This window comes from Apium graveolens, chromosome 10 (assembly GCF_009905375.1).
Source record: "Apium graveolens cultivar Ventura chromosome 10, ASM990537v1, whole genome shotgun sequence".
NCBI lineage: Eukaryota > Viridiplantae > Streptophyta > Magnoliopsida > Apiales > Apiaceae > Apium > Apium graveolens.
The window spans coordinates 225,084,378-225,228,556 of NC_133656.1; the positions used below are offsets into that span (position 1 = coordinate 225,084,378).

Sequence of the window (144,179 nt, forward strand, 5' to 3'; positions counted from 1 at the left end):
TTGTTGTTATGATTTGGTTGTTTTCAAGGTCAATCTACTTATTATGCTTAGAATTCGATTATAGGTTCTTAGTGATAAAGACATGAAAAAGAAAAAATTTGGAGAAAAAAATATGGAAGTTGTTGCTAGTTGTGGCTAGGCGTCAAATGGCTAGTAGCCGGCTTGCATATGTTGCGAGTAGTCTAGGGTTGAGCAAGATGGAGCGAAACGCACTTGCTCAGAAGAAAATAAAAAAAAAAATATTTTTGCATAATTGATCAAGAGTGGGCTCTTTGGTATTCGAGTTATTAAGTTCTTAGGGGACTTTGTGCCTAGTGACCTAAGGCTTTTAGAGTCTGGGATCCGCTAACCTAACGCTCGTTACATGGATACCATTGTATAAGTCTTTTGTGGACCTCACTCATTGCACGGTCAAATAAGCATTTGAGTTGTAAATAAAAAGCACGATTCCGTAGTAAGCTCCAGAGTTCTTGTAGTGTTGTATATCACTTTGTGCCTAGAATTTTTATTCTTTGTATAATTGTAGGATTGCCTTGAGGATAGTCTAGTCATAGTAATTGGTCTAGTTCCGAAGCATATCTGTTAAGCATTTGCACACACCACGTTTCTGGCTGTATGTCCGTTTGCATGAGTTTATTGATCTTTAGTTGTCTAACTGCATTCGTTGAGATGTGACAATTTGGTTGGTTAATTGTAGTAAGGGGGATCGTTGCATTTTTATATAGATTGCATTCATGCATATTTTTATTTGTTTTTGAGTCTGTGACGCTTGAGGACAAGCATCGATTTAAGTTTGGGGGTGTGATAAGTGGCATTTTATACCACTTAGAACGTCTTAAAATGGCTTAAATTGGTGTCTTGAAATCAAGTATTTTGTGTATTTGATGCGTTTTTCTAGTGTTTATGCATTTCAGGGTATTAGTTGCATTTCGGGGGAGGAATCATCAAGAATAAGCCTTGGCATGTGTTCACCATTGCGAGAGGAAAGGAATGGGCAGATTACGGCGAAGAAACGGAGCAAACCTGGATTTTTTCCAGTAGAGGCCTGCGCGCCCGCGCAGCAATGCTGAGCGGCCGCGCAGCAACCTGCGCGCCCGCGCAGCTATGCTGAGCGGCCGCGCAGGGTCGGGGAAAAAGATAAATTATTTTAGACTTCTACTTCTGTTTGGCTTCCAACTTCTATGTAATCTGAGTTTTATGGGACTATTATATAGGTAGATTTGAGACGTTTTTCACAGAGATTATTAAGGAGATTATGTTTTAGATTGTGTTTTATGCAAGAAGCGAAGGAGATAAGGAAGAAGACCGATTTAGCACACCGCAACGAAGAGGAAGCATATATTCTTGTGATTCTTGTTTCGTTGTAACGTTGGATGCTAGTTTTCTTGCTTTGACTTATTTACTCTTGTGACGTACTCTGTTTTAATATAATTAGTTTAGTTATTATTTTCTTGTGTTTGTTTGTCATGATTTCATATGAACCCATGATGGCGATAAGTTCTATTATGGGCTAATTGTGATCATGGGGTTGCAACGGATTTATTATAGAATTCTTTAGTTAATTGTTTAATACTTTAGTGTGTGATGATTGCATGATATCTAGTATTGGTTGTGCGTATTCGTCTTATGTGCGTCGCGAACATATAAGATAGGGTGTTAATCTCTTGTGAAGCGACGGTGGATCTTGAGATTTAGAACTTGCCATGCTAGCATAGGTTCATGTACGTTGTGCATGATTAGTGGGTAACTCTAACAGTTTTATTTGCCCTATGTAATCAAAAGGAATAACTTGTGCTTAAATCGTTGTGTTGTCAATTTCTGTAGACATATAGGAACTCAACATAATTGATGACTATTCAACTTCTATCTTAATTATGGATGCTTGGTAGAATGGTATTAGTACAATGAAAGTTGGCTTTTATCAGTTTCGTGTTATTCGGTTAATATCATCACTGTCACATGCTAAAGGTAATAACAATGGCTATAGAATGAAGTAATAATGAAGTTGTGATCTCATGAGTGTTTTATTATTGATAAATTGAAGTGTTAGTTAAGTGGTTAATTAAGTAGTTAATTATAGTTAATATTTAATCAACAATTTTAAGTGTTATTATCTTAACATTGAGAAGTAATCATACATTGGTGAGTGAGTTTAATTAGACAATAATTTAGTCTGAGTCTCTGAGGGAACGAACTAGAAAGTATTCTATATTACTTGCGAACGCGTATACTTGCGTGAATATTAGCGCGTGTTTTCGCCCTAACAGTTCTCATCGTAGGCATCTTGATTCACTGTTGTGTTGTGTCATTTAAAAGAAAGCAAGAGTGAGTTGACCGTTGTCAACAAATAATTAAATAAGGGGGGAGTTTCTCTTTGAAACTACATTCAAAATATAAAAATAAGTCGAGATAATATTCTCCGACGATCTAAAATTATTCGAATGATTTTCCAGAAAATCAGAGAGTATTTTAAATCAGGTTTTATAATTTTAAATCATAAATAAACCCTTTAATAAATAATAATTAATTAATCGATAAATAATTAAACCTCGAATGAGTTTACTCTTTAAAAGAATATTTAAAATAATATTCCTCAACTAGTTTATGTCTACGCAATTACTAATCTTTAATATTTAATCGGGTTTGAAATAAATAATCGTTGGAGTATACTTCTCCCATAATAAAGGAATATGTATAAGATATTTATTATTCGAATAATAAAATATAGTTGAGGGAATATGATCGTTGGAAAATCGTTTTGATAAAAGTTCGAGGTATTTTTAATGTTTCGTAAGTGGACGTTGAGTCCCTTTAAAACGTACTATTATCCTTTAAAACGTTGAGTCCCTTTAATGTTCAAGGTATTTTCATCTTAAAATCCCGACCGACTCTCGGTCTTATAATTATACATCACGCTTAAAGCGGAATTAAATATTTTACGATATATATTTATTGTACAACATCGCTACATTATGCGAAAAATTCAATTATTGTGTATCATGGCAAGCATGGTATTTATGCAATGATAATAAAACAATCCTTTCACAACACAACAGTAAAATGGAGTTGGGTTCGTAAACTTGCCTGGGTATCTCGAGGTGGAGGATACTCTAGGTTCCGCTCGGAAATCTATAATCTTGAACACAATTCATTTCGTTAAGTCCCGTTCTAATTTACGGCTACCCGCACTCATGCGCTAATTATTATGCATCCTCTCAACTTACATTACCCTTATTGTTTCTTTAAGTCCTTATTCACATCATGATCACCTCTATTTTCAAAGTATCTTAAGTTCATTTTCATTTTCGTCGTTGGATTCGCTTATGGATTCTACGGTTTCTAATCGCGCGGTTTTGACTCCGATATTTTAATAAACTTGAAAAATAATTATTTTTACTTAAAATTTTTATGAAAGTTAGGAAACTCAATATTCTACTCTCTGTAAAAATTTCATGATTTATGAACCTTCTTAAGTCGGTCCTTTATATTTTCAAAATTCGTAATTCGTAGCAGTTTTTTGTCGCGTAAACCACTTTTAATAAACGGCCATAAGTTTTGATCCGTAAATTGAAATCAAGCGATTCAAGCACGTAAACGATCCTTATAACATTATCTATCATAAAAAAGGGTTAATTTTCAAGAAACTATAGTCTATATCTTCAGGAATTTCTGCAGAAATTTAAAGTTACGCTTTGTTCGTTTTAGCGAGATTACGTTTACGATCGGAGTTTCGTTTATGCCTTAAATCTTTATACTACCACCAACAATCATCATATCATCATCAACACACTAACTCCTCTCAAGAACATCATATTCTTGAGGCAACAACAATCAACCTTAAATCTACTTAACTAAACATCAAGATCTCAACAATATCACTACTAAAACTAGGTTTACAACTACATACTAAAAAGATCTTGAAATTGAATCTTAAATAAATTTGGGTCAAAGATTTTTACCTTTCTTGAAAGCTTGAGATGTGTTCTTGGTGATGGTGAAGTTTTGGGAGTGCTTGGTATGGTTTTTGGAACCTAAAACCACCATTGAAATCAAGAAACCAAAGAAGAGTTACTATTCATACTATCCATTAGCAACTTTCTTGATTTTATTTCACCCATAAAACCTTAATAAAAAGGGATCAAAGATTTATATTACCTTAGTTTGGTTGTTAGGAAGCTTGAGATCTAATGGGAGGATTTATCCATGGCTAGAACTTGAAGATTTGAATTTGATTTCCTTGGTTTTGAAGAAGAAGCCAAATGGAGCTTCTTTGGGAGAAAGGGATTGTTTTTATGCTTGCTCCTTGGTTGCTTCTAGGAAATGATGTTGGTTATATCTTTTATTGATTTGATATTCTCCTAGTTTAGGATCCTAGGTTTATTCTTGTTGCCAAATCCATGTACAAATCTACTAGCTTGTGGTAGATTACAAGCTAAGCCACTTGCTTAGCTTCCTTAGCTTACTGTTCCATTAGCCTTGGTTGATCATCCTATCTCTAGCTCACTATTTGATAAAGTAACCATGGTTACTTTCTTACCATGGTTAGTTAGTGCGTTACGTTTATTTAATCGTTTACGCGTTCGCTCGGTCGCTTACACGTTTTCGTAATACTTCCTCGTAAATGGTTCGCGACGTAATTCCTTTCGTATTTATTCCTTATATTTTGAATTATCATACTTGGATATAATTCTGTAGGGTTTTATATTCGTAATTATATTATGATTCCCGTAATCCTCGATGATTCGTAAATATGGTCGTTTTTCAAAGCTCATTTTTTTCGAAAACTAATAGCATTTACATACACCTATTTGGTACGTATAATCATAATATCAACTCCGAAACTCATTTTCTCATGCACTTCATAGCGTGGGCTCAAAAGTTTTTCCCGTCCGTTAGGGTTACTATTCATTAAACGTTTTACAAGGTCTCAAAAATTTGAGTTATGACAGTCTTCCCTTCTAACAAGGATTCCGTCCCGGAATCAATTAGAAAATAAGTGGGGGTATCTATTCCTCATTGCGTCTACAAGTTCCCAAGTTGACTCTTCGACATTTTGATTCCTCCATAAGATTCTAACCAACTTCATAGTCTTGTTCCTCAGCACTTGTTCTTTTTGGTCCATTATCCTTACTGGCTGCTCGATGTAGGTCAGGTCTGGTTGTAAATCTACCTGCTCGTATTCTATCACGTGTCGTACATCTGCATGGTACTTCCTTAACATGGACACATGGAACACGTTGTGCACTTGTTGCAGATTAGGAGGCAAGGCGAGCTCGTAAGCTAGAGGTCCTATTCTCCTCAAAATTTCAAAGGGTCCTATGAATCTGGGACTCAACTTCCTTTTCTTCCCAAATCTCATCACTTCTTTCCACGGAGATACCTTCAATAACACTGATTATCCTACTTCATATTCCCTATCCTTTCTGGTCTGGCCGGCGTACTTCTTTTGTCTGTCCTGAGCTGCTACCATTGTTTTCCTGATGAGTCCCATCATTTCCCCGGTCTGTTGGACCAACTCTGGTCATATTATCTTGTGTTCTCCAACTTTATCCCAACATAGGGGAGAGCGACATCTCCTTCCATAAAGAGCTTCATACGGAGGCATTCCTAAGCTAGTGTGATAGCTATTATTGTAGGCAAATTCGATAAGGGGTAAGTGATCATTCCAATTTCCTTTAAAATCAATGGCACATACTCGCAGCATATCTTATAGGGTCTGAATAGTCCTTTCGCTTTGTCCATCAGTCTGGGGGTGGTAAGTGGTACTCATGTTTAGTCTGGTGCCTACGCATTCTTGGTAGCTTCTCCAAAATCGGGAATTAAACCTTGGGTCTCTATCTGACACTATGGCTATAGGAACGCCGTGTCTTACTACAATTTCTTTCAAGTAAATATCCACCAACTTGTCTATGGTGTACATTTCTTTGATTGGTAGAAAGTGTGCGGACTTGGTCAATCTATCTATGATAACCCATATGGCGTCGTGATTGGTCTTTGTCCTTAGGAGGCCTGTCACAAAATCCATGGTTATATGCTCCCATTTCCATTCCGGAATTTCCAGGGGCCGTAATAGTCCACTAGGTCGCTGATGTTCAACCTTCACTCTCTGGCATGTCTTGCACTTGCTGACCCACTATTCTACTTCTCTCTTTATATTAGGCCACCAATAATATTCCTTAAGGTCACGGTACATCTTCGTACTTCCTGGGTGGATTGAATATCGGGAGCTGTGTCCCTCATTCAGCAGCTCGTCCTTTAACTCTTGCAAATTTGGTATCCAAATTCGGGACGCATACCTCAGAATCCCTTTATCGTCCTTCTCGCATCTCACTTCCTCACCGATCAATGTTCCTCTTTCTTCGCTCATCTTCTTTTCTTGACATACTCGTATCTTTTCAGTCAGTTCCGACACTAGCTTAATCTCAAATAATCCTTTTGTTCCTTTACCGGTCATTTTCACGTCGATTTCCATTTTCTCAAATTCTTTAATTAACTCCTCTGATGTCATTATCATCTTGATTCTTTCCTTCCTACTAAGGGCGTCAGCCACCACATTGGCTTTACCCGGGTGATACAAAATTTTACAGTCGTAGTCCTTAATCAACTCTAACCATCTCCTCTCTCTCATGTTCAGTTCCTTCTGAGTGAAAATATATTTGAGGCTTTTATAGTCTGTGTAGATCTCGCATTTCTCAGCGTATAGGCAGTGTCTCCAAATTTTCAGGGCAAACACTATGGCTGCTAATTCTAGATCATGCGTCGGGTATCTGCTCTCATACTCCTTCAATTGCTGAGAGGCATATGCTATAACTTCTCCGTGCTGCATCAGTACACATCCTAATCCTTTAAGCGATGCGTCGCTGTATATCACAAACTCTCCCTTTCCATCGGGAAGAGCGAGCATTGGAGCTGACACCAGCCTCCTTTTCAGTTCCTGAAATCTTTCCTCACATTTCTCTGTCCATACAAACTATTCTGTCTTCCGGGTAAGTCTAGTCAGTGGACCAGCTATCTTAGTAAAGTCTTGCACGAATCTTCGGTAATATCCTACTAAACCCACAAAACTCCTAACCTCTGTTGGGGTAGTTGGTCTTTCCCAGTTGGATACCGCCTCTATTTTGGCGGGGTCAACTAAAACTCCTTTGCTACTCACCACATGTCCTAAAAACTGAACTTCTCTTAACCAAAACTCGCACTTCGAGAACTTGGCATACAATTTCTCGTTCCTCAAGATTTCTAAGATTATCCTTAAATGTTCTGCATGTTCTTGCTCTGTCTTTGAGTAGATTAGAATATCATTTATAAAAACTGTCACACATATATCTAGGTACTTTTTGAACACTCTGTTCATCAAATTCATAAAGGTTGCGGGTGCATTGGTTAGCCCAAACGACATGACTAAGAACTCATAGTGTCCATACCTAGTGCGAAAAGCAGTCTTCGGTATATCCTCAGGTTTGATTTACAGCTGGTGATATCCTGTCCTCAAATCTATTTTGGAAAAATGTACAACTCTCTTAAGTTAATCGAATAGGTCATCAATCCTAGGGAGAGGATACCTATTCTTAATAGTCATCTTATTCAGCTCTCGATAGTCTATGCATAACCTCATACTGCCATCCTTTTTCTTTACGAACAGTACTGGCGCTCCCCATGGCGACACACTGGGTCTTATCATTCCATTATCTAATAACTCTTGCAGTTGAGAAGCTAGTTCCTTCATCTCAACTGGGGCTAGCCTATATGGGGCCTTGAATATCGGTATCATTCCTGGCGCTAATTTTATAGCGAATTCTATTTTCCTGTCAAGTGGCAACCCTGGTAAGTTCACTGGAAACACATCCTCGAATTCGTTCACTACGGGTATGTCATTTATATTAGGGACTCCCTTCTTAGTATCTACCACATACGCCAAATAGGCCTCGTTAACTTTTCTTAATAATCTTTTTGCCTGTAGCATGGTCAGAAATTTCTGGTTCTGTCGTTGACCTCTAAACACTACTCCTTTTCTATTTTGCACTCTTATCTTTACCCTCTTCTGTTCACAATCTATTTGCGCTCCATTAATGGATAACCAATCCATTCCTAAGATTACATCAAATTCTCCCAACGCAAAGGGGATTAGGTAAACCTCGAAGACCTTCCCTTCTAATTTCAACTTGCACTTAGGGTGTACTTGATTCACATGAATTATTTCTTTGTTTGCTCACGTAAGGGTATGGCGTTAAGTTTTAAATTTTTAGCAAAATCTTGAGATATAAATGACTTGGTTGCTCCAGAATCAAATATGACATTTGCATGTTCGGAATTTAACAGAAGGGTACCTGCTATCACGTCAGTGTTTCGGACAGCATCCTGAACGGTCATGTTGAAGGTCCTAGTAGCTGGGGGTCGGTTGGATGCAGCTCTGCTCATCCCTGAGACTGGGGGCTTCAACGTCGGGCAATCCTTCCTCATATACCCTACTTTCCCATATTGGAAACATGTCTTGCTATATTGGGGACAATTGTTGGCAAGGTATCCGGGTTGGTCGCACCTATAATATTTCAGAGGGGCTATTGCCTGAGTGCACACCCCAAGGTGTCTTTTTCCATATATCTGACATTCTGGTATTGGGGCACATGGTTGGCTATGAAATATTGCCCTAGATTATCCGCCGCCCTGACCAACACTCTCACTTGGGACCTTTATGAATCCGGGGCCTCGCGCAGGTTGCGACACCACTCCCTTGATGAACCTTCTTGGAAGGCTCCTATTCCCGGTTCCTACTCCTCCTCCTCCGCCTTGGTATCCTATCTTTCTCTTCCTATTTTCCTTTCTCTTCACACTCTACTCACTGCCAGCTTCAACAATCGAGGCTTTCTGCACTAAGGTGGCATAATCTGTCAGCTCTAGTACCGCCACTCGGTTTTGGATCCACTGTTTCAGACCAAGCTGAAACCTTCGCGCTTTCTTCTCTTCGGTATTCACAAATTCAGGCACAAATCGTGATAGCTCAGTAAACTTGGCCTCATACTCTGCCACAGTCATCCTATCATGTTTCAACTCCAGAAACTTAATCTCCATCTGGGTTTCCATAAACCTAGGGAGATACTTTTCTAAGAACAGTCGGGTAAACCTATCCCATTGAATCACAGTATCAGTCTCTAGGTTTCGTTTGGACTCCCACCAGTGATTAGCTTCTCCTTTCAGCATGTAAGAAGCGAAAATGCTCTTGTGCCGTTCCTCTACACCTAGTATCTCGAAGAACTTTTCTATCTCTTTGAGCCAGGCCCGTGCCTCAACGGGGTCGGCAGATCCTAGAAACTCTGGGGGTTTGAGAGATTTCAAGGCCCTAAAGGCAGTGTCGGCAGTCTGTTGGGCAACATATGGCTGTGGTGGAATAGGCTGTTGGTTCAGATTTGCTCTTAATAGTTCCATAAAATCATTCATGGGGTTTCCTCCCTAATGGGTATCCTCAGCCTCTTCTTCTACATATTCTTCCTCATCATATTCATTATAGTCTAGGTCCTCTTCACTTTCTTCATTCACTACAGGGTCAGGTTCATTCCATTGTTGGTTAACAGATTTTGCGGGTTGTGCCCTGGTTCCTCTTCTACGGGGTGGCATTATTCTGATAATGAAAATTTGTCAATATAATTACAATGCTTTATAATTGGATTAATTTATTCATATATAAGCATGTATTTACTATTTAGCATGTTTTTATTAGGTGCAATAATATGGAAATTCATTTCTAAATAACTGCTAGATATATATACCACAGGGTCTCCCACTTATATCTGGGGGATAAAACAACTAGTCGAGTTCATACATGCCTGATTATAATACATCATTACTTGTCCTAAATACTGAAATGAAAATACATAAGCTGTATACCCTGAAGGACTAGGAATGCTATCTACTACTAGCTATCCTATCAAAATTGGTGACAAGTCACCCAGGCTTCTTCAAGGTCTATAAATAGTCATTAGTCCCTCAGTCACTGTCACTGCGCGTGAGGTCACGCACCCTCCTCATCATTCCTGTCAACATCAGCTCTGCATCAACTATCGGGATGTATCCTCCAATCGCCGTCATCCTCATCTGAACCTGAGTACGGAGCTCGATCCCATCAATCTCCCTGCGGGCTATGGCTGGGAAAGCAGCTCTGAAATCCCATGGGTATCCTAGTCGGATGGCTCTCTCAGCTGTCAGTGTCTGGCATAACTCCGCAATACGGGCAGATGCCGCAGTGATCTCAGCGTTAAGCTGAGCCACCATCCAGTCGTGTAAAGCTACATGTATGGTCACCGGGGGTGGTAGAGGTGAGTCTGGGTCGCTAGAGGATATGTCATAAGCCTCGTATACCTGTGCAGATATCCCATCCTCCTCATCATCATTAGTATAGGGCGAAGGGCTCTACATCCCTGGGGTGGTGTAGGAGAGCGAATAGTCGGGTGAGGGTACATCTCTACATCCCTCCAGCCTACGCCATCTCCCTGGGTCATCTCAACGTCATCAGCTATGGAGATCCGGGACATCCTCAGTAAGGTCATCATCTGAGTCATCAATGGGTGGGTCCTCTGGCTCGGGAGTAGGGTCATGCTCAAGAACCCTAACATCATCAACAGGGTCAACCTCCCTCATAGGCTCCACTGGTACCTGACACAATAGGCAAGGCGTTACTAATTTAGAGTCGGAATTCCCTTGAGGGTAAAACTGTCAAGACTACCCGTGTAGCCCGACGACGAACTCGACTTGAGCTCTACTTGATTATTTATTATCCTTATGTCTACGTATTTTATATCCTATCGTTTCCAAGATTTGATAACCTAAGGCTCTGATACCATTTCTGTGGCGCCCCAAAATCCGGGGTCGGGAATCTCGGAAGCCACGCCATCTAACCACTATAAACCACATACCTCACACCATAATATATAAATAATTACACTTTACGACCCCACACTTATCACACACACACTTACAGGTTATTGTCTTGGAAACGAACCATTCATTATTTGAGTAGATTAAACCGCAAATTGATAATTATTACAACCCAAAAGTAATTAAGCCTTACCGGGGAATAACCTTTAAGTAAGGCTAGTCCGTCGGCCAAATATATGTTTCTTATTTGTTACCTTACATAAGTCATACTTATAAATAAGCCGAACTAAAAATAACTGAAAACCAATCCAGCTTATCCGGACTACCTGCGGTACAACACCAAACAATCTACGGAACAGCTGGCCATTTCCTACCCGTTTCCTGGCTGTGGTTCTCATGGTAGGAATCTTGATTCATTGTTGTGTTGTGTAATTTAAAAGAAAGCAAGAGTGAGCTATGGTGCCCAACATAACAATGTACAGTATGAAAATGATTGTATGATAAACTTACGTAAAACATCATATATGATAATTACGTTTTATTCAAAAATAGTTTCCCTTGGTAATACACACCTTTTATGAAAACAATCCTTTAGTGGATTTTATTAACTTGCGAATACCTTAATAGTAAACCCAGCACCTAGGCTTGGGTTACGGTATTGCATCACAATTCCAATTGGAAGCATAGGACATTCGTTGGAGCCACTGCATACGATGATCAATCGTACTACGATAAAAGTAACCTTTTCTACTAGTAGAAGGACGACACCTTCGTATCCCGGTTATCACCCTTGCCGCATACGGGTTATGTGTCCTCATTTCGGGTATATACACACTTCGCAGGTCCTTAAGTACATGTTGTACCGTCTCCTACGGTACCAGTAGTCTATCCAATACACGAAGTACTTGGATCCAACCCCTCCCTTATCCTTTAGGAGATCTTATCATATCCCAAGAACTCGAACCACATCGAATTTCTCCCAAGCGTTTTGCTTGATGATAGGTATAGCTTTACTTCATATATATATATATGTACTTCCGAAAGTTTTCGGAGGAAGGACTAAGGATGTGTGTTGACCGTTGTCAACAGATAACTAAATAAGGGGGGAGTTTCTCTTTGAAACTATATTCAAAATATAAAAATAAGTCAAGATAATATTCTCCGACGATCTGAAATTATTCGAATGATTTTCTGAAAATCAGAAAGTATTTTAAATCAGGTTCTATACTTTTAAATCATAAATAAACCCTTTAATAAATAATAATCAATTAATCGATAAATAATTAAACCTCGAATGAGTTTACTCTTTAAAAGTATATTTAAAATAATATTCCTCAACTAGTTTATGTCTACGCAATTAATAATCTTTAATGTTTAATCGGGTTTGAAATAAATAATCGTTGGAGTATACTTCTCCCATAATAAAGGAATAGGTATAAGATATTTATTATTCAAAAATAAAATATAGTTGAGGGAATATGATCGTCAGAAAATCGTTTTAATAAAAGTTCGAGGTATTTTTAATGTTTCGTAAGTGGACGTTGAGTCCCTTTAAAACGTACTATTATGGACTTGTAATCGTCCTATAATATCACCGGACTGATTCCCGGGTTTTCATCTTAAAATCCCGACCGACTCTCGGTCTTATAATTATACATCAAGCTTAAAGCGGAATTAAATATTTTACGATATATACTTATCGTACAGCATCGCTACATTATGCGAAAAATTCAATTATTGTGTATCATGGCAAGCATGATATTTATGCAATGATAATAAAACAATCCTTTCACAACACAACAATAAAATGGAGTCGGGTTCGTAAAATTTCCTGGGTATCTCGAGGTGGAGGATACTCTAGGTTCCGCTCAGAAATCTATAATCATGAACACAATTCATTTCGTTAGGTCCCGTTCTATTTACGGCTACCCGCACTCATGCGCTAATTATTATGCACTCTCTCAACTTACATTACCCTTGTTGTTCCTTTAAGTCTTTATTCACATCATGGTCGCTTTCTTTTTCAAAGTATCTTAAGTTCATTTTCATTTTCGTCGTCGGCTCCGCTTATGGATTCTACGGTTGCTAATCGTGCGGTCTCGGCTCCGATATTTTTATAAAATTGAAAAACCATTATTCTTACTTGAAATTTTTATGGAAGTTTGAAAACTCAATATGCTACTCTATATAAAAATTTCATGATTTATGAACCTTCTTAATTCGATCCTTTATATTTTTAAAATTCGTAATTTGTAGCAGTTTTTGTCGCGTAAACCACTTTTCGTAAAACGGCCATAACTTTTGATCCGTAAATCGGAATCAAGCGATTCAAGAACCTAAACGATCCTTATAACATTGTCTATCATAAACAGGTTTAATTTTCAATAAACTACAGTTTACATCTTCGGGACTTTCTGCAGAAACTTAAAGTTACGCTTTATTCGTTTTAGCGAGATTACGTTTACGATCGGAGTTTCGTTTATGCCTTAAATCTTTATACTACCACCAACAATAATCATATCATCATTAACACACTAACTCCTCTCAAGAACATCATGTTATTGAGACAACAACAATCAACCTTAAATCTACTTAACTAAACATTAAGATCTCAACAATATCACCACTAAAACTAGGTTTACAACTACATACTATAAGGATCTTGAAATTGAATCTTAAATAAAGTTGGGTCAAAGATTTTTACCTTTTTTTAATGCTTGAGATGTGTTCTTGATGATGGTGAAGTCTTGGGAGTGCTTGGTATGATTTTTGGAATCTAAAACCACCATTGAAATCAAGAAACCAAAGAAGAGTTACCATTCATACTATTCATTAGCAATTTTCTTAATTTTATTTCACCCATCAAATCTTAATAAAAAGGGATCAAAGATTTATCTTACCTTAGTTTGGTTGTTAGGAAGCTTGAGAATTAATGGGAGGATTTATCCATGGCTAGAACTTGAAGATTTGAATTTGATTTCCTTGGTTTTGAAGAAGAAGCCGAATGGAGCTTCTTTGGGAGAGAGGGAGTGTTTTTATGTTTGCTCTTTGGTTGCTTCTAGGAAATGATGTTGGTGATATCTTATATTGATTTGATATTCTTCTAGTTTAGGATCTTAGGTTTATTCTTGTTGCCAAATCCATGGACAAATCTACTAGCTTGTGGTAGATTATAAGCTAAGCCACTTGCTTAGCTTCCTTAGCTTACTATTCCACTAGCCTTGATTGATCATCCTATCTCTAGCTCACTATTTGATAAAGTAACCATGGTTACTTTTTTACCATGGTTAGTTAGTGCGTTACATTTATTTAATCGTTTACGCGTTCGCTCGGTCGCTTCCACGTTTTCGTAATACTTCCTCGTAAATGGTTCCCGACGTAATTCTTTTCGTTTTTATTCCTTATGTTTTGAATTATCATACTTGGGTATAATTCCGTAGGGTTTATATTCTTAATTATATTATGATTCCCGTAATCCTCGATGAATCGTAAATATGGTCATTTTTCAAAGTTTGTTTTCTTCGAAAACTAATAGCGTTTACATACACTTATTTGGTACGTATAATCATAATATCAACTCCGAAACTCATTTTCTCATGCACTACATAGTGTGGGCTCAAAAGTTTTTCCCGTCCGGCCGGATTACTATTCATTAAACATTTTACAAGGTCTCAAAAATTCGAGTTATTACATAAACCCTAAACCCTAAATCGGTGTAATATTTAATAATTTATTTTTTTAGTATTTCTAAAACTCAAAAGGGGATTTGTGAGCCCTAAAATGTTAAAATTTGCTAAATTATGCTATACTTTTAACTTTTAAAAACATTAAATAAAAAATAAATATAAAACACGTAACAGTAAGTGGTATTTCCGGACAATACACCAAAAGAAGCTCAAAATAAGGGGAAAAAATAAAAAATAGCATAACATTACATGAAGCAACATGATGGCCTTTAAAAAGAAAAAAAACAAAACGCTACATCGTATAATGTTTTGGGTTGTTTTCCAAACGCATATAACGTGGTGAATTGACATTTAGGGTCATAATTTTTGGAATTGACATTTTGGACCATTTTACACCTCAAAGTGACATTTTGGTCCATTTCTCGTTTGCTTCGTGATTGTTTAATAAATAGAATTTAAAAATTATTGAAGTTAAAAACAAATTCAATGACATCCCAGGCAATCTGAACTGCACCCACATCCAAAGGCGGATCCGGGGGTCCAGAGGGGTCCTTGCCCCCCCCGAAATTTGTATATATTTTAGCTAGTTAGTAGTTTGTATGCATTGTTCTTGCAGATCAGTTGGTTAGGAAATGTGTCTATTACAACCTATACGATGGTTCAATTCCTCTCTACTCCATATTTTTACTTCTTTTTAAATTTAGTTACTATTTTTTAAATCACAAAAAATGAAATGAAGATGAGATGGTGTTATGTTTTTTTAACGAGAGTACGAATGTGATTAAAATTATCTAGACTAAACTATAAACTTCAGTAAAAATTAATGAGTTTTTGAATTAAGAACGGTATTAATATCTAGCAAAAAAAATTTGGACCCCCCTAAATATTATTTCTGCGTCCGCCACTGCCCACATCCTTTAAACAACATCGCAATTGACCTTATCCCATAACAATCATTGTTAACTCAGTATTCAGAAATCTCAAACGCATGAGCCGAGATTGGATGAGCGTAACCTCAACTATCTACCTGCCGGATACCAGATATAAACATATCGAAAGTGTAAGCCCCCAAAAGGTGAACTATCTTTGGTTTGTAAGGTGAACTTTTGCAATAATCAGCACCACCCTAGATTCGATGATGACTTTTCGAATCCCAAAAACATCAATAAAATCATTATCAACGGATTCAATACCAAATAAACCCAAATATAATCAAACAAAGACATAACAAAACACCCCAAAAAAAGAGACATGACAAACACTTCAAAAGAAGATACACACAAACACCCACAAAATAAGTTCTATTGAAAGAAAATTAACGAAGACGAAAGAAAAATAAGGGGATTTGGATTTTTCACTGGAAAAAAATCAGTAAAAGCCCTGGATTAACTTGTGAAAGGACAACAAAAAATGGGTGCTGACTGCGAGGGAGGGAGAGATTAGGGTTTAATCTAATTAATTTGCATCCTATCCTTCTGTTTAATTTTGACTAACGATCATTAATCAATTAGGGTTCTTTAATTTTTTGAATTTGGGAATTTTAGGTTCGTTCGTGGATTGATGAAGTTAAATGTGTCGGAAGCTTCAGGATGTCAAAACGAAGAAATTCATGTAGATTTTGCTTACGGAGGATGGCCAATATGGTAGTTCTGTCATAGCGACCAGAAAATGGCCATAATTTTTAACCATCAATTCGGCCATCCTACGCAATCGAAACCTCAATAGGTATCTTCGTAACCTTTCCATATCCTCAAAAATCCTCAAATTCAAGTAGTTGAAAAATCCTAATTAATTAACCGGCGTTGGTCAAATTCTGATATAGGTACGCCACTCAAATTTCTGAAAAATTAAAATACACTTCAAGGATCTTAACCAAAAATGACCTGTAGTTCGAGGACACGCGGTTCTTTTCATATAAACTGAGCCAAGTCCTGTGATTAATAGGATATGCACAATATGTCTCACATCTGTCAATATAATTATCCACTAATGGGCCATATATTTTTTCCGCTGGGACGTGTTGGCAAGTTCTCCGAACTTTGCAGAAACAGATCAATCATGATACTCGAACACTTGTTCATTTTTGCACTTTTTTGAACATTTTTTTAATTAGACTTGAACCACATTCTTAAGAATTATACTATGTCACACATTTTCATTTACTTGAACCTCATTTCCACTTCAATCCTAGTCGATTTGAATTTGACTTGATTAATTTGAACATAAATCACAGACCTAGCTCAGTATTTGAAACCTTTTACCTACTTCTAGCAAATAACCAGAGGCAAAGCTTCAGAATCACACAAACCCAACATTTCCAAGAGGCAAGGCTTGTCTTCCAGACATTGCACAAAAGAATGAACTTTGTGTTTTATATACAAAGAGACACAGTCAAGTATTCAGGGAGAAAAAAGATGTTCTTGAACATTAATTGAGGATCACATTTAGTCAGTTTGAATTTGCTGCAAAATGATTGAAAATTGTTTCAAGTGTTGACTGACTGATACTGTAGTCTGCAATGCCCAACCGATTCCTGCAAACAGATTCACATCATACATTAGTACTACAAACAAATAAAAGGATATAATCAAATTAGAAGTCAAGAGTTTCCACCTGTTCCGTTCTATGTGTCCAAAAACATCAGCAATCAAAAGATCTTCTCCATGCGGTAACTGCAGTAATTTCCATGAACAGGTTTACATAGCTCATATAGGAAATGACAGGAAAACATAGGCATACACGCTGTTGTAATTCTTGACTGTTATTCTACTTGGCTTGCACATTTTCAAGTTAACGAATGATAACTGGGACTTGAGATTCCTTTCCACAAAGATAATTCATTGTGACAAATATTATTGGCTCCATAGCGTCTTTTTAATAATTGTCCATCAAAATGGTTCTTGCTACCCCTCAAAAGAGGAACCACCACATTCTAAATAAAAGCATATTTGAAAATTTTCCAAAAGTAAATTCTTATTTGGCTTTCTAGAAGCCCCGGAGAGACAATCAGGTAATCCCTTGGTGTATACAGAATCTAAATCAGACTTCTTCTGTGGTAAAACCTTACTAAAGGATCGTAATAGGATTTCTTTTTATATAAATGAAGATATAATACAGGTTACGAAGAACCTGAAGAAATTTTTAGCTAGATAGAGCAATACCCAAACAACCTTACAGCTATTTGCCATTGAGATCTTAATTCTCAACTCGAATTTCATCAGATAAATGTGAGACTGTGTCAACTACTTTAAATAAGTTTCCCACTATGTCTTCATATAATGCGCAATAAATTATCCTCCCACATTTCTATATAGAGCATTATGGGGGGGGCCTTAAAATATATAGGAAACAGTAATACAAAATTGAGATACCTAAGAAAGCCTGGTAAAAATTACCTGATATTTAATACTTAAACCATTGCAACCTTGAAAAGTTGAACCAGGAAATGAAGACAGAAGAAATGAGTTTATTACTGAGAACTTTTCTTTGGTCAACCACCACTCAGAAAAGATTGGCAACGGGATACCACCTATAAGAATATCAACAACAAATTAATAGTAGACTTCTGTAAGTATAAAAATAAAAAACTGCAATAATGGACAAAGTAATATAGGAAAGAAAGATACTAAAAGTTTAGGGTATGTATGTGTATGTTCAGAGTGAAATTTACTTTCCATGGAAGCTCAAGGATCCAAAATTGGAAATTAGGATATATTAAATTGTTCCTAGACTCAAACAAAATTAAGGTTAAAATCTATCATTGGTTCACACAACCAACTGAAGTGTTATACATTTCTAAATTAAATTGAACAATCTAAGCAACCAACACTGCCGCAAGAGAGAGAATAAAAAATTTAACAATACCATCACGAGCTAACTGCTCCGTTAATTGCTCATCAGAAATTTCATCAGAACCACAACTTGAAGATAGAAGTGTTTGTATCCTATCTTCATTACCAAGCCAGTGTCCAATTGTCACCATCATTGCTGCTGATAATCTAATTTCAGCAACTGATGCATTTTCTGATGGTAAAGAGTCACTACCCCCAATGCAGATCTCAAGTTCGCCTAGTATGCCCCTTCTCTGAGAAGGAAGGTCAAAGAGCTTTTCTTGGATAATTTGACACATATACTCCAACTCTGTAGGGATAACGTCAGTAGGCTTGACCTAAGGAGACGATTAAGAGGGTCACTGTACAATATAGATGTAAAAAATATGAATATTGTGGTACCAGCATTAAATTACCTCCAGCTCAAGATGATTTCCAAAACGCGTTTTTAGATGTTGGGAACTCCCAATGCATCTTAGCCGACCTCCAACCTTGAAATATAATGCCAACAAAGAACAAAAAACAGATCGATTAGATTACACTAAGCATTTCACCTGCATGATCAATTAGTACAAGTGAGCCCGTACCATTATTCCAATCCTGGTGCAGAGTGCTTGAGCTTCATTCATGCTGTGAGTAGTCAGGATAACAGCTGTTTTTCCTTGTCTGGTTGATAATCGAGATATAACCTCCCACATAAACCGTTTGGCAATGGGATCCATACCTAGTTATGGTTGATAAACCAAGCTTTTCATATGAGTTATAAATGAAGAACATTGACCAGTTTATTTTCAACTGGAGTGACATTGTACAAATAGTATATAAATTGTGAAGCAGTTGATCTATTCCCTGAGGAACCCAGATAGCAGATCAACACGAAAGTTGTTCTAAGCAAAACTTTGTGTTCATCCTATCAGGCCTAACATCACTGTTCTGTACGAATTCATAGGCCCAAGTTTTGCACTATCAAACATAAAGAACTCAACCCGGATATTGTACTGCGCATCTATTCCATTATGCATGCTCATTGCTGGCAGGATATGATGCATTATGATATAAGATGAGTTACATGCAATTACAAGGCTTCGCTTGCATGATGTATATTTATTTTCACTTACGTTTCCTCTCTACAATAATGACGTCAAGCGAAGAATTAAAATATTAGTTTGTTTATATTTTATGTTATTACTTAAGATTAGACTTAGGCTCTATTTGGGATTGCTGTTAAAAATTGCTGTGCTGTTAGAAAAAGTGCTGCTGGAAAAAGTGTTGTTGTAAAAATCAGATGACTGTTTGGTAATTTTTTTGATTCGTATATGTTTTGATGCAAAAAATTAAAAATAATGATGCTTTTGGTAAGGTTTGATGGTGAAATCAGCATCAGCTTCCCGCAACAGCTGAAAATCAGCTTTTTCTAAAAGCATGGGGGGACTTGCTTTCTATAACAGCAGCTTTTAAGCCAAAAGCACTTTTCAGAAAAGCAGCTTTTAAATTTTACCAAACAGTTTTTTAACTGTTTTTCAGCGAAAAGCTGCTGTTGCTGTCTGCAACAGCAATACCAAACACACCCTTAATGTTATTTGGTTTAATATTATATTATATATGTGTAGGAATATTCTAGATTATGATAGAAAATAAGAAAGGATTTGTTTCCTTTATTAGAAGATTGTTACTTGATCACTAAGTTTAAGGTTTTACTACCCATGTATAAGCTGATGTAATCTTTTATTATAGGAATAGAATTTATTGATTATTATTGAATTGAGAATCGTTTGGGTTGCGATCCTAACAAACATCTCTTCTGCGGTTGAGAAACCCTAGGGATAGTGATTCTTCTTCGGTTGGATCACTTTAGGCGTGGGTTTTCTGCGGTTAATCCACAAACATCTATCCTTTTTACCCGTTTTAATATCTGTCCTGCATCAAGTGGTATCAAGAGCCACTGTTCCTTCACAAACCTTTTATTAAACACCTTCCCTAAAAAAAAGAAAAAAAAATCTACCAACAGTCCCAAGCAGCTACCAGAAACTGCTCAGCAGCTGCCGGCAGCCGCCATCAGGCCGCCGGCAGCCGCCATCAGGCCGCCGGCAGCCGCCATCAAGCCGCCGACAGCCACCATCAAGCCGCCGACAGCCACCAGACAGTCCCTGATTATTCCAAAACTTGCAAAACAGCCCCTGAATTCTTATTTTGACATAATGGTTCCTGCTAGCGAGGTAAACAATCTTTTATGGACGTATCTTGAGCAAAACAACCTGAGATTAAGAAATCTGGAGAAAAAAATTGATGATTTGGATTTTCAAATGCAAGATGTGCGAGCAACACTCGAAGAAATTATGGATAAAGCATACAACATAATCCTCCACATGTACGACCCCCATCTCTGCCTCAACATCAGCCTGATGGTGAAAGGAACATGAAACACGAAGTTGTTGATGGGGGAAAAGATTCAATAGAGCCTATTCAACCACACTTTGATATCAAGGAAAATAGTGATCGTGTCTTATTTCTTGAAGAAAATTCAGATGTTGACATTCTGAAATTTCAGTGTGATAACATTGAAAAAGAAGCGGTATATAAGGTTGTTAAAAGTGAAGAAGTTGTAAACCACGAGAACAACTTCGTCAAGGTTAAATATGTTGATTTTCTAGGCCTTGACAAGATATTGGCAGCGACTAACACATCAATTTTTTTTATTTTGTGCGCGTTGTTTCCGAAGATCTTGCTCATGGAGTTGGAATTAGATGTCTTCAAGTGCTATGACAAGTCATCACTTTGTTGATTCTCAAATATTATAAAACTCGTGGATGAGTTTTTTTCAAAGGCGAGGAGAATGATGTCAAACGAAGAATTAAAATATTAGTTTGTTTATATTTTATGTTATTACTTAGGATTAGACTTAATGTTATTTGGTTCAATATTATATTATATATGTGTAGGAATATTCTAGATTATGATAGAAAATAAGAAAGGATTTGTTTTCTTTATTAGAAGATTGTTACTTGATCACTAAGTTTAGGGTTTTACTACCCCTGTATAAGCTGATGTAATATTTTATTATACGAATAGAATTTACTGATTATTATTGAATTGAGAATTGTTTCTCTATTGTGATGGGTTGCGATCTTAACAAACATCTCTTCTGCGGTTGATAAACCCTAGGGATAGTAATTCTTCTGTTGGATCACCTTAGGCGTGGGTTTTTTGCGGTTAATCCACAAACATCTATCCTTTTTACCCGTTTTAATATCTGTCCTGCATTAAATAAGGTTAAGCTAACATATACCTTTCAATCCGTCAAGTTTAAATTCTAGTTCTGTATTCACTCTAATGTTTCAATGTGAACCAACAAAAAGTTAATATTTTTGAAAAATGTTTCAACTAAACGTTTCAAACAAAATGGTTGAAAATTAGGATTCATTTTCTTTCAAAATTTATACTTCGTAAAGGGTGGCATGTACTGTGGTACAACCCGGGTCCAATCACCAGTCCAATCATAAAACTGGGTCTATCCCGAATGTGAAATAAGTGCAAGGGACTAAGTCTACTGGGCCAAAGCAACCGACTTAAAAAATACAAAAAGCTTGCCACAATGCAATATTATCTTTTATTTAGAAGACTAAAAGGAACTAAGGATTCCACCAAGATTTTTAATAGCTTATCTAGCAGAAACTAACATTATATATCATGTACGTATAATGAAATAATAAACTCTGTATTGGAATATATTAAGATAGACGTGTGGATTGTTGACCGATGGGCTTAACATGTACACGAGCCAAATAGCATTCAGAATATCATGTAATTTCGTCTCTTAGAAGACAAACAAGAAATAAAAAGAAAAATGAGATATATGATTACTTGAAATTTGGAAGTTGGAGAAGCATAATTACCTGTAGATGGCTCATCAAGAAATACTACAGGAGGATCTCCAATCATAGCAATCGCAACAGATAATTTCCTTTTGTTACCCCCACTAAGGGCAAAAGATGGCTTATTAGATTGTTTTAACAAGTCAAACTCCAGTAATTTGTCCATAACAACCTGAAATAGGTACCAATGGAATTGGTTTAACAATTCACAAGTATATATATTTCTACAATGTAATTTAGTATTTAGGGCTTCTTCTATAGATTGACGTCATCCTTTTTTTCATATAAGTATCCATGCATCAACTACCATTTATAAATACTTAAGCCGAAGCATGCCTGATTCCTCGAGAATAGTTTACCATACAAAGTATAAAAGTCTTGCATTTTGCCACTGGTTAGACTGTGAACTCGGACTATCAAAATAAGCATTAGGGCACCGTGCTAGCAGCGTTAAGTTTGAAGATGGTTCCAATAGTTATTAGCCAGGTTATAATTTTCTCAAAGTACGGATATTTAAACATTAACATGCATAACTTTGTCGCTGTTATTGTTGTTCTTTAGAAGCTAATGAATTTAAACACTTCAGACCCTACAACCAGGGGTGTTTGTAGGTATATAATTCCATCTCAGGTACTTGTGGCTAAAATGTAAAATGAGATAATTTATTGTGTACAAATTGAATTTTTGCTGTGCTGAAGGCTGAAAAACTGGATATCATGAACACCTTCAATCACATGAAATGGATTTTAATGTACAATGGAGCTCCTGCTGTTCTTTCGTAAATGATTTAGAGGATCAGAGTCGGAGACACTCTTTCTCAGCAGTAGTAATGACACAGTTCTTAAAACCTTCAAACAATTAAATTCATCACCGCCTTCCACCTTACATGACACTAGTCAACAGTTTTAAATAGTCATCTGAATCTAATACCTCTCCTTTTTCACGTGATCCTTCCTTATAGTTGTATAATTATTCTAATTATCTATAGACATATCTTCGAAAGGAAAAGAATGGTCTGACACTGTCCGAGCACCTTATAAATGTACATGATTTTTTACTTCAACTGTAAGAGACCAATATTTGCATGTTTTCAAGTTGTAAAGGTTAAGACAGATAGAAATTTATCGCCATTGATTTTGTTTGTTGGCTGTAGGTGAGGCGTAAAGACAGCTAGTAGACACTGCTTTTTTTTGTCAGTTTTGAGGGTTTATAAAGAGAACTTGTACTGATTCTTCTCAAATCTCACTTTGTTTTTCACTGAACTATAATATTTTTGTGAGACTGAAAATCAATACATGCTTAAGTAAGCTTTGATGTTTTACAAGGTTATGCCAATTTGGTGGTATGTTAAGTCAAGTAGGAACTTCAGAACCAGGATTTAACTTGTACCTGCCTGCATTCTTATGTCAGTGTATATGTATTACAGCACGGTGCCCAGTTTAACAATTTTAAATATTTATTTTTTGAAAATTTTCCATTGGATGATTGTATATGCTTAGTAGTTTGTAAAAAAAAGTGACAAATGTTCAAGAAAGACATACATCTGCCAGATCATAATCTGGGACCCCTTTTATTCTAGCGTAAAGCTCAAGATGTTCTTGGACAGTCAAAAATTCGAGCAAAGCATCAAACTGAGGGCAATATCCGATCTGAAATATAAGCCATTTTCATATGATATAGTAGTGGAGATATATCATATATTATATGAATATATATTTCACCAAAATTCAAGAGATAAATTTACGCACATGCCGACGAGCTGCTTTGGGGTTCATCCGAATGTCAGTGCCAAAGATATATGCCGTTCCATCAGTTGGACATTCCTCGCCTGCATTTGATAATTAAAACAAACAGAAAGATATTAAATGGTCATTCATTAGCAATACAGCCCTAGAGCAGAGAAGACAAAGATCCAGACAACACAGATAATTTTCTAACGCAACGAGAACAAGAAAGAGAATGGTCCTGTCCTCTTTTGTGCAGGAATTTGGAAAAAATCTTCTATGATACTACAAACTAGCAAAGGATGACCACACTTCAGTATTTTTAATTGGCTCATATTTATGTAAATCTCTAACAGAGCAGGAGGCTTCCGTACTGATAAGTTATAGCTTCTTCTCATCCTTTTAACAAGATCTACAGAGATCATTCCATGAATGGTCTTGACAAAGAAGAAATATAATAATGTAGTGAAAATTTCCAATAATCTACTGGTAACTGGTCTGACCTTGTATGTTAGAATCAGGTTCTATGCCCCCCCCCCCTCAAAAAAAAAAGCCTTGGACCATAAAAAAATAAAAAGTACACCGGAATAAAAATAAGGAAAAGTAAGAAGATGGAAAGCTTTCCTCGACTCACTTTTCTGCAAAAGAGTCAACCTACATCATGATTCCAAGCACTGGACAATTCTATTAGGATTAAACCGCTGTTGAATTAAATGGTATCGAGCAATGTTTTAAATTATATAATTTATAATGATGACATCACCAGAGATGCCAGGATGCTAAAGATGTGCGACTGCAGACTGACAGAAAGAAGGGATATAATTTGCCGTATTTAACAATATGTAATTCGATTCGTATAACAAGTTGAACATGAAATGTATCATATACCAGACAGCATTGACAGGGTTGTAGTCTTCCCTGCCCCATTAGTTCCTAAAAAGCCAAAACATTCCCCTTCTTGAACTGCAAATGTCAATGAATGGACTGCAACTTTTGCTCCACGATGCCTCCCTCCAGGATACACCTGAAAAGGGTGATAAACTATTTAGCACTTCAGATTGTTTCGAAGAATTAGATAAATGCAGAGAAATTTTAATTTGCCAAAAAGTACCTTGCGAAGATTACGAAGGTACAAAATCGCTTTATCAACTGATCCTGATAGTACCCTATTCCTTTCTGATTGGACATCTGTATCTTCGTGAAGGTCAAAGTCGAGATTAACATTCTCGGAAGACGAGCGTAGAAGAGGCTCTGAATGAGGTTGGAGAGTTGGACGCCATAATCTCTCTATACTTTTGCAACACTCCTCGGCAAATAAACTTACTTTTTGAGGTGGTAACAGTTCAAACCCAAGAGTTAAAAGGAAGTAAATTATTCCCTATCACAAGTTGAAATGACGATAGTTATTAAATCTAGTTTTCCAATTTTCAAAGTATCACCATGTAAAAAATATCCAAACACGAATATTTGACAATATGTCAAAAAAGACAAGAAATAATTAAGAAGCTAAGTTTATCACCATGTAAAAAATATCCTAACACAAATAATTTGACAATATGGCAAAAAAGATAAGAAAGAAGAAGATAAGTTGATGGTTCAGAAAAGGTGATGCAGAAAAAGAAGACAAGTTAACGGTTCTTGAAGTTGCATTCTTTTTATAGTTAACAAATAATCCCCCATCCTAAAGAAAATAAAATTCTGAACGCATACTGCTTCTACATGGAGATTTTCTGCCCCGAGAAACCAAGTTCTCTACTTTAGCAAGTTGTTTGTCAAGGTCCATAGTATATTGTTTTCCCTAAAACTTCACTCCAATAATTGAAGGTGCATACTTTTCATTTGCTTGGTTTATCTTAAAACTTACGGTAATTAAAATTTAATGTAATAGTTCAGTCATAAACATTGATTCTCAAGGCCTCTTTAAGGTTCTTGCCTAATCTGAAAGGTTAATTATAGCTGTAGCACGCCACTGTATTATTTGCTACCAAACAAGATTTATACTTGTATAGAGGTAGCAAGGAATAACTAGGACATAAGAGCGTATGATTTTATGATTTCCCAGGACTAAGAGAAGCACCTCTGCAGCCAGATAACAAATAGAGGCCCCGGTAACATTCCAATCAAAAACACCGGCACCAGTTTCATTTTTCACATCTTGGCGCAGAAGGGCTAGGGAAGCTAGTCCGTCAGCAAAGCAAAATCCTGGTGATAATCTGAAGAAATTCTGAAAAATGATTGTTGAAAGCTCAGAAGTGATATAAACTATATAGCAAGCACATATGCATGAAAATTATTAAAGCAAAAAATACAATCTAAAAAATACTGTTCACAAGGAGTAAGTACGAGGATCAGTTAAAATTATATTCTTATTGGACATATAATACTATTAAAAAATTTCAGTAGTCGTCTTATTATACATTATATAGTGCTTGGACAAGATATTATATTGAGAAAGTTTGATAAAAAGACAGCTTGGACAAGATATTATATTGAGGAAGTTTGACAGAAAGAGATTCCAATACCAAATGTGCTTTCAGTTTTAAACATAAATTATGCTCAGCATATACAATTTCTTGAAATTGAAATCTTCAACACTAGGCTAATATTCTGATATGAATATAAAGTTGATGAAGTGAGAAATGTATAAATTAAACAAACAGTTTTTAACCTTAAGAAAAGAATTAGCACTTGCAGTAGTCTGTATAACCCCCATTATGAAAGATATAACCATCAGAATAATTCCAGAGAAGAAGTGGACCAAGAGAACCACGTTCTGCACATATGTTGAATCTATTAGTATTGAAAGGTAAATAGTACGACCAATATAGTATAAAAGGTCTTTTACGTGCTAGGAAAAGGAATAAGAAGCAGATGTACCTGTGCCATGCTATGTTCAGAAAAGAAAAAAGTAAGACAATATGTTGATGATGAAATTGCTAGTCCATATTCCAAGAGCATGATGACAGTGGGTAAGAAAGAATATTTCCCAATAAACTGTTCCAAACCTGAATAACCATACAAAAAAAAATTAAATCAGGAATATTTTAAAATGCTTTTCGACACAAGTTACAGGCTATGAGCATAATAAAAGCACGAAAAATCAGTATCTAGATAATTACAACAAGAACTACATAATTACAGTATGCAATTACAATAGCAAAAGGAAATCCTATTTGTTAATTAAAAATAATAACTAAAGAAAGAGGCTTAAAAAAAACATGTGAGAACTATAACATATGATGCAGGACAGCAATTAAAAAAGCCAAAGAGACAAATTGGGAGCATTATAAAAGGCTTCGGAAGCCCAATATTCAGAAGACTCTAGAATAAATTTATTTATTATACACTTACACTAGTATTTGGTTAAATATCAAAGCGGCAACTGTATAATCGCCAATATTTCAATTTGAGTACCGCCAATCACAGTACACACCGAGTGCACTTTTTAATAGTATAGTGGTAGACTTGAGAGCCCATATTTGTTGGTGGTAAACTTGATGCATTGACAATTAGACAATGGCCACTTCGATTTCTAATCCTATTAGTAATTGTATATAAATTATAATATTAGCAAAGGCTATTCAGGACTGTGTACCTCCCTATCAAGTGTCAACACAAGCACTAGCATCTGACCATAAAAGGGTTAAAAAAAAAACCAGAAAATTAGTAACCAACCTCAAAACAGATGCAAATTAAACTGATGTCTGTAATAGCACACCACAAAGCAGAACAATATTCTTATATATGTACCTATATACTGAAATTAATATTGATATATAATTAACAGCTTTTAGGTATTAGTTGGCAACTACTTTCGCTAAAGAAGCTGCGTGAATTGATTACACACAACTGGGATCTGATGACTTACCAAATATGTAAAAAAGAAGCACTGCAAAAGATGAAGGAAACAAGAAGCTGATGAAGTCCCATACATAAGTTGATACCCAATACGACAATATTGAGACCTAAAAATGTATTAAACCTTCATGAATAAACATTTTGATGATACAGATAATAGTGCATCCACTTTCAGGAAAGAAGAAGAAGAAGAGAAGAGACATACTCCACTAATTAGTTGTTGATGCTTGGCTTTCACTTCTCGTTCCTGAATCAAACTAATACTTCAGTACCTGTTTTCTCAAAATTATATTTCAAAAAGGTGTGTGTATATATATACACACACACACACACATATATATACACACACAGGAAACCTATTTTACCAATTTTTTACCTGGATCTTTTTATTAAATATCAAACTAAAATAAATTTTGTATTATAAATTACCTCACAATTATATCCTTAAAATCTTATCCATGAACTTAAAGTTTTGATAGATTATCCTCCAGTAATATTTGGTTATTCTTCTACATGAGCAGGTCGCCAGGTCCTAAATGTTTAGCCAGGGTTGTAATGAACTTATAAGGATCTTGTCAGGATGTCACTGTTGTGGAAGGGGATGGGTTCTGATATAATGAGAACACCTCGGAATGAGCAAACTTTTTAGCTTAACAGGTGAGACAGAGATAAAACCTGGTAATGGTACCAAAGCCTACATGACTAGATTCTTCATGCAGAAGCCAATTAACTGAGACCAAGGCAAATTTATAGGAGACCTATTCATGCCTTGGTTTGAAAGTGTAAAAGAAGTCACTAGATTAAGACACAGGCCCGGTTGTGTATAGGGGAAATTATTGGTTTGTTCCGCATTGGTTGTGGAAGGGGCTGGGGCTAGTTAATAAGTGTGGCCATTATATTTAACCCTTGTATCCAATTCAAATTGAAGATGATATATTCTTTTTGCTTATAAATAGTGTCCATAGATTTATAGCCTAACGTGTTATTATTACCACAAACATAAATCAATTAAGCAATATTTAATAAGAAGTCAAAACTGAAGCTGATATATTGGATAAATCTCACTAACATGACAAGATAATATTACATTAGTTATAAGAAAATGGGGACACAATCTTCAAATATTGGAAAGCATTTAAAAACCTCAATCGTATAAGATTTCAAGTATCTACACCTGTATGCTTGACAAAAAAATACTACCGTATGGTGCAAGAAGAAACTAAAATGGATCAAAACAAACTCAATCATTTTTTTGATTTCGTAGTTCAATAAAAATAAATATTTATATTTACTAAACTATGAAACAACCCAGAAGTACATATGTAAAGCGACTATTAGAAATCACAGTCAACAGTTTATCTGGAATTGATGACATGCACATAGGCAAAATGATACAACGCATACTTCCACAAATTCTCTATTGCAGTTTATCGGGAGAGAGTGAAGATACCTTAACAATAGCAACAGCAAATGAGGCTGGAAGGAAGGAGAACGCAATATTAACAATAATAGCAGCTGAGAAAGCATCCAAATCCTGAAAAATCAAGAAATCTTCATTTAAAAAGCAAATCAAATAACATCAAGAAGATAGTTTACAACTAATAAAAAGGTACACAGTATAATTATACAATCGCAGCTAAAGGGGGGAGGAAAACCAGGAATTCAACAAGGACATGGGACAAGTTTCCGCGATTTAGTACAATAGATTCATTAATGTATCTCTGAAACAAATTTTGGGTACTATCTAGACAGCCAAACCAATGGTTACGAGATATACTAATACCGTCTGGAATCTCCGCGTACAGGACTGATCTAGATTCTAGAGTACTTATTTACTTGTCTCTTATTGCCTATAACCCTGCAAGTTTGTATGCCATACAGTCGGAAGCTATTGACACCTGAATTCTCTGGTTAAAATTTGTCTACAAAAAATAATAATGATAGAAGTACATGAAAACTCAAGATATCGATGCCGATATTTAACCTAAACAAAAGAATTTACTGGTGTAGGTAAATCTGAATTTATTGTAATCTACTGGTGACCTATTTTACATGGACTTGGTACACGGCCCTCAAGTACTGATGTTGAACAAATTTCAGTGTAAGAAATTTGGCAAATTCAAGAAGTGTCAGATATAATTATTTGAGGCATAAATATTTGACTGTACATATCAACCACAACAACCTCACATAGTTCATGTGGCACGAGGACGCAACTGAATAGTGTATATAATGCAGATAACAGAAACAACGAACGAAAGAGAATCTGGATCAACTTAATAGTGTATAAAATGCAGATAACAGAAACAAAGAACGAAAAGAGAATCTGGATTTTGAAAGAAGACACGGGTTTGCTGCAAAAGATCAAGTAACTGTTTGAAGTTGGCTCCCATTCATTTAGACTGATGTTCTGTTTACCTTTCTACCGAAGGCAACTCAATGTTTCCATTTAGGTAATTATCTAAGATATGCGGAATTGTTACAGTCACCACACCGCATACCAGATCACTCGACAACAAACCACTGTCCAATCCATATATACTAGCACTTTTAATACACGTCGGTTTTTAGCTACTTCTTATGTGGAATGTGGGAAGTTACAAGTGGCTTCTCTGTGTGTCCGAACTAAGATTCACAATGCAGAAATCTAGGAGCATTTAATAATACATGGAAACCGCAGCTGACTTCAAACATTACAAATCACATCTAGCAAAAAATATCAATTATGATAGAAAAAGCTCAGAGACTGATGAATCTCATAGGTCCCCATTAAGAATATCCAGAATCAGAAAGATGCTTCCTACCATTCTAGAACGTACAAATTCTAGGCCATTTTACAGAAACCGTTTTAGCAGAATATACAAAACTGCCTGTATGAAACACCAAGTTGGCTAACTTGATAAAGGTAAAAAAGGTAAGTAATATTGCTCGCACGCAAGCGCAAGGGAGAGGGGGGGGGAGTGCAACTGTCCCCACAAAGTGAGCCTAATTTATTAAAAGAAAAGGTTAGGTTTTCACATTTAGACCTTTAATCTAAAAAAATTAAATTTGGTTGAAAGAATATCATAATAGTACAAGTAGACAGTAGAGAGAAGCATACATGACGCTGGACACGCTGGCTTTCCGTCATGGGTAGTGGATGATTACGTGTTTGAATTGTCATATTTTCTTGAGAGGTGGCAAGCCTTAGGATTGCAGCGTTCATTAAATTGATATAGGTTGGCGCAGAATGTTGACAAGTACTGTTGTGTAGAATTGTGTATCCAAGACTTCCATCATCATACACATCATCCATTACAATTGCTCCATATCTGCAACCAGAAAAACATATTATCCAAGTCACTAAACCAAAGTAATTAACTGACTCTAACAGAACTTAAGTGTACTTGGAGTGTATAGGGTGTTGAACCATTTTAAGCACAATTTAAAGCTAAACTGCACAGAATGGCACAAATGCAGAAGTTGGCCTCATTTTTAATCAGTTTAAAAAACACATCATCAATCATTTATACAGGCAGCATTGAGGTCGAGACAGCACACCTTGACTCATAGGTCAGATTTAAGCTAGACATCAAATATTCACTCATATTTAAGAGGACAGGTCCTAATGTTGTTCCTGCTGCCTTGATTGCATCAGCTAGAACCTTTTCTGATTCAGGGAATCTATATGCTGTCTTTTCAAATTTCTGTATCCACCCACCTTCTACATACTTTGCAACCTGCATGATCAGATGTAGTGTTTAACAGGATATCATGATGGCGATAACCCACATTAAAAAATAATAGGGAGCTTTAAAAATTCACATGAAAATATGCAACTACTGTATATGCAACACAATTTTGGATATATGTATTAACGATAAGATTTTCTAATAATAAGAAGCAACCTCTTGGGAAATCGGACAGGATAAATCAAACGGAATAGGACCACCGCCTCCACCACCGCTCAATAAAGGATTAAAGTGTGAAGTTGTCAATGTAACAGACTGTTGATCAGGATGTGGCTTTAGCTTGAGAAATAGAAGACCAAAAAACAAGAAAAGTGCAGGAATTAACAGTTGGAAAACAATTGTCTTCCGGTCTCTACGAGCTGATAGAGCCCTCTTTATAAGCAAAGCTTTAGAGTGTTTCCAGAACGTTGACCTTGTAAGCATACAGGAACAGCAGCAATGCATGCTTAAGAATCTTATGAAACTGAGAATGGCAGCCACAAAGAGACTACAAGCTGTGTGTGATAAAATGAATACAAACCCAACTACTTTCATATAATTTCCACAAATTCTGGAGTAAAATCCTTTCTTAGGGACATAATCATCACAAGCTTGAGAAACGGTATAATCTGGTAAAACAATTTCCTTTCGCTCCTCCAGGCACTCCGCTTCATCATAGTCACATCCTGCTACCTTCAAGAATACCTCTTCCAGAGTTGTTACAGAAATTCCATAACTCTCAATTCCGGACATTTGTTTGTCTACACAATCTGTTGTTTGTGAGTTACCAACTGATCTTCTGGTGCACTGTTCAATCTCCCTAAACATGCTTTCAAAGCAATGTGAGGATGACAGAGGAAGCTTGAAGGAAATTTCCGTTCCAACCTAGTATACAAATAAAGCTTTATTATCGAAGTAGGTACCGACAGAACTAATAACAGTTGTGCGTATAAATAAATGACCATACTTTTACTTTGAAAAACACATTATCCTTTAACCAAATAAAAAAAATCAAGATTCAAGATCAGAACAATACTTCGCTCACACATGTAGCTGCCGGTATATGGCGGTAAACAATACTAGCGGCTACAGAGGCATCAGGTGCAGTCTACAAGAAAGATAATGAAAAAGTTAATATACATACAAGTTGTTTGTCATCATCAGTGACGATATTAATGGAGAAAGTCACAAGCCGATTAAATTGAACTATGAAGTAATCAGACCTTCACTATGGTAAGAGTATAACCAACCCCATACTGATGCTTCAAGAAAAGGGAACTGCAAAAAAGATAAAAATATTCTATTCACATTATGGTTGAAAATCTTTACTTTTCAACTCAATTATTTCTTCCCTTAAAAAATAACCTTCCACAGCATCTCAAAGAACCGTTTGCCATTATGGCTATTCGATCTCCTAGAACATCAGCTTCATCCATGGAGTGTGTAGTCAGTAGTATAATTCTTCCTTTCTTTATTCTTTTGATTAATTGCCATGTCATCCGCATTGAATAAGGATCCATTCCGCTAGTAGGTTCATCAAGAACAATAATCTGTAAAAGAGTACGTTTTAATGTACATATATATGTAAAAATTAACAGAAGTAATAAAGAGATTCTGACAAAGTGCTTACCTTACTATCTCCTATTAATGCAATTGCAAGTGACAACTTTCTTTTCATACCTCCAGAAAGAGCTCTCACAACAATATTAAGTTTATCAGCCAATCCCACCTAATGTTCATTATCAGTACGTCACACTAAAACAAACAATTAATGCAACAAGACATACATTCTTGATCTATTTTTTGAAACAGGAACCTTAAGACACAAACTTATTGAGTGTTATCAAGGTCAATTAGAACTTAAAAGGTTACCAAAATATTACTTTGAACAACTGATAGCATTTTTTAGGACAATCAATGTAGCAAATTATCTGATTTCAAGTTCTATTCAATACTTGATAGGTTTCTGAAGACCTGTTGTGTATAAGATATCAAGTGCTGGTGTGATGATGCTCGAGATACTTTCCTCTTACTAGGACGCAATTTTTTTAAGCTGCGGCAAATCAATAAACTGATGATTCATGGTTTTCTTACATGAAACTGCCTCAAGAATTTCGGGAGATTTAAAACCTGAGCCTAAAAAGGGAGTATTGTTCTACTGGTAGATATTGACAGCATGAATAGCTTCATGTAATATAATTTCTACTAGTAATGAATTCTTATCTGTTAAATCAGATATCAATTCAGCTTGCTACCACTAATCATCTTTAAAAAAATAAACATTCAGCGATACATTAGCATATAAAACATATCAGCAACAATCTAGTGGCAACATAAAATAAATTAAACCCGACTGAAGAAAAACTATATAAATAACAGTAACAACGAAAACCCATCAAACATATCTTGTATGTTTAGCTCACATTAAAGAAGAGGTAATAATACTAAGTGTCAGGAACTAACTTCATCGACCATTCCACTCACAACATTATCCAACAAGTCTGCTTGAACACCCTTAATATTGGCAAATAATTCCAGATGCTCTTTCACCTGGCAGTACAACAAAAAGTCAAAGCTTGGCATTTTATAGAATACTGCATGAACTACAAGTACAAGGTCTAACAGCCTAGCCCTTAAACAAAAGGAAAAACAAGATTATGTTCCGTTACAAATCTAATCAAGGAAAATGTGTAAAAATCAGCACAAAACTACCACTTCATTACCCAAGAACACAGTTAAAAAATAAAATAGTACATATACATTCAGTTTTCAGAAACAAATATATAAACAGGTATAAAATCACTCAGATTCTATTCAAGCAAAGCATCATATTTCAAAGGAAGACTAGGAAGCTTTAAGCCACCACTATAAGATGGAAAGTGAAAAATATTAAAAGCCGTATCATTAGACATCTAAACGGAAAAAATTAGCTTACAGTTAATTCTGGAAAAAGAATATCATACTGAGGGCACACACCCAAATTTTTCCTTATCTCATCCTGCAGGATAAACAAATTGGTCAGAAGTGTGCACAAAATTAACACGACCAACAAAGGACAGGAAAAAAAATAGATTCGACAGGATAACTGTTATAAGATTTAATCAAGACTGTGTGCAACAGCCTGCTATATAAGCTATAAATTAAGACTATAGAAGGACACAAATATTATAACTCAAATCACAGGATAGTATATTCACTTAACAACTATGATACTACACTTCCTACAGAAATAGCAGCAGCAGTTATTTTTATAAAAACTTAAGAACTTTAAAACTTCCAAGACTATTTCCGTAAGCAGGAGTCCTCACAGAAACAACCCCTCTACTTGGAGGCATGTTTGGTTTTTTCCTGTTCATTTTCCTAAGACGGGAAGGGAGTAAAATACTTAGAATGCCAATGCTTTTCACAGACGGGGAGATGGACGAGACAAGTTTTGTCACCAAAGACGAGCAGGAAAACCCTCACTTCTAATAATAGGACGACAGCAAGGCTCGGAACGAGAGCGAAAGCCACAACACAATCAAACAAGCAGTTCAACAAAACAGTACTAAAATTTAGTTGTAACCAGCTAATAAGATAGCGTTCGCTTCAGACGAAGTCGTAGAAAACAGATCTGGCACAACTAGTAGAAATTACTCGAATACAGCACTCCAAAAAATATTGTGATGCATTGAGAAACTATCTATTAAATTCAGTACAAAAATATAATGATCCAACTATACTAAGATTTTTGAAGGTGCTACATCTTAATATTTATTGATAGAGAGGTAAAAATAGTTAGATTAGTTGCAATCGAAAGACTACGATAGTTGGATAAGCTTCCTGCTATCATGGACCTAGAAAGATTAGTGCAATGAAGTTACCATATCGGTAAGGATATTCTTCCCCAATACCAAAGCATCACCAGACGAGGGAGAAAGGAGGCCAACAATCATGGATATTGTTGTGCTTTTACCAGCACCGTTATGACCTTCAAAATTTTAGCATCCATCAATTAACATACACCAAATTAAGGAACAAAAAGAACAACAAAAAACAGAGAAGTAGATTGAACATACTGAAAGAAACAAATATGAAAAGAGCATCAAATAGAAACACTAGTGGAAACCTTTCTGAACTGTAAATTAACTAACTTTCAGTAAGTGCATGCTTCTAAAATTTAAAAAAAAAATAGGCATTTAGTCTATGTCCAAGTTGAAGTAATATCGGTACAATAAATAGAACAGTTTAATCTCGAGAACAGAGTAAGATATAACTACATACATTTCTTTTATGTGTGTGACAAGGAGAGCAAGGTATCAGAGAATGCGATGACAGTTGGCCATGGGAAAAAGAAGCCTTTCCAAGAGGCTGTCAATAAATCATCTACATATAACTCTTTACATTACTCTCTTTATTAATTCTAGTATTACCACCATCCTCTTTACATATTACTCTCTTTACATATTACTCTTTATATTACACTAAAAAGGATGGGGGAGGAAGAATGTATCGAGACAAACACTTAATGGAAATTTCAAGATAAATTCTGCCCCGAAAAATAAAATAATGAAATTTTTATCACGGCTGAAAACAACAACGATCCCACCATCCTCTATGTACTTAATTTTTATTGATTACAACAGAATAAAATACAAGTACAGGATGAGCATAATGACTCAAGGCCAGCTGCATAACCATGTATCAGCAAACTTGTTCCCAGTAGTGAACCATTTTCCAGACTGAACATGACAATATAGGCGTAATCAGAGGCTCCAGGCCATGTAGAGACTTATGATATCAATCAACACTTACCTTCCCATACCACTGCCAAGGATATTGTATCACCACACTTACTAATACTGAAATAGGCCACTTTTTCAGGCCCCCCACTTCCTAAATGTTACAAATAATACCACTATAAATGCTGATAACAGGGTCAAGCAATGAACACAAGTATAACATATCAGAAGAATCATCACGATGCGTTGATTCCCTAGAACTAAAAATCTCCCATTTTAGAAAAACAACACATTTACTGACCAAATTCTACCTACAAATCTCCCATATAAAAAATCAATTGCATATACTGACCAAATTCTACCAAACAAATGGCCTCCCACCTCCAACTCCCAAGTCATTCAGTTTATAATTACTGATAAATCTCAATGTGTATATAATTATACCCAAATCGGGTGGGAAGTGGGCCAGTAGCATATATAAAGACTGCTCAGAAAATAGGAATACATGCATACATAGAGCACCACAATATCGCACACGATAACATATGAGGACCAAATATGAGAAGGAGAATACCAAGAATAAAAAAAACGACTATTAAGCAAAAACATTATTCCATAATATTAGATGGAAAATGTACAAAAGGAGAGCAAATAAAATTACTCTAGGGCAACTCATACAGAAGTGCAAGAACTCAATTCATTATCAAGTGTGCCCCCTCCCCCTCTCGCCAAAAAAAAAAACTCAAAACCACATTAAATTTTCCTTTTTCCTATGACACTGAAAAATTGAGAACAGGGCCCGTGAATGTTACAGGTGCACTCAATGGGTGCATGGCAGCAGGGGGCAAGGAGATATGACTTACCTAGAAGAGCAAGGATCTGATTTTCATACAAGGTGAGATGTAATGAATTGACAGCATGGCACTCGCCCTTCTTTGTAGAGTAAACCTTGTGCAGATTTCTAATCTGGATGCATCTGCAAAAAAGAAATTGATGTTAAATCTGATATACATATATTATCGTATTCATGAGGGTAGTAAGTTACAAAATAGCAATACTGTGTCTATAAATACTGGTGTTTTAACCTGCAATCTAGCTCTTGCTGCTTCATTTCCAAGCTTATGGCTTCCACAGCTGGTCCAGCAGAACTGTCTTCTTTGGTAAGCTTATCACTAGTCTCCCCTTTAGAAGCATGATGCTCAGCGGATATCTTCTTACTCCAAAAATTCCAGCGACTAATGAAGTTCCAACGGTAAGCTGGTCTATTCTCATTGTAAAGAACCTGATCACATCCGTCAATATACTGAGGCTATAATATATGTCACGCTGACAAGTATGCAGTAATATATATTACTTGAGACTACAAAGTTCAACCTACCAACATAATCTCCAGGATTCATATCAGAATAGTTTTTTAAATTATTCACTATAGCTACCTACCTTCAATAAGTATGTTGTTTAAAATGATTTTTATATTGAACCCTCCCTCCACCAACCACAAGCTTCCAAGTACGGTTCTTCAAGAAGTAAATTTTAATTGATAAAATCGTATAACCCATGACATGTACAGCTGTCAAACAAATAATTCGGATAAGGAAATTCGGATCCGTATCCGAATCCAAAATTTTTTAAAGGATACTATCCGAATCCGGATGCGACGGATACTATCCGGATTTGAATCCGATTTTCAATCAGATTTTTTGTTTTTATATTAAATGATCATGCAAAAAAATTATAAAAAAATCAGTAAAATTAATTTATAAAAATTGAGTGAAGATTTAAAGTGATTTAAGCCTATTTCATTTTGTACAAAAACTAATTTTTATTTATCTTTTCAATTTAATTTTGTTATCTTTAAAATATTATACTCAAATGATATTTTTATGTAGGTCTATAATAATTTTACAATTCCATAAAATTTGTATAAATATATCATTTAGTGAATATATATAAATATAAGGAAAAGAGTATCTAAAGGCCACAATAGAAAAGTTTTCTATAGTGCACTTCAAATTCACAATTTTTAAAAGTTAAATTAAAAATTCAACTGTACGGATGTAAATATCATGTAAAAATAAGTATGCAAATTTTCGAATGATTTTGTTATTTAGATTTGCCACTTTATAACAAAAAAACCGTTCAATCTCTACCGTTAAGATTAAATAAGAAAATAAAATCATTATAAAACCAATATTAGACCAATTGGATTTGCATGAAATTTTTTCTCAATTATATTTTGACTTAATATTTACATTCGTACGGTTGGATCGTTAAAAAATATTTGAGAAATGTAATTTTAGGCCGCACTTTTAGAAAAGTTTTGTATTGTGACCTTTAGAAACTCCAAGCCCACAATATATATATACAGATACACACAATAAACTTAATAGAAAAAATATTAAATTATATATAATTATATATATCCGCTTTACTTTGGATGCGGATGCAGATATTTCCGACGAATATCGGATTTTTCGAATTTTTTTGATAACCCGAGTGACATGCATCATGCCCAATTCTGAATGCTAATCTCATTAGAATATCATTGTATTAATTGGTTAATTTAGAACGAAGTGGCAATTACAAAAATACTAAAGTAGAATTATTGTTTTACCATTAACGATAACAATCAATATATAAACTAACAAATTATGGAAATTATGAGCCAAAAAATGTCATCGAATACATTATTTAATAAAACTTAAAAATAATAAAATTTTGATTTTGAAGTTCTCCAAAACTAGTACAATTCAGTTCACTAAGGGGTCATTTTGTTCATGGGGATATGGCTAATGAATCAGCAATGCAATCGAATCAAGGTGGCATGGATAGGAATCTCATTCCTGATTCAATGTATTTGGTTCGGTGCTGGAATGAATCGTTTTTATTTAAGACATTATTGATTTATTAGTTAAATCAACTGATTATCTTATATAAAAAAATTGCCCATATATTTTTATTCTTAGTAATGTTTGTTCATTATTTTATTAATAATAATGTTGTTGGCGGGAGTGCAACAATAATATTTGAATCAATACATGCTGTGTGAGTGTTCGTGACTTGTTACAATAGTACTTGAATAAAATAATAATCGATAAACAAATAATCTCGTCAAATGAATACTTTTCGGCATCAACATAATAGTGATAAGTATATCTTCAAACTTGACAAAGAATAATCTCAAGCAATTGGATATAATTTTTCGATCACGGGGTTTCATTCTTCATTCATCAGGGATTAATTATAGTTACAAAATTGTATTAATTATAAGTACTATATTTATTATATATATTTTTTTATATTTTTTAAGATATAGTATATTAATATGCATACTATTGTACCGAATTGATACTTCATTAAAATGATTATATTTTATATTAAAAGGTAAGGAGAAGAATGGAAATAGAGACCTAGCCTTAAATTCGATCTTGAGTTAGCAAAACCATGGTCATTTAAGTTTATAACAAAAAGGATTTGCAAGTATCAATTTATGTGTATATGCTAATATCACTGCCCTTAATATTTCATACTGCCCACTCATACCCATACCTTGTGGGTTTCAAAACCCATACCTTGTGGGTTTGAGATATGACTTAATTCGGAGTGTTTGTCGACCCAACTTCAACTTATAAGCTGATAAGTTGAATGTTAGTAACGACGTAATTTTTCTCAACTTATTTTGTTTTTTTGGTTTTTTATTAACTTTAATTTTAAAAAAACGTGTTCTAAAATATTTTTCTAATTTAATATTCACGAATTAAGATAATTGTATTTAAGATTTATTTATTTTTGTTCAATTAAGTAAAAAAAATCCGACTTTTATCCAAACACTTATGCAACTTATAAAGTCATATATTCATTTTAAATAATAAGTTACTTATTTTAAGTTACTCAGCTAAAGTCTCCTAAATGCATTTAATAAATTTTTGTATATTGTGTCTTCATACATGTTTGGACGAACTAAATGAACAAGAGTCAGACTGATGTCCTTGCCTGTGATATTATATAATATATTCATTGACGAAGCTCTATGGTTGGTAACTTATTTGAATTGCCAACTTGAGGTGATGGATCTGTAATGTAATGTGTATAAAATGCAATTAATGACATTCTATATTGACATCTCTCGAGTCAAACATGACATTCATATAACTAATATTGTCAGTCAGCAAGAGGATGAACTAATAAATTCATAAAAACATCAAAACAATTCCAATAAGTTCTAAAACAAAGATTAAAATAGCATATTAAAATCCGAAGTTATACCTTATCCAGGTAAAGACCAATTGCGCAGTACAAAAATGAATCGAACAACATCATCAAGAGACAGACCAAAAAGGACACTCCAGAGGATGCCTGAAAGGATTAGGAACTAAATGTGAGGAAACAGAAAAGGACCAATTAAATATTATTATATAAGACTATTAGCATACCCGCCACATGTTACTCCACCGGAGTCCAACATGAGCACGCTCATAGTCAGCAAAGTTAATTGATCCTAATGCAAAAGCAGTGGGTGAAAGCAAAGAGGCCAAGACTTTGATAATCCTACAAATTAATGGTCCTATTAAAAATAACATTAAAATATCATTTTTTCCAGAGAACTCACAAAATGAAAATACTAACATGGAAACAGCCTGATCATCGACAGTATAATAAGGGAAAAATGCCCCAAGAAAAGTCAAAGTTCCGACTGCCACAGCCGTTTTTGCTCGGGTAAAGAATGTAGAGATTAGAAATGACAGCATTATTGCACTGAGTCCGAACAAGAAGAAGTACATAAAGACCAGAGTCTTATCACTGTACTTGAAAAGGGTGCCCATTGTGCATATAGTAATGATTCCAGCAGAAACAGCAAACTGCATGGAAACATAAGGCATTAGTGGTGCTTTATTCATATTAACTGTGAGCATGAAATTAAAAATTTACAGGCAAATTAATGAACCAGCTTCAAGGGAAAGCCTCAGGATAACAACCATGCAACAGCAAGTATCAACCATGAGGAAGCAACTATAGTTGCAAGATTTAATATCGATTTATATATACATTACGATCACCTTCTAGAAGCAAGAGATGAGAACACGGAAATATTAGTTGTGAATAAGAATTAAAATTCCTCCAATCTATTTTTTCATCATTTGGAGAGGGGAGGGTAAGTGAGAGCCTTGAACTATATCAAAGCGAAGTTACGACCCAATTTGCAGCAAGTCGCAGATTTCAATAAAGATCTGATAAAATTAAAACCTAAAAACCACCTAAAAGTTGACTACTAGGTAGTGGTGCATCTTGCTGCTCTGCATATTATTGTACCGTCTAACTAGCTTAGAACATACAAACAAAAACAAAGTGATACCCTTGCCTCTCAAAGGCATGGTTGTGCCATATAAAACTTTAAAAAATTGCTACAAACAATCAAGAATTATAGTATAGGGACAGATAGTAAATGTACAAATCTTTCTTTAAAATTACGGCTATTACTTTTCAAGTAAAAATTACTAAGAAGAAAAAGAGCCCTTGTAAGCAAATTATCTCACCCCAAGAGATACTCTTTATAGATTACGGCATGATCTAACTCATAGTGAAGGATAACCTTCAGCATTTCACAGTAGAAATAACGGAGTTAATGACATATTTCTACAAAATTTCGAATAGGTCACTTCCCTTGCATATCTTTCCAGTAATATTATATGTACAGAGACACCAACTAATATGACAGATGTAGATAAACAATGAAACATTTGAAACTGAAAGTTACATAATTCAGATACCAAAGTTCTTCTAAAAAAGCATAAGCAGATCTCTCGTCTATTATCAATGAGATGTAAAGAGCAACCAGTTTGATCCTGCACTTCTAAATCCGTAACTAAGAAAATTATTAAGGTGAGAAACCTAGGCAGCAATACTACTTCATGCTATTCCATAATTTAGCTCCAAAAACAAATTAACAAAGCCAGACACATATCTACCTGAAATGAGTATGTAATAAGCCATGAAAGGTGGAATATCTCGCCTTTCAGACCCATCATGTAAAGACCTTCTTTTATCTTTTGTTCCTGGAGCATCAAAATTAAAAGTTTGCTGAACAAAAAGCTTTCTGAAGCAGAAATTAGGAAATATATGAAACAGCTCCATCAATTAAATCCAAATTTACTTTGACCCCATATGATTAATGCACAGATCAAAAGCAGAACCAGACCTTCTCAAAAACAGAGTAACTTATCAGGCGAGAAATTGGATAGAGAAAACCCAAAAGGTAACTGTTCGTTGAGATCCAAAGAAAAAGATACTTGTCAATAAATTATAAAAATTGTAGTTAAATGACATGACATAAAACAGGAGATTTAAGGACAAGAGAGCTTTTCTTTACAAAATAATTTTAACTACACAGATGCAAAAAAATCAATATAAGATACATACAGGACTCCCATGACTGTCTTGATTATGGACTGGAATTCGTCATCTGTATATTCACGAGTAGGAAATGGAGCAAGCTTTATGTTTGAAGGACTGAATCGAGTCCAAGGTATCTTCAGGGAGGAATTTGTGACTGATGGCAGTGAAGGTGACTTCACATCTTCATTGACTGAGTTTTTAGGCGATTGCTGAGCAGCATAAATAATAAAAGAATCCACTAGTTGCTGAAGCTGAGAAAAGAAAAAAAGTAGAAGTGATTAAATTACTAGTTTTAATCAACACATGCACCGACAAAAGGATGCGAACATATTGTATACAACAGAATCGAAGTCTAATCTATTTAGTCCATAACTGAAAATACAGGCATTGTAATTGAACACATAAAACAGATATAGAGAAGAGAGTACAAATTGTTCATACAGTTAAGAAGCCACTGAAGCTATACTGCATGATTGGTAGAGTATTGACACCTAATTCGAGGTCATTAAGATAAGGACCATTCGTGTCCATGATGCTTTTAACATCAGGAAATCCTGAAAATGCCCATGAGTGGTTTAGACGTATGCTGTAATCGAATGACAGGGGACCTTGATCATGAAACACAATGGCTCCTTTAATTTTTGGATTCCAGCAACTCCTATATCAATAGAAAAAGAAACAAGTAATTAATACATATCAAACTTTTAGAATTTCCAACAGGCAGGAGCTTACAAGTCACTCCAAATACAACTGCAGAACTTCCATGACTAGAATACAATATATTTTTTAGAATAGAGGGTTGAACCATTATTTGGGCCACTCGCCAGGGGAAAACAAAACAAAGTTCGTCAAGTCTGGATTCTACAGTATACTATAAAGGGTTTGGTCTAACATTGGGGACCACGGCCACCCTAACATATAGTGTGTGTCCACCCCTGCATAGGTTGTATACAGTGTATACCTACATCATCACCACCATCATTTTGGATCACTACCATCACCTTCAAAGCTTCAGCCGGAATTACTACTTTGTAAGAAGTCGTTGATCTCTGCATAGTCCTCACTCCTCTCCTCCACGATGATTATTGAAAAGAAAAATTGATTTGTATCCTGATTCTAGAATTCTACACTTCCACTGCCATTTCAAGATATGGAAAGAAAGTAAAATTGAAAGAAAGTAAAATTGAAACTTTGGCAACTTGTTATGCATGATGTGTAAAGAAAGTAAAATTGAACCCCCGTCCTGATGTCCGCTGAACTTATGTGTCGGAGATTGGAGAAGAAGCACAAACTCACCGAAAAAGAGTGAGAATACAATACTGAAGTCGCTTGAAGAGGAGGGTGACGGCATTGGCAGTGTGGAGGGTAGACGGTCAGTTCACTGGAAGAGGTGGTGGGTTACGATGAGGGCAGTGGCGATGGCAGGGGGCGTTCCAGGAGGCGGTGGTGGTGGCAGGTGAAAGTGAGTCGATGGTGGTAGGAGGCGGAAGATGGTGATGATACAGTGTATATCCATTTGTGTATAAATGTGTATAATCAGTATAAATGAATGGGAAAATTGACAAATCACTAAATTTGACAAAAAAAATCACTATTTTCTAATTTCTCGACTAAGAATTGATTTATGTTGAAATCAGACTCTGTATACGTATAGAAATTAATCGATAGATGGATATGTACTTTACTCTATTTTCTATACAAACATTTTCAAATTTATGTTAAAAACCAACTCTATTAGCGCAAAATTCTCTACTGGATATAAAACAAACAAGGATCCCTTTTAGCCCAATGATAGTGTCAAGCCTATCTATCTTATCTGCAAAACCTTCCCCGGTCATAAATACACTTGCATATATATATAAATATGTAATAATACACGTGTAAGACAAAAATCATTACTATTTATACACACAAAACGTTACAAAATTAGATTTGACATGGTTACAAGTTCCCAAGTTTAACATGGAATTATTCAGCTCCGGACGTTACAGAGTGGTGGGCTGGATTGTTCAAGGCCAATGACCCATATATTATTTATCAACCAAACTCATCTGATGTGATCCCTACTTGTAGACTACAAAGAAAACTAAAACTTAAGTGAATTTTTGTTTTTCCATTATCAAAATATTCATCTTTGCTATACTAACACACAAATATGTTTGAATGAATGAATTAATTGAATTTTATAAGCACCGTATAAAACAATCAGTTAGAGTACAACTTACTTCACTTGATCGAAAGCACCATAAAGATCTGATCTTACATAGGTCTCAAGTTCCAATTCGTCATTGTAAATCTTAGATACACGCTGTAAGCACGAAGTAAGTTATCAGATCCACAACAAATTACAAAGTCCTTGCAGATAGACAATGAGAAATGTGCTGTCATCATCTTTCTGCCTTAAGAAGTCCAAAACATATAAATACCTCATTTTTAAAATATATGAAAAAATGGGTCAGTGATTGCACATATGGGAGCCAAAAAGATGATGAAGAAGAAGAGAATAAAATTATATCCTTATATATAATAAACGTAAGGGACTTATTATCCAAAACTTTGGTCATGTACCGCCAAAAACAATCTCAACCGTTGATCTGATATTATTAAAAATAGAAGATTAAGATTATATTTTTTAATAAGTATATTCTTAATACAATCATATATAGAAAATGATTACATTATTCTACTACTATTCAAACACCAATTGCGATACAATATCATAATACAATCTTAGATAGAATATGATTAGAGATTTAACCAATCATAAATATAAAAGAATTACATTGTTCTAATACTATTTAAATACAAAAATATGATACATTAATGATAGATAGAATATGATTAGATATTCTATTATATATAGCTGTAATTCAATTCCACATCCGTATATCTGCATATTCGTTGCAACAAATATTACAACAAACTATCAAAAATAAAAACAAAGTTGCAACATCAGAAATAACAATATATATGTACATTAAAAAAATAAAAAATTAAAAATAAAAAACCGTGCATCGCACGGGCTATAAGCTAGTATATATAAAAATTAGTAAAGGAAGTAGAGAGTAAACAGATCTATAAGAGAAAACAACTGGTAAAAGCTAAATGGCTCAAGATACCCTTAAGATGCAACACAGATAAATTTATATTAAAAGTACAATGTTAACCAGAAAAATTAGTTCTTAGAAAAATTTCAGGCTTCACAAAGATAGGTATATGTAACCCCTCTAGGCAATTTTGAATTACCCTAATTCTGACACACAGCCTACAATTATTTGAGCTGTGGAAATATTTATATAAAGAGAAGGGGTAGATTACAATAAAAACAAGAGAACAGAAGATCAAAAGGTCACTTTATCAGTTTAGTAAAAAAAATATCACTTAATCTTAGCTTCGAATAAAATATAAACACTATTATACAGGATACAAAAGCTAAAATATGCGGCTTGCGGCATATTAATTACCACGGTTGACCTGATTGTCAACTTTGGGTGTTTGATTGAGTTCTGTAAACGAAGTTCAGTTAAATATCTTCTGGATTTAAAATTACCAAGTCACAGAGTTGGTCATTGTAAAGCAAGGTTTTCTGGGTAGTGGGTATACATCAATGTGGTTATAAAAAAAGGCGAACATTCAATTATAACCATCTGGGAACATATCCAGTGCATCATAGAAAAATGAATGAAAAAACCTAACTTGATACCTTTAGTAGAGGAAATTTAAATGATAATATATTAATCATCATTCTTGTCTCTGTTGTATTAGGCGCAAAAGCCAAAAACTCGCCCTTGGCCAACAGAAGTTCTAAAATTTGATCGAAACTAGGGGATGCATCATCTTTCCCAACTTCAATTAACAATTCCTTTTTAATATACCTGCATAAGGTTATAAAATTAATTTTTTTTAAAAAAAATAACAACTTTGACAACATTACAGTGGGAGCAAACAGATAACTAGATACTTTTATTTTTATAATTTCCTTTCATGGTCACCGATGACTGCATTCAGCATCAGCTGCATACAAGGTAAAATTTTGGCAATTGCAAATGTTAAAAACCTTAAAGCGACTCTGCTTTATCCAAATGCTTTCCTACTACTAAATTGCATAATTTGTATACTACATCGAAATTTTTAATCAACACACGTCTCCGGATACAAAACTTGAAGCATAGTGATAACAAGAAGAGACATACGACTGAGCCGGGTGGATTTGCGTATCCACTTGAGTCCTCACAGCTATTAACATTAGCATTATAACAGTTGGAAGCATAATCTGCACAATTGAAAAAACCATCACACCGCAAACTAAGTTTCAGCTGTGTAAGAGCAAGTCCAATGCAAGATGCAAAATAGCTATAGCTATTGTTATAATTTGGCATCAAAAAGCGTCTTTTGGTGCTAAAACAAAAATTCAACTCCAATACTAGATGCATTCTGAAACCAAATATTTCCTAAATTACTTAAATTTTGTCACTTCTTCCTAAGTTTCATTTAAAGTACAACAACATGCATCTCATTTGTAGTAGTTTGATGATGTGGCGAGATGCATAAATGCATCATTGGTTTCAAATTTAGAACCAATGATGCATATATGCATATTTGCATCCAACTATAGAACTCCTTTGGAGTTGAAATTTTTGACATTTGATTTCAAATTATAGAAATGGCACCACTTATAGCATTGCATTGGACTTGCTCTAACACTTTCAAATATAGACAGAATGCATGTAAATAGGATAAAATAACCAGCACCATGATCACTAATATTCACAAATTTTGATATTAATACATAACTGTAATATCAAAATTATATATGTTAAAAGTATCATTAACCGATCACTTTAATTCAATATAAATGCACAATTTAATCCAGATGATTAACAATTAAAATAGTATTACCAACTATTAACATGATAAAATTAAATAGCAAAGTAACTAACTTAAAAAAGCCTGGGAGAGAGAAGGGGGGGAGAGGGAGTGAGAGGGGAGAGAGAGAGAGGGGTAGAGGGAGCGAGAGAGAGGGAGCGAGAGAGAGAGAGAGACAGAGAGAGAGAGAGAGAGAGGACCTCAGCAAAAGTAACAAAAGGATGGCGAATTTTGAGAAGGCAGTTTTTGCGGAGCATCGCCTTCAACTGACGTCCAGAAGACCTCATCTTGTTGTTGTTCCCTCAACAAAACCCTAATCAATGGCTACAGGTATCTTATAGTTTCAGAGAGAGAGAGCCATGGGAAGGTAAAGTGAGTGGGGAAGAAAGCTTGGTGTTTTACTTTGGCGTTGAATGCAGGCAGCACACATTTATTTGGTAACTGGTGTCTGGTGATAGATACTACTAGAAATTAAGTTCAGAGACTCTTCTTACTTTTAGTTGTCTAGTACGGTGTCGTTTTCTCGCTTGGTAAGGTCGGTAAATAGTAAATATATATAATAATAATCTTTAATAAATCGCTTTCTCATTCAGCAATCTCTAATTTATTTATTTATCTAAATTTTAAAACGTACTACTGTTAACGGGAACAAATTCGAAGAGAATGTTAATTTTCCGTAAAAAGATGATTTTCCAACAACGAGTTAATTTTGTATGTGAGTTAAAGCTTGATCTGTAAACCAGGGAGCCTGATTTCTTAATTTTAATATCTTGTGTTTTTTTAGGGGGAGATTAGAGCTCCTTATAACATATTTATTAAAATATAATATTCCAATTTTATTATAATATTTGTTTACAAGTACATTAAGTGAGCTTCTCTGTTGTGCCATGTTTGTTTGCTGCCTTGTAACTTAGTTAATGTTTATAAGCCCGCAATCAATTATCAATAAGTATTTGTTGATCTTATTATAAGTTGAATTTTTAACTTATAAACTGATAAGTTATATTTTAGTAACGACATTTTTTTTCTTAACATATTTTGAATTTTTATTTTTTTATTAGCTTCAATTTTAAGATATTTGTTTAAAAATATTAATCTAAATTTAAATAAAAAAAATATATAACTTATAAATAAAATTATTCAAATACTTAAATAATTTATAAATATTAATTTGATTATTAATTTTAAGAAATTTATTAATTTTATTCTATAAATTATTTTTTAAAAAGTTCCCAAAAATACGAGATAGATATGTCCTTATGTCCTGGGCAGTGGGCACAAAATATTAATATGCTGCTTCGAAATTTTTTAATTAACTTATTGACCTCCGGGACCGGGAATTACACGAATATACTATTATTAAGTATTAAGACACAAATGACAAAGTAACATAGTTGAATAGACCCTTTATTTATGTTTTTGTGATGGCGGGATCCATACACTATTAATTTGTTAAAAAAATCGTCATTTTATGTGAAGTTGGAAACGTTTGGTACATTTGGTCGTTTCAACTTGAAGTGTTTGTTGGCATTAAAATATGTCAAAATGGTCGGTCCCCTAGCACATTTTTATTGTAATAAAGTATATTCCCCTCCCAGGTACTTATCTTGACAACGAGATATGTAGATAGGCATTGCGATTGCTTTCCCTATTGGAGTTGTATTTAAACTTTATATTTATGTTGCATTCCTTCCCTCCCACACTATTTTTTTTAATGGGAATTGTTTTAGTTTATGTTATTTTCAATTTTTAATAAAAAAAATATGAATAGCTTTTCCAGGTTACCCTTTCAAAACATGTATAATACAGCTAAAATTATTTAAAGTAATATGTTTGGTATCAAAAAAAATATTATTACAGCAAGTTTATTATTTTATCAGAGTAAATATATATTATCTTTATTATTTTTACACCGTACAAAGATATTATTTTAGTGAGATCATTATTTTATTGATTATTATTTTATCGAGATTCAACTTTAATTAACGAAAAGTAAATACAAAACCAAAGTAATTGTATTTCTTTTGAAAACATGTATTGACGCGAAGTATATAGGGAAATGTATCATCAAATAAATTTTCGTTTAAATGCGTTTTATCTTGGTTCACGTGGTTTGCAAATTATTATGCGAGTCCGGAGGGTTTACCCAATTCGCACCTGAAAGGTAGCAGTTGCGGTTTACCTAAAAAATATTTTGAAAAGAGACGAACATGTGAAAAAAAGTATTTCTTGTATTTAAAATAAACTAGTTGAAAAACACAAAGCTGATTGCTTTATAAATTTCTAGTTTAATTATATAAAATCATAATATAAAATTCATCTAAAAGTCCTAAACATAAGGGTGTATATGAGTCAAATTCGAAATTTGGACAGATATTTAACTAATTCAAGCAAAATTTTAATGAACTCAACAATGTTTGGTAATCTAATTAAAAAAATATTATTGTCTAAATTATTAAACTGAACCGAACTTGAGCAATAATTTTGATGACATTGTATGTATTTCAATAAAAATGATATTTTTAAGTTATGCATATTCAGCCGCTGAACATATATGCTGTGAAGTAAACATAATTTATACAATAATATATTTTGTAATATTTTGCTAATATAATATTTAAAATTTTAAAAAAAAATCAGTAAAGTAATAATTCTTGTAGAATATAACTCGTAAAATAATATGTTTTGTAATATTTATTTACGGAACATATAAGATTTTCGATGTAATAGAATTTAACTCTTTCTGTATAATATTATAAATATACTTCTACTAAAAAATTAAAGAACAAGTTGAATTTAAACCAAACACCTTAAAATTTTGATTCGTTGAATCTATTGAACAAAAAATACTGTTTAAGCTTATGTTGATAAATTACTGAATAAGTGATCGCAACGGGATTTTTAAAGATAAAAAATTTATCGCTTATTGTTTGTGCTCGATTCTCATTTTTTACCGAGATTTATTATAATAAATACTTATTTGTAGGATATATAAACTTAATTATTGAAAAGTAAACAAAAAAATTGAACGAGTTTATCAAATAAATCAATCGTGACTTTAATTTACGGTCCTACATAAAATTCCTTCGAATAGATTGTGATCGAAGTTTCCTTGTGTGCCCAGACCCCGAGCGGGCCCAATTCAATTGTTCCGCAATAGAATTGCCGCGTCTGGCACAAGCTCGTAGTAGTTAAAGTATGGGAAAATAGATTTTTTTGTTTCCCAACTTATCATATTTTTACAAATTTATTATTTAATTATTATTTTTTTTCTTTTACTCACTAATGTTAGATTAATATTGGTTTTTAGTCACTAATGATAGGTTCGGATTTGATTATTAGCATTATGTCAATTTTTTGTAGCATTTTTAAAATATGGTGGTAGTCTATAATATTTTAGTAATTTGATATATGTCTATATCTTTAAATATAGTACTTTTTATGTCTCCACCGCGTTTACCTTGGTGATGAGAGTTTGACAAGTATTTTAAGGCTCCTAAAAGATGTTGTTTAATGAATTATTTTGATTTTTTTCTGAATAATAATTTATCGTTTAAATTTCAATATACAAAAAAAAAATCTTTAAAAAAATATAAAACTATGTTTGTAAGAAAAATATTTTGTGAGAGTTATTTGATTTAATACCAAATTCACATTATTACAACATTATTCTATTTTTGTGTTTATATATGTACACTTGTTTACAATTCTATTAGAATGGATGGATTTATAGTTATGATTTTGGGTCGGTAAAAGTTGCATGAATGAGTTATGATTAGTGATTTCATTGGATTTTTGAAAGTGTCATTTGGTAAAATATTGATATGTAATTTTTTAATGTTTTTAGTACTTTATGATCAGTTTGGTAATTTGATTATATTGAATTTTTTTATTTTTTTTTCCAATAATTTTAGTACGGATTGTGATGCCTCTTCGTAATAATTTTGGTTTTGAGTTTAGTACCCTACCTAAAAAGTAACAGACGTATATCAACCGATTTTATGTGTATGTTTACAATGTATATACATTTATTCTGACAAGATGTTCAAAACAATACACATCTTTCCTATAACATAGGTATATAATTCAGACATTATGTGGCGCCCTCCAAACCCGGGTCAGAAGTTTGGGGTCCACAACACATACACAATATATGAACATGTATAAGAAATATTATTTATAATGACCCTGCTTCACAAAAACCACGGATCGCAATAGGTTAAAGTATGAAAATAAGCCATAACCTTAAAATATTACATCGTACCAAAATCCCGACTGACTTAACTTATAATATATAATAAAGTTTTTCTTACGATCGTACTATCTCTCCGCTGCATGAAGCTCCTGCTATCTCGATCCAATTCAAACTGGAACCTTAGCCCGAACTTTGGACTGAGGAACTTCTCTATCATCCATATCCCTTTTAACTGTAAAATATATAAAAAGTTTCGCAAGAGTGAGCTAACTAGCTCAGCAAGTCACAATAACGATAACTAAGGTTAAACAATGATCAAATGAGATGATTCAGATGAATCAAGTTTCTTTTTAACTAATCATTAGAATTGGATATTCATTTTAAGTTTTAAAAAACAAGGTTAGGCTGCTAATCAGTCACGCACTAACCCAGAGCAAGCACACAGCACTGCTCTAATTACTGGATCCAAGGCACACATTGGCCTAACTTGACCATTGGTATGGTCTGACCACGAATCTGGTCCACATATATAAAAACTATCCAATCCTAAAGTAGTTCAATATGATGAACAATATAATTCGATAAAACAAGATCATAATCAATGATGGTTAAACACTTGAATAAAAACGTAAGGAAATTCATGGATATCTCAAGGGTATATCAGGGTATGTATAAGAAACGGTTTTCAGTTTGCACAAGGGTCAGATATTAGACCAGTAATGATTTTTCAGGATATGGTTCTTTGATGTTATAAGGAATGATTGTAGTATAAAAGTTTATGTGTTTTCAAACCATTCTCTTCCGGTGTTTGGTGTTTGGTAGTTATACCTTTGGGGAGTAGTATTATATTTGTATGGTTTGGTGTTTGAGGATCAACAAAGGACGGTTTACAAAGAATAAGGCCTATGACTCAAGATCAAGAAAATCAGGGTTTAAGGGTAAGTAGTTTAAAGCATATGCATTATAAAACATGAGTTATGTTTAATGATAGCAATATGTTATGAAACAGTTCGAAAATATTGGTAATATATCTTGAAGAAAAGTTCAGAAATACTTGTCTTACAAGGCTTTACAACTATTACTGATCAACCATGAGCTGACTCTGCTACTCAGGCTCTAACGTCCAACCACTAGATCCCATTGGATTCGGCTTCGACACTCAGGTCTTTCTGTTGAAATTCTACTGAGCTCGTCGACTGACCACTAGGTTACATTTGGTCCATCGTTCACTTTCAGGTTCCCGACTATAACCTACAGGGTTGAAACACCCTACGTTAGACGTCTAGATATGCTTGACATATCCTCGATATCAATTTTACCCCAAGATATTCAAACCCGACTCGTAATTATGTATATTATAATAACACACGCAACAAGTAGGGTTCACAATCTCGAAAATCGTTTCGGTGTTCGTTTTCGAAAAAAAATACGTATACTCGTCATTTTACAAAATTAGGGTAATTACTTTTGCTACAACAGTTCACCACATCATACAATCAAATTTCGTATAAAACACACATGTATATATATAGTCACTCGACTTCCCGATAATCATCAGATATGTTTCCGTATTTTCGTAGTTCAATTTCCCGAAAATCGGGCAGCGTCTTCTTCGTTTATCGGATTACCCGTCGAATACAATCGACGTCACTTCACCACAACAATTCACAACAACCAACATCCACAATTTCCCAAACGCCAATTCAATACTATTATTAATTATTATTCGCATTTTACATTTTTTTATTAAATTAGGACTCAGAATATAATCATCACGGTCCACCGTGCGCTCATCGAAATTCATTGTAGACGGCGGTAAAATTCGGAGGTACCCGAGTTGTGTTTCCAATCACGGATTCCACCGATTAATTACTAACAAATCCCACACGAAATATTAATTCGTTTCACGAATAATACTCAAATACTTCCTGCAGAGAATATTAAAATAAAATAAAATAAATTGTAATTGGAGTCACAGAATCACTATAACGTAATCAGGAACCAACACAGAGCAGGACACACACGCGCCACCTTCCCCACCGCAACCGGGGAGGGGCGACGACCGAAAATTAAGAAAAACGCAGCACAGCATCAAGATACACACAGATATATAAGTATAACACACGCACCCGCGATTGAACGCGCACAGGGGAAGAGAAGGAACGACCACCAGTCACCGGAATAACCAGGGACGGCGGCGTAGCACCGGAAAAAAAAAAGAAGAAGCAACCACCGGTGATTCAACACCGAGAGGCGGAGAATCGAGGGCTACAAAAAGGGAGGAGATTATAAACATATATATGAATCTGCCCTTTTGATGATGAAAAGGGTAGAAAGAAAAACAAAGAAATAAATTGATGTTTTTGTGAGGAATACAGGGGTAGCACTCATCTGATTTTGCCGAATACAACGCCGCGTGTCCAATTATTTGGACACGTGTCTCGTTCCCTAAACTGCAAGCCCAATTTCAAATGTTTTAATATTTTAACGTATCACAATGCAAATAATTATTAATCGATATAGACCCCAAAATAAGTCTAATAATTTCCTAAATATCGTGAAATTTATAAAAAAAAAAATCCGAAGTTTTAAAACGATTTTCGAAGCGCCATTTAGATCCGGTGTAACCCGAAATTCAGCATTAGCGGGTCGAGGTGCAACACAAAACAATTCCAGAAAATTACGAAAACAGCCTTAAAATGTTAGAAATATCTCGAAGTAAATAAAAATATAAGTTTTGAAATTTTAAAAACCCTTCCGAGGTGCGCTTTATACTTGCTTTTTAATAAATAACGAAACGACGCGCGCGCGAAACTACTCCTGAAAATTCCCAAAATAATTTTAAAATTCTCAGAATAATACGAACTTAATAAAATATAAGTTCCATGATTGTTGAAGATTTCCATAATTAAATATGGATTTTACAATTAAACGTACTCAGAAAATCATTTAAAGATAAATAATAAATGAAATATTATTTTCTCAATTTTATAAAATCCCATAAATAATTACTATAATTGTAAAACTACAAAAACAATTTTAGAGATGTTCCAAATATTTATGCAAATAAATTTGCATTAAATCCATTTTTAAAAGTGAAAACGATTCAGTACAACTCAATAATTAATTACACGAACGACCTTATGCATCATAAATCACACATAAATAGTAATAGAGCAACACATAGCAGTAACAACCAATGCACATATTTTATTTATTTAATAATTTCCATAATTACGCATTTAAATAATACAAAATACACGAGTCGTTATACATTATACGACTCCTTCATATGCATCTAGCAAACTCAAACACATATAAAGCTTTTTTATAAGACACATATGACACTTTTTGTATTAGTTATCATTATATTTTAATAATATTATAAAAAATTGACAAAATACTAATAATTAAATCTGAGCCTAACATTAGTGACTAAAAAAAATCTGAACCTAACATTATTGAGTAAAACAAAAAAAAAATTATAGTCGAGTGGTAAGTTTCTAAACACACAATAAGTTGGGTGACGAAAAAATTCATTTTCCCTTAAAGTATTTAAACTTGCCCGTGATTAATAAATGCATGTGAGCTCCCCAAGAGCCGTTTTTACGCTTTGCAGTATAGCCCAGGTTACGTTTTATTTTAATAAATTAATTGTTCAAAAAATTAATATACAAAATTATTTATAAAATTACATGCGACAAGTATTGATTGGAATGTGAACTTCCGGTCAAGATAGGACTTCATCAAGGATCAGGATTAAGTCTTTTTTTATTCGCTATAATTATGGATGTGCTCACTAGAGGAATTCAGGATGTTGTCCCATGGTGTATGCTTTTTGCGGATGATATAGTTATTATTAGTGAGACAAATTCGATGATAAATAAGAAGTTAGAACAATGGAGGGTGACATTGGAGACATTCAGGCTTGCGTTTTAGTCATTCAAAAAATGTATACATATGGTGTAACTTTAGTAATGATCCAGTCGAAGAGGGAGTTGATGTTAGAATTGGATGGCATTTATTAGTTCCGAAAGAAAGTTTCAAGTATTTGGGATCTATGATTCATAAAGATGGTAAGATAGATGCAGATGTAACTCATCGTATTCAGTCTGGATGGTTAAAGTGGAGGGTGGCTTCAGGAGTACTGTGTGATAGAAAATTCCTTCAAGGTTAAAAGGAAGATTTTATCGAGTGGCGATTAGACCAGCTTTATTGTATGGGGCGGAATGTTGGGCGATAACGAAAGTTCAAGAACATCGACTCGAGGTAGCGGAATTGAGGATATTGCGTTGGATTTGTGGTCGTACCTTGTTAGGTAGATTGCCGATTGGTTTTTTCAGAAAGCAACTACGAGTTGTTTCTATAATAAAAAAGGTAAGGGAAAGTAGGTTGCGCTGGTTTGGGCATGTAAGGAGGAGATGTATATCGGCCCCAGCTCGGAGAATTGAAGGTTTGGTGTTACCGGGTGTGAGAAGGAAATGAAGACCGAGAAGAACTTGGGATAACCTACTTTCACTAGATTTGCATTTTTTAAACCTTCGGAGTGAAATGGTATTAGATCAAGGTCTTGGAGGAGGCGGATTATAGTAGTTAATTAACTTTTGGGATAGATGGATTTTGTATTTGGAGGTGTTAGTAATATATATTGTTAGTTTATTCTTTTTTTTATTATTCTTTATGTGCTTAATTCTATAATTATTGTAGTCTAGGTTTCATCCATTATTGGTACTAATTGTTTTTTTGGTAGATCGATTGTATTGTCCTTTTAGCACAGGAAGTATTTGATTTACACTTTTTCGAGTCATAGTCATAGGAGATGTCATCTTTACTGTCCATGAGTGAAAATATCAAGAAGAAAGATATGGATCAACATTTGATCGAGGGTTGAAGTTACATACAAGAAAACGGTTCTTGCAGTTATCAGCGGTTTTCCTGGCACTGAAGAATTTACAAGATACATGTAAGTTTTATATGAATAATGCCATAAACTAAGGTTTGTCTTGATCTATTTTTAAATTATGCCATTAAATTTAAAAATTTTAATTGGAATTTTTACACTTTTATATATTGTGCACATACACACACATAAGCCGAGAGTATTTTGTTAAACAACCTCCTCATTCTTATGAATGAGGGAAAGTGTGCGTACATCTTACCCTTCACATACCCTGCGAAAGCTGGATATACTGAGTATGTTTGTTTGTTTGTTTAGCTTTTGTATCTCAGCTGCAAGACTTGCCTTATTCTTCAAAATTTTGCTACAATGAGTTATTTTTCTAAAGAATAGACAATCCAAAATGGCCCCGAGTGGTTCTTTTAGTGAAAAGTGAAAACCTAGAGGATGCAAATTCATGGGAGCTAAAACTCTTCAGTATAAAGTTTTCGCAGATAAAAATATTTAACCTAAGAGAGTGAAACTTTATTTTGCCCAAGCATAAGTTCGGTGCATGAACATAATGGTATTTTGTTCGAAACTACAGGATTCAACACTGTTGAAGACAAATGTGATATGTTGTAGGTGTCAAAACAAACTCCACAAATGGAGGCAGATGATCTATTTAAGAAGATTGCATTGACATATAGATCAAGCATTACTTGCTGAAAAGAATGGAGATCTTAAAAGTACTTCAGGTTAGGCGCAAGAGCTTGACAGGGATGAAAGACGTCTTAAAAATTTTACATTGCTTTTAAGCTGGCTCACCTTATAGTTTCAGATTCCAAATATGAAGCCTACTAAAGGATATATCTGAAGTGTTTGGATTTATCCTAGAAAGGTAAGCCAGTGACTGAAATGTTCTAGCATTGGTTATACTGGTGGTGGCACAAGGACAAAGTACATCTAACAAATGCGTGCAGAAGAGACATTCATGGTGTATTTGACGGTATAGTGAAGAGCTACATTATTGTTTATTCTCGAAGTGTCTTTAGAAATGCTAAAGTAAATCTGAAATTTTGTGCTAGTCAGTTACATACCAGCTTCCAGATTTATCGTTGCCAACGCTAAGCAACTCATGATTTTATCCAGAACCTTCAAGCTGAAATTGAGCCGATTCTTGATTGATACCAGATAACTACGAGTGACTTGTTAAACTTGTGGAGGAGATGAGGGATGAACTTTGTGACGTTGAAAGAAAGAGATAACTGCAGCAACTTTACTTAACAATGAAACTGAGCGAGTTATATAAGTTGTCAACAGTCAGCTAAATTACATTATGTGACGAGAAGTAAGAAACATTAGTGTGTGTATATGAGTTGTTGCATTTCTCGATGTTAGAGCACACACTCGACACTACAATGCAGCTCTTGAAGGACTTGCACATCAAATGGTAACTCACTAATTTATCCATAGAATATAATTTTGTAACATAACCTTCTTCACCAGAGGTACTTCACTCTGCAAAATTATCACATCTCTTGGCAAAATATAGATACTTGTCTTGAAACAAATCATCACAGACTTAGATCAGAATTTGAAATTGCGGAGTTTGCTAAAGTACTTGGCTGCATTCAGAGTCTGGGAGAGCAACATGCTGCTAATTTATCATCGATGAAAACCCTACAAAAAGAAGTGGAACACTCGCACACAAATTAAAAATGTGCAACACGAAATTAAATGTAGACAGGACATGAATAAAATGACGGAACAAAGTGATTGTGATATTGGGAGAATAAAGGAACAAGACTGAACCAGAAATGCAGTTCTTTCAAGTGGTGATCAAACGAATGATGCTTCAAGGGTACTTAATGACCGGGGTCAAATCTTAGTAGAAATAAAACCCAGTCCATGGATGTCTTGAAGCACAGTGATTATTATTTATTAATCTAGCAAAATCCCATTATTTTTACCCAGCCTTCTTGCTCTATTGAGTAACTAGAATCATCTGTTGTCAAGAAATGACGTAAAGTTTCACAATAAGAAGCCTTCTATTCTTTAAATAATACTGCACCTTAAAGTCATCCCATTATAAAACAACGGATGATGTCAAGAAATTTAATATCAAAATTAGATCACTGGATCATTAAGAAAAGGACTTCAACGTATAAAGAAACACTCCTTGAAGGAAGGCTTGGAGAGTTGGCAATCTAAAATGAAAAATCCCAGAGCTCCTATACTTTAACATTTTCTCTAGTGTTAGCTGCATATTACGATTTTGGAAAGTGTATCTAGTTTATGAGTAGTATCATGTTTCCTAATTTTCCATCCTTGTTGTTTGTTGTTCAGAAATGGTTTAGGACTGTGTTTTTCTTATCAGATCTGACCTTGTGGTTTACAGTTACTATTGCCACTAATTGCAGATCGATCGATTACAAAAGAAAATAACATTATACAAAGTGCCAGTTTTTTAGATTTTAAAATAAGTAATTTATGATTTAAAGTAATTAAGTGACTTGCAAGTGAAAAATAGTTCCTTATAAATTACTCTATGTGTTTCATTTAATTCTATACATTATTTTTTGGCACGCTTTTCAATACCCCTCTAAAGCATAACTTCATAATATTTTTGAATTTTTTTTCTGAATAAAAATTTTATGTTAAAACTTTTATTCAAAAAAAACAAAAAAAACATTATAAAACTATGTTTTATAAAAACCTCGAAATACGTGCAAACAGTAAATGTATATAACTCAACGGACGAAGGGAGTACATAAGCATTTTGATAACTTTACTTATAAGTCAGAATCTTTTTTACTTAAATAAATCAAAATAAATATTTTTTAAATATAATTATCTTATTTCGTGAATCTAGATTGGATTAACATTTAAAAATATATTTTTTTAAACTAAAATTAATAAAAAGACGAAAAATCAAAATAAACTTAGAAAAATTACATCGTTACTAACATATAACTTATCAGCTTATAACTTGAAATTCAATTTATAATTTAGGTTGACAAACATTTATTGATAAGTACTTACAGATTTATAAGTAAATAAACCACTTAAATGAAGATGGCCAAATAGGCACCATGGGTTAGGGTATGAATTATATGATCAAATTCATGTTCGATTAAATTCTTACATTATATATTATTATATTTTGATGTATTATTTTTTTGAGTGATTGTAAGTTTGCGTACATTATACCCCTTCCTATCCGATATTTATTGGGTTTGGTTGGTTGGTATTCTAACACCTTTACCCTAACCTAAATTAACTACTTGATCCCTTTGTCGTCATCATTGGAGGGAAAAATATAAAAAAGAAATGCTTAGACCAGCAAAAACAAATAATGTGATGAATACAACATTATTACTGAGTGGAACTACTGATGGGCTTACATCTAATACGGTAGTACGAGCCGTGGCGATACAAGATATAATTAGGTTGTGTAATAATTGTATGAGTAAAAAATTATTATATGTGTTATATCTTTTTCACAAAGTTAAATAATTAGGTATCAAGAAAGAAATGAAGATTTGTATAACAAATATGATATCTCTTGATGGTCAAGTTTTCGGTGTCCATATATACGTAGTCATATCATATTGAATTATATGCTTGAGTATTGTGTAAGTTAAGTATAGTGTGAGTGAATCATTTTTTGTGAGATTAATTGTATTATTAATAATTGTTTGAAATAGTAATAGTCGGGACGTGTGGGTTTTTCACGTCATATATTGTATGTGTGTATATTTTGCATTGATAGTTTAGATCTTGTATAATTATGTATGTTCCCCCTAATAACTACAAGAGCCTGTTTTGTGAAGGTAAACATGGAATATCACCAACACCTCTTGGTATTACCGGTATCTTCATCGCTCCTCTCACTCCCTTTACAGATCCCTTTACAGAGGATATTGAGTATTTGGACCTTATCAAAGATGGGTGTGTGCGTGTATTTAAATAGCAAAGAAAAACATACGAAGCAAATGGTTCCAAAAAAACCAAACGTCACAAACACCAAGCAAAGGTCCAATGTAATAGAAAAAAGTATAAATATAAACTGAAGTTCTAAACCTTGACAAAAATCTTGCAGCACATAATTGAAAATGAAAATTCATGTTCCAAAAATTCTTCATGTATAAGATAAGTACTAAGCTCGAGTACTAGACCTTTACAAAATCGATAATGCAACAAAAAATTGAAATTCCATGTCTAAGAACAGTAGTAGAAAGTAATCTATAATGATAATACCCGAAAGAATTAATTTGGAGAACTCACACCAAGTACACATCAATTACATTCACAATATCTCTGTGAAATGGAAAGCAGAGCAGCAAAAGCAGTCAAAGAGAGCACTGAATCATTATCGATATCGGAATCTGTATGTTCCAAATCAATCTCTTTATGAAGGAGAACATGATGGTGATATGCAAGGTAGAAGCACAGCGCAGACGACACCCGTCGAAATGCATTTCACACCATAACATTTTTTGGGGATATAGGAGGCAACGCAAGAGAATAATCATATCTATCTTTCAAAACCTTGTTGATATTTGGAGTGTAGGTGGTGGAGATTTGCATAAATTTAGACGCCGAAACCCTAATTAGAATAATATTCTTGATATGGATTGTCTTATGATTCTGTTGTTACAATCTACTGGTTTTTATGGTGTAGTTATGCTTTCCTATTCACAAATGGATTGGGGCCTCTTATTGCACTAGTTGAGAGGCAGAGGCTTGAGACTCATACATTCCATTTACTTACGGGAGATGTCATCATTTTCTTCAGGATGTAGCTATTCTTCTAGGCCATCCTGTTGAGGGGAACGCTCTTATAAGTGATCTGTCTAAATAAGCATTCACATATAAGAGCATTACGCGACAGGATGGCCAAAAAAATTGCAACATCTTGAAGGGCAATGGTGACCTCTTGTATAGGTAAATGGAATGTATGAGTCTCAGTTCTTAACCTCTCAAATTTAGCATACAAGAGACTTCAATATGAAACCCTAACTATACCATAAAAACCAGTAAAGTGTAATAATGGAATCATACGGTGGTCGAGATCCGGAAGATAAACTGAATAAGATTTTCTAAATTTCTGCAAATCTCTACCACCTACCCAAAAGTCTCTCTAGGTCTATGTGTGTCCTAAAGGTGAAGAAGGCCATGATCAGTATGTCCCGGATTCATACCCTGTAAAAATATAAGTGTAAATGGTTAAAATTTGTATCAGCATACGTACACAACTTATACACAACTTATACGTACACAAGTGATCAAATTATACATACTATTTACACAAAATAAGTGCCCATAATTTTAATTTATAAGATCAATTATTGCCATTTCATATATATAAAGCAATATAAGAAAATGTTAACATTAAAAAACAAGGAATAGTATAACAAAGAAACGAGTCCAAGGATGAACACAAACTTGCACCAAAAATTTACACACACTAATCAGTTCAGGTCATGCTTCTATTAAGAATCAATTTGATTTTCTTATTGTAATGTAAGGTGAGACAAATGTTAATGAAAGCCAAACATTAATTATATTAGCAATCTAATAAGCTCTAAGTACGGGTGTCTTCTAACTAAATACTTGCACCGCACCATAATGCAACCATTTAGGAATTAAAAGCGATACTCTACAGTTTAGTAGAAACAGCCATTAAAATGCAAATAAAGATAGGTTTCGTACACCAAACAATTTCTGGAACATACTTCACATCGAGATCAACTTAGTATGATCCCCTACTATTTAAGTTTTTGTAATTACAGTAATCAGCACTCATATAATGTCTTAATTATTGATTGATTATAAGCATAAACTGATTATATGAATGATTTATGTAACTACACCATTCGAGCATATAAACACAATTCACAAAAACTTACAACCATTATCGACATAAAAACAAACTATAAAAAGAAATGAAGATATTATAAAGAGAATTTACTACCTCAAAGTTCATGATTTCTGCCATTTTGATATTTTCGGCAGCTCAGGCTCAACTAGGCTTTTGTTTTGCTTTTGGTGGGTTGGTTTGAGCCCAACTTAATAGTTGACTTAAAAACCCGATTAATTTGTGCACACCGTTTGGCTTCGGAGATATATTAGAAACAAATTATTTTTATTTGAATAGATAAGTGTTAGTACCTAATATAAGTGATAAATAATTGTTATTTATAATATTGTGACAGTAATTATTGTTTATAACTTATTTAGTTGCTTGTTTAAGTGAATTTACTTTTAAGTTAATAAAGTGTTTGATAAATTATAATTTATAACTTTTTTTAAAGCAATTTATAACTTAAAAATTATTTATAAATAATTATTTTATAGAATTATATTTTCATTTAAATCTCACAAGAGAGTACATTATCTTAAGAAACTAAATTACTAAAATATATAAGATATTTATAAACCCCGGGTAAAAAATAGGATTTAAATTTAGTTCTGATATTCATATAATACCTTCAAAAATGAAGTTTAAACAAATATAATATAATTAAAAAATTTAAATCATGTATATAATCTATACTATTATAAGCGAAATGGTTTCGTTTACTATTAAAAGCGAAACATAGTTTAATTTGGTCAGTTGGTTAACACTTTCCTAAAATGTATGTTACACATTCCAATATAAAGTTTAAAAAATATATAGTTTAGTTAAAAAAAATTAAATCATATATCTAATATAACTACAAACTCTATAAATTATTATCTAACTTTATTTTTAATCGCACTCAACTTCTTGTTTACCTCTTATGTCAAACACTTCCAATATTAATTTTAGTAATTCAAATTATAATATAACAAAATAATTAATAAATCGAGAAATATTTTCAAAAAAACATATTGAAAAAACAAGACCAAATCATCTGCGACCCATACGCAGGACTTTTGAAGATTTTAACTATCCAAATTTTAAATCCTTCAATAATATAACACATACAAAATAATACATAAATATTTTAATTTTATTAATCTCAACAATACATAATTATTATTTATTTTTATAAAATCATAAATGTTATAATTCATGGCGGGTTATAGTTTTTGTAATAATCATATTACAACTCAAATAATTGTGAACAATGGACCTAAATGTCACTAAATGAGAGAATAATGCCCAAATTGTCACTTTTGAGCGAAAAGACCCAAAATGTCACTTGACCACGCTACATAATCTACAGTTTTTCTAACACCCAAAACGGAGGATCGTCTTCCGTTTTGCATTTTAATTTTTTTTTTTAAAAATACAAACAACACAAACACAATAGAGGAACATGTCACTTGACCACGCTACATAATCTACCGTTTTTCTAACACCCAAAACGGAGGATCTCTTCCGTTTTGCCTTTAGATTTTTTTTTTTAAAATACAAACAACACAAACACAACAGAGCGAGATATACAGACAACACAAACACAGGGCACATTCTATCGAAAAGACGGAGAAGACAGCAAAAACCACGACCACAAAACACCACCATAATCATTCCTCACTACAACAATTATGAATATTGAGGTAATTACCTGTATTTTTATAATTTTTGAGTTTTTATGTTTTTATGATTTGATTGCATACGAAGTGTTTGATAAAATTACCCATTGGATTACATGTTCTACAGTTTTAGATTGCTGAATTATGCTTTTAATTGTTGCTTATATGTTGGATACTTTGTTTTAAGTACTCTGTAGTGTTAGAATTATATTAGTATTACATTGTATTTTGATAGCAGATTGTTGTGTATATAAGAACATAGTTTAAAGGTCTCGATCGTAAGTGCAATACTGCCGGATTGCAAGCTTGTAGCTATTAAGAATATTGTATAGTGAAAGATGTAAGTCATAATTTGTACGCAATTTTGTGTTAAGCAAAATTAGTTGTAGCTTGTATACACACCAGCCTCCATGGCATTCTTTGCAGCAAGCCTAAAAACATTTATAATTTGAGGAATTTGTGATGATCACAGTCGTCGATGAGGTGAATAATGTACACTGACATTACTAGGGCTTACAAGCTTGTCTGTACTAGAGATTTAGCTGATAACATGGAATATAAATTCAAATTAATAGAAGTCATCATGAGAAGGGAGATGTAACTTCATTTGTTTGATACCAAAGGAACAAGCTCACAAAAATACGGACATTTCCATTTGATACCTTGTGAATCTATTTATCACATTAATAGACCTGATCATGCCAAATTATAGCTTTAGAGATTTGATCTGAAATTTGAAACTGTTTATTTTATTTTCATAAAATACTAAAATCAGATATGTCCATGACAGTTTGAACGAGTGTTAAAATCAAATAGCAGTGTCATATCTTTTTCAATTAATTCAGTTCTCCTACCACCCTTTGCGTCAATATGATTGTGACGCAATAAGATCTTAAATTTATTTATTACTTCATCAGTATAGTTGTTTTGTTCCTTTTGAGGACTTCATCATACTTGTTTAAATCTGCATCTTTTTTTGTATACTGTACTTTATAACTATCGCTTAATATTAAAAAAAGCACTCGATACCCCTGTGTGTTCCTCAGGGTATTGTTAATATTTTATTATGACTTTCATTACACTTCGTTTTGCATCTTTTTCGTCCAACCTGTTGCCATCGATCAACTTTCTTTACACCAACTCCAGTCCAAGAATCTGAAGGACATTAATGTCAGTTACTAGTAGAACAATTAATGAAATAGGAGTAAAGAAAGTTAACTACGCCCTTGGCTCTTTTTGTTCCCCCCTAACTGTATGATTTGGAATTGATAGGAATCAGTTGCAATTTAAAAAAGTTTACTACGTCCTTTAAAGGTAAAGCATAGTTTACAATATCTGACATGTTTGATGCAATGTGGAAATGAATGAAAGTAAAGAATGTGGACTGATTCATTTAATATACTTTAACTTCTGTTCAAAAAGATGAAAAACTTATGCTCAAATAGATGCAAATTGCAATGTACTTTTGCCTTAACTAGGTAGTAGTTTTACAATTTCATTTATGATAATGTTAACGTGGATATGTTAAGTGACAGATTTTGATCGTACTTGTTTATTGTTTATTTTTTAACTTGTTCTTCTATATATTTGCAGGACGTGCATCCAGCCCTGTTAACCCGAGCCTTCTTCATCTTCAGCATACACATATATCATTAGATATTTGGAGGTTAGGTGGTGGTGATATGTTGAAGTGTCGCCGAAAAAAACCCTAATAATGAAGATGATCTTCTACCGCTAGATCTTCATATGGTCCCTTTACTTTAGTCTACTGGTTTCTATGACGTCGCTCGAGTGGCATCTTTACAGTTGGATTGGAGTCTCATATCAGCTTTTGTTGAGAGATGGCGGCCACAGACTCATACCTTTCACTTGCCTATGGGAGAGGTCATTATTACTCTACAAGATGTGGGTGTTCTTTTAGGGCTTCCTGTCGATGGTGATGCTGTTATTTCTGATGTCACCCCTGGCCCTGATATGAGTTCGCATTCTTATGTTGCTGAGCTTTTTGGTAGAGATCCTAATCCGAAGAGAGACATAAATGGATCCAGAGTTCGGTTGTCCTTTATTTCTTCATGTGCTCCATCACGTTTACCGCATGATGCATCAGCAAATGATATTCGCTTTCAGGTCTTGTGTTATCTTGTTCATCTGTTTGGTGGTGTACTCTTCACTAATCATTCGGGAGGTCTCTTCCATCCCATGTTTCTATATTTTATTCGTGATCTAGACAGATGCGGAGATTATGTTTGGGGTGCTGCAGTTCTTGCATATTTGTATAGGGAGTTATGCAAGATAAGCAAAAAGGACGTTGATGAGGTAGTTGGTTGTCTGCTATTGTTGCAGTTATGGGCGTGGGAGAGATTGCCCATTCTTGCTCCCATTCGCACCTCTTATACCTTGTTTGATGCTCGTTTTTGAGAGGGTCAGGTTGCAGCTCCACGTGGACTAAGGTACTTAGCAATTATTATTTTGTTTGTGTTTTAGAATCGTTTAAAAGAACTTCATATGTTACGGAATGGTTAGGGTTAAGGGTTATACTTTATTTTCATGTTAGATTAGAATTTAACACTTTTTTAATATTTTAGGGTTCATTAATCCCCAAATTGGATTTTAGAAGCGTTTAAATGAACTTGATATAATATTGAACGGGTAAGGGTTTATGTTCGTGATTTAGGGCCTTTAGGCCCTAAACCATGGAGCATAAACCCTAATTGTTGCTAGGGTTTAAGGTCGTTAGGCCGTAAACCCTAGGAATCAGGATTTATTTTCATGTTATATTACAATTTAACACGTTTTAATGTTTTAGGGTTCATTAATCCCCAAATTGGGGTTTAGAAGCGTTTAGATGAACTTGATATGATATGGAACGAGTTAGCATTTAAATGAACTTAATATAATATTTAACGGGTTAGGGTTTATGGAACCATAGAGCAAAAACCCTAATTGTTGCTAGGGTTTAGGGTCGTCCCTAAACCCTAGGAACCAGAATTTATTTTCATGTTAGATTACAATTTAACACTTTTTAATGTTTTAGGGTTCATTAATCCCCAAATTGGATTTTAGAAGCGTTTTAAATGAACTTGATATGATACGGAATTTTAATTTAAATATGAAATTAACTGTTTATAGTAATATCGTTATAGGTGGCTTCATTGTCATTCCTACACTAATACGGGTGGTCGTACTCTTTCAGCTATTCAGATGCTATTGGATGGGCTTGGACCATCTCAGTTTATATGGCAGCCTTACTGAAAAGAATATGTCCTAAGTCCAATCATGTATTAGGATTTAGGAATAACTTTTATGTAATCTGTTTTGATTTCATTGATATTAATAAAGACTTGTTTTGTTTTTATTACGGGCTTTATCTATTTAAGTGTTTAAATAAGATATACCATAGTTTAGAGTAAAGCTTTTTATGGATTATGATGAGATCATAATAGTGAGACCTAAAAAGATGATAACTCTAAACTTAAATAGTTTCTGGTCATAGGATTACTAACTGGTAATTAATAATCCGCAAAGATCAGTACATACTATGCTTGCTTCATTATGAAGGATGTCTGTTCTCATAGACATTTGTGTGGTGACACTATAGCTAGTATGTAGGTGCTTATTATGGAATAAGTTCACTGAACATGACTCGCCCAGCTGAACAACTGATGGAGTTCACTCACGTGTCAGCAGTTGTTCGCTTAGTGATAGTTGTACAAGTATCCTTAGACTTGAGGTCATCATAGTCATCTTGTGTACACTGAACTATGCTTTGGTTTAGTTCTTAGTCTTCAGGGACAATTATTAGGGCTCTTCTGGGTATAGGAATTTGTACACGAAGATAGTGTATGATCAATAAAGGATCTACCCCTTCCAGTGAAGGAAGCGAATGTTCAAGGCTGATCCACTTATGCTAGTTCAGGAATCTCTGGCCAGAGTAAATGAAATTAGAAAGGAGTTTCTAATTTGCATAGAACTACGCATAATAGATGGTAAGCAAGTGATTGAATTAGATAGGCTTGACACGAGATCCATGCCTTGTATTTAATCGGGACATTGTAGGGTAGAAGGAGTTTATTGTACGATAACTATTCACTGACAGGTTCTTGGTATTCTAAGCAGTGAATTCATATTATCCGGATAGTCGCGATATGTTGAGAAGCATCACTCACGATGTAGAATAAATGTGATTAATTAATTAATCATATTTAATAAATTAGAGAATTTATATAAATAATGATAAAATAGTTTTATTATTATTTATTTCTACTACCGGCTTAATATTGAACCTACAGGGTCACACTATAAAAAGAGAATGATTTTATGGTGGAGGAATTAATTAATAATGGCTAATAATTATTTATTTGTGAAATAAATAATTAATTGGCAAATTTAATAATTGATTAAATGAGATTTAATTGATTATAAATTAATTAAGAAAAGTTCTTAATATTATTAATTAAGGATTTAATTTTTTGGAAATTAAATCAAGAGAGAGAATTATTTCTAAAGTGTTTAGAAAAAGGATTAATAATTAAAAGGTGTTTTAATTATTAATGAGAATAATAAATGGGATAATAATAATATTATTTATGGAAAATTTCAGCTGAAAATTTTGCCTATAAATATACTATTATAGACCCTATTTTATTCTAACCCCTGAAACCCAAAAGTTTTAGAAAACCAAATTCTCTCCACCTCTTCCTCCTCCTAAAAGTCGTTTTCTTGGTGGATACCGGTGGAGTGCTTCACACTTGAGGAGCAACTGCTAAGGATCTCTGATCGTTGTCTCCGAATTATTTTTAAAGGTTAGATTCGATCCCTCGAATTTTTATTCACGATTTATATGCTTTTATTTGGATTTTGTATGTGTAAAAGTGTTTTGCCATGTCCCGCTGCGTTTAAAAATCCAACAATGGTATCAGAGCATAGGTTGTATGCATATAGATCTGTGGTAAAAATTTCAGAATTTTATGTGCTTGTATGAATTAATTATGATTTTTATAAGTTATATCATGGATTAATTTTGTCTGATGAGAAATTGTTTCTCAGAATAATTTTGAGTGTTGATCTGGGTTCTACAAGTGTTGTAGATCGTCTGGGTATTTTTTTCATAATTTTAGGATGTATAGATTTTTTATTATGAATTTTTGAAGTTCTTGTAATTAAAATACGTAATTAAATAAGTAAATATATGTATATATAGTATATATATTTTTATCATCTGCATTTGTACTTTGTCTGCTATTGTTTTTGCTGTTGCACGGAATCAGAGTAGCGCAGACAAAGATTAGACTTGTCAGGTACGGAGCAAGGCAGGGAGACAGGCGCGGCTGCAACTGTCGGCGCGTGCAGCGCACGCGGGTAGGCCTGTTGCGCATTCGTAGAATGCGTGACACCCTTTATTGGCTGAAAAAGGGTGTAACGCATCACCGGAATGCGTTACAGGGCTTGTAACGCATTCCTGTAATGCGTTACAGCCCGTCTGTTGATATTAAAATTGATTTTCTGGGAGTTTCGTAACTCCGTTTTAGGCGTGCAATATACCGTTGGATTCGTTTTTTCGAGACGGATCTAATGGAGTGATCAATTTTAGTTTATATAAAAGTTTTGAACTGTTTATATTTCCATGAAGTGTTTTAAAGCTATTTTTTAACTGTTTTAGTTGCTTTTAAATGCTTCATGTGATACATAGAGATGTATAATGCTTAGACCAATATGCTAGATGATGTAAAATGCCTACCTTGATGTTTATTCATGTTTATATATGTGATATATGCTTAGTTTATCATGCGATGATAGATTTAGGTGAACTTAAATGAAAATAAGGCGTTTGTTAGACAACCTAGTATAGTGAAATTGTTTCATAACCTTAAGAACAATATTATGAATACAATCATGAGATTCTTGTGTTTGTGAAACACGTAATTGAATATGAATTTTCGATATGAGAGAAAGGATGATTCTGTCAACAACAGATTTATATCTGTAAGAAAGGGTTATTAAGTGACGCCTCTTGACAATGCTCCACCCGATCTGGGAATCATCTGATTATTGATTATTGATTTGAAATATTTAATTTAAAAGGAAGAATCTCTTTATAATATGATTATGATTGTAACGTAATATAATCCCTCTAAAATTAAATAATATCAAGTAGTAATTGGCCAATGATACAACGGGCTTGTGTCGGTCATAGCCTTCCAACATGATAGAAAAGTAGTTCTTCTTTTTGAATCATTGTCGGTTCGTGCTACAGCCGAGGGCTTTGATTTCGAAATAAGAAATACTTGTCTATTACATAGAGATGTGTACATTGAATAAGAATCTAAAGGTCGGTACGTGCTACAGCCGTGGGCCTTTGGGGACTGATTCAACTGTACGGAATGTTGGGTTAGACTTGACTTAGAATATTGAGTTTATCGTGCTACAGCCGAGACTCAATTATTCAAGAGGCTAAAGTTTGATTAGGGAATAACATGAGATGTAATTGACAAGAGTTGTCTGCCTATTGAACATTACATGGCGGTTCGTGCTACAGCCGGGGTCGTGTAATGGAATGTAGGATCCCTAATCCCACTAGAATTATGAATGCTTAATTTTTCACGTAGGGGGTTGAATAAATTAGGAAAACTAGTGGGAGCCACTTATGAATAAAGACCCGATTCATATAGTGTTTTGAAATGAAATCGAATATTTGCTAAGTGTCGTTATATGTTTATCATTTACAGATTTACTTTGTATGTTATGTCTTCTGCACTATCACTCAGGAGCATACTGGATGCTCACAAATTGACTGGTCCTAATTATGCTGACTGGCTTCGAAACTTGAGAATTGTTCTCAGGATTGAGAAGCTGGAATACGTGATTGACTCACCTAAGCCTACTGAACCTGCTAGTGATGCACATAATGATGAACACGTTGTGTATCGTAAGTGGATAGATGATGCGAATGTTGCTCAATGCATCATGCTAGCTTCCATGAACATTGAGCTACAGAAGCAACATGAGCATATGGATGCTCACACTATCCTCATGCATCTATAAGAATTGTATGATGTGGCAGGGAGGACAGCTCGATATGAGATATCGAAGGAGTTGTTCGGTTGTAGGATGTCTGAGGGATCATCTGTGAATGACCATGTACTTAAGATGATCAATTTGATTGAACGTCTTGGACAACTTGGTTTTGCCATGGATGGGGAGCTGAGCCAAGACTTGGTCTTGCAATCGCTTCCGAGTTCGTTCTCGCAGTTTGTTATGAACTTTCACATGAATAAGTTGGATGTCAGCCTGCCTGAACTCCACAACATGTTGAAGATTGCGGAATCGAATTTTCCCCCTAAGAAAAGTTCTGTTCTTCTAATTGGTGAAGGTTCCAATCCTAAGAAAAGGAAGAGGAACTCTTCCAAGAAGAAGAAAGTAGGTGAGAAAACGCCGATTCCACCAAAGGCTGAAGACCCCAAGAGCAAAGTTGTTTGCTTTCACTGTAACAAGGTGGGGCACTGGAAGAGGAACTGCAAGGTTTACCTTGCAGAATTGAAGAAGAAGGGTAGTGAGACTACCGCTTCTGATTCAGGTATGTTCATGATAAAAGTGAATATGTCATTTCTACTTGGGTATTAGATACCGCCTGTGGTTCTCATATCTGCAATTTGTTGCAGGGACCAAGGAGAAGTAGGACTCTTGAGGAAGAGGAGATGATTCTACTGATGGGAAATGGAGCAAGAGTTGCTGCTGAAGATGTAGAATCATTTCATTTACATATGCCTACGGGCAAGACTATTATTTTAAATAATTGTTATTTTGTTCCCTCGATTGTGAGGAATATTATTCCCAAGTTAGACTTGGCTGGATTTTCATTTATTATTGAGAATAATGAATGTTCTATTCTTAGAGATAATATTCTTTATGGACGTGGTGCTTTAAATAATGGTCTGAATATATGTGACATAATTTACTTCAGATTGAACAAACTAATAAAAGAAAAGGGATGATGAAAATCTCACTTTATAGTGGCACTGCAGTCTCCATTTAGTGGACATGGAGAGAGGGCTGCAAATTTGCTAGGAATGGTACACACAGTTGTATGTGGACCAATGTCTAAGCAAGCCATGGGTGGATTTTCATACTTCATTACTTTCATAGATGATAGATCTGGATTCGGATATGTGTTTGATGAAACACAAGTCTGAGGCCTTTGAAAAGTTCAAAGAATATAAGTATGAAGTGGAGAAACAACCAAACATAGTATTATAACTCTTCGATTAGATCGAGATGGTGAATACTTGAACGGAGAGTTTCTAGATTATCTCTAAATAAATGGTATAGTCTCCCAGTGGACTCCTCCAGATTAGTATCTGAAAGGAGAAATCGAACTTTGTTAGACATAGTTCGGTCCATGATGAGCTATGCAAATCTTCCAGTATTCCTATGGGGTTATGTATTGGAAACCTCAGCATATTTACTGAATAAGGTGCCTTCCAAATCTGTTCCTCAAACTCCGTATGAGATATGGAAAGAAAGGAAACCGAGTCTTAAACACGTTAAGATTTGGGGATGTCCAGCTTATGTCAAGAAAGTTGACCCAGATAAGCTGGAATATCGATCCGGAAAATGTAGTTTTGTGGGATATCCTAAAGAGACTTTAGGGTATTACTTTTGCACCGATCATCGGGTGTTTGTCTCCAGATATGCTACCTTCTTGGAAAAGGAGTTTATCCTTGAAGGTAACAGTGGGAGCAAAATTGAACTTGATGAAGTTCAAGAAGCACAAACTACTACGGATCAAGTGGAAACACCTGTTCTGACTGAACAACCTTTTGTGGAACAGCCCATTCATAGGTCAGGGAGAGTGTCTCGCCAACCTGAGAGGTAATATGGCCTTGTCATTGAGAATGACAATGAGTTGTCAATCATTTGATGATGACGACCCTGTGACCTATAATGAGGCTATGAGTAGTGTTGACTCAGAGAAATGGCATAGTGCCATGAAATCCAGAATGGAATCTATGTATACGGTATACAAAAGATAGATTATAGCAGATGGCCAGGTGGAGACCTAAAAGGCCAGGCTTTTGGGAAAAGAATTCAAACAAAGGCAATGGATTGACTTTGATGAAACTTTTTACATGAAGCCCTGTTAAAATTAGTTCGGATTTTGCTTGCGATTAATGTGGTTTAAAGCAAGCTTCTCGAAAGATGGAACATTCATTTTGATGAGATAATCAAAGAGTTTGATTTTATCGAAAACGTAGATGAACCATGCGTCTACAAAAGGGTTAGTGGAAGCGCGGTAACATTTCTTATATTGTATTGAATTAGAGTTGACACACACAACAACATAGCAGACCCACTCACAAAGCTACTTTTTGAAAGTCACTTTGATCGTCATAAAGATGAGATGGGTATTAGATACCAGAGTGATTGGCTTTAGTACAAGTGGGAGATTGAAAGTAATATGTCCTAAGTCCAATCATGTATTAGGATTTAGGAATAACTTTTATGTAATCTGTTTTGATTTCATTGATATTAATAAAGACTTGTTTTGTTTTTATTACGGGCTTTATCTATTTAAGTGTTTAAATAAGATATACCATAGTTTAGAGTAAAGCTTTTTATGGATTATGATGAGATCATAATAGTGAGACCTAAAAAGATGATAACTCTAAACTTAAATAGTTCCTGGTCATAGGATTACTAACTGGTAATTAATAATCCGCAAAGATCGGTACATACTATGCTTGCTTCATTATGAAGGATGTCTGTTCTCATAGACATTTGTGTGGTGACACTATAGCTAGTATGTAGGTGCTTATTATGGAATAAGTTCACTGAACATGACTCGCCCAGCTGAACAACTGATGGAGTTCACTCACGTGTCAGCAGTTGTTCGCTTAGTGATAGTTGTACAAGTATCCTTAGACTTGAGGTCATCATAGTCATCTTGTGTACACTGAACTATGCTTTGGTTTAGTTCTTAGTCTCCAGGGACAATTATTAGGGCTCTTCTGGGTATAGGAATTTGTACACGAAGATAATGTATGATCAATAAAGGATCTACCCCTTCCAGTGAAGGAAGCGAATGTTCAAGGCTGATCCACTTATGCTAGTTCAGGAATCTCTGGCCAGAGTAAATGAAATTAGAAAGGAGTTTCTAATTTGCATAGAACTACGCATAATAGATGGTAAGCAAGTGATTGAATTAGATAGGCTTGACACGAGATCCATGCCTTGTATTTAATCGGGACATTGTAGGGTAGAAGGAGTTTATTGTATGGTAACTATTCACTGACAGGTTCTTGGTATTCTAAGCAGTGAATTCATATTATCCGGATAGTCGCGATATGTTGAGAAGCATCACTCACGATGTAGAATAAATGTGATTAATTAATTAATCATATTTAATAAATTAGAGAATTTATATAAATAATGATAAAATAGTTTTATTATTATTTATTTCTACTACCGGCTTAATATTGAACCTACAGGGTCACACCATAAAAAGAGAATGATTTTATGGTGGAGGAATTAATTAATAATGGCTAATAATTATTTATTTGTGAAATAAATAATTAATTGGCAAATTTAATAATTGATTAAATGAGATTTAATTGATTATAAATTAATTAAGAAAAGTTCTTAATATTATTAATTAAGGATTTAATTTTTTGGAAATTAAATCAAGAGAGAGAATTATTTCTAAAGTATTTAGAAAAAGGATTAATAATTAAAAGGTGTTTTAATTATTAATGAGAATAATAAATGGGATAATAATAATATTATTTATGGGAAAATTTCAGCTGAAAATTTTGCCTATAAATACACTATTATAGACCCTATTTTATTCTAACCCCTGAAACCCAAAAGTTTTAGAAAACCAAATTCTCTCCACCTCTTCCTCCTCCTAAAAGTCATTTTCTTGGTGGATACTGGTGGAGTGCTTCACACTTGAGGAGCAACTGCTAAGGATCTCTGATCGTTGTCTCCGAATTATTTTTAAAGGTTAGATTCGATCCCTCGAATTTTTATTCACGATTTATATGCTTTTATTTGGATTTTGTATGTGTAAAAGTGTTTTGTCATGCCCCGCTGCGTTTAAAAATCCAACACTTACTCTCCTGATGTCATTTCCGAGCTTTCTGCAATATTATTTCACTGGTGAGTGTATTTGGCGCTACTTCGGGCATTTGATATGTATTTTCATAGTCGAGCTTCACTTCCCTGATAGAGTTGCTAGATAGTTTGGGCTCGTGCAGACTATGCCAGTTGATGTTGTTTACTCGGAGGCAGAGCATAGTACAAACTTGAGGGGCAATGACAAAATCATATGGATTCAGAAATATGCAGCTAGCACATCTATATGGGTGCATCGTTTAAATCATTTTTTTATTGGAGATGCGATTATTGCCGAGAGTTCAGTGCCTGAGTACCATCCTTGGTATTTTGAGAGGACTGTCAGATTCATTTCTCGTGTTGGTGCATTTAATCATCGCATTGTAAGTTTTCTTCTTATTCATTTAATTTATTGAATAAGTTGGTTTGCTTTCGTAGTTTCATTACAAATGCTTTAGTAGCTTCTTTATTTCATACAAGAATCTTGTAACATGTGTGTCTTTTCTTTGTTTATTTTTTCAGGATCTTATGTTCAGGCAAATATCTGAGCGGACACAGGATGTTCTTCCTGGATGTTTCTGGTTATGCTAACCAGTGTTGTGATTTTGTTAGAGCGTATAAATTACATGATTTTGATGAGATGCCTATGGAGGTTCGTAGAGCTAGGCAGTTGGAGGAGAGGTAGCAACCGGCCCGTCGAGGTAGACGCGGCGGTGGAAAAGCTGCTGCTGGTAGGCGAGCTAGGGTTTGGTTGACGATGATCCTGTTGCCGCAGATCTTGGAGATGATGGTATTCCATTACATACTGATTCCCATGATGTTCCCGAGTCATCTCCTCATGCTCGTACTGATCATATGGTTACGGATCTTGGCGCTGATCAAGATTCTCCTGTACTTGATTCTGGTGCTCATACTGTTTCTGTTCATGTACCGGGATCATCTAGTCGCGTCCAGCATGATCCTTAAATTCTGGATAGGTATGGATATGTTCCCCCTTTTGATCTTGGCTTGACTCCTACTCCCGATTAACCTCGTACCGAGGACCCTTCCACAGAGCATCCTCGTACCGAGCATCCTTCCACTGAGTCACCTCCTCCTCTGCATCGTTCTCACCGGCCTACTGAGCATGTAGCTATGGATTTCTCTATTCCGTCATTCAGTCTCCATGTTATACCTACACCTCCTACTGATCCTGATGCCGGTACGGATGTCACTTCTTCACAGAGTATCCAAGACCAGAGTTCCCAGGACCATAGTTCCCAGGACCGTCCCGAAAAGTATGGACAATTCTACAATTTTCAGGGTAAACGTCGTTCAAAGAGAACTGCTAATCCTCCAAACTGTGGAACAGATGGGCAGAAGTGCGCGAAGAAATGAGAGCAAGTTTAACTTTAAGTTCTTAAGTATGTGTATGTGTGTGTTCAATTGTGTATGTTTATGCATCTTAATTATAAGTTTAACTGTTTAAGTGTGAGTGACTTGTTAAATGTATTTCCTAGTTTATACTGTATATTTTAAAAATTCCTTTTTTATGCAGATGATGGACTGGATTGTGGATTATAGACACTATGCGGATATTAAAAAATGCAGATGATGGAGTTGCTTGTGCTTATTTTCACTATTTGTAGGACTTTACTTTTGAAATCTTGTAAAAACAAAGACTTGGAGATATTGTGTTGTTTATTTGGCTCAAACTTTATATTGATTTTAGTTTGTTTTGTATTTCGTTTGTATTAAATTTTGTTGGTTATGTTATTGGTATAGTTGTATTAAGATTTTTATTTCTAGTTTTCATATTTGTTGGTTAAGAACTTTTTTTTTTACAAAACAGGGCATTTGAGATATGTTTAAACATCATAGTATAATTCAGTAGAAGCAAAACGAGACATTAAATGACGTTTTGATGTATATAAAACAAAATAGTAGTTCGTCTTCCGTTATACCTCTTTTAAAAAACAAATAAAATAAAACGATATTTTATACACCGTTTTGTCTGTTTAAACATTTAACGGGTCTTCGTGGCTCATTTTTACACTATTTAGAAATTTCAAAAATTAAATAACATAAAACGACATTTCGTGTTCCATTTTACAATCTTTTAAAAAACAAACATTAACGGGTCATCATGTGCCATTTTATTTATTTTTAAAAATAATTAAACGTTCCTTAATGTCACATTTTGCTTTCATAATTTAAAAAAAAAAGATAAAACGGGGGACGAAGTTCCGTTTTGTATACTTATTTGTAACCACTCATAACAGACGCACACAACTGTTTATTGTGTCTCTCACTTTGAAAACACAACTGTCTCCTGCTTCTCACTTTGCAAACCTAAAATTCAAATATCAAGATAAATTTTTTTATATAAATATTTATTAAAATTCTTACAAATTTATTAATGGCTTAGGGCTCGGGATCTGGAGCACAATCGGTTACGGTGATTGCGTGGATTTATACTGATGGTAATATACGACAAACTTAATTAGAGGGTTACGTATATGATAAACCGGTTTCTAAGCAAGTAAGACTCGATTCTAGTATGAATTTTAATAATTTACGCGATGTATTATTTTTGAAATTGAAATTTGATAGGAGTTTGTATGATTTTAAGTTGTGTTATCGATGGAAAAATTTTAATGAAATGAAATTTGGTATTATTCCGGTTGATGATGATGATAATGTTGAGATGATGTTTGGAATTATTATTTTGAATGGACCTCCTTTCTTTGTTGAAATTTATTTACAACAAATTTCAACTTGTTCATTGATTGAAACAAGTTCGAGAGTTGTTGAAACTAGTTCGAGAGTTTCCGAGAGGAGTGGTAGTAGGGGTTTTGATTGTCAAGCTACTAGTAATATGTATATTGGTGGTGATACAGTTAGTAGTAGGGGATTAGATGCGTATGATGTTGTTGATTCGACTTTGATTACACGGGAGGAGACATTGAAGTCAATGGAGTTGAGGGAGGGGATGATATTCGACTCATAAAATGTGTTGATGCACACGGTTAAAGATATTTATATCAAGAATCATCAAGAGATTAAGGTGGTTAGATCAAGTCATGTGTATTGGATTGTGATTTTTAAGAATAAGGATAGTGGTTGTGAATGAAGTTTAAAAGTTAGGTTGCGAAAATCACTTGGGAAATTCCAAATTATGGAAACTTCGGGACCACACACATGTTTGCGCACCACCGTTACTCAAGACCATCCTAATTTGACATCTCATTATATTCTTGAACTAATTAAGGATCAAATCGTAGTCGATCCCACGGTCAAGGAAAAAGTGTTGATGGTCACAGTGAAAAGTATTTTTGGTTACCAACCGGGAAGAAAGAAAATTAGAGATGCCAAAAAGCTAGCAATGGATGAGGAACATGACTCTTGGGAAGGATCATATGAAGACCTCCCTTTTTTGATGGAAGTGTTGCAATGTTTTAATGTTGGATCCAAGATTGATTGGGTTTTTAAAGAGGATGGGATGGAAGATCGTGGGAGTTTAGAGGTATTCTATCTTTTTATACTAGTATCGTATAGATTTTTAAATGTTTTTTCATATTTATGTAATGTTTTGTAGTTAACGAGTATATTATATCTTTATTTGGAACATGAAGTGACATTCAAGAGACTCTTCTGGGTTTTCAAACCATGCATTGATGGTGTTAGGTCCCGTAAAAGGGCTATTTTAAGCTAGAAGGGGGGTTGAATAGCTTAATTATCAATTTAAAAATTATTATGGCGTTTTAAAAATATTTATCCCGTTTTAAATATTTTACCGATGCAGATTATATATGCGGAAATAAAAGACAAGGAAGAAAATACCACACGAGAGATTTATCCTGGTTCGCCATGGCGCAACCTCTAATAGATTCGCTCACCCCTACGTCCAGTCCTCAAGCTCCTCTCTAGGACCCGAGTTTTCCCTTAAAATAACCTTGCTCCTTACGTAGGCGGAGAAGCCTTTACAACCCCACAAATATTTATCTTGGTGCATAACTCCGGGTTACCACCTCAAAATAAATATGCAAACCTACACAAGCTATCTTAGATAATAACACCCTGTTATTTCTTCAAAGTTGATGTAGAACCCTTGGTGTAGTCTTTGTCCTTCTAAGTTTTTTCCGGTCTTGGATCTCAGTAGTTGGTCTTGGGTCTTTTCTCTTCCTCGCGATGCAAAGACTACTAACTCTCCGTTAGTACGTCTAGGACCTGGGTCTTAGAACGAGAATCACCTCACTATACTTCACCTCACTGCAAAACGAAGAAGACAATATCTACGAAACAATACCCGTTATAGATAAAAAGAGTTTGGACTATTAATACACTTAACTAGACCGGGTGAGTTACAAATATTCTTAAAAGAATACTAGCCTATCACCCGTGCGATGCACGGATTGCTTTTAACACTTTAATAATTTTTAATAATATAATTATATCTTAAAATTATTATATTTTGATATATATTTTCAATAGTTGAAAAATAAATTGAAGAACATAATAAGTTCTAATAATAAATGTTGTGTGATAATTTGAGACTTGACTGAAAGTAAATAATATAATATAATATGTTATTCACGGGACTCAAGCCTTCAACCTATGGAAATTGTTAAAATAAAGAATATAAAAGTTTAAATATAATAAGTTGTTGACGAGGTTCAAACTCTGGATCCATGAGAGCAGTTTAAATATTAATATAATATTATTTTATTATTGCATCCAATGGTTCTCATAGATCTGACAGTTGTTATTTGTCGTATCAAACGACTGTACCAAACAACTGACTACCAAATAGAGGATGTTTTGTGATAATTTGAGACTTGACTGCAAATAAATAATATAATATAATATATTGTTCACAGGACTCGAGCCCTGAACCTGTAGAAATTGTTAAAATAAAGAATATAAAAGTTTAAATATAATAAGTTGTTGACGGGGTTCGAACCCTGATTCCATAGGAGCAGTTTAACATTAATATAATAATATTTATTATTGCATCCAACAGTTCTCATCTATCCGACTTTAGATCTGACGGTTGTTTCGTACCAAACAACTGTACCGAGCAACCAACTACCAAATAGAGAGTGTTTTGCTTATAATAGTATAGTATAGATTAGTATATACTTTTTTTTGAATTAAATGAATGTTAGAGTATACTTGGTATTACTTCATTTTGAATAATATATCTTATTTTCGAAGTAATAAATATATCAAGTCATTGGTGAAGCGTTATAGCTTTCGGATCTTTGATAAAATAATTTTTCGTTTAATATAGTCGTGTGTAGACGTTTATAATCGAGAACGTTACACTTATTCTTTAATTATTTGCACTTATAAAATATTTGGTCGATAGAATAAAAGATGCGTAATTTAAACAAAATATATAAAAAATATAAGAGCAGAGTTTAAATTATATTAGCATAGTTTATATGTGTGTATATATAATACTATATAAGCTTTAAGTTTTTCCCACGAAACACTGAAGATGCTTGTAAAGGAAGTCGTTTAATTCTTATACGATTATATATATACTTATATTTACTTAAAAACTTTAAGATCTTCCCACGAAACACTAGAGGTGCTGGTAAGGGAATTCACTCAAATTTTTTAACTAAATAAAATATATATATAGAGAGAGAGTCTTACTCCAATACAAACTAAATTAAAATACAAACTACAAACTACACCTCCCACACACAACTACATATAATTCCCTCCATTTTTAATTGAATTTTTCCTAGTCAATTAGTGAACTCTTTTTAAAATCTAACTTCACTATATTTTTCTACATCATCCAACAATCAGTATGAATGTCATTTTTGATATATTTCGACGATAAATCACTAATTATATCTACGAGAATCACTAAAAGTACTCGTTCTGGAATTAGTACTGATTTCAGTTTACTGATTCCGGTAAGTTTAAATACTGATTTGTCATCAAAATATAGCAAATATGCTATGCAAATCGATGAGTGGGAGATGAATAAAAATACTGTGTTTTTTTTTAAAAGTTAACCAACTAACGGGAAAAGTAAAAATAAAAACGAAGGGTAAAATGATTAAACATGTGGGTAACATTGGTTTGTAGTTTGTATTCTAATATTGGTTTGTATTTGAGCATTTGCCTATATAGATATATATAATATAAGGCTTAAGTTTTTCTCACAGAACACTAAAAGTGTTAGTAAGGGAAGTCGCTTAAGTCTTGTTAAACAATTATAACAAATATATCAATATATGGCCAAAATAAGTGCTTTTAAGTTTAAAGAATAAAATGCTAGCTTTGTAATTTAATTCCCACGAAACACTAAAGGTGTTAGTTAGGAATATAAACCAAGCGTTGTATGAAATTATCACTTCGAGCTTAGAAGTGTATAATTTGTAGAAAACAATCCTTGTACGGATTTGTTTTTCTTTAAGTTATTCTATATAAGAGCTTGTAGAGATGAAAAGCAAGTGTTACTAAGCTTTTTATTTGAATATTTAGAGTGGTCGGTTAAGACTCGGATGGAAGCTAAAAGGTTTACCACTTTTAAGAGATGAACGGAAAAGTTCGCCGGAAAAATTCGCCGGAGGTTCGGCCGGATTTTTGGCTTGTTGGTCGAACTTGGGCAGCCCTTCGGGAGGCAAGAAAGTGGTATGGATGAGCTTTGCTTGGGAAGATAGAGCTTGGTTGGTGGAACTAAGCTTGAAAATCAAAAACCTTGAATATATGATATATATTTGTAAGAGAGAGGTTTTTGAGATGAATTATTTGGGTTTAGATATTAGAGAGTGTGTAGAGAGAATACTTCTTGAAAATGCCCATCAATTATTTAGCTCTTAGCTTGTGTTAAAAATGGCGGGGGTGGGAGTTTATTTATAGAAGGAATTAAGTGAAGGGAGGTTGAGATTGAGTTAAAATGAATGGTGGATGAAGAGAGTGGTGTGGATTGATGACATGGAGGATAAAGTGTGTTAGTTTCCAACTTGCATATAGGACAAACAAGAAAAATCCCAGCAATTATTAATTATATAATAATGGTTTTTTGCTTTTTCAAATAATCATTAATTACTTAGTTAATTAAGTAATTAGCGCCATTAAATATACAGACTTTGAAAACCCTTTAATAAATACAACCAAAAATATGATAAATACCTAAATATCATAAAATGATGATCTGCAAGTTTTGGTCAATTTTAGTCAAAGGTAGCTTGGTCAAACGCCCGGTCAAAGTCTTGGTCAACACCTAGAAAAATCACACCCGGACAAAATTTCTTAAAAATTATGAAACTTTAACCATGCATAGAAAATACCATTTAAGTGACAAATCTTAAGTTTCAAGATTTTCTAGCAAGTGGAAGTATTTTATTTGGATTTAAAATGATTAAATCAGGGTTGGGTTCCAAATAAAATATGAACGATCTTTTAAGAAAATATATAGACATTGTTGGCTCAGTTTGGGCTAAGATAAATACTTAGAATATATTTCCTTAAATATAAAATATTTTGAGAGTGTGGAAAATATTTTTAAGTATTTAAAAGTATTTTCTCCGTAAATAATATATTTGAGATACAGGAGAAAATTACTTTGAAAAATATGAGGAGGGGGATAAAATGATATAATAATATTCCTTTATCAAATATTAATTTTTAGGAGTGTAAAAATATATCTTTGGATTTATAAATATTTGTTGGAGTGAAAGATATATATTTTATCCCTTTTAGAAACATTTGTTTTGAAATAAATTTAGTACGAGCCTTCGAAAGAATATCCAAGTTCTGATATTCCTTTTTCAAACTTGTTGCCTTATTAATATTGCAAAAGAGCCTAAGAAAGATCATATTTCCGATAATTTTTTTACGATCTCATTGCTTTGGAGTATATTCCTTTAAAAATATATATTTTGATTTTCAGCAAATTGAAATATCTCTTGTATTTATATTTAAAATATAAATATATTTTAAAAAATATTTTTGAAAATAATTTGCTAGATATGGCTTTTCACTTTTGATTATGTCAATTAAATTCATGCCTATTTGGAGAAGATATACGTGTTTTAAATTTTATGTTAAATTATGCAAATACCAAAATAAATAATTAATCGAAGATGTCCTTTCAGATGGATTTGAGCATTGTATGTCTGTCATACATATAGATGAGACTCATATATACGGTCCATATCCAAGTGTACTATTGAGTGTTGTGGCAGTGGATGGGTTTAGTCATATTCTTTCACTTGCATTTTCTATTGTCGAATCCGAGAATGATTCTAGTTGGGGGTGGTTCATGGATAGATTGCGGAAGTTTGTGGCAGGTAGGAGACATGTGATTTGTGTCATTTCTGATAGACTTGGCTGCAAATTTTTGTACCGCACATAGGAGAAATGGATTGAAAAATAGGTTAGTTGAGTTGGTTTCTCAGGTGCAAGAGAAGAAGTTTTAATTTTTATGGGAACAATTGTTGATTGAGGAGCCTAGGACAACGGAATGGTTTGAGGATAAACCATTAAGTAAATGGTCTTTAGCATATGATGGAGGGAAATGTTATGGCATGATGACCACCAACCATGCGGAAAGTTGGAACAACGCGATCCTTGATGTTAAAAAGCTCCCGATTAGTTCATTGGTTAGATCACTATTTTTGAAGACGGTTGAGTATTTTGATGAAAGGCGTTTGGAAATTTCAACTGAATTATCTAAAGGTCGATTGTTTACTAATCATGCAAGCAAAAGGTTGAGTCGGTCCATTGTGTGTGCTAGGGGTCATAGTGTTAAAGTTTATGATCGAAATTCTTGGTTGTTTGAAGTAGTCACTAGGAAAGTTGACCAAAAGGGGGGGAATAAGCATACCGTTAGGATTCCCGAGTACTTGTGTTCTTGTGGGAAATGGCAAGCGTATCGTATTCCTTGTTCTCATGTTATAGCATGTTGCGCGCATTTGAATTTGAGCCATGAATTGTTGGTTGACGAAATCTATAGGTTTGAGAATGTATCGATGGTTTACAATGGTGTTTTCGAACCCATTCCGAGCAAAAGAGATTCTCGTTGGCCGACGGGTATCACCTTTCCAACCGTGATACATGACAAAGATGTTGAGAAAAAGAAAAAAAGAAGGAAGTCGACGAGTTATCAAAATGCGATAGATTTTCAAGCACCCAAGGGAAAAAATGAGTTGTTTTAGTGATTTATTTAGTAACAATGTTGTTTAAAAAAATGTATTGAATTTGAAGATTTTTATTAATTATTTTAATGTATTCGTGTGTTTTGTTATTGTCAATTTAATTATATAGTTTAATTCCATGAAATAGCAAGGTTTTTATAATGTTTTCATGTATTTTAGTAAAAAATTAAAAAAATTCCAGTACAGAACAGAAGTTTTTGAAGTTCAACAGGCAAAACGGTTCTTTAAATAACGTTTTGAGTAAAATGGAATGACACATCGTGTTCCGTTTTGATACAAAAATATTCCACAAAAACGTTTTTTGAAACCACGTTTTACTTTTTTATTTTTCTAAAAACAAGCAAACGATTTATTAACCTCCGTTTTAGTCTAAGTGTTCCAGTTGTGTCTTCTCTTTATTTTATTCTGCAAAAACGTTTCTTGAAACCACGTTTTACTTTTTTATTTTTTTAAAAACAAGCAAACGGTTTATTAACCTCCGTTTTAGTTTAAGTATTCTAGTTGTGTCTTCTCTTTTATTTTATTCTACAAAAACATTTCTTGAAACCATATTTTACTTTTTTATTAAAAACAAGCAAACGGTTTATTATTTTAAACGGTGAATTAAGCTCCGTTTAACATAATAATAATATTTTTTTTAGAACACAAAACGGTGGACGAAACCACGTTTTACTTCCTTTCCAGTAAGACTAACGGTTCACGAAGTTCCGCTTTACCTTTTAAAAAAAATGTCAAAATGGTAGATGAATTTCTGTTACGAAGTGACAATTTGGACCTTAATTTTTATAGATGACAATTTGGGCCATATTTTATCTCAAAGTGATATATAAGACCACCATCCAATAATCGTTAGGCGAACGGTATTGCAATCAGATGAACATCAACTGGGCCTTGAGCTGATTATAATTTTTTTTTTATATCTAATATCCTTGGACAAAAAGGAGCAAAACTGTATCCAGCACAACGCTTATTAGCATGTGTGTGTGTCAAAAAAAAGAAGAGATAATCAGAAATCTTATCAACGAAAGTAAAAAGCTTTCAGAGTCATTCATGCAATTATTGCTTGATTAATTAGGGCAATTAATTAGGACAAATTTTACAAGCAATCAAGTGGGGGACGCTTTTACCAGCAAATGCGGGAGCGGGAAAGGAAACGGGAGATGCTTTCATCTCTCTCTTTATTAAAGAGGAAAAAAGAAGAAAACTCCAGCATAGCAACAGTTAAAAAAATGTTAAACATCATTACATCATGTATGCAAGTTATATTAAAAATTAGAAATGACAAATTGACAATAAATATGTCCCATATTTAGTTCAATAAGCTTCTTTACGAAGGGTCTAGTCAAAAGTGTCTGTTTCTGTACATAGGGCGTTTCTGTCTTGCAAAAGATTCAAATCAACACCAAAAATGTTGCTTCTCTTGCTCAACCTTGCATAATTTCTGCCACATCCTTCCACTTACCTATACGGTTACAGGATTGACAAGAGTTACAGTAGCACACTAACACTCATAAATTACAAGTTTTAGTATACAGAAAATAATTCTTCTGATAGCAAACATCTCAGACTCAGCCTACAAACTTTACGGCTGGAACTGATCACCAATACCATGCATATACAACCTTTTCCATTTTTAATGAATAAATAATTTTTAAAAAATGGAACCCTTGAAATTTGACAAACCTGGATTCATCATACATTCTCAAATCAAACTAAAGAATTAGCCTGCCCATATCTTCCTATACCTACAATCTATAATCAAACAAATGCAGCAGAAAAAGGGAGGGGGACACTCGGGGCAGGCTTAAAATGCCAATAAATGTAGCTATGCTCATCACGTGGCAACCAGAATAATTGGGGCACCGTCGTAATAGCAAAGTTTCATTGTCAAAACAGCAACGAGGCCAAGGCACACTTAAAATTGTAGGAAAAGACAATGACGAGGGGGGAACATTTAGATTGAATTTTCAAGCTCCACACTAAAAGAGATCAACTTTTTTCTTTAGCATGTCTTGCTTCCACTTTGGTAACTTATAGAATGCTTCTTTCAACATTCCAAATATAGTCTGGAATTCCTCGTCGGAGAGATATGCCTGAAATTAAAAAACGAGCAATCAGAAAAAGGAAGAGGAACCGTAGGAGATGAAGTGGAATAATTCTCATAATCACTAACCTCTCTTTGTTTAAAATCAATTCCAGTGACTGGGTTATCAGATTTAGCTTTCAACCGTTCATAGTCAAATGTAATTTGACTTCCACTACCATTCTCCCCCTGATCTGCTTCTGGTTTTGATTCTGATTCCTCATTATTCTGTGATAAAGGCAGTACAATCTGTGTCTCCTCAATTTCGGCAGTTTCTTTGGAATCCGCAATCTCAGGTAAGTAGTCACTCTTTTCTACAATACACCAAGTTGCAGAATAAAGAGATAAGTAACTTGAAAAAAAGATGTGGAGAGAGGGAATGGTATTAAACACACAAGTTTGGTGTGGCTTCATTTAATAACTAAATGTGAATTTTTCTATGCTAATAATTGGTTCCTTTTTAATGGGCACGCTTGGCCTTAAGTGGAATCAAAAACAGAATTATTCTATCCAATGGGTTAAGCACTTTAAATTCATATTAACCAAAACATAGTTCCTGGCAAAAGAAAGATGTTTTGCTCTCGACACTCTGGGTTGGTCATTGCTACAAAGCCTTCAATTATTCTATTGTTTGTTCCTCTTGTTTTTATCTATGAATTTACTTCCTAGGTGCAATAATTTATCCATACGCATAAGATATACCACCACAATTATTTGGGACTCGTGATATCTAAATAAAGATGAAACAAAATCCAACCAGAATGCATTGGTTCTGTGGGAGGAATTTTACTGGACTGGGCCGGAGAGGATTCAGGCGAACCCTTCTTTTCAGCAGTAAGAACCGAAGATAGGGCAGCTACTGCGGCTGCTCTTTGTGACCCCCGACTCACTCCTGCTGATTTTGGAGAAGCATCACGTTTAGGCCCTGGAGAAGAACTAAATGCAGAGTTCAAAGCAGCCAAAGCTGAAGCTCTTTGAGTTGGTCCTCCTTGATTTGTCCCATTCGATTTATCCTAATTTTACAAATTTACAATACAATGAAAAATTAAAAATCTTGTTTTCTCATTACCTCTGACAAGATCAATAGAAACAAACCCACATAGACATAAAATAATCAAATAATATAAACAAGAAAACGCATATACCACAGTGTCATACACTTGTTTCCATTATGGTCTAAATATTTAATCAATGAATAATGATAACTAATATGACACTAGCATAAGTTCGAGCACGTTGCTCTCTTAAATTAATTGCACTTAAGTTCCCATATTTTTGGCATTTTTACTTCGTACTTATTGTTAAAAAGTTTTATTAATACATCTACTTAATCAGCAATCACAGCAGAAGAGAAAGCATAGAACAAAAGGATAAATGGTGACTTGCTGCTTCTAAAATTCGATAAACTAACTGTGCGGAATATATGTTGAGCATTAATAAAAGTTGCGTTGAGTGTTTACCTCTGCTGTGTGACCAGACCCAAAAAGTAGCATAACCTTCTTTTGAAATGAATTTCCATGAGCCTTTATTTGCATCCAGGGAAATAGAAAGACAAAAGAACAACAAATATAGATAAGTAAAACCGTAAAACCGTAAAACCATGAAAAGATAATCAGCTCAAAAATATTATGCCAGGCAGCACGAGATATATATGCATCTAGCCTAATAGAGGAAAATTTTTCAAAGGCAATTCAGAAACTATTAAGCATAGTTCCTGCATCCAAAGAATATATCTGAACTGGCTTGGCATAAAACAGCATGATTAATTTTAATAGAAATGTAGAGATGGAGCATCTAAATGGAGGGGTTCCAATACCATTTAAACATTGATTATAGCTGCTATAGCAAGCACCGATAATATTAAGATCCCTTTTTACTTCCCGTAAATTTTAGTTTAGTTTACTATATGTAAGACACAAGAGCAGGCTAAATTGGCAGGGGGTCCACATAATTATTTTTTGAATTGCAGTTAAATGTTCAATGTTTAATTTACTGTATATTTAGATAAGTTATGGATTATATACGTTAGTACTTTCATGATGCTTGATGGTAAAACAAATCAGATTAATTAATTAATTTTTCGTGAAGGTGGTACAATTTATTAATTCATTTATCTTTCATGCAGTTTATATATATCTACTATAGTATTCCATATTACTTGCCAATATAATATTTCATACATTCTATATTTTAATTTCGGGGAGTTCTTATAGATTTTCGTTGAAAAAATAAATATGCCTGTTATGATTTTTGTTTCAACGGACAGTCGTTCTCATTGCAAGATATTTTCTCAAGAAAAAATAAAAGAAAAACAATAGAGGGATGCACCTGCCAACAAACTGAAATCTTAAATCACAACAATACAAGAACCTGCCCATAAATTAGTATGTAATATTTAAATATTTTATTTTTAGGTTGTAAAGAAAATGTTTCCGTTCATTGTGTGTTCACCCATTTTGTTTCAGTCTATCTTACTTTTTGACAACATGAACATCGCAAATTCTAAAAAGTTCATTTTAAAAAAAATATAAGATAAGCATGTTGGGCCGCGAGCAAGCCTAAACTCCACAATAGTATGATATTGTCCGCTTTGCGCCGAGCCCTCACAGATTTCATTTTCGACACATCCTAAAAGGCCTCACATCAATACTAACGGATTTAACTAACTGCCTATTTACTAGCAAACTGCCCCTCCCACATGTGGGACAACTCCCAACAAAGCACATGCCGACAAGTTTGACGTATAATTAAGTATCAAGTGTATGATATAATATAGCCATAGATATCTAACGTTCAAGCTGAAGCCTGATGCTGTTCGGACTCCCTCCCTCTGTGCTTGTGATATAGCTACACCTAATCCCAAAAATTAGCTGCTAGTTTTGGTACTTATCTTTTTTCTTACCCTTCTTTCTGTTTTACCTTACTGGTGAAGTGGACAAATAGGCATATGTTCACTGTTATATGCAGAACAAATTTGGTCTTGAAATAGGTTCATTACAGGTTTATACAAATCACCTCGTAGACAGATGTGGCCCATGTGGCACAACTCGAGCTTCGTCATTAGTTTAATGCAAATAACACTTTGAGCTTGACTCACCAAAGTGAACTCTAGTCTATTTGAGTAAGCATAATTGACTTACGCTGGTACGGCCGATGTCTTAGGGACAGCATGATCCTAATATCGTCAAGTCGGTTTTTTATTATGAAATTCAACTAAGTTAATATTGTTGCCACCATTATCAGGTTCAACATCACCATCACTACTGGACTTACAGATTTAGCTATGCAAAAGCAATCAATCTTATAAACGGAAAACGAAAAATCATATGATGCAAGACATACGGTAGCTTTAGATGAATCCCATGAAAAGAATGTTGTGAAGAAGCATGGTTCATTTCCTTCCGTGACTTTGTACAGAGGTACATGTGGGGACAACCCATCGAGAGACACAGCCATATCAATATATTTCTGCAATAAGTTTCAATAATTTATGCAGTACAGACTAAAAACCATAATCCCCGGAAGGCTTAGATTAATATAGCATAACTTAGCAGTAGTACCTGACCGTTCTCAAGCGAGTTCTGCTTTTCAGTTGAATCTGCAGATTGACCAACCCATACAAACACCTCAGCATGTGTATCAAGTATCAAAACATCCTCAGTCAACAGGTCATCTTGAGAAAAATTGTAAACTTCTTCAACCTGTCAAAAATAGCATATTCAAATTGTAAAATCTGCCGAGAATAGAACTTAAATATAAGGGATTGTAACTGTGCTACAAATTCTAACCTCAAATTTTCCTGGGGGTCGACATGGCAGCAGGAAAGGCAGTAAAAAAGGTGGTTAGTAGAAGAAAACAAATTTAATCAAAAAATAATAATTTTACCAAACATAATTTGAAAAGTTAATGCAAACAATGTCAATCTGTTAAACATCTACTAACCAAAAACACACACCTTTATCAATTGAGAACGTGAACAAGTGGGGATCTCTGACAACATCTGAACACAATTTTTTGCTTGTGTAACTTTGTTTTCCTCCGAGAGCAAACCAGAACGATGAGTTTTCAGTTCCTTCTTTGGCATGTTTCACCATAGCACCCGGCTGAATGTACAAAACAATATATTATATTGAATTGTATATCTTATTCCAAAGCTTAATATTTTGCTTCTCTTTAGTTACAAATAATCAAGTTAATTAGCAGTTTTACATGCAAAATTGGAAAACTAAAGAGATAGCAAGTACACAAATTAATCAAAAACTTCAAGAAGATTTCATATATCTTATCTAAGCCGCCATGTCATTTTACAGAATTAACATCAAATGGCCCTTCAGACTGGTTTTTGTAAATCCTGACTGCTTTAGGCTATGACTGGCATGTAGCTTTTCAGAGTTTTTTAGGAATATCTTTAGCTTTTGTTGGATAATTAACTACAAAAGTCTTGTTCAGTTTGAAAAAGCTTTAAAAGCAGTTGTAGCTCTTTTAGCTCCTAAATTAAAAGATACACTAGCTTTCAACAAGTATTTGTAGCTTTTCGTAATTGATTTTCCATTTCTATCCCTTCTGCATCGCTTGATAAAAGTTATACCTTTATGCACAACTTTCATTAAATTGTAAAAACAGAAATATACACACAGAATTAGTTATACATGTGCAATTATATATAGGTCTCTACATTGATCTATAAAATTATTATTATATTTCTAAATACTAAATTCATGTACTTGTATGTTGTTTTACACTTTTCAGCTCACACTTGCAGCTATTTTGCTGACTAACTTTTTCTTTTCAAACAGCTAAAAGCATGAGTACTTGCAAATGCAGTTAGCTGTGTGGAACATATCCCTAAGAGTTGACATCTATTTCTTTCGAAGTATCAAGTTTTTGTAACTCTGATGGTTACCACTTTGACTGGTTCCTCTGGACTATTATCTTTTTTATAATTTACAGTTGTTCTTTTTCGGTTCCCCGGTGTTCGTATAATTAAGTTCTAACTAACTAATAGAACATGTAAAGTACTCAAAAGTATACTCTGGAAATACTAAACTAAATTTTTATAGACATCAGAACACAACCACAAATCCTGACCAAATTAGAATTTTCTGCATGTGTATACCTTCAAAAAGTCGGCAACTTTGATAGCTAGCTGTTGTTGCTCAACTGTACTCTGACCTCCATTCCAAATGAATATAGAAGATCCAGATTGCACAATAAAACACTCATTTGTGTTCAATGAGGTGGCCACCTGAATGAAAGAGAAATATACCAATTTAAATTACTTGAGAGTCCTAAAACTGATAACATGCAAATATAGCTTCTATGCTAACATAGTTCACGAAAAACTGCCAACAAGTATATTCAAGCAACCAGCAAAACCATTTATTGAACATACTGCATCAACTTGCACAGCTTTATTGTGGTGCACAGCAGTTCCTGATATTTCAATCAGCGCAACACAGTCAGCAGTGTAGGTTTCATCATTCAGACCTTTGTCAGCAATATAATTTTTGTACCCAGAGCTTAATCCTCCCTGTGATAAAAAAAAATTGTATAAATGAAACCATATCTAGGTAATTTTAAGGAATTTTGAAAGTTGATATCCTTCAAGCTTTTTACCAAAAGAAAAATAGAATATAATTACAAAGAATTCTGATTTCAGAATACCAAAATCCCAGTAATGTACCTTAAGGACCACCATAGGTTGAAAGATTGCGATGAATTGTGGAGGTTCCTTCCCTTGATATATACGACCCTGCAAAATCATATATTACATGTATGTCTTCAAGTTGGCCTGACCATAGTTGTAAAATAATACAATACCTGCACGGGTCGTCCCTTCAATGAATTAGACATTGTGACAACTAATCGAGCTGCCATCTTTTGGTCTTCCTGAAATTGCACGAAAATAACGCCTTACTTCCAATTTTATATATATATAGGGAAATTTTCACATGAGAACCGGAGAACCACTATGTTCTGCATCTCTGTATATACCGTGCTCTTCAGAATATGTTGATTAAATTTTCACCAGAGTTAAATAGTTTTTAATTAAAATTTTGGTTTTATGAATAAAACTTCCGTAAGACAAAATAACCATTTTGAGGGACAAGAACTTTGTTCTCCATCTACAAAGTTCTTGGTAGAACCTTCCTCAGATATAAATACATATACAACCCAATATCTGTAGAGAATACAGTTAAGTAACAAGCAAATTACACAAGAAACTCTACTAGAACAGAAGTAAATATTTGTGTTGTTAAACTTCTGAAAGTCAGACGCCACAAAAACTGTGTAGGTGTTGCTCTATCCTCATTACGGAAGTGCTAGCTCTTGACAGATAAAATGATAAGAAAAATGCTAGTCATAAACAGTCCTTAAATCCAAACAGAGTCCTTAATTCCTCGTAAAATACGTTTACACACTCACTGGGAAATAGTGGTTTATCATTGTGCTTTAAATATAATACTATCCATGTCTCTTGGCTAACAACTATTAATATTTCTGCTGATAACAATACATGACACTTACCTCAACGCTATCCTTCCCAATCCAGTAGCATAAGTAATAATCTTCTTTCTTATCTTGTGGGTGATAAGTGTAAAGAACAATGTAGCAATCTCCACCATAAAATTTACCAACGTCTTCTTTTGGCACAGGAGTTTTAGCACTTCCGTTGATGCGCCATACCTGAAATTTTTTAATAATTCACAAATACAACATGATGTCACCTGATAATCTTCACATATAGTTAACAGGAATTTCCAAATTGATAGTTCATTGATCTCTCCATCCTCTAGAAATGTTTTATTGATTTTATTAGAAAGAAAAAAGTGCAACCATGACGAAATAAAATGCAAGTGCAAATGTGTAGATATGTATGTAATACGTCCATTTTATTTTAAGATATAATATGCAATTAGTTTAAGTGTGTGGAAGACTGGAAGTAATTTTTCACAATCCTATGGATTTGTGTGTGCAGGTGCAAACACACTAATATACTGCTTTAGTTTGTGTTCTCTGTACTCCAGATGAAATAAATATATATAAAAACTTTCTATGTAGTTCTATATGATATTCAATATCATGATATAAATTATTTTCTCAGTAAAACCTAAATACTTAACAAGAAACCTAAATACTTAACAAGATAACATTGATGGGTAGCCAATTTAGCTGTTAAATAGGCTGTCAGTGAACAAAGTTTCTGTGATTAAGCTCCTGCTCAGCACATATTTATAATTGCTTGATTCAGCTATCTTAAAAGTTCATGCCTGAACTGTTGGTTTAAATTTTAAAATGACGAAGCAATCTCAATTCCTTTATTTTCTGTATGAGAACAGAAAACTCATATAAGGCTCAAATTAAGTTACTAAAGTAGCGGTTAAGTTTGACCACATATCTTTATTTCTTTGCCATTAGACATCTCACCATATTTAGTTCTTCGGTATGGGGCCATTCTCACTTAATCTGAAGCTTGATTTGACTAGTTTAAAAGCCTTAGTAAGTTGTTTCTGTTGTTCACTAAACTAAATAAATAATAGGGGGATTACAACTGCATAAATAAACGCCCTAGAGGGATATGCACACTATAACATGTCTTAATAGCCAAACCTCAGTTTTTCCACCTCCTTCGAGCAAAGGTGGGATTTCCTCGTTAGCAGGAGAACTCTTGGACGTTCCCTTTAGGCCAACACCTTGTTGCTTAAGCAAAGCTACGAGTATGCAGAGCAGTTTCATGGTCAAGTTGCTTTTTAGAAGTTCAGTAAAAACTTGAGTTTTTTACGGTGGTATTTACCTGCTACTTTTCCTCTACCTTCCTCGGGAGCAGATGGTGCTGAACCTGAAGGCCACGAATCAAATTTAGACTTGAATGTATTTGTTTCATATCCTTGAATAAGACGGATTACATGTGTTGACTTCGGTCTATTCTGACTAGCAATGAATTCCTAAGATCATAATCACAATAAAAGGGAAAAGAATGAGATAAGGATGAGAATCATCTAGCATTATCAATGATCTACATGATGATCTGAATCATAAAACTACCTCAGCAGCTTGAATAGCAGCTTTTCTATCATCTACTTGTGTTACCCGACCAATCCACACAAAAACTTCAGCACCACAATCTAATAAATAGCATTTGTTATTTTCCAATAACGACTTGGACAGTTCACCATCTACATCATTGACTTGGCCAGCGACAATGCTGCAAAAGAAAAAAAAAAGGAGAGCAAGGTCAGCACATCAAGTCTATTAATGCTTCTAGAATCAGTCATCAATCATTTATACTCTAAATTTTATGTAACATAACTAACCACGTCCATTCTCGTCTATAAACCACAAAAAACTTTTTGTTTTGGAATTTGGATGAACTCTATACACACGCTCAAACTGATGCAGAATAATTTGTCAAAAGAATCTCAGGAATGGAAAATTCACATGATACCTTGCGAACTATTACTAGCAAAATGAAGGCCAGATATAAAGTACGCAAATTTTTTTGATCTAATCAATATAAGTTTCAATTTACTCCAAAATGGCACAGGAGCTTGGAAGAAAGAAGTTAATGACAAATACCAAGAAAAAAAATTACCTGTACAGTTTAGGAGCTGTCTTCTCAGGAATAACATCATCTTCACTAGCAACTTTTTTACCAATTGGAGCAAAGCCTCCAAATATGACCCAAAATTCACCAGAATCTGACTCTGCCTGTAGCTTTCCGTCATCTGATTACCGGAATAGTACCGGAATAACATCACACACATATAGAAATAACTATATAAGTAACTAAGGTTGATTCATCAACCATCATTAAATAGATCAAGAATACTGAAGAGCACAGAACGAAGAAATCAAGATGAATTAATCTCAGATCAGATGACCTGACTATGCTCATAAATGAAAGATAGGAACATTTTAAATCATCTGATTCCTCGTACCAACAATTGCGACATCAGACTTCCCCTCGTGATACTTCTCTTTTAAAAACTGAATTACTTCTAGTGCTTTGGCCCTTTCCTGAATACTGGAGTTCGCGCCATTAAATTGGAAAATTTTCTCTTTTGTGTCCAGAATGAAAACATCATCATGATTCAATGAAGATCGAGAAAAGGGGACCTGGATAAGAATGAACATCAAATAATATTCCTCGAAACAAACCCAATCACATTGACAAAATTTTGCCATGTTCTACTCATGTCATACCTGCTTCAATCTAACAACCCGTTTTCCTTTACAGACATACAGTCGTGTTTCAAACTCTTCCTCCTCAGCTTTCTTAAATCCTGATGCAACACCACCTTCTAGTGGTATAATACATGGTTTGAAGTACGATAAAAATTTATCGGACTCGTGACCTTGGAGTTCTCTGTACTGCACAGCACGCCCTCCAAGAATTGCGTCAAGCTCTACAGTCTTTATGGCTGCTGTTCCAGATTCATCCTGTCATAAGTTTTTATATCTGGTCAGAACATCCTTTAACCTACTGCAGTGAAGGAACAAATATTGTGAAAATATAAGCCTTTACCTGGCTTGTATCTTTTCCAAGCCAAAAGTGTATGTCATACAGATAAGCACCTCCCCTACCAGGGCTTGTCTGCAAGGATATTACAAATTTAATTATTAACTTGCTATTGAACATAAAAAAAGGATGCAAGAAAGATGCATAAAAAGCACAACTACCTGCAAAATAATATAAGAATCTCCAGAATAGAACCGGCCATAATCAGATTTCGGCAATGCTACTGGTAGAAAATTTTCAATTCTCCAAATCTCAGTTCCTCTGATAAGGGTTAAGTACAGAACAAAATAAAGAATGCAACTGAAAAGACAAGAAGTTCACTAAAAATAAGAAATGTAAAAAAAGTCTATGAACCCTTATAAATGAAGTAATTTACAAATAGTCGCGGCCAATAAAAATTACAATATTGTTAAAAACGGAGGCTGACTATAATTAAGGATACAGTTTTTGCCCCGCACCCTGAAATGCAGGCTCCAAAGCTTTCGTTGTGCTAGACATTGTATAATTTTCTTTATGATTACTGCTATTCCCAGAAAGCAATAAGAGAAGACCTTCAGAACTCCTAAGTTGTAAAATTTCCAAACAAGTATTGACTGCAGATATTAAACAGGGAAGCAAGTTGTTGTCATGCATATGCATAAATATATCAATAAATGTGATAATGCCTAATGAATCAAGAAGGAACTCAAACCACTGTACTCAACTCTAGCTGGCAACACATTCTTTTGTGATCTATTCAAGAATTTTAACCCCCGTAAGAACAAATAAGGTTAAGGTACAGTTGATTCACAAGTAATTCTAAAAATTAGACATTGATGCAGGACAAGCAAAAATGAAACAACAAACATCAAGCGGATGAAAGAAGGATTCAATTTTAAAAGGAAAGCTCTGCTAGAAAAAGCCTAGGGGGATTTGCGCATATACTTCCTAAGCACTATTAACATTTCTGATCCTAGGCTGCCTCGAGCTCTGATCAGACGACACGAGTAAAAATCATAAATTAGAATCTTCGATTAGAAGACATTTACGGCTTGACTGCCTGTTGTAGTTGTAATCTTAATGGTATTTGTGGCAACTTGAGGATTATGTTGACTAAATTAAGCAAAAAAATAGCATTTTCTAAATTGCGTTGGTATATATAAAAATAAGACACATTGACAAATTGCATTGACAAACTTTCTTTTCCATGATGTTATTTGTGTATGTGGGCAGAGTTCAAAAAGTAACTTTTGGGAGCATGGATTTTGAATGAGTGATAAGCTTACCATGCAATCAAACTTTAATGTAAGTATTGACATCACTGAGCCACATAACTATTACAAACGAGTACTGGATTCTTAGAAAAACTACAAGTTTGTTAGGTGTCATTTTATAGCAGAAACGCATCTTAACCACTGGATAAATATGTCCACCTTTACAAACTTATAAATATGGAACTCGTGTATCATTCTCTGTTGTTATTGATTCTATAGTTACTACACAATGCCAATGGCACTGGTGATAGCCTTGATGTCAAGAATAAAGCTTAAAATTCATTCACGCCTTGCATAAACCTATTTAGCAAAAGAAAACGTAAGCTCGACTTCCTTCTAATTTATCCTCTTAGCTCAAAATGAAGCTACTCTCTCTAGAATAATCACAAATTAAGTTGATCACTATCTCAACAACACTCGAAACAGCTATAGAACCAAATTAATCACACAAACATAACCTAACCGCTACGATCCACTAATCGCAAACCAATCCATAAAAAAATGCACAACAAATCATCCACGCATCACAAGCACTCATTCAATCACTTCACAAATCAACAAATTAACTAAACAAATCAGCACAAAACAATACACACACAGATTCAACTACTTTTCAACTAAATTACAGCATAATAATATTAAAAAAAACGAGAGATCTACGATCGATCTCATTGACTAACGCTGACTAAACAACAGAGAGAATAAAAAACTACCTTTAAAACGAGATCGCTGAGGTGTTGGTGCTGCTTCTCTCTCTAAAAGTAGAGGGAGTGATGAATGATATTGATAAGTCTAGAGAGAGAAAGGATGTGTGTGGGGGTGTTATGAAAAAGAAAAGGCGATGTGTGTGTTTGTGTGTGTATAAAGCTGGCTAAAAATATAGAAATGGAGGAGACACAGAGTGGTAAAAAGGAAAGTGAAGATAATTATTGCTGTAGGTGTTTTTCTTTTTTGTGTTTTTTTCTCTCTCTCTCCTAGCTTTTATGTTTTTGCTTTTTGGGAATTATTATCAATGGAAATTGTACTTTTTGACAGGTGATTTTAGTATATACACAAAAGGATCATGACCGTATACAGAGAGCAAATCGAGTACTCAGTAATTTCATTGTTGTGTATTGATTAAGATAAAAATAATTTAATGCTGTTTTATTAGTATTTTTTTTCTTTATTTAGTTATATTCTTGAATTAAATAAAATTTTAGTGGGGATGATAAAAATTAAAATAAAATAAAACTGGAAAATTTTGATTTTCAAAGATTGGGGTGGCACCGGCTTTGCTGGCTTCTTAGTGCAATAATCAACTTTTGGACTTGCTTCGTCTTCTCCTTTTCGTGCTCTCCAATCTCTTCTAATCTTCCTCTTCATCCGTTTATTTTAAGTAAAATAAATGTTTGTACCTATCGCTTTCTTCGTTGCAAGAGAGATTGCTTGTAATGATATTATAATGTTAATTTAATTCTTTCCTTCTAACATTTATATGACACGTTTAAGGGTACTCGCTGAGATAAGGTATAAAAATAGAACTCTTGTTTGACCTGCGGGGTTTTATTTGACTTTTAAGAAAATGGTTTATCTAGCATGTGTTTATGAGCATACATTAATTACTAATTTTTATGATTTTTAGTATTTTTATTGGTGAAATTGATGTAAATTTAGGGGTGCATCAACATTTATTAGTGAACGTTCAATCAAAATTTAACACATCATTTTTTATTATATTTCCATGGGCACACCATAAAAAATTCGTTAAAAAAATATAAGCTATTAAATTATAAATAATCAAGAGTTACGGGAGACTTGTCAATTTGGATAATTGGATCGTATCTGGATCGAATCAAACTCGGAACGGAAAAATATTCAAATTATGATATATTTTGAGATCATTAGGATCGGGTGTGATTCGATTCAAGTCTTATTCGGATTAAAAGCGGATACAACTCGTATTAAGATCTGACAAAATTCAGTTCGAATTAATTCTATTCAGATATTTTTGGATCATAATTTATTTATTTTTTGCAATTTTTGAGTCTTATAAAATATATTTTTTACTGCATTATTTTTAATATAATATAATGTACTTTTACAAAGAATTATGAATAAATAATTATATTATCATAAATATAAAATACTTTTAAGTATGAAGTTTGCTTATTTCGGGTCATATTCGTTTCTGATAATATATTATTCGATTTTAATCGGTTTCAATTTGTAATCAGATCTAGTATTTCAGATCATTTTTTATTAAATTTTCGGTTCGGATAATTTTCGGATCGGTTAATTTGCTTTTAGGATAATTATCGAAATATATAATTCGGATCTCGCTCCATAGTGTTGAGCAATATTAAAGCTGTATGCACAACTCAACAATACTGGTTTGGATAACTAACGTAAAACAAAGGACTTTGAAATAATCTATATTCCACGGACTCAGTACATATTGTTTATTTGGCATATACACAAAGGTTTTGGTAGCTACAGTAAATAAGACGTCAACAGTGATCCGTATGAAGTTCATTAACATGTTCAGGCATCGGAAAAATAAAGTTGGAGTCATTCGAAACAGTTGTCAGAATCAGTGTGAAGACCTCAAGGATTATTAGTGAGGTTGTTTATATTTGATAGAAGACTCGACAATGATTTGAGAAGATACAGTACGAAGGTCTGAGAGCGAAACTAGTCACCTGTGAATCAATCATTGCACTAGGTGACAGTGATTCATGAAAGGAAACTAAGTATTATCATTAGAACGATTGTTAAGTGAGGATTCGTATATGGGAATACAGGTTTTATGATTCAGACGAAGACTCAAGGGAGAAGATTGAAGACATGACAGTTTTGGGAATGCAGTGCTCTACAGAAACTAAGTCAAAGTGATCACTACCTTGTAGTAGGAGTCACCCGGATCAGTATATTGAGTATCAGAAGTAATATCCTGAAAATACAAATTAATACATAAGTACGGGAAATGATCTTGACTTGGTACAAGCCTCAAGGAATAAACAAGAGCAGAATTAAAATTTTAGGTGCATGAATATCATCCCTAGTCGTCAGTTAGCATGCATGGGAATTTCTCTAAGGTAAAATGACTCCCCTAGTTATACTAGAGAGTCTTGGTTGCAAGTTAGAAAGTAGCAGGAGAGAGAAATAGCCTTGCATGTGCTCCATGGCCCACATAATCATTCCTTAAGCTTGCACAAGGTCTTTGGTCGCAACTAACTTCTATAAAAGCATAAGGTCGCAAGTAAGCCTTGCTAGCTGCTAGGATCGCAACTTAGGTTGCACAAGGATGTATAGTCGCCCGATAGGGTGGTTTGCCAAAGAAACTAAGTAAAATTCACTCTCTAGCAACCAAAGTCACAAGTAAAACTCTCTTGCTTGTATATGTCGCAAGTTAGCTCCTTGTAAGCCTCAAAGTCACAAGTTAGGAGCTCTATAGTCGCCAATAAGGAGAAACAAAGGTCAAGTGCTATTATATTCCTCATCGTCGCAAGTTAGATGATTTGTGAAGCTCAGGGACGCGGGACGCAAGTTATGTGAAAACGCAAGCTATATCAATTCAAATACTTGGTCCTGGTTAAGTCACGTAGTCTTCTTATCTCTCTAGTCTATCAAGTCTATATAAACAATTGATGCAGATTGTATTTGTATCTCTCCATTTTTCAACAGTGCGGAGCTCTTGAAAAATTGTTTCAGCATTTTTTAAAAGCTTGATTTGATCAGAAGAGGTCATATCCAATTTGATTCACACCATTTAAAGCATTACAAACTTGTAACACTCATCATTTAAAGCTTCTTTGATTAATATCATTTGACAAGAGCTTTAAATTCTTAGAGTGATAGATTGAACCCTAGATTGATAGTTACCGTATTTGGTTTTTTCTATACTTGTTGCTTCGAATCATCTATATTCGGAGTTGTAAGCAACCCTTTGCGGTTTAATTTCTTAATAACAAGAATTATTCTGTGAATCTCCGTGTGTTTGTTTGGTTCATTTATATTTTTAATATTCTGCTGCATTAATCTGATAAAAACAAAAAACATACATTCACCCCCCATCTGTATGTACCTTTTGGACCTAACAATTGGTATCAGAGCTTGTTGATCGATATACAGATCATATCCGTTAGATTAGCAAGTTTTGGTTGTTGATTTTGGTTGTACGGAGTCTGGGAGTGCTTCTGGTGTGTAGATCTGATTTTGGGTTTGTTGGTTTTGACTTTACTGGTTTGGTATTGTTAACTGACTGGGTTACTATATTTTGAGACGGTATATTGCGAATTTTTCTTAGATCTGAAAAGATAAGTTCTCAGAAGGTTAGTAGTATTAAGGTTCCTCGGTTCGATAAATCGAGATACAATCTATGGAAGAAGAAAATGTTTTTATATATTCGGGCGTCAAATCCAGAGTATATGAAGGTACTAAAAGAAGGAAGACATGTGCTGATAAAGGAGCATCCCGAGTTTCCTAATATGAGGTTGTCATGTCCTGAAGCGGAATGGAGTGCTCGTGACAAAGAACTGATAGCACTGGATGAAGGCATGCAACTAATTTTGGTAGATTCGATGGATGATGATATGAGTCACCAAATTATGGTCTGTGAAAGTGCCAAGCACATGTGGGAGACCATAGAACTGCTTATGGAAGGAACTGAAGATGTCAGGCAGAATCGACTAGATATCTTGACTTCACAATATGAGGCTTTTAAGTCCTTGCCTGGAGAAAGTATAACTCGGGTCTTTGAAAGACTGAACAATTTGTTAAATGAATCGAGTATTCATGGCAAGACTTATCCTCATAGAGAAGTCAACAGGAAGTTCATTTTGGTCCTACCTCACCACTTGAAGAACAAGGCTTCATCTGTTCGTGAACGAGTTGATTTTGAAACCATGACATTTGAGAAGTTATATGGTAAGTTGAAGACACATGAGATGGAGCAGGAACAAAGGAAGATCATCTATGATGGTGGTACAGTTGATAGCAAGAATGTTGAACTACTCAAGACAACTGCTCTTGTAGCCAGTGGAATCAAAGAGCTTGACATTATTGCTGAAAAGCCTAAGTCTAAAGCTGACACGCTCTTTAAAGCTGATATGGATGATGAAAGCCTCTCTAGTAATCCTAATGACTATTACACCATTGAGGAGCTGCAAGATATGGAAGACCCTACTATGGCCAACTTAGCTGGGATGTGTAGTAACATCAGGTTTAGAAATAAGCAAGGCTTTAGGGGTTCTGGAAGCCGCAACCGTGGTCAGAGGTCAAGTTCATCTTCTGGATCAGGTTACAAGACAGGGATGGTAGAAAAAAGCAAGTTCAGATGCTACAATTTTTATAAAGTTGGGCACTTTGCCACTAAATGTAGGAAATCCCAACAAGCAAGGGACAAAGGCAAAGCTTATCAGAATAACCGAAGGGAAGAGCTGTGATGACACCGATGATGAAGAAGAGCAATATGTAAATCTAGCATTAATGGCAGAATCTTCTTCTCAAGTAAAATTTCCAACTATTCTTGCGTTAACTCCAGATAACTTATGTGAGAATGAACATTGTGTCGCCTTCAGGCAGGCTGTCCTAGTGTATGGAAATGTTTTTTTCATCACTATCTTAAGGCACGATACAATACAAAGGAATGCACTGAACAACATGATGTTGTAAAAGAAGTGTATAAAATTGTGAGTACTACACTAAGATGTACTCTGGTTGATATCGAGGACCTTAAAGTAGAACTAAAGAAAGTTAAAGATGAAGATGATAAGTTATTTCTAGGTAGGGTCAGTGTTGAGAATCTTAAGCAACCCAATAAATATTTAGAGCTTAAGATTACTAAGCACCTTGAGACGGAGGAAGAGCTTAAGAACAAGAATGTAGAATTAAATTGAATGTTTTTACTAATTCTGCAAATATTGCTAAGAAGCTCATAGCTGATAAAGTAGTAGGTTGAAAGGTTGGGATAGGCCTTGACTACGAAGAACATAGAAAAGCTTCTAAGAAATGAGTAGTTGAAAATGAGCCTGTAGAGAAATTTGTTAATCCCCTAATACACCACATGTTCTTAAGGAAACGAAGAAACCTCTGTTTAAGAAAGCTACTGTTGAGCATTTTGATAAAGATAATCTTTATATCCATCATGAGATGCTTGTTGAGGATTTCGAGCTCTTAAGGAGACAAAAGGCAAAGAAACATATGTCTGTTGCTAGTGACTCTTTTGCTGGACTAGGTTTTCCTTCCAAGACTAAGAAGAATAGAATTAGAAATGGCAGGATAGGAACTAATGGCCCTAGGAAGTTATGTAATAACTGTGGTTCCGTTGGTCACCTTACTCATGCTTGTAGAAAGATTAAAGTAGACAATGTTAAGAATGCTTATGTGCATAACATGCCTAATATGCATAAAGTTTCTAAGTGTGATAAATATGTTTGTATGCCATGTGTAGTTTCTTTCATGTACACTTATCTTGATTCCACACACTCACATAATACATCTCATCATCATGATTAGCATGCTAGTAAGAACACTGGTAGATCAAAGACTGTAAGCCCTCTTAAAGCTAGGAAAGTGGCACCTGTCACCAAGCCCAAGAGCAAGTCTGTTGGTGCTTCTGAAAGTGACAAGGAAACAATCAACGGTAAAGTAAAGACTGTTAAGCCTACCAATTATGTTAAGAGATATGTTATACATTCAAATGCTTATAAGTCTACTGGACCCAACTTAGTTTGGGTACCAAAGAAAATTTAATCATCTTTGTTTTCAGGGCATTAAGCAGAAGAAGGTCATGTGGTATCTGGACAGTGTATGTTCAAGGCATGTTGTTAGGAAATGAATAACACACAGGGGGGTGAATGTGTTTTACTATTTTTGAGTTTTTCTTGAATCTTTTATGGTTGAACAAAGTAAATTTAATCTTGTTGTAAAAATGTGTTCATGCAGAAATTGAGCTTATAGAAATAAAGAACACAGATCTTCAAAACTCACTTAATTTTATATTAAAATTAAGAATGTTTTGCTATAAAATTTATAGGTTCTTTGTTAATAAAGAGCTTAGCTTCTTCTTGAGAGTGTTACAAGATTTTCTATCTAAATTGTTACCACTGACTAAAGGACCAGTGTGAACATTATAATTCAGTTAACTGCTGGTTTACACAATGTACAATAAGACATGTTATTAGCTTTTGTAAATAGTCACTTGTCATTTCCATTTATAAAAAAAAATTTATCTTCTATTTCCGGCTTAGCATATCTTTAGCATCATGTGGTTATCTTGATCTTCCTTTATCAGTTAATCTTTACCATTGATCTTGCACATCCTTCAAGCTGCTTTTTGTAGACTTGTCAATCCAGCTATTTGGATTGTTTGTTGATTGTTAATCTTGGATATTGAACTAATCTGCAATTTTGTACTTTGAGATTTTACCTCAAGATCTCCATTTGGTCTATAGAGAACTTGACATCTCGATAAGTATATTGCCTTATCGAGATCTCTAATGCTCCATAGTAAATTTGACTTGTAGAGGTCTCTAAGTTCTCTATAAGAGAATTTGGATTGTAAAGATCTCTAGTCTTCATATCTTCACTTTGACTTATCGATATCTCTGAGTTCTCTAATGGTTTATTGACTTATCGATAACTCAGAGTTCTCTAGTCAAATTTGACTTGTCGAAAACTCAGAATTCTCTGGTGAATTTTGGCTTATCGATATCTCTGAGTTCTCTAGTTGAATTTGACTTATCGATAACTCAGAGTTCTCTAATGAATGTTGACTTGTCGATAACTCTGAGTTCTCTAGTGAACAAGTGACTTGTCGATATCTCCAATCTTCATGTCTTCAATTTGGCTTCCCGCTATCTCTGAGTTCTCTATAAGCTTTCCTGAGTTCTCTATAAGTCATTTTGAGTTCTCTAGAAGTCATTCTGGAGTTCTCGAATGACTTTTCTATAACATTAAATTTGTGACTTGTAGATATCTTGATTTAGAATATCTTTCCTAAAACAGATTTATTCAACTCCAAGCTTCTTCATAATTCTTCTGAGGAATGATCTTCTTGATCTTCTTCCAGATAGAATTCTTAGGCTTGACACTGTTTATAGAAAAAGACTCCAGTCTGCTCCTTTGACATTTTTACAGACTATAAGTGTTACAAGTACAAAATACAAATTTAGATAATAATATAACTTACTTAGGGTTGACAAATTATCTTAGTCTTGTTAAGGTACAGGCATGTCTTACACAACAATCTCCCCCAATTTGTGAGAAGATTGCTTAACACAAATTCATGCATGTTAACAAGACTAACCCCAAGTTTAAAATGATGGAAAATAAAATTAATACACGAAGCTTGATAGAATTACAACTTTTGTACAACATAAGATTTATAAGGTTCAATGATTACAAGTATCAGGTAAAGACAGTTTTTGTATCTGCTTCTTCACTAAGAACATCCTTCAAGTGATCTAGAATTTCAAGTTCTTTTATGATAGGTGTTCCACTTTGAGCTTCTAAAAGTTTTTGTCTTGCTACATTGGGATAACCACTGTCTAGCAAATCTATTCTAAACCTTGAGAACCCACCGGCTTTAATGTTTAGAAATTTCCCATCTTTAGAGATTCTGCTCATTTCTTTGGCCTTTAGCTCTTCTGATCTTTTTATATACATCTTTATTTCTTCATCATATGTTAGGTTACACACACACTGTAGAGGGGGTGAATACAGTGTATAGTACACTCAAATCGAACTTTAAGAACTTAAGTAACAGAAAACAAACTTTATTGAAACAATAAACTCTGTTACAGTATGGAACTATTACCTCTCAGTGATGAACAATATCACGAGAGCTGCTAGGGTTACAATGAATAATCTTCTCAAATTATGATAACACTTATAGTGTAAACCCTATGTCTGTGTTTATATACTACACAGTTACAAGATAATCGCTAATTGATATGGAATATAATTCTGCTTCCTAAAATATATCAATCAGATATCTTTTCTTCCAAGTATTCCATTCTTCACGGAATTCCTTCTTCATGCATATCTCTTCTTATGTTTATCTTGATTTTCTTTCCTTTAATCAGCTACTGTCTTTATCTGATCGTCCTTCAGCTCTTAAGTTCTGATATCTATCTTCTGATGATTATCTACTGATAACATAAGTACCGATATCCTTAAGTCCTGACTTCCAGTATAAGTACTGATCAACAGTTAAGTACTGATTTATCCTGTTCAAGTAAGATCTGAAAGCTAAACATAAAACATATTAGCCATGACATTATCAAATATATCTAACAATCTCCCCCAACTTGTAAATTAGCATAATATACAAGTTTAACAGATATTTGATGATGTCAAAAATATTAAGTACAAATGCATGAGAATTAGACTAGATAACTACAACTTACAGTCCTTAAAGCTTTATAAATATTCAACTTCTGATAACAACTTCAGTCTGTACAAATATCAGAATTTAAGCAGTTGTAGATCTTCGACTTGGCTTCATCATTTTCTGATCTCTCTGATGTCAGGAGTTGTTCTGGGATAGTTCTTCAACAAACATTTCTCAGCATATCTGAGTTCATCAATCATTCTCCTTTTGACATCTTTAAGCTCTGCAGTATCTTCACCAGTCTGAAAGATTGCAACTCTGAGATCATTGATCTTTGCTTTTCTCAACTCCTGATCTAGTCTTATGACATAAGCTTTGTCAGACTCCAGATTGAATTCAAGTCCCTTAATACCAAGATATGTTCTGATCTGTGCAGTATTAGGCTTCATATCAACAATATCACCATTGTGATCTCTGTACTTTGGAACATATGTGCTGTCAGACTTAACAGAATAAAGCATTTTCTGTCTCTGAATCTGTTCTTTTAAGTAGTTTGCAGCAGTCCCTGTTATTCTGTCATCCACTTGAAGTAAGAAAAGTACATGCTCCAATTCTTCAAAATACTTCAATGGAATGGCATTTTATCTTATATGATAAACCCTAGCATCTGTCATGAAATACAACATGATGTATTCTTTCAAGTAGGTATGGTAAACCATCTGTACAGATTCCAGTTGATTCAATCTCTCAGGAGTTGCTCCAATACCTGGTTCACTCAAGGAAGTTGGATCATTGGTAGTGTTGTGTACTCTTCTTTCATCAGCACTTCCCAACCTAGTTTTATCTCTTGCTTCCTTTCCAGTGACTACTCTTGCTTCAAAACCACTTGCAGTAGTCTTCAAAGATTGAGTCTGTTTTGCTTTAGTGAATCCTGGTAGAAGTGTCTTTGGTCTATCTTCTGATATCAAGTTAACTTGAGCTGTGTCAGAGGTTACTTGCTTCTTTTGAATATCAGAACTTACAATTTCTTGACTCTGAACAACTTGAGCCATGTCAGAGGTTGTTTTGAGAACTTTTCTTGAAGTCAGAGCAAGATCATCCTTTTCATCAGTAATTTCTTCATCCTCAGGAGGTACATAAACCTTAATAGGTTCACCAACCTTTTCTTTACCCTTGGATCTTGGATCTATCTGTGGTTGTGATCTAGCCAATGTTGCTTCAGTATGTGTCCTTTCTTTGATCACAATACCTTTGAGTTTTGGAAGTGACTTTTTACCAGAAGCTTCAGATTTGGATGTGACTTTCTCTGATTTAAGTCTGGCTTCTTCTTCCTTTAAACTTTCCAAGTCCATTCCTGGATTTTCTTGAAGAAATAGCCGTCTTGATATTTCCTCATCAAGATCTAAAAGTTCATCAGAACTTAACTTTTTACCAGCAGCAGAACTTATTCTTTTCCCAGTATCAGAACTTGTCCTGTGACTAGCTTGTCTTGATGTAAACCTTCTACCTTGACTATGACCGCTACCCATTCTAGAGTATCCTTGGTCATCATTTCCATCATCCTTTCCTTGCAGTGTCTTGTTAGTTTTGCATTTGGACTTAATTACCTTCTCCCCCTTTTTGGCATCAGCAGGTAGTAAAAGAGAGATAAGTAATTCCACTGAGGATTGGATTTCAGTAAGTTGCGATTGCTGAGAAGCTTGATTTGTCAGAATTTCATCAATCTGAGCTTGTTGATGATCTTGAGTCTTCTCAATATAAGCAATCCTGTCAATGGTAGGTTGGAAGAACTTTTTCTTATCAATTTTCCAAACTTGTTCTTGTTTGATAAAGTTCTCCTGAATCTTGTGTAGCTCTGCATGAGTAGTTGAATGAAGACCTTGTAGATGTTTAGTATTCAATGCAGTGACCCTAAGCTGAGTTTTAAAATCATCAGAATTTAACATTGCATCAGCTTTAGTCAAGTGCTCAACAAGATGTTTTTTAGTTGGAACACATGAAACTGAGTTCCATTCCTTAGTCCACTCCTCACCTGCAGGAGTTTCACTCCAAGGTACTGGTGCTTCCCCGGTAATAAACTGCTTAACCAATTCAGACTTAGGAAGAGTCTGTTGAGGAGTATGTCCGGAAGGACCTGCTACATCAGTATCTACAACATGAGCAGTTGGAGCAGCATCACCGGTATCTCCATAATGTGCAACATCAGAACTTAAAGAATCAGTATCTTCTGATAAGACAACAGTGTGAGTAGCAATGGAGGCTTCAGCATCCTCTAATTGCTGATCTTGTTCTAAGTTCTGATCAACAGCCATATCCTGATACTCACCTAAATTCTGATCATCGGCATCTTGATGCAGAGAAGGTGTTGTTGATAACTCTGGAGTTTGAACAGCATCAGTAACAGGTGTTGTGGAAGGAATATTTGTTGTTGGAGCTTCTAAGAGAATTACTGCAGGCACAACCAAGTTTTGAACATCAATATCAGCACTTGTGCCTGGATCAACAGAAGACACAGAGGGTGTGTTAGCATTTTCAGAAACAGCTTCCTGAGATGGAGTTGATGGAGAAGAAGTGACTGGAGCAAATTCCTTGTCTTGTGAGTTCAGAGATTCCTGATCCCCTTCCTTAGCTGCTTCCTCTTCATTATCTGAAACTGGCCTTTTTGCCCTCTGTTTCTTGTATCTCGTTGTTGATTTGGATTCCTTGGGAGTTTCAGGAACTGTCATTCTTCTAACCCGTTTGAGAAGCCTAGATCCCCCAATTCCAGAATCCTTCTGAGAAGTCACTTTCTCAGCTTCACCTACAACAGGTTCTGAAGAAGGAACTGTTCCTCAGTATCAGATTCATCTCTCAGTACAGTCCTCCTCCTCTTTTGAGGTGTTTGAGGAATATTTTTTGTCCTCTTTGGCTTGGAGGATGAGGGTTGAACAGTCTGTGAAGTAGATAGATAGGATTTGAGATAAGTCCTGAGGGTAGGTTGAGTAGTATGAGTGGTAGGTGCTGAGGATGATGGTTTTTGGGTGTTTGTGGTTGGTTGGACATCAGAATAAACAGATCTATAAGTATCAGGATCAGCATTTACTAGGATCTGTTTTACAGACGGAGGAATCTGTAATGGTCTAACCACTGTTTTCTTTGTATCAGCATTTACCAGATCATTAAAGTATCGTTTTGCAACTCTAAAAGGTGGGGTTGAGGAACTGACTAATTGAGGTTCATCAGTACAAAAAGTATATATAAGTTGACAGAATCTAGCAAAATAGACAACATTTCTATCCTCTATCATCCTATCCCCAATAGAACCAATTATTCCAGTTGCAAAATCAAAATAAGTTTGATGGATAATAGCATACCCTATGTGCTGACTCAGAATTGGGATAGCATCAAAATTCGAACATTTGTTCCCAAAAGCTTTGGTGATGCAGTCAAAGAAGAAACTCCATTCTCTTCTGATATTAGCCATTTTTAACTGCCCAAGCTTTGCCAAACTCTTTTCATATCCCAAACCAGCCATTAACTCCTGAAGTGCTGATTCCTCTGGAGTTGAAAAAGTACAATTGTCTGGGAGATGTAGAGCTTTGCGTATTGTACCAGGAGTGACTGCATAAGATGAATCACCCACTTCAAAAACAATACTGGGAGTGCCATGTTTACCACCATCATCAAAGTGCCCAGTCCGCCAAAACGTCAGAACTTGTTGACTTGAAAAGACTTCAGGATGAGTTAATGCATACCCAATCTCACTGTGTGCAAGAAGATCTTGCACAAAATGCAATTCATATGGAGCTTCAGCATGATCAAGAATTGCAGCGTAGTTGTTTGGAACAAACTTAGCTCCATCAATGATTAAATCCTTAGGTGCCATGTGAAAAATTGAGATTCAAAAGTGCCTGTTAGGTGTTTGATAAGATGGCTGTATGAAAAACCAACGTGAGAAGAAAGAGAGTAAAAGTAAGTAAAGAGAAAAAAAAACGAAGGAAATAAAAGATTAAAGAAATCTTCTCTCTGTTGTACTTATACTCTGAACAAAAATGTTACCGTTGGACACCTGTCAGACATGCAGTAATAACGGATAGTTACTGGGCTCGAGAAAACAGGAATCATTACTTACCCATTTGCCTAGTTTCAAGGAAAAACCGTTCCATTTATCAAGAGAAACAGTTTTAATTCAAAATTTAAACCGTTATCACTGATTGAATTAATTTTCACTGCATCATTAATATTCTGAAAATAAATCACATGAAAATGACCAAGATAAATTAGATAAGTGCTGAAAACGAATCAGAACTTAATATAAAACAAAATTTATATGGTCATCAGAATATCAATCAGGATTTATCAACACAAGATAAAATAACTCAGAGACAAAATCTTGAAGTAAAAACAACTTTCATTAATATATCAAGACAATACATTCATGAAATGGAAATTACATCAATACTTATACAAGATTTTCCCTAAGCTTCTAAACCTAACATAAACAGCCTTAGTCCTAGCTAAGAAGCCTGACAAAGCTGACGATGAAGAAAAACATGAACAAGACGAGATTAAGTCATCTTCTTCTTCCTACTCTCGATAAACAGAATGGCGAGTCGGATGATTCGCTCTTGCCGGCGGAGACGATGAAGATGAAGTTCTCTTCGAATGGCCACCAGATCACGTGTGATAACCTCTGGAAATTGAATCCATAGATTGTGAGGAATGTTGGTGATAGGGTATGGAGTTGGAATTCCATTCAAAAAGACATGCACAGTCTCATCACCATAATTGTAGAACCAGCCAAATACAGCCATTTGTGATGATAAATGAAAAACGAGAGTGAGTTTGTGATAAAAGTGTGATGGGAAGGCTGATGTGAAGTGGTTGCTTATATAGGCAAGAGAATGTCAGGAGACGCAAAGAAATTGAATGCTGACATGTAGAATTAATTCTACCTCGTCTCCCTAGACTTTGAAAAAGAATAACATTCATTGGAAAGAGGAATCATGGTTTAAAACGCACAAGAAACAAGTAACAGTGGACTGTTCAAGTACGAATACCATCAATCCTAATCATAGTGACTATTAATCTTCCACTTCAACATATTCTAGTTCGAACTGAGACTGTTACCAAATTTTATTCACAGATAAGCCAAGTAAAGGATTAGACTGAGAAATCAGAACTTAGACCTATACCAGAACTTAACAGTCATCAGAACATAATTTCTTAACTCGAAAAAGGAATGCCCATCTTAGTAAATCCTCATACAAGTTCTGAGTTATAGACTTCAGAACTTAATCATCAGAACGTGTAACTAGAACTTGTCCTCAGAATTTGTGCAAAGTGACACAGTGACTGTTTATCTAAAATAACATAGACCTTCACAGAAATTTTAATCATTCAAATGGAGTGATTAGTGTGTGCATTTAGCTAAATAACAGATAAAGAGTAAAGTCTGATTCACTTCAGTACATCTTAGAAATAAGGCATAACTAAAATTTTGCTAAAGAGCTGTCATTGTCCTGAAACCTACTGATGAATGAGTTCATGCTTGAGTCCACCTCAACTGTTTTGTGCTAATTTTATGCATCTTTTGAAATTCTATTTTACAGTGGCTTCTCAGTGTAAGTGAGTCACGACTGTTTATTAGAATTTATGCTATTATCAGAGTATTTCTCCAGTAATCATAGAGTGTGAAAAGTCACCAAGAAAATATTTTGCTTTTCTAATGCATATTTACTTAATACCAGCAATGCACTTGGGTCGTCCCTTCCACATTTTTACTCTAGATCTCAAAGGAGTACCTGATGTTATTCTTTGATCTTTTTGCTTTTTCTTTTGATAAGTGAGGTTTATCAGCACTTAGTACATTCAGCAGTTTTACTAGTATCAGAACTTAACAGATGAGTAGCATTATTCTAATTTGTGACTTAGTAATAAGATATACAAAGTAAACTCAACTAAGCTCAATTATCAGAATGTGCTAGTGTCATAAGATTTCCACTGAAATAATTACTTCTTACATGGAATTATTTGTTTATTGAAGACTACTAGGTCAGTATCTAGCACAGTTATCCTCATAGGATTGAATAATTACTTAAACAGACATATCACTTATCAGAGTTGAGAAATATATATCAGACAACAATCAGTACTTAAAAATATTTATCAATTAGGCACAGAATACACAATGAGATTAATTCTGTAAATACTGAGCATTAAGTCTGATAACACAGAACAAGACTAAGCAGATTTAGAGAAAGAACCTGAAACCATTCCAAGTTCATTTACCAATCTTGTAAAAGTAGCTTCACACAGTGGTTTTGTGATGATATTTGCTAGTTGTTGATCTGTGAGAACAAAATGCAATTCCACTGTACCTTCATCCACATGTTCCCTGATGAAGTGGTACCTGATGCTGATGTACTTTGTCATAGAGTGTTGAACTGGATTACCTGTCATATCAATAGCACTTTGATTATCACAGTAAATAGGGATTTTGAAATATGTTAACCCATAATCCAGTAACTGATTCTTCATCCAAAGAATCTGTGCACAACAGCTTCCTGCAGCAATATACTCTGCTTCTGCAGTTGATGTGGAAATTGACTTTTGTTTCTTGCTGAACCAAGAAACCAATCCGCCTCCAAGAAATTGGCAGCTTCCACTTGTGCTTTTCCTGTCAATTTTGCAGCCTGCAAAATCTGCATCTGAGTAACCTATTAGTTTAAAGTCTGATTCTCTAGGATACCACAATCCCAGATCAGTTGTTCCTTTAAGATACTTAAAGATTCTTTTCACAGCTGTTAAGTGAGGTTCTCTTGGATCTGCTTGAAATCTTGCACAAAGACAGGTAGCATACATGATATCAGGTCTACTAGCAGTTAGATAGAGTAGAGAGCCAATCATACCTCTGTAATCAGTAATATCTACTGATTTACCAGTATCCTTATCCAGTTTTGTTTCCGTGACCATGAGAGTGGATGCACTTGAACAATTTTGCATTCCAAATTTCTTCAACAAGTTTCTGGTGTACTTAGATTGACAAATGAAAGTGCCTTCTTCATTCTGCTTGACTTGAAGGCCCAGAAAGTAGCTAAGTTCCCCCATCATACTCATCTGATATCTTGACTGCATCAGTTTGGCAAACTTCTTGCAAAGTCAGTCATTTGTAGATCCAAAGATGATATCATCAACATAAATCTGGACAAGAAGTAAGTCCTTTCCATGGTTGAGGTAGAATAGTGTTTTGTCTATTGTTCCTCTGTTGAATCCACTTTACAGAAGAAACTGAGCTAAAGTCTCATACCATGCTCTAGGAGCTTGCTTAAGTCCATAAAGTGCTTTATCAAGCGTGTAGACATAATCCGGATGTTTGGTATCTACAAAGCCTGGAGGTTGTTCAACATATACTTCTTCCTCCAATTCTCCATTGAGAAAAGCACTTTTCACATCCATTTGAAAGACAGTAAACTTTTTGTGAGCAGCATAAGCCAAAAATATCCATATGGCTTCTAACCTAGCAACTGGTGCAAATGTTTCATCATAATCAATTCCCTCCTGTTGAGAATATCCTTTTGCGACCAGTCTTGCCTTATTCCTTGTAATTATGCCATCACTGTCAGTTTTGTTTCTGAATACCCATTTTGTACCAACAACAGATCTATTCTTTGGTCTTGGCACTAGGGTCCAGACTTTGTTTCTTTCAAATTCATTTAACTCTTCCTGCATTGCTTACACCCAATCAGCATCTTGAAGAGCTTCTTCAACTTTCTTTGGCTCAGTCTGAGAGAGAAAAGAATTGTAGAGACATTCATTTGAAGTACCTGTTCTAGTTCTGACACCTGCATCGGGATTTCCAATTATCAAATCAGGTGTATGTGATTTTGTCCACTTCCTTGCAGATGGAAGGTTGTCTCTAGAACTGGATGCTCCCCCATTATCCATGCTATCTTTATTTTCATTTTCTGATGCTCCCCCTGAAATTATGCTCTCTGAGTTGGAGTCTTCAGTATTTAGATTTTCAGCATTATCAGAACTTGGCTTATCAGAACTTGACGAATCAAAACTTGAAGAGTCAGATGTATGTTCTGATGTTTCTTGAGCTGTGGTAGGATCTTGAGTATGCCCCCCCTGCATAGGTGCATATTCCTTTGACGTAGTTACCACAGTTTCAATAACATCATAGTTTAATCCATCAGAGTTTACAGTATCAGGACTTAGACTGTCAGGAGTTTCAGTATCAGAATTTGAGTCTTTATTTTCAAATCTCAGCTGATCATGGTCAATGAAATCTTCAAGACCAGTAATCTTCTTGTCATCAAAAGAGACATTGATAGATTCCATGACCACTTTTGTTCTCAAATTATAGACTCTGAAGGCTTTTGTGGAAAGTGGATATCCAACAAAGATTCCTTCATCAGCTTTTAGATCAAACTTTGATAGCTGTTCAGGATGAGTCTTGAGAACAAAACACTTGCATCCAAATACATGAAAGTATTTCAGATTTGGCTTCTTTTTCTTCACCATCTCATATGGTGTTTTTCCATGCTTGTTAATAAGTGTTGCATTTTGAGTAAAATAAGCAGTCTGCACAGCTTCAGCCCAGAAATAGGTTGGAAGCTTTGCTTCTTCAAGCATTGTACGTGCAGCTTCAATGAGAGTCCTATTCTTTCTTTCAACAACTCCATTCTGCTGTGGAGTTCCAGGAGCAGAAAATTCCTGCTTTATTCCATGGTTTTTGCAGAACTCTTCCATTATCAAATTCTTGAACTCAGTGACATTGTCACTCCTTAAAATTTTCACAGAATCTTTGACCATTTTATCCAGCTGTTTGACATGATCAATCAAGATAGATGCAGTTTCACTTTTTGTGTGCAAGAAATACACCCATGTGTATCTGGTGAACTCATCCACTATGACCAACGCATACTTCTTCTTTGTAATAGACATGACATTTACTGGACCAAATAGATCAACATGTAGTAGATGATAAGGCTCAAGAATTGATGATTCAGTCTTGCTCTTGAATGAAGATTTTCTTTGTTTGGCCTTCTGACAGGAATCACAAAGATCATCAGGAGCAAATACTGACTTTGGCAGTCCTCTCACAAGATTTTTCTTGACCAGTTTATTTATATTGTTGAAATTTAAATGAGAGAGTTTCTTATGCCAATTCCAGCTTTCTTCAATTGATGCTCTACTCATCAGAGAGATTGCAGAACCATCAGTACTTGTTGAAAGCTTAGCTTCATAAATGTTACCACGCCTGTATCCTTTCAAAATAACTTTGCCTTTAGATTTACTCACAATTTCACAGTGTTCTTCAAAGAAATCAACATGATAATCTCTGTCACAGATTTGACTTATACTCAGTAGGTTGTGTTTAAGTCCTGAGACCAGAGCTACTTCTTTAATTATGACATTTCCAAGATTGATATTGCCATATCCCAATGTTTTTCCAATGTTGCCATCTCCATAAGAAATACTTTGGCCAGCTTTCTCCATAATGTCTGATAGTAGGGCCTTATTTCCAGTCATATGTCCTGAACATCCACTGTCCAGAACTAGAATATTTTTCATGTTGCCCTGCAATCACAAAGACCACTAATTATTAGTTTTAAGGACCCAGACTTGCTTGGATCCTTTGGCCTTATTAAGTTTGTTAACATTTGCAGCGGATTTAGCATCATAGTTTATGTTAACATTTTTCTTATCAGAACTTACACTATCAGACTTTGAATCAGAATTTACACTAGAAGGAACAATGGAAACTTTCTTCAAAGAAGGTTTTATTTGATAATAATCATAGTACAAGCTATGATATTCCTTACAAGTATAAATAGAATGCCATAAACTACCACAATGAAAACAAGGATTTTGTGGTTTGTATCTAACAGACTGATTCTTAACTCCTGATTTTGAAGGTAAGGAGTTAATATTCTTATTCTTCCTGCAAAAAGAAGTCAGATGGTTAGAACTTCCACAGTTATGACATGTTTTCCTAGAAGCATCAGGAACAGATTTATAATTATTGCTTTTATTCACACCTTCCTTTCCATTCCTATTTTTTTAGGTGATTTTACCTTGTTTGCATTCTTAACATCTTTCAGCTTATACTTAAGCTGCTTCTTTGTCATTAAGCCTATGTTCACTTCAGCTGTCTTTTCCTGTTTTAGTTTGTCAGAAGTTAATTCTTTTGTAACTTCTGATTTCTCATTTTCAGACTTAACAGTTACAAACTTAACATGTTTTAACTTTGGCTTTTGCTTATCAACAGGCTTAATTTCTTCAGTTCCTTTATCATTCTTATCTTCTCCATAACCTAAGCCCTCTTTCCAGTTTCCACTACTTAGCAAATTTTGAGTTGTTTTGCCAGAGTTAGTCCAAGTCCTGATAATCTCTCTTTCCTTTTCTAACTCAGTTTTTAGAGATTCATTCATTTTTAGCACTTCATCCCTAACATAAAAAGCATCATCTCTATCCTTCTGAGTTTGATGGAACATGACTAACTCTTTTTCTAAGAAATCATTTCTTTTCTTAAATGCAAGATTTTCAGAAGTTAATCTTTCACATGTTAAAGTTTGATCTCTATAACTAACAAATATGGTTTTAAGATATCTTCTCAACTCATTAATATCATCAGTATGAAACGCATAAGTAGTCTGAGGTACCTTTGTTTCAGCAGCTTCAGAACTGCTCTCAGCACTTTCTTTATCAGTATTTGCCATCAATGCATAGTTTTCCTCACTTTCAGAGTCTGAGGTGTCTGTCCAGCTTTTCTGCTTTGTGACAAGAGCCTTGCCTTTGTCACCCTTTACCTTCTTGCAATCAGGAGATATGTGGCCTTTCTCACCACAGTTATAGCATTTAATATTGGTGTAATCTCCTCTGTCAGACTTTCCTCCTCTGCCTTCAGATCTTCTGAAATTCTTCTTATCAGAACTTATGCCTTTCCTGGAAAACTTCTTTCCCTTCCTGAACTTCCTGTATGCAATCTTTGTGATTCCTTTCACCATAAGAGCACACAACTTCTTCATCTCCTCATCAGCATCAGTCTCAGGCAAGCTTTCAGAATCTGAGTCATCATCACTCTCAAAACTTGATGACTCAGTATCAGACTTTATGAAAAGAGCTTTACCCTTGTCTTTCTTTGAGGAAGCTGCTTTGGGGGATTCTTCTTCAGCCTTAAGAGCAACTATCCTTGACTTTCCTCCTTTCCTCTTGCTTCTTTGTTCCATCTCAAGCTCATGAGTCTTGAGCATTCCATAGATTTCGTCAAGAGTTGTTTCATCAAGATTGTAGTTGTCTCTTATTGTCGTTGCCTTCAAATCCCAGCATTCAGGAAGAGCTAACAGTAACTTAAGGTTTGAATCTTCAAGATCATACTCTTTATCAACCAATGACAAATCATTCAAAAGTTTGACAAATCTATCATATAAATCATTCAATGACTCATTAATCTTTGAGTCAAAGTGTTCATACTCTTGAGTGATTATTGTCTTCCTGTTCTTCTTAATTGTCTCCGTTCCCTGACACCTTGTTTCCAGAGCATCCCATATCTCCTTAGCAGTCTTGCAGTTGATTACCCTGTTTGACATTACATTATCAATGGCACTATGCAGTAAGTGTCGTACCTTGGCATCCTTAGCAATTGATGTTATATCTTCAGCAGTATAATCACTCTTCTCCTTTGGTACGGTCTTTGTTGCTTCACATGTAACTGCAACAGTGAGTTTGGTTGGTTTGTGAGGGCCTTCCTTGATTCTATCAAGGTATTCTGGATCTGTTGCTTCTAGGAACATGGTCATCCTTACCTTCCATATGGGATATTCAGATGGTCTCAGTATGGGAACTCTGATGGTCTCATACCGACTCTGAATTTGTGTCTTTGGTGGTTCCTCAGTTTTGGTAGGCTTAGTTGGAGTTTCTGTGTCCGACATGATTGTGTTTGGATCTTTAACTGTATGTGTGTTAACAGATAGACTCTGATACCACTTGTTAGGTCACACACACACTGTAGAGGGGGTGAATATAGTGTATAGTACACTCAAATCGAACTTTAAGAACTTAAGTAACAGAAAACAAACTTTATTGAAACAATAAACTCTGTTACAGTATGGAACTGTTACCTCTCAGTGATGAACAATATCACGAGAGCTGCTAGGGTTACAATGAATAATCTTCTCGAATTATGATAACACTTATAGTGTAAACCCTATGTCTGTGTTTATATACTACACAGTTACAAGATAATCGCTAATTGATATGGAATATAATTCTGCTTCCTAAAATATATCAATCAAATATCTTTTCTTCCAAGTATTCCATTCTTCACGGAATTCCTTCTTCATGCATATCTCTTCTTATGTTTATCTTGATCTTCTTTCCTTTAATCAGCTACTGTCCTTATCTGATCGTCCTTCAGCACTTAAGTTCTGATATCTATCTTCTGATGATTATCTCCTGATAATATAAGTACTGATATCCTTAAGTCCTGACTTCCAGTATAAGTACTGATCAATAGTTAAGTACTGATTTATCCTGTTCAAGTAAGATCTGAAAGCTAAACATAAAACATATTAGCCATGACATTATCAAATATATCTAACATCATACTTCATCCTTCTCTCTTCAGCTTCAGCCTCATTTATTTTCTTTATTTCCTCCCTTTCAATCAACCATTCAGCTAGAACTGATCTCCATGCCCTTGTAGCAGTATCCTTGTCCTTTAGCAAACTTATCACTCTTTTAATTTCTGTTGGTGACAGGGAATCTATTAAGTCATTTCTAAGAAAAGTGAAGGACCCATCTTCAAAATAAATTCTAACTTCTCTCATGGAAATAACCCAGACTCTAACTATTTTTTTAGCTAGATGTTGGAAATAATCTTCATCTGAGGTGCACCAATTTAAAGGTAGAAAGTCAGACTCCTTAAAACAGTTCCAGATGGCCCTTTCAGTGAGGGTTTGGCTAAAGGTAGGGTTGTAATTTTCTTGAGATTTGTTTGGTTTGTGGTGATTGGAATTCTTAGGAAAGAGTTGGCTGTTTGTTTGTACATAAATTTTGGCATTGAGGTTTGAGGTGGTTTGATGTTTGAGATAGTTGATATTGTGGGTTGAGCTGAGGTTTGAGCTAGTTATGTTTGGATTTTTAAGGATATATGTGGTTCTGAGCCATCATGAAGCTTCTTGCTTCTCCATTCACCCCTTCTCTTCTTTTCTTCATCTTTTTTGTCATCCTCCTTCTTCTTCTCTCCACCTTTGTTGCCAGATGGCTTACTAGATTGACTTGGATTTGAGCCAGAAGGATTTTGATCATCTTTCTTCTTCTCATCATCATCCAAATCATCCTTGTTGATTTGTGTTTTGGGCAAGTTGGCTTCTGCATTATCCAGATATCTCCTCAGTAGCTTTATCATTTCCATATCATCATTGTTCTTGTTCTTCTTGGTTTTTAATCCAGTTTCTAGGATCATGATAAGCTTCTTGTTACTCATGACACACTATTTGGGGATCTGGAAATATTTGAATTGTTTGGTGTTTGGACAGATGTATGATATACCCTTGCTTGGCTGTAGATATGCTTCAGGAAAAGCAGCCGCTTGAGCATTTCTCAATTCAGTGAATAGCAAGGTATCTTTATGAATTATAACTTTGACTTTATTGATGAAGATATCCAACTCAGATGCCCTTCTTGAGACAAGGTAATTGAGGGACACCTGCATACATCTGTCTGTCCCCGAGTCATTTGCACTGATCACTATCTTCTTTTACCAAAGGTTATCCTGATTGACCATGATCACTCTTATAAAATTAATTGTCTTGTCCAGGGCCTTTTTGTATGTGAAGTGATTGTTGTTGAGAGAAGCTTTTAAGGCTTTAAGTAGTTCATCAAACTCTCTGCTCAGACTAGGTCATTCAGCAGCCCTAATAAGTCTCTCCATGTCAAGATCAACTTCTTTAGTAAATTTCTTTTCAGCACCCTGGACTTGTTGTTGAGATGACCTTGATTGTGCCAATCTAGCCTCTATCTCCCCCTAGTCTTGTTGGCAGGCATGAGGAGGGGAGTAGGGATTTCAGGTAGAGAAGGTAGTGGTATGTTGAGTTTGCCCATGATGGCTCCCAAATCTATAGAATTCTGCATTTGAAGATGCTTATGGGTGTCCACCGGGGTTTGGATATCTGTTTGTTGGCTCTTGACAAGAGATGTCAGGGCCTGAACTTGTGCAGTGAGAGAAGAGTTGGAGTCTTGCAGTGTTGAGACTTAGAGTTTGGATTTGTAGGTTTGTGGAGATGGAGCCAGGCTGAAAAGAGCTTGTAGATGTACCAAATGTTTCATCTACAGCCTGTTTGATGCCTTCCATAAGCAAAGCCGATGGCTCATATCTTCTCTGATGAAGTTGATCCAGCTTGACCTTGGTGTCATTTGAGTGAGTAATTTGTTGCTGGATCAGTGTGTTGAGATTGATGAAAGATAGTTTGAGATTTTTGACTTCTTTCTCAATAGAGGCAAGATCCATCCTAGCCACTTGCTCAGTAAAATTCTTGAATTTAGTAGAGATCTATTCTTGAGATGGTATAATCTTGTCCATCTTCTCATTCACCAGTTTTATGATTCTGTCTTCATGACCAGTAAGCTTGATTTCAAGAGACTTACCAAAGAGATGAAATGCTTTTAGCTGAGCCTTGTATACATCTATAATGGCATCATAAACATCTTATGGACTCAAGTCTTTTACATTATTGCCCAGAATAGTAATATATTCTTCTATGAATCTGGCCAATACTTGATCCATTTCTAAGGTAAAATCATCAGACAGCCATGCATCCACATTCCCATCTTGTTCAGCATCATTGACAATCTTCTCCTTTTGCTCCTCAACCTATTTATTGTAAGTAAGCATGATAGCTTGATAATCCTGGTTGCTCATATTTGAAGTCAAAAGATGATGTGAGATGTTGGCTAGTCCAGAAATCTTCTCTACTAGTAGATCATCTACATAAGTTGGTTGGGAGCCAGATTCTTGCAGCCACTGAGATAGAATGTGTGGTTATTGAGGTTGGGAGGTTGAAGGTTGCGAGGTTGATGGTTCGAAAACACTTGTGACTGAAGTCACAGTTTTACTCACAGATTGCTCTGTGGTTATGGCCAGTTGTTGTTCCTCACTAGATGTGGGAACCTCCAATTGAATTGGAGGGAATTTGACTGGGTTACTACCATGTGCACTAGTCTCAAACCCTTGTGTGTCTTGCAACACACTGGCACCTGAATGTGCTATACTTGCCCCCCTATGACAGGATCATGAGCAATTGTACTCCTAGCATCAACTGTCAAGGCAATTTTATCTAGGGTTGTGAGGGGATTTGTCCCTACATGAGGAACCTCCAATTGAATTGGAGAGGATTTAGGTAGCTCCCCTCAGGAGTACTACCATCAAACCTCACAGTCTGTGAAGACTGATTGGCACATGAAGGTGCATTTTGAGTTTCCATGGGGTCTTTAATGAAAACTGATGATTCCCCCATATTTGTGATGGTGTCATCAAGGTCTACCCCAGCTAGTAGCCTCTCACCATCTAAATGAGGTGTCTGGGTGGTGAGCAAGACTTCTTGAGCCAAGTCACTTGATTGTTGTTGCACTTGAGAAGTGGATTCAAGTGCAATTGGAAGAGAAGAAATTTTAGAAATAAGAATTTGTTGCTCAGTTATGAGTGTTGGCAGCTCCCCCTGAATAGATGAGGGAGTTTCAAGATATGTGTCCTCACAGTGTGTGCCTTCCTTATTTCTTCTACCATACACTTGAATTGCTTCTTGTGCAGGTTGTGCAGACTCACTACTGGTTGTTTTTACAACTGCAACATGTTGGGAGGATACAGAGGTGGTTAGAGTGGTCAGCTCAGTTTACTTACTCCTTTTGGATCTTTTGACCAGAGGTGACTCTTTTTAGCTATATCCTCACCACTCTCAGTCACAATAGTTAAGGTTGCCCCATTTCTCTTCTTTTTACTCAACTCATCCTTTTGAGAAGATGAGGTGGTTGGTTGCCTAGGTTCTAAAGGTTTTGAAAGAATGGTTGTAGCTTGGGAAGATCCATGTTGGTGTTCATGTGCTTGTACTTCCACAGGTTCAGGGATCATAGCCGTGCTAGATTGTATGGTAGATCTCATGTCAGGCATAGGGTAAGGGTAAGTCCTAAACTCTCCAACATAAATGAAGTGATTTTCAGACTTACATTTACCTTATTCTTTGTAGTAAGTGAGCCAATTATTATTTGAGACACTTACTTACAATTGCCTATTTTAGTATTATCTATACCATTCAATAAGTGTACGTCTGCTACTTTATTATTTAAAGTGGACATAATAAATCTAGGGAAGAAAATTTCCTTACCTCTAGCTGACAGGGGCATAGTTAGCCTGGTTGCAAGTTCTTCCAGGATCAACAGACCAACATTCAAGTGTCTGTTATGGGCAATTGAATACACCAACTTTTACACCACACTTGAGATATTTCCATATCCTGTCTTCCTGCATGTGAAGGCTCTCACCACTGGATCAAAGATGAACGACCACTCCTTCTTTAGATTAGTTATGTTCAGGCTTGATAAGTTGATACTTCCACCATAGTTGATGAAGTTCAAAAACTCAATCAGCTCATCAGAAGTTGGCACCTCCACCAGATTTGCAGTGGGCAATCCCCAAGCTAGGTTCACATCCTGCTCATTAAACTCAATTTGTTGTCCTCCAACTGAGCAAGTCACCACCATTGATACAAAATTATCATTCATTACAGTCCTCACCATAGCTGTAGTCCAAAACGCATGCAACACATCCAGGTACAACACTGGATTAGCAGTCAAGGCTCCTGCAATGTAAGATTCAGACAGAAATTTCACAAACCCCTTGAAACTGTCAGGGGCTTGGTTAGCATCAGTAAAAGCCAATTAGTTTGTTCCTTTCTCTGGGATAGTTGTTCTAACAGTGTTTTGTGCCATTATAGTTTAGTGAGTGAGAATGGGTAAGAAGAATTTTCGAGAAATGAGTAAAACTGAGAGAGAAATCGGTTTTTGCTTGAAAGGGTAGGTCAATTGAGATCTCGAAAATTGTAAGTATGTATATGTATCGAGAAGTCTGGGTATTTATAGTAAAAGCAACTGACTTGTCGAGAACTCAAAAACAGGCGTTTGGAATTTGTCTATCGAGAAGTCATTTTAAGAAATGAAGTACATATCGAGAAGTCATTTTAAATTACTCTTATAGAGAACTAAAAATTGACTTATCGAGATGTCAAATAAATTCCCAGTTTGTCCAACAATGGACTGAATTAATTCTAACTTTATTTCAATAAATTCAAAATAAAATTAGAATAAATTTTCCAAAAGTATTTTACTAAAATAATTTATTAAATTAAATTATTTCAGTTTTGAGTTATTGATAAGTCAAAGAATTATATTTGTAGAGAACTCTGTGAATTAACACTACTAGAGAACTCTATAAGGACTTATCGATAAGTCATAATTAAGCTTATCGAGAAGTCACTCGAGAAGTCAGTAAATTGACTTGTCGAGAACTCACTCGAGAAGTCTTAAAATTACTTATCGATAAGTCAGTTAGACTTATCGAGAACTCAGTTCTTTATACTTTTGACCATTTTAATTATGCCTTGTGTTAATTTTACATATTAAAGATGTAAATTAACAATTGAGCAGTTTACTTAGAATTTGAAAAATTCCAAGTTGAATTTTGAATTTTGAAAAATAAATATGCAGAGAATTCTGAAATATTTATAATTCATATTTCAGTTAATTTCCAATTTAAATCAAATAAAGATTGATTTATTAGAAATTAATCTGCTGCAAAATATTAGCTGAGTTCTTGCCTTAGGATGAAGAATTAAGCATTCCAATTTCACCTACAAGTCTAGTGACAGTTGCTTCATCCAAAGGTTTAGTAAAAATGTCAGCTAATTATTTTTCTATTGGAACAAAAATGAGCTCAATGGTACCATTTGTAGCATATTCTCTAATAAAATGGCACCTTACATCAATGTGCTTTGTCCTGGAATGATTAACTGGATTAGCTATTATAGATATAGCACTAGTATTGTCACACATAATATGAATTTTTTGTAACACTAGGCCATAATCCATTAGCTGATTTCTAATCCAAAGCACTTGAGCACAACAACTTCGTGCAACTATGTATTCAACCTCAGCTGTAGAAGTTGATACAAATTGTTGTTTCTTACTATACCAGGATACAAGTCTTTGTCCAAGAAATTGACATCTTCCACTAGTACTTTTCCTGCCAACCCTGCATCCAGCGTAATCTGCATCTGTGTAACCAACAGCTTCAAAACCAGTTTCCTTAGGATACCGTAATCCCAAGTTTGGAGTTCCCTTCAAATATCTGAAAATCCTCTTTACATCCATCAAATGTGATTCTTTTGGATTGGCTTGAAATCTTGCACACAGACATGTAGCAAACATGATGTCTGGTCTACTTGCAGTTAAGTAAAGCAATGATCCAATCATCCCTCTATAGTTTGAGATATCTACACTCTTGCCCTTTTTATCTTCATCCAACTTTATTGAAGTAGACATAGGTGTAGATGCAGGTGAAAGGCATATGTCATAGCATATTTGTTTATTCGAGGATTTAACCCGACTCAAATAAGAATGTAACAAGTAAATAGTGGTTCTATCGTCAAAGAGATATCTCAAAGAAACATCTGACAAAGGATTAAGAAACATTGTTCATCTAAGACTTGAGGAAATAATTCACTGGAAGAAGTTCAAGAAATTGATCAAGCCTCAGTGATATAAATCAAGATTGTGGATTTAATCAAGTGTTAGAGATCTTGTCAGTGTATCAAATAATTACAGTGATTTAATCTGAAGAAAATCAAGTTATTAAAGTCAAGATATGAATAAACGTCACAGAAGTTAGTCACTTATGAACCAGACAGTACCTCGAGTGTCAATATTGAAGTGGTGGAATTGATTCATAATATTCAGAAGATTTTCAGAAGAATGGTTGATGTTCAAGAGTAGTATTAATTATCTATTAATTAATTAAGTCATATAATTTAATTAAGAAAATAAATTATATCTGCAAAGATTAATTTATTGATTAATTAAATTAATTGATTAATTAAAATTTGAATTAATATTAAGAATTTTCAGAATTGTAATTGAATTAAAATCAGTTTTAATTCAATAAGACAATTAAAATTGAACTGGCATGACAATCCAGATTGTCATACCGATTGTCATGCCAGGCCATTTCTAATTGTCTCACCGAAAGTTCTAGCAGGGAGGAGATTGTCTTGCCAGTTCAGTTTGATAGTCTTGCTAGTTCAATCTATTGTCTCACCGAAAGTCATGGTGGTTCAGCCGATTGTCTTGCTAGTTCAACAGATTGTCTCACCGATTGTCTCGGCAGTTCATTTGATTTCTGTTGATTGATTAAAAGACATTTGCAGCAGACATTCATTCTCAATCTAATACATTCAATACAGAGACCAATTAACTCAAGAACAGAAAGAAGCAGCAGCCACCAAAGTTTAACTCTCAACTCCATTTCAGTTCATTTATTTCTAGTCATTAAAGTTAAATCTAAACCACTAGAAATCATTCTCTTGTCCTTGTGTAACTATCTAGCAGATCAAAATCCCTAGAACTTAATCTCAAATTGCTTTTAGCATTTGATCTTTTTATTGCAAAAATAGAAAAAGTTCATGTCGAATTTATTCTAGATTTGTAATAATTTATTTGAGATTAATTCCTTGTAAACGATACCGTTGTTGTAACACCTTTCAAGTTTAATAATAGTTTTATTTAACTTAATTTTTTTTCACTTTTTTATTCCGTATTAAATTCGATTAAACGGTAAAGTTTGTATTCAACCCCCCCTTCTACAAACATATTGGGACCTAACAATTAGTATCTGAGCCTTATGATTAACGAACAAATCAAGATCCTAGACTTTTGTGATTCTTCCACTCCTTGAATTTTTATTTATTCAAAAATTCATAATGACTTCACAAAAAGTTGGAACCGTTAAAATCCCATTATTTGATAAAGAAAATTATATTATGTGGAAGAAGAAGATGATCTTGTTCTTACAAGTTGCAAATCCCAAATATCTAGATGTGTTAAACAAGGGTCCAAAAATTCCGATGGTTATTGAACCAGAGGTTATAGAAAATGATGTTGTAATTACCAAAGCTAGAACCTATGTAAAAGATCCTGAGGATTTTTCTCCTGCTGAAAAAGAAGAAGTCTCCTTGGATGCCAGCCTTCAATTAATTTTAGTTTATTCCCTTGATTCCTTGATGAACATACATGTGATGAACTGTAAAAATTCCAAACACATCTGGGAAACTATTGAGGTGATTAATGAAGGCACAGAGGAAGCTCGGGAGAACAAGTTAGAGATCCTAACCTCTGAGTATGAACATTTTAAATCTAATCCAGGAGAAGGAATTAGTGTTTGAGAGGTACAATGCATTGATCAACAACCTGAACATGAATGGAAAATATTATTCAATCAGGGAGGTCAACAAAAAGTTCCTTTTAACACTGTCAACTCATCTTGAACATAGAATCACTACCATAAGAGAAGCGAGAGATCTGAGTGAGATTTCTTTGGAAAGGCTCTATGGTGTGTTAAAAACCTATGAGTTGGAGCAGATTCAGCAGAAGGAAGTCTACGGGAAAGGTAGAGTGGTCAGCACGTCTACTGCTCTAGTAGCTGAACAACAACAACAACAACAATCTCAACAGTCAGAGAGAATGGTACAGTCTTCCAAGGCTGAAGAAAATGTGATAGTAGTAGAATTTTATCCTCCTACTATCAATCAATCCGGTGATGATTTTTACTCCTTGGAAGAGCTGGAGCAATTGGAAGATGAGTCAATGGCCCTGATTGTCAAGAGATTCTCCAATGTTAGATTCAAGAGGAATCCCAAGTTCAAGTACAAGTCCAACTACAACAGATTCCAGAAAGGTGGATCTTCATCCTCTAACACCAGCAGTGGTGGATACAAAATAGGGATGGTTGATCGGAGCACCATTCGATGCTTTAACTGCAATGAGTTGGGACAATTTGTCACAGAATACAGGAAGCCAAAGCAAGTAAGGAAGAACTCTTATGATTCTAATCAGAAGAGTAAATCTGAAAGGGCTTACTCGGCAAAGGGAAGAAGCTGGGATAATTCTGACAGTGAAGATGAAGAAGTTGGGAATCTTCCTCTTATGGCTATTGATGAAAACACTTCATCGTCAAGAAAAGAGGTAAAATTTACTGATGCTGAATTTGTTTATCATCTAGGAGGCTCCTTAGATTGTGCTCGTCGTGATAATGAAATGTTAATTCAACAAATCAAAGACCTTGAGAAAGAGGTCAATGATTTAAGACTTGTGCACATTAATCAAGACAAATTAAAAGAACAAGTATCTTTTCTAGAGAATAGAGTTGACTGTTATAGACAACTCGAAACTATTCTCAAAGACAAGATCACCGGTCTTGAGACTAAGGTTAAAGCTTACTTTAATTCTTGCTCCAAGGCTAAAGATGTAATAACCCCAAAAATTTTCAACTTTTTGTAACCCTTGTGAATAGTGTTTTAGCTGAATGAGAAAACTTTTCACGCCACACTATGTAGGGGTTCTGTTATGGATATTCTGGGATATTATTAGTACTCTATGAAGTATATAAGTGTATGTAAAGATCGTCAGAATCCAATTCCGAACACTTTGGTTTTTCCCGGAAATCCACAAGATACGGAGAGAATTGAGTATAAGGTAACAGGATAAAAAGGATTTAAATTAAAGGATTATAATAGAGGATCATAAAAAGGAATATAATGTATTGAGAAAGGTTAAGGGAACCTAAGTAATAAGATCCCGGGTGTGATCCTTCAAACGATAAACAAGAACGAAAGTTAAGCGAACCGTATAACAGATCAGCGGTCATTAGGCAAACGATTAGGAAGTTAATCAAAGGGATTAGCGGGAAGGATGTCATCCAACCAATAGAAAGAGGACAAGGAAGGGAGGATGACATCATGAGGATGACATAAGCATGACATGGGAAGGAAGGAGGTGTGGTAGCTTTGTAACCACACAATTTCAAGGGCAAGAAAGTAATTGACTAAAGCAAGCACAAAACAAGTCAACCAAGCCAAGTAAAAATCATTCTCATCAAAAATCAAAAGCAACCAAGGCATGAGTTCTTCATTTGCTCTCGGCTTTTAGCTTTTTTAAAGGAATAAAATTTCAAAACTCAAGATCCAAGCCTCCTAAATTTGTAAGATAATTCCCTAATCATCTTCATGCTTAGTTAGGACTATATCATGAGTTTAAGCCATTAATTCTTTCTCAATCTTCTTCATTTAATCAAAGAAGAAGACAATGAATAGTGTTTTCAAGTTTTTTTACTTGAACTTTTCTTGGTTTTCTTGAAGATCCAAGCATTCTTAAGACTTCTCCAAGCTTCTTAAGGCTTCCTAGCTCCACCCACCACTTCAAGGAAGGTATACCATCTCCAAACCCTAGATTCCTATATATTATAAGATGATTTTGATTAGTGGGTTGATATTGTAGCTTGTTGTTATGATTTAGAGTTTGGGATTTGGAATGGTAGTGAAATGGAATGGTAATTGTTGTGGTTTTGATTTAAAGGAACTTAAGTATGATTAAAGTTAAGTTTAAGCATAAGTATGAATGATTAAATTGAATTGGTTGGGGTTGTTATGATGTGATAAGGATGGATGTTGGTTGTATGTTGGATTTGAGGTTGGTTTGTGGTTGGTTTTGTATGGTTTAAAATTTGAAAATCGCGTAAACATAGCCGTCGTAACGTCCGATTTTCTTTGGACTGTTTTTGTGCATAGCATTAGGACCCGAGAACCCCCTGCTAGATTATGACCACTGCCATGATTAGATAGCTCATGTTACGAGCTTCGTTTTGATATGTAGTTCGTTCGATTCCGATGCACGGTTTAGGAGAAACGACCGTTTCAAGTAACGGCGTTTCGCGAACGAAACTTTTTCCCTCGCCTTACTTTGAAACATAGGTTAAAGACCAAAAAGGGTTAATTAATGTATGAAACATTTATGGTAAGTGTGTTAGGCAGTTGGTAAGACATTCGCGAAGGAATCGCTTTAAAACTCGTAAAGGTTAAATTATTAAAAATGGTGGAGCCGAGGGTACCCGAGTGACTTAAGCGAATCGGTGAGCGCAAAACAAGCGTTAGAGTCTAAGTTAGTTAAAGTATAGGTTTACAAGTGATTTTGGTTTAATTCCAACTTACTTGTTGTTTATAGGTTATCAGACTCGTCCCGAGCCTTTCTCACCCCCAAGTCGCTCAGGCAAGTATTCTATCCGTTATACTGTTGTTGTGATGAATATATGTATTTGCATTATCTTGCGATAGATGCATGTTGGTTAATTAGAAAAATCTTGCGATATATTGTAGCATGTGATATGGTATATATATGCATGCCTGTTTCATATTCTTGAAATATATATCTGTTGGTTCAGTTGATAATACCTATGCTAGAGGATAGCGGTATCTTGCATATACCCTTAGTATAGGGACCCAAAGGTGAAAATATTTTCTAAAACCGGGAGTCGAGGATCCCGAGTAGATTTTGTATATATATGGATATGGATATATATATATATATTATATATATATATGGTTATAGTTTTTCCAAACTATTAATCGAATAAGGTTTATTCGATAACTTTAACTTTATTTTATTATTGAATATTATTTCGAATATTATTCGAAGGCGTATGACTCCGTTTATTTTATTAATAAATATTATTTTGAATATTCATTCGAGGACTTATGACTCCTTTTACTTTATTAATTGAATATCATTTGAATATTCATTCGAGGGCTTATGACTCAGTTTATATTATTTAATGAATATTATTTGAATATTCATTTGAGGATCTATGACTCCGATTATTTGCTGAAATATATTCTTTATTTTATTAAAGAATAAGGTGTTAATAATCAAACTTATTTTTGATTATTCAAATAAAGATAATACTTTCATATAAGTATATCTTTGGTTATTTAATACTCGTTTCAAGTATAAGTTTTAATACTTCTACTTCAATTATTTTTATAAAGATTATTCTTATGGGAATATTATTTAAATAATAATATTCAGTCATTTTCTAAATATTCTGGGGACTGATTTACTTCATTAAATCAGCTTTACTCCAAACACTCTATAAAGTGTTTTCGAGTCTTCAAAATGATTTTTAAAAGTTAGAGCGGATCCCAAAACTCAATTTTATATTTAAGATCTTCCTTTTTAAGGGGATTTAAATACTCGCTTAAAACCTGAGGGATCCGGCTCTGTGGTGTATTTTATATTCGCAACAAGGTTGCAGTTTTGGTAAACGAATTGATTACTTACCCAACGTTCGGGAAGTAAGTCCATCTATTGAGTCGGCATAAGCAACATGGGCTCAGTGGGCGTCCATGATAGTGTAAGTGGCTCAGTGGGAGTCCATCAAATGCATAAGTGGCTGAGTGGCAGTCCAGCATAAGGTCCTAATTATGATCAGGGTGATGACCAGTGGGGAATTCGTCCATCTACTAGTAGAAAAGGTTACTAATGGGTATCTTTGCCTGATCAGCAAGATATCTGGTTTATGCCAAAGGTTTTCTTTTCCTTCCAAATTTATTGGATATTGCAACTCTGTTCATACTTTACATAACAGAGGTTCCAGGAAATGTTTTAGAGATATATATATGTGGATATATATATATCGGGACTAAATAAAGTATCTCATAACTTTTTTTTCATTCAATAATATTTCAAAGATTGAATCTATTCAAGTCTCAGCTTGTGGTCTCATCTATGGGATGTTTTTCTTAAAACTTATAATACTTTGAACGGTGGTAGTTCAAGTAGCTTTATAAATGATATAAGTGTGGTGAAGTATTGGTAACTTCATTCCTTGTTTTTACATTATATCTAGTAAGTAATTATCTTACACACGATAAAGATTCTAGTGAGTATCCATTTAGATACTTATATTATTGTTATCACTATGTATTATCTTGCGAGCTGTGAGGCTCACTCTTGCTTTATTTCTTCATCACACAACAACAGTTAGGAGAGATGGCCAGACTCCAGCAGACCCAGCGCAAGCGCGTGGGAAGCGCCCCGCGTCTTCCCGATGATGTTGTGGCTGCTATAGCTGCAGAGGTAGATCCATTGTAGTTCAGACCATCTACTTTTGAGAATCAAATTATGTATAATTATAACTTGTGGCAGATAATGGCAATTAACTGTAAATTATCAAGTAATCATTTTGGGTTGTAATAATTTTAAATTGTGGATTCAAAGACTTGTACTTATTTCAATTTCATCTCTGAGACTATAACGGGTTGTGGTGTGTGTTAGTGTGGGGTCACAGCATGAGGTTATTTATTATTAATTAAGTGAAGTGATATTGTGGAAAAAAAGACCGTGACAACCCGGATCCCCGACCCCGGATCTGGGGGTGTTACAGAAATGGTATCAGAGCTAAGCGTTATAAACCTCAGAGATGATGCGACGATATAATAACAAACTCACAAAGATAATAAGAACTCTTGCCAAGTTCATGGTCGGACTACTTAAAGTAGTGCTGACAGTTAAAACCCTTATGGGAACCCTTATAAGTATCATGATAGTAACTTAGCTCGTTTAATGTGTAGGCGCCTGAGATAGAGGACCCTGAGATGTTCGAGCGTGAGCATGATGAGGCATTACTAGATGTTGAGGATCAGGAGGAGCCTGAGATGGAGGAGGATGAGGAGGACCCCCCAGAGGAGCCTGAGACGGAGGTCATTGCTGTTTCAGATGAGGAGGACCCCTCAGAGGAGTCAGAGACAGAGGTTATTGCTATTCCAGATGAGGAGGACCCGGATGAGGTCCCAGTAGCTGAGGAGCGTGTTGGATCTATGGTAGTGTATGCTGGTATCCCTTTACCCACACTTCCGGTGGTCAGAGCCCCTACCCCTCCACCACTATCTTGGATTCCTGATGATGACAGCTCAGAGACCCATACTTCCGAGCCTAGGCAGACCGAGGAGGCACCCTCAGCGGCTCCGGATTCACCACCTCTTGACCCTGCCCACAGGCAGTCTTCGTTAGCTCATGGATATGTTCAGGATGTATTGAGGACCCGAGTGGCTGTTGCCGAGGGCCGACTAGATGAGGCCAGGAGGGAGTTGGATGCAGAGAGGGCGGGTAGGCGTACCCGAGCTTATGAGACCAGGGCTTCTATACCCCGATCCTTGAGGAGGGAGCTTACGGGGATAGAGCTCACGTCCCGAGCGAGACTCAGATCTCTCCAGGGGGACAGGCATGGTAGGATCTCCAGGCGGCAGGCCGACTATATCTTCCGTCGTGCGATGGAAAGGGTTTGGGAGCTGACCCGCTCCGGTGTGTGATTCGGGATTGATGATGGAATAGTCTAGTTGTCTAGTTAGCCGAGGCCTTAGTAAGAGCCAATTTTCCGGGATAGTTGACTTGTATATAGCATCCCTTTTTCTGACTAGACAGATAGACTCTTGTGTATCACTTTTGGGATAGATGACTGTAGCACTGTTGTACTTTTGACCAGATCAAACTATGTATTTCTCGCATTATGTATATATTTGTTTCCTTTCGGTTCAGTTCCATAGTGACGTGATCACTGTTTTATCATTATTATTACTGCACTTCGTATTAGAACTTTCTTAAAATAATAGGATTGCGATATACGTTCTCCCCATTATAAGAGCCGTGCAAGGCACAATGATGTATATGATTGTGACCTAACGTTGAATTTTCCCAATAATTGTTTTTATTATTATCAGAATCATGCCGCCAAGAAAGATTGGAACTAGGGCGAACCCTGGATCTGAGGACCAGGGAAGCCATAATCAGGACAATAGAAACCAAGAACACAGTGAAGAGGAAGATGAGGATTATGTGGAACAGGATGACTCCCTGTATGAAAAGGAAGAGGAAACATATGATGTTGAGGGATTTGAGATAGAGGCTGAAGAAGGAGAAACCGAGGTTGAGCAACCAGTACCAAACCCAGGCATGGATCCCGTGAGCCAGTTCATGCAACTCCTAAGGCAGAATTTGGAACGTCAACCCAACCCACCCCTTCAAGGAAGTAACAATGATGTGGCAAACTCTTTCAGGGCTTTTAAGTCCCTTAAGCCCCCTGAGTTCCACGGATCAGCCGACCCAGTTGAGGCAAGGGCATGGTTAAAGGAAATGAAGAAATCTTTTGAGATTTTGAGTACCGAGGAGGCACAGAAGACTGTATTTGCTACCTACCTTCTGAAAGGAGAAGCTAACTACTGGTGGGAGGCCAAGAAAAACATGGAGACAGATGCTATTATAACCTGGGAGAGATTTAGTCAGTTGTTTCTGGGGAAGTATTTCCCGAGGTTTATGGAAAGCCAGATGGAGCTCAAGTTCTTGGAGCTAAAGCAGAATAACTTGTCTGTAGCAGAGTACGAGGCGAAATTTACTGAGTTATCAAGGTTTGTGCCGGAGTTTGTGAGCACCGAGGAAAAGAAAGCTAGGAGGTTTCAGCAGGGACTGAAACCGTGGATCCAGAATAGGGTGGCAATCCTTGAGCTTACGGACTATGCCACTCTGGTACAAAAGGCAACGATTGTAGAAGTTGGAAGTGAACAGATGCAGAAGGAAAGAGAGGAGAAAGGAATAAAGAGGAAAAGTATGAGCATGGGTGGAGGTTCCGCAGGAAGGAGCTTCCCAACTAGATTTAATCAAGGAGCAGTGTCCCTACCAGGAAGGAACACTGGGTTTAAGCGGCCAATGAGTGTGAGTGTGAGCCAGGGCGGCCAGAAGTCAAGAATGTCCTATTCCAACCAGTCTCGACCCCCATTGCCAGCCTGTAACATATGTGGAAGGAATCACACTGGGGAGTGTAAAGGAAGGCCAGTAACCTGTTTTAAGTGCGGTCGGGAAGGCCACTATTCAACTAAGTGCCCGTCATCAATCCCTGCCGTCGTTCCAACCACCAATTGTCATCGGTGTGGACGCCCGGGTCATTGTAAGAAGGAATGCCCAATGAACAAACCAGCAGCTTCGGGAGCAAGCAGGGCTGCTTCTAATAAGCCACCTACTGCGAGGACTTTCAACATGACAGTCCAGGATGCTATGAAAGATTCAGATGTGATAGCAGGTACCCTTTCTCTAAATTCAGTCAGTGCAAATGTTTTATTTGATTCGGGAGCAACTAAATCTTTTATATCAAAGGACCTTGCGCGTAAGTTAAGACTTAAGGCTGAACCCTTGATAGAACCCTTACAAGTAGAAATAGCCAATCATGAAATTATTCCTGTTAACCAGATTCACCCCGCCTGTGAGATAGGCATAGGGGAGCAATCTTTCAGTGTTAATCTGATTCCTTTTAAATTAGGGGAGTTTGATGTGATTTTGGGAATGGACTGGCTATCTAGCAACGATGCTCAGATAGACTGTAAAGGGAAGAAAGTTAAGTTAAATATCCCCGGGAAGAAAGAAGTTATATTTAGAGGAAAGAGGCAGACGCAGAAATTTTTGACTATGGCCCAGGCCAAAAGGATGCTACGAAAAGGAAGTGAGGCTTACCTAGCCTATGTGGTGGACACGCAGAAGGAGGTGCCCAACTTGCAAGATATTCCCGTAGTCAACGAATTTGAAGATGTATTCCCACAAGACCTTCCGGGATTACCACCCGATAGAGTGATTGAATTCGCTATTGAGTTGGCCCCAGGGACGGCGCCAGTTTCAAAAGCACCTTACCGGTTAGCCCCGTTAGAAATGAAGGAATTAGCTATCCAATTGCAGGAACTCTTGGATAAGGGTATGATAAGACCCAGTGTGTCTCCGTGGGGAGCACCAGTTTTATTTGTTAAGAAGAAAGATGGGAGCATGAGGTTGTGCATAGACTATCGAGAGTTGAACAAGCTAACCATAAAGAACAGGTACCCATTGCCTAGAATAGACGATCTGTTCGACCAGCTAAAGGATGCTGTTTATTTTTCCAAGATTGACCTGAGAACTGGATATCACCAACTAAAGATTAAACCCGAAGATATTTCCAAGACAGCGTTCCGTACCAGGTATGGGCATTATGAGTTCTTGGTAATGTCCTTTGGATTAACCAACGCCCCAGCGGCTTTCATGGATTTAATGAATAGAGTATTTAAGAAGTACTTGGACAAGTGTGTGATAGTTTTTATCGATGATATTTTGATCTACTCAAGGACTGAGGCAGAACATGCAGAGCATTTGAGGATAGCTCTAGGAATACTCAGAGAGGAGCAGTTATATGCCAAATTCTCGAAGTGTGAATTCTGGCGGAATGAAGTACAGATTTTAGGACATGTGATCAATAAAGAAGGAGTATTGGTCGACCCCTCCAAGATAGAGGCGGTCTCAAATTGGGAAAGGCCAACCACACCCACAGAGGTAAGGAGTTTCATAGGATTGGCCGGCTACTATCGTAGATTTGTACAGGACTTTGCGAAGATCGCAGCCCCTTTGACACGACTTACTCGTACGACAGAGAAGTTTGAATGGACGAAGAAATGCGAGAACAGTTTTCAGGAATTAAAGAAAAGGTTGATAACGGCTCCGGTATTGGCATTGCCGGACGGAAAAGGAGATTTTGTGATATATAGTGACGCGTCGCACAAAGGATTAGGATGTGTGCTTATGCAGCACGGTAGAGTTATTGCGTATGCGTCGAGACAATTGAAGGAATACGAGGTTAGATATCCTACTCATGACCTTGAGCTCGCGGCAATAGTATTTGCTTTAAAAATTTGGAGGCACTACTTGTATGGAGAGAAGTGCGAGATTTTCACAGACCATAAGAGCCTCAAGTACATATTTACGCAGAAAGAGCTCAACATGCGCCAGAGGAGATGGTTAGAACTAATCAAGGACTATGATTGTGAGATTCTCTATCATCCAGGGAAAGCCAATGTGGTGGCTGATGCCCTTAGTAGAAAGGAAAGACTCAGAATGATAACGACTTCGGAAGAGTTGATAAGGGATTTTGAGAGAATGGAAATAGAAGTAAAGGTAACCGGAACCGGAACTGAAAAGCTTTTTGAGATCTCAATGCAGCCAGAGTTATTGGAAAAGATCAGATTGTGTCAGGAGAAAATAATGAATGAAGGCAGAGAGTCGATGACTGGAGAGGAGATCCATACTGAAAAAGATGATAAGGGGATAATTAGGTACTCCTACCGAATTTGGGTTCCGAATGTTCAAGAACTTAAAGATGAGATTTTGGATGAAAGCCATAGTTCAAGGTATTCCATTCACCCAGGAAGTACCAAGATGTATAGGGATTTGAAGGAATATTATTGGTGGCCCAACATGAAGAGGGACGTAGCAGAATGGGTAAACAAGTGTTTGACTTGCCAAAGAGTAAAGGCAGAGCACCAGAGACCCAGTGGACTTTTGCGACCCCTGGAGATTCCCGAATGGAAATGGGAACAGATAGCGATGGATTTTGTTGTAGGCTTGCCAAGGACGAAAGCCAATCACGACGCCATTTGGGTAATTATAGACCGACTGACAAAGTCAGCTCATTTCATTCCTATCAATGAGAGATACACAGTCGATAGACTGGTGGACATTTACCTTAAGGAAATAGTGACACGACATGGAGTCCCAGCGTCCATTGTCTCAGACCGAGACCCTAGGTTCAACTCCAGATTTTGGAGGAGCTTTCAGGAGTGTGCGGGGACTAAGTTAAATATGAGTACCGCGTACCATCCCCAAACGGATGGACAGAGTGAAAGGACCATCCAGACACTAGAGGATATGTTGAGAGTCTGTGCAATAGACCTTAAAGGAAGTTGGGATGATCACTTGCCGTTGATCGAGTTTTCTTATAACAATAGCTTTCATGCTAGCATCGGAATGCCGCCTTATGAGGCCCTGTACGGAAGAAGGTGTCGATCTCCCTTATACTGGGATGAAGTAGGAGAGCGGAAGATGCTCGGACCCGAAGTGGTCCAAAGGACCAAAGATATAGTGGATCTTATCAGAGGGCGACTTGTAGCAGCCCAAGACAGACAAAAGAAATATGCAGACCTAGCCCGAAAGGACAAGGAATATGAAGTAGGGGACTTAGTACTGTTGAAAGTATCCCCTTGGAAGGGATTAATGAGGTTCGGAAAGAAAGGAAAACTAAGCCCAAGATACATTGGACCTTTTGAGATATTAAGACGGATTGGAAAGTTAGCTTACGAGCTAGCCCTACCCCCTAATTTGCAACAAGTTCATAATGTGTTCCATGTGTCAATGCTAAGGAGGTATCATCGGGATGCCAGGCACATAGTGGAGTATGAGCAGGTGGATATGCAGCCAGATCTAACTTACGTGGAGAAGCCAGTAAGGATTATGGATAAGAAGGAGCAGGTGCTTCGGAACAAAGTGATCAAGCTAGTCAGAGTACTATGGCAGAATCATAATGTGGAAGAATCAACTTGGGAACTAGAGAGCACAATGCTAGAAAAGTACCCCCATTTGTTTTCTGTTTGATTCCGGGACGGAATCCTTTTAAGGAGGGGAGACTGTAATAACCCCAAAATTTTTCAACTTTTTGTAACCCTTGTGAATAGTGTTTTAGCTGAATGAGAAAACTTTTCACGCCACACTATGTAGGGGTTCTGTTATGGATATTCTGGGATATTATTAGTACTCTATGAAGTATATAAGTGTATGTAAAGATCGTCAGAATCCAATTCCGAACACTTTGGTTTTTCCCGGAAATCCACAAGATACGGAGAGAATTGAGTATAAGGTAACAGGATAAAAAGGATTTAAATTAAAGGATTATAATAGAGGATCATAAAAAGGAATATAATGTATTGAGAAAGGTTAAGGGAACCTAAGTAATAAGATCCCGGGTGTGATCCTTCAAACGATAAACGAGAACGAAAGTTAAGCGAACCGTATAATAGATCAGCGGTCATTAGGCAAACGATTAGGAAGTTAATCAAAGGGATTAGCGGGAAGGATGTCATCCAACCAATAGAAAGAGGACAAGGAAGGGAGGATGACATCATGAGGATGACATAAGCATGACATGGGAAGGAAGGAGGTGTGGTAGCTTTGTAACCACACAATTTCAAGGGCAAGAAAGTAATTGACTAAAGCAAGCACAAAACAAGTCAACCAAGCCAAGTAAAAATCATTCTCATCAAAAATCAAAAGCAACCAAGGCATGAGTTCTTCATTTGCTCTCGGCTTTTAGCTTTTTTAAAGGAATAAAATTTCAAAACTCAAGATCCAAGCCTCCTAAATTTGTAAGATAATTCCCTAATCATCTTCATGCTTAGTTAGGACTATATCATGAGTTTAAGCCATTAATTCTTTCTCAATCTTCTTCATTTAATCAAAGAAGAAGACAATGAATAGTGTTTTCAAGTTTTTTTACTTGAACTTTTCTTGGTTTTCTTGAAGATCCAAGCATTCTTAAGACTTCTCCAAGCTTCTTAAGGCTTCCTAGCTCCACCCACCACTTCAAGGAAGGTATACCATCTCCAAACCCTAGATTCCTATATATTATAAGATGATTTTGATTAGTGGGTTGATATTGTAGCTTGTTGTTATGATTTAGAGTTTGGGATTTGGAATGGTAGTGAAATGGAATGGTAATTGTTGTGGTTTTGATTTAAAGGAACTTAAGTATGATTAAAGTTAAGTTTAAGCATAAGTATGAATGATTAAATTGAATTGGTTGGGGTTGTTATGATGTGATAAGGATGGATGTTGGTTGTATGTTGGATTTGAGGTTGGTTTGTGGTTGGTTTTGTATGGTTTAAAATTTGAAAATCGCGTAAACATAGCCGTCGTAACGTCCGATTTTCTTTGGACTGTTTTTGTGCATAGCATTAGGACCCGAGAACCCCCTGCTAGATTATGACCACTGCCATGATTAGATAGCTCATGTTACGAGCTTCGTTTTGATATGTAGTTCGTTCGATTCCGATGCACGGTTTAGGAGAAACGACCGTTTCAAGTAACGGCGTTTCGCGAACGAAACTTTTTCCCTCGCCTTACTTTGAAACATAGGTTAAAGACCAAAAAGGGTTAATTAATGTATGAAACATTTATGGTAAGTGTGTTAGGCAGTTGGTAAGACATTCGCGAAGGAATCGCTTTAAAACTCGTAAAGGTTAAATTATTAAAAATGGTGGAGCCGAGGGTACCCGAGTGACTTAAGCGAATCGGTGAGCGCAAAACAAGCGTTAGAGTCTAAGTTAGTTAAAGTATAGGTTTACAAGTGATTTTGGTTTAATTCCAACTTACTTGTTGTTTATAGGTTATCAGACTCGTCCCGAGCCTTTCTCACCCCCAAGTCGCTCAGGCAAGTATTCTATCCGTTATACTGTTGTTGTGATGAATATATGTATTTGCATTATCTTGCGATAGATGCATGTTGGTTAATTAGAAAAATCTTGCGATATATTGTAGCATGTGATATGGTATATATATGCATGCCTGTTTCATATTCTTGAAATATATATCTGTTGGTTCAGTTGATAATACCTATGCTAGAGGATAGCGGTATCTTGCATATACCCTTAGTATAGGGACCCAAAGGTGAAAATATTTTCTAAAACCGGGAGTCGAGGATCCCGAGTAGATTTTGTATATATATGGATATGGATATATATATATATATTTATATATATATATGGTTATAGTTTTTCCAAACTATTAATCGAATAAGGTTTATTCGATAACTTTAACTTTATTTTATTATTGAATATTATTTCGAATATTATTCGAAGGCGTATGACTCCGTTTATTTTATTAATAAATATTATTTTGAATATTCATTCGAGGACTTATGACTCCTTTTACTTTATTAATTGAATATCATTTGAATATTCATTCGAGGGCTTATGACTCAGTTTATATTATTTAATGAATATTATTTGAATATTCATTTGAGGATCTATGACTCCGATTATTTGCTGAAATATATTCTTTATTTTATTAAAGAATAAGGTGTTAATAATCAAACTTATTTTTGATTATTCAAATAAAGATAATACTTTCATATAAGTATATCTTTGGTTATTTAATACTCGTTTCAAGTATAAGTTTTAATACTTCTACTTCAATTATTTTTATAAAGATTATTCTTATGGGAATATTATTTAAATAATAATATTCAGTCATTTTCTAAATATTCTGGGGACTGATTTACTTCATTAAATCAGCTTTACTCCAAACACTCTATAAAGTATTTTCGAGTCTTCAAAATGATTTTTAAAAGTTAGAGCGGATCCCAAAACTCAATTTTATATTTAAGATCTTCCTTTTTAAGGGGATTTAAATACTCGCTTAAAACCTGAGGGATCCGGCTCTGTGGTGTATTTTATATTCGCAACAAGGTTGCAGTTTTGGTAAACGAATTGATTACTTACCCAACGTTCGGGAAGTAAGTCCATCTATTGAGTCGGCATAAGCAACATGGGCTCAGTGGGCGTCCATGATAGTGTAAGTGGCTCAGTGGGAGTCCATCAAATGCATAAGTGGCTGAGTGGCAGTCCAGCATAAGGTCCTAATTATAACCAGGGTGATGACCAGTGGGGAATTCGTCCATCTACTAGTAGAAAAGGTTACTAATGGGTATCTTTGCCTGATCAGCAAGATATCTGGTTTATGCCAAAGGTTTTCTTTTCCTTCCAAATTTATTGGATATTGCAACTCTGTTCATACTTTACATAACAGAGGTTCCAGGAAATGTTTTAGAGATATATATATGTGGATATATATATATATCGGGACTAAATAAAGTATCTCATAACTTTTTTTTCATTCAATAATATTTCAAAGATTGAATCTATTCAAGTCTCAACTTGTGGTCTCATCTATGGGATGTTTTTCTTAAAACTTATAATACTTTGAACGGTGGTAGTTCAAGTAGCTTTATAAATGATATAAGTGTGGTGAAGTATTGGTAACTTCATTCCTTGTTTTTACATTATATCTAGTAAGTAATTATCTTACACACGATAAAGATTCTAGTGAGTATCCATTTAGATACTTATATTATTGTTATCACTATGTATTATCTTGCGAGCTGTAAGGCTCACTCTTGCTTTATTTCTTCATCACACAACAACAGTTAGGAGAGATGGCCAGACTCCAGCAGACCCAGCGCAAGCGCGTGGGAAGCGCCCCGCGTCTTCCCGATGATGTTGTGGCTGCTATAGCTGCAGAGGTAGATCCATTGTAGTTCAGACCATCTACTTTTGAGAATCAAATTATGTATAATTATAACTTGTGGCATATAATGGCAATTAACTGTAAATTATCAAGTAATCATTTTGGGTTGTAATAATTTTAAATTGTGGATTCAAAGACTTGTACTTATTTCAATTTCATATCTGAGACTATAACGGGTTGTGGTGTGTGTTAGTGTGGGGTCACAGCATGAGGTTATTTATTATTAATTAAGTGAAGTGATATTGTGGAAAGAAAGACCGTGACAACCCGGATCCCCGACCCCGGATCTGGGGGTGTTACAAAAGAGTTCTATAATAAGCAAGCTATTAATCAAACATCTGGAGTAGGTTATGATTACAATGTTGTTATTGGAGAATTAGGCATAAACTCCCCTCCTCATGTCTATGCTAAAGGTAGGGAAGTACTACATGTGCTTAAGGGTGTTGATAAACCCCTCTATAAAGAATCAATTGATGAACCATTTGATGAGACCTCCTTTATTATTCAAGAAGAAATACGTTCTGAAGATCTTGCTAATGAGAAGGTTGTTTCCAAGCCAAGTGTGTCAAAAGTTCCAGTCAAAGTTGTGAAAACAACTAAGACTAACTCAGACACACCTGAGTTGGATAACAAAAATGCCATGCCTACCATGCATAATTTGTCTATTGTTAATTCCTCTCATAAAGTATGTGGTGTTCCTAATTGCATGTCTTGTGCTTTTAATTTGATGTATGCTTATTTTAATGGTAAGCATGTTTCTAGTGATAATACTACTCCTCGTCAGCATGTGAATAATAAGAAACATAATAGGTCTAAGACTGCTAGTCCTCCTAAAGCTAGAAAGGAGACATTTGTGCCTAAGCCTAAACAGAAATTTGTCAAGGCTGTTTACAAGGTCAAATGTCCAGTCGTTGAGAAATTTGAGAACATAAAAGTTAAGAATGTTGTTTTGCCTGATAAAGGCCAATTCTATAAGTATGCCGGACCCAACCAAGTTTGGATTCCGAAGAAGGTTTAATCCATTTGTATTGCAAGGCATTAAACAGGTGGAACCGGTAGTATGGATTCTTGACAGCAGATCATCAAGACATATGACCGGAGATAGATACCTGCTATCAAATGTGGTTGAGAAAGCTGGCCCAGTGGTTACCTTTGGAGATAACAACAAAGGTTTAACTGAGGGATATGGTTGTTTGCAAGCTAGAAATGTTATCATTAAAAATGTGTATATTGTGCAAGGACTTGAACACAATCTGCTTAGTATCAGTCAGTTATGTGACAAGGGCTACTATGTTTTATTCGACAAGCTAAAGTGTCAGATCCTGCACAAGAAAAGTGAAAAACCCTCCTTGATGGGAATCCAGAAAGGAAATCTGTTCTTAGCTGACATGAACTCTGGAAGCAGTCCTGAAGTCAATTATTTCTATGCAAAGGCATCATCAAATGGGAGTTGGCTATGGCACAAGAGACTTTCCCATCTAAATTTCAAAGCAATGAACTCTCTTGTCAAGAGAGAATTGGTCAGAGGTCTGCCTCAACTGGAATTCTCCCCAGAAGGACTGTGTGAGGCATGCCAGAAAGGAAAGTCAAAGAAAGCAAGTCACAAAGGCACTGATACATCCCCCATAACTGGTATTCTTCAATTATTGCACATGGATTTGTTTGGACCAGTTAATGTTCTTTCGATGTCAAAGAAGTGTTACTGTCTTGTGATAGTTGATGACTATTCCAAGTATACGTGGGTTTTATTCCTTCACTCTAAGGATGAAACACCATAAGTTATGATTGATCATATCAAGTTGATCGAGTTAGATTCTAATGTCCCTGTTAGAGCAATAAGGTCAGATAATGGAACAGAGTTCAAGAATTCACTTCTCAATGGATTTTGTAGAGACAAAGGGATTACCAGACAATATTCAGCTCCTAGAACCCCTCAGCATAATGGAGTGGTAGAAAGGAAGAATCGTACATTGATTGAAGCTGCAAGAACTATGTTAAGTGAATCAGGTCTTCCAATGTACTTTTGGGCTGAAGCTGTCAATACTGTATGTTATACTCAGAATCGAACTCTAATCAACAAGGACCTCATCAAGACTCCTTATGAGATTATGAATGAACAGAAATCTTCTATCAAATACTTTCATGTATTTGGTGCCAGATGCTTCGTGCTAAAGGATGGAGATAATCATCGTGGTAAATTCGAGGGAAAGGCATATGAGGGTATTTTTGTTGGTTATGAAAGAAGATCATACAGGGTGTATATCATTGATCAACACAAAGTAACTGAAAGTGTCAATGTTACATTTGATGACACTAAACTCCCTAGTATC

General features: G+C 35.1%; 3 protein-coding genes and 1 long non-coding RNA gene across 7 annotated transcripts; 1 reads left to right on the forward strand and 3 right to left on the reverse strand.

Annotated features, from left to right (window-relative positions):
- Window positions 1-16,779: 16,779 nt before the first annotated feature.
- On the reverse strand, window positions 16,780-47,981 carry LOC141692385 (ABC transporter A family member 1). Its single transcript, XM_074497198.1, has 40 exons — window positions 47,727-47,981; window positions 46,854-46,933; window positions 46,364-46,535; window positions 44,886-44,968; window positions 43,102-43,318; window positions 42,685-42,911; window positions 42,464-42,524; window positions 42,234-42,320; window positions 40,894-41,126; window positions 40,701-40,815; window positions 40,534-40,623; window positions 37,353-37,549; window positions 37,131-37,243; window positions 35,410-35,516; window positions 34,482-34,544; window positions 34,010-34,096; window positions 33,177-33,275; window positions 32,912-33,096; window positions 32,770-32,824; window positions 32,583-32,654; window positions 31,724-32,431; window positions 31,377-31,555; window positions 30,937-31,147; window positions 29,287-29,370; window positions 28,042-28,083; window positions 27,847-27,943; window positions 26,856-26,983; window positions 26,647-26,751; window positions 26,056-26,202; window positions 25,090-25,356; window positions 24,867-25,002; window positions 24,003-24,082; window positions 23,796-23,903; window positions 22,276-22,426; window positions 18,970-19,106; window positions 18,799-18,873; window positions 18,417-18,720; window positions 17,948-18,081; window positions 17,166-17,224; window positions 16,780-17,085 (listed from the first exon to the last, which is right to left on the reverse strand). Exons 1-40 carry the CDS (start codon window positions 47,811-47,813, stop codon window positions 17,001-17,003), a joined length of 5,667 nt encoding a protein of 1,888 aa, XP_074353299.1. The 5' UTR covers window positions 47,814-47,981; the 3' UTR covers window positions 16,780-17,000.
- Window positions 47,982-60,829: 12,848 nt separating this feature from the next.
- On the reverse strand, window positions 60,830-62,684 carry LOC141692967 (uncharacterized). Its single transcript, XR_012562970.1, has 2 exons — window positions 62,578-62,684; window positions 60,830-61,805 (listed from the first exon to the last, which is right to left on the reverse strand). It is a non-coding gene; the product is annotated as an uncharacterized LOC141692967 (long non-coding RNA).
- A 15,706-nt stretch (window positions 62,685-78,390) lies between these two features.
- On the forward strand, window positions 78,391-84,397 carry LOC141691899 (uncharacterized). Its single transcript, XM_074496650.1, has 4 exons — window positions 78,391-78,738; window positions 78,811-78,904; window positions 83,372-83,530; window positions 83,742-84,397. Exons 1-4 carry the CDS (start codon window positions 78,391-78,393, stop codon window positions 84,395-84,397), a joined length of 1,257 nt encoding a protein of 418 aa, XP_074352751.1.
- Window positions 84,398-85,891: 1,494 nt separating this feature from the next.
- Window positions 85,892-98,217, reverse strand: LOC141689927 (villin-3-like). Of its 4 annotated transcripts, none has more exons than XM_074494457.1 (23): window positions 97,967-98,217; window positions 96,443-96,593; window positions 96,162-96,261; window positions 96,007-96,075; window positions 95,685-95,921; window positions 95,420-95,597; window positions 95,074-95,206; window positions 94,527-94,686; window positions 94,276-94,426; window positions 94,092-94,192; window positions 93,009-93,167; window positions 92,301-92,369; window positions 92,164-92,232; window positions 91,873-92,010; window positions 91,597-91,725; window positions 90,436-90,583; window positions 90,269-90,279; window positions 90,041-90,181; window positions 89,823-89,948; window positions 87,941-88,003; window positions 87,271-87,493; window positions 86,571-86,794; window positions 85,892-86,490 (listed from the first exon to the last, which is right to left on the reverse strand). In XM_074494457.1, exons 2-23 carry the CDS (start codon window positions 96,496-96,498, stop codon window positions 86,377-86,379), a joined length of 2,799 nt encoding a protein of 932 aa, XP_074350558.1. In that variant the 5' UTR covers window positions 96,499-96,593; window positions 97,967-98,217; the 3' UTR covers window positions 85,892-86,376. The 4 variants fall into 4 exon arrangements, with proteins under 4 accessions (XP_074350558.1, XP_074350557.1, XP_074350556.1 ...); XM_074494456.1 differs by having other exon boundaries at window positions 87,238-87,493; window positions 96,443-96,520; window positions 97,967-98,214; XM_074494455.1 differs by having other exon boundaries at window positions 87,238-87,493; window positions 96,443-96,562; window positions 97,967-98,214.
- Between the last annotated feature and the right edge of the window lie 45,962 nt (window positions 98,218-144,179).

Bases quoted from the DNA above. Each gene is read 5' to 3' on its own strand.
- LOC141689927 (XM_074494456.1), bottom strand. From the start codon at position 96,498: ATGTCTAGCACAACGAAAGCTTTGGAGCCTGCATTTCAGGGTGCGGGG. The intron at 95,207-95,419 runs GTACGAGGAATC...TCCGGTAATCAG, and splicing joins GTCTGATGTCGCAATTGTTG to ATGACGGAAAGCTACAGGCA. The intron at 92,370-93,008 runs GTAAGTGTCATG...GTGCAATTTCAG, and splicing joins TTGGGAAGGATAGCGTTGAG to GAAGACCAAAAGATGGCAGC.
- LOC141691899 (XM_074496650.1), top strand. From the start codon at position 78,391: ATGGAAACTTCGGGACCACACACATGTTTGCGCACCACCGTTACTCAA. The intron at 78,739-78,810 runs GTATTCTATCTT...AATGTTTTGTAG, and splicing joins AAGATCGTGGGAGTTTAGAG to TTAACGAGTATATTATATCT. The intron at 83,531-83,741 runs GTAGGAGACATG...AATGGTCTTTAG, and splicing joins ATTGCGGAAGTTTGTGGCAG to CATATGATGGAGGGAAATGT.
- LOC141692385 (XM_074497198.1), bottom strand. From the start codon at position 47,813: ATGAGGTCTTCTGGACGTCAGTTGAAGGCGATGCTCCGCAAAAACTGC. The intron at 42,321-42,463 runs GTCTGGTTCTGC...TTGATGCTCCAG, and splicing joins GTTACTCTGTTTTTGAGAAG to GAACAAAAGATAAAAGAAGG. The intron at 26,752-26,855 runs GTACATCTGCTT...ACATATGTGCAG, and splicing joins CTGAACATAGCATGGCACAG to AACGTGGTTCTCTTGGTCCA.